This window comes from Vicugna pacos, chromosome 26 (genome assembly GCF_048564905.1).
Source record: "Vicugna pacos chromosome 26, VicPac4, whole genome shotgun sequence".
Classification (NCBI taxonomy): Eukaryota; Metazoa; Chordata; class Mammalia; order Artiodactyla; family Camelidae; genus Vicugna; species Vicugna pacos.
Window position 1 is genome coordinate 560,626 of NC_133012.1, and position 127,556 is coordinate 688,181.

A 127,556-nucleotide genomic window follows, 5' to 3' on the forward strand; every position below is an offset into this window, starting at 1 on the left:
ATGTCAGGAACCATTTTTAAGAAAAGTGTTATCACTTTTCCCATGTTTAAAGCCTGAGAAGTTAGAAATTCAGACTATATGATGAGTGAAATGATAAACAGCTTATACGTGGATTTCTTGGTGATGAATGAAAAGACATTCAAAGTGGTATCAATTAGAATAGAGTTTATAAGCAGTTCCTAATAGAAAGAGGAAACTTATGTAATAGAGGACACTGTATTCATGGTACTCAACCGACTCAATTTCCCCTTTAGCTAAACCTAACCCAAAGTTCTTCAAAGTTTTATATTCATTCACATGCAGATTTATTGATTTATTCAATAAATAGTTCACTAAAACTCTACTATGAATGTACTACTGACCAAGTAATTGCTTGCCTGCAAAAATCTCACATTTTAGTAGGGGTGATAATGGCACAGACAGTGAATCAAATAAATCAATAAAACATACAATTTCTTAGATTGTGAAAAGTGCTCTGGGGAAAATAAAGCCAAGAAGGAAGCTAAGATGTGCCCAGAGAGATCTTGAATTTCAAGTAAGTTGATGAGATGAAGCCTGGTGATGACTCTAAGGATGTGAGAGAAAGAGCCATGTCCCTATGTGGGAAGGATCATTCAGGAAGTAAAGAAACAAAAATGAATGAAAGCCTTCAAGTGGAAGCTGCCTAGAGTAAGAAAATAATGTTAAAGAAGTCAGGATGACAGGGATAAAGGGAGTGAGACGGAGCATGGATTGACGTGGGACCAGGCCTTTTGGATTTTACTCTGAGATGAGAAGTCACCGTGAGAAAGGCAGTAGGGGAAGGCAGCAGATTGGGCCAAGTGAACAATTATCAAACTGGTATGTCTGGCTATGCAGAGTGAGCTGTACATACTGAGCTGAACAGACAGACACATGACCCAGGTAGGACCAATTCAAAGCACATTTGCTCTAGGAGCACTGCCTTGCTTGTGGATGGCATGTGGCCCAAGTCGGGTCAGTAAGACTCTATTGAGGGACTTTTGAAGAAGCCTAAGCAGATGCTTCTGCTGTAGGGACAGAAGCTCATAGGATATTTGTTCAAAGCAACTGGGAGAACTTGTTGAAGAAGAATATCAACCAAGAATTTATCTCATGCCATTTGCAGCAACATGGATGGACCTAGAGTCTACCATACGAAGTGAAGTAAGTCAGAGAAAGAAAGACAAATACCATGTGATACAACTTATATCGGGAATCTAAAAAATGATGCCAATGAACTTATTTACAAAACAGAAACAGATTCACAGACACAGAAATCAAACTTACCATTGTAAGAGAGGAAAGTGGTGGGGAGGGATCAGTTTAGGAGTTTGGGGTTAGCAGATGCAAATTACTACATATGAAAGAGGTAAAGAAAAATGTCTGACCGTATAGCACAGTGAAATGTATTCAATATCATGTAATAAACCATAATAGGAAAGAATACGAAAAAGACAAATATATGTGACTGTATCACTTTGCTGTGCACCAGAAACTAACACAACATTGTAAATCAATTAGACTTCAATACAGAAGGTTTAAAAAATTTGTAGAACATCTGTACAGTGGAAAAACATGAAGCCATAAAGGGGGAAAAAAAGAGTTTATTGAGTAGAGGAATAAAAGCAGGAGAAAGAAAGATAAAAAAGACTTCAATTAAGCGTTAAGGATTTTTTGACATGCTGGTGAGCCAAAAATAAAATAAGTAAAATCTCACATGGAATCGTATTCTGTCCTCTGCTACCAGAGTGCGAACCCAATATGAACACTGATTGTAACAGTGGTGCCCTGGGACACTGGTAAGAGGACATGGCCTGAGGTGACAAGTTACGCAGGGCCTTACCCGTAGGTCAGTGGTGATAAGCTATGTGTTTCTGTTGTCCGTCTTCATGTCATTTCTTTTGGATTCTCTTTTTTCTCCTTTTTGACCAGGTATTCTTTCCATTTTGCTTGTGTTCCAGCTTTCTCTATTCTCGATGTCTGCAACATGATTTTCCCCAATCTATTAAGTTTATTTCTTCTCATCTTGACATGCATCAGTGTCCTTTCTCAACTTCTGCACAAGCACCAACCTCTACCACTCAGACACAGAAAGAACAACTGGCATTTAGCCGGACCATGTCAGAAGTTCTTCCACCTCTACATCCAGAAACAGTGCTGGGTAAACATGGAGGTGGGTGATGTGAAATGAAAGACATCTGGTTTGGAGGTGTCTATTTAAAAAATTTTTGTCACCTGTTACCACATAGATTTCATCTTTTGAGACCTTGATTGCAATGAAGTACACAGACAACAAGACTAACTGCTTTGTAGCACGGCCCAGCCTAAGGGGCATGATATTAAGTGCTTTCCCCTGGGTTTAATGGTAATAAGCTCAGCATCTCTCTTCACTCCCCTCATACCATTTTCTTTCAGATTCTTCTATTTTCTTTTTGACTTAGCTATCATATCTGTATTACCAAGTTTCCAACTTTCTGTCTGTTCTTGATATCATAATGTTGATAATGGCAAATTTCTCAACGTTCAGACAAGCTCTAAGACCACCACCCAGGCACATAGAGAACAAGCCCACACCTTCTCTGGTCCCAACCCAGAATCTGTGAGGAATAGAGGTGAAGTCATTTCAAAAAGATGGAATCAGAGGTGTTGGCCTGGCTCTTTGATGCTTTGTTAGAACATTATTCTTTCTATTAAGAAAATATTTTATGTCTCTTTTCAAATGTCTTATGTGTTTCCAATTGATTTTCTTTCTTTTTTGCTTTCTTTCTCTTCTTTCCTTTTCTTTTTTTTTTTTTTAAGGTAGGATGTTGAGTTAGAATTTGGTAACTTCAGGTCGATTCAAAAGAAGCCAGTTTCTGTTAGTGGCTTGGATGTAAACAACATCTTCTAAACAACTATGACTTGGGTATTCTGTTGTGATTCACAGTGAAATTTTGGAAAGACACAAAAAATAGTTGCCAGGAAAATACCTAACTGAAGACACAACTAGCCTCATATATTGATTTGTAGCATCACTGTGCAGGGATTTACTCTTGACTTTTAGCATCATGTTTAATACAAGGAAACACTCAATGGAGATAGAGAAAACAGACTTATGGCATCTACTGAGAACTCTTAGGAAGGCACTTAATACATTTAAAAGCAAATGGAATTAGGTTGATTTTCAGTTTCAATTCAGAAGTGTCAGAAATTTCTTCTTGGACCAAGCTCTAGAAATCACAGAAGAGATAGAAACACATAAACCATGAACTCCCTTGAAAATATAGTTTGGTGGAATATAATTTATAGTAAGTTTCTAAAAATCACAAAAGAGAAGGGGAAGGGATGATGAATGGAGTGGGCATCTGAGTGTAGAAAGTACAACCACAGGAGGTGGTGACAACACTCGTGGTCTCTGAGCCTGAGGGTGGTGGAATCCAGCACATCGGGGCTCAAGGAACCAATCAGAACTTCGGTTGACATGGGATCAGTTAGGAGGGGTGAACCATGTTCCATGTCCTTGATCGCTACTACAAGATTTACCAAACACAGCAAAGTCTTAAAGTCTTCTTTAGGCGCCAAGTATAACTGGAGACACTGGAACAGAAAAATAAGGCAATGTTCTTATCGTATGATCATCAGAAATGAAGAAGAACCATCCATATACAGAAGATCAGCCATCAAAGTATCTCTTATCATCAGTAATCTTCCCTCATCTCCACTGAAAAGACTGAGGAGTCCAAGCTCTACTCCAGTCACATTCGATGCAAGAAGTAAATAAAAGTTGGAGGCAAAACTATATACTGCATTAATATGATAAAAAAAAACCCAGAATGCAAATATATTATGAGAATGAGTTAAAAAAAATGGTCATAATGTGCAAAAGACGTGGAAAAAAGACAACCAGCTCAAGAAGAAACATAAACTGATTGTTGGAAAGAAATTCTTCACAGGTACTTGAAGAGACAGAACATTTAAAATGGACTCATAACACAAAAACAAAAAAATGAGGTGATAAGTTAACACAGTATTATGGAAAAAATGTTTAGAACTTGGGAAATGAATTAAAAACAAAAAGAAATAGTGTAAATAATTAATTGTAAACAAAAGGGGCACTCTAGCAAAAAGAGAAAGACAAACACCATCTAATGTCACTTACATGTGGAATTTAAAAAAAGATAAATGAACTTATTTATAAAACAGAAACAGACTCACAGACATAGAAAACAAATTTATGGTTACCAGTGGGGAAGAGGGTGGGAGGGGATAAACTGGGAGTTTCGGATTTGTACACACTGACTAATATAAATATAAAATAGATAAACAGGTTTATACTGTAAAGCACAGGGAAATATATACCTGTACCTTGTAGTAGCTTAGAGTGAAAAGCAATATGAAAACAAATATACACATATTCATGTATGACTGAAGTATTGTGCTGTGCACCAGAAATTGACACCACATCGTAAACTTGCTATAGTTCAATTAAAAAAATAAAAGCATCTTTCTGGCAACAACAACAAAAAAGGGGGGCACTATAGGTGCAGCATAACTTCAAATGACTTCTGTGGAAGAAAACTTGATACTCGATTATTAATGAAAAGATAAAGCCATTAAAGAGTTTGAGAGAAGCTAATAGACATAAAACCAGTCAAAGACAGTCCAATGTGAAGACAATTGTTGCTTCTGCGGGAAAAAAATCTCAAAAAGGATGATAGACTATATAAACGTTTATATATAAGAATAGAGAGAGAGAATGAATATATATATTAAATATATATGTGTGTGTTACCTCTCCATTGGCCAGTGTAGGTGTAAATCAAAATGAAAAATAAGGGAGAGCGAGGCCATGATAAATGACTGCACGGCAGAACTGGCTTCTTTTATTACAAAACAAAGGGTAGAAAATTTATGAGAATTATGGCTAAAATAATTTCAAAGCGTTTAAATAATGTGACTTATATGGAAGCCATTACCCTACTGGCATCCACCTCAGGCACAGAGACTAAAGGGCAGAGCATGCGCAGGATACCCTGACGGGGCACGTGGCGCTGGTGAGGATTCAGGACTGAGGCTGGTGTGGGGAGAATGCTGTGTGCAAGCACTCAGATCCTTCAGATCTCTTTGTACCTCAGACTGACCTGGCTTCTGTGTTCTTGTGCTTAAGGACTTGCACCATGGACTCTTTGGAAGACTCCTTGAGGGTTCCCGGAGTTGCTTTTCCTCCCTACGTGGAGAATTGAAAGTGCCAGGGACTTCAGTCCTGCCAGAGCACCTCTGCAGCAGCGACTCCCTGACGGGATGCGCTGAGAACCCAGCGGCTTGCCTTGAGCTGTAATCCACATCCAGGCCCATCTGGGCAGGGTTCTCCCAGGAACACTTCCTTCATAAGTCACTTGCATGTGGATCCTAACCTCAGTGTCTGAATCTGGGGACTTAAGTCCTACTGATGGTCATTTTGGGGAGCTGTGTGCAAAAAGTTCAGATGCACAGGATGAAGCAACTTCCAGAGGGCCTTGAGGGTCAGACAAAAGAGATTTGCACTTGTGTGTATCAAGCAGATGCTTATAGTTCTGTTGAGTGGTCAATATTCAGTAGTTTGCAGGCTGTTGTGATTCAACCCTGAGTGAGGGATGTGGGACTTCACTTACAACTTGCCTTTTTGATGTCCCCCTGGGGAGCAGGTTGATATGCAGAATTCATTGTCTGGCTCCCAGTCTAGGGTCCCTACATCTTTCATATACAGTGGTGACTTCCCACTTTATGTCATTTTATTGTTTTACTGCTCAACTGAAGAAACCCTTATTCTTTCCCCAAATAAATTTATAAGAAAAGGCCTAACATAGAAGACTTACAAGCAGACTGATCCAGAGGTAGTCCACCCATGAGATGCTGCTGTCAGACTTCAAGGGTCCAAGCAGCACAGTGATGGACTGAGACAAAATCTTCTTTACCTACTGCCCACATTTCTGGCATGAACATATTCACATGAATACAAGAATCTTTTTCTTTTTTTGGAGTATGTGTGTCAAGGAAGGTAATTAAGTCAGTTTGTTTGTTTATTTTAAGTGGAGGTAGTAGGGATTGAACCTAGGACCTTGTGCCTGCTAAGCACAGTCGACCACTAAGATCTACCCTCCCCCTAGAAGGATCTTAAGAGTGCTAGTACCTGGCTCCAATCTCTCTCTCTCTCTATATTTCATTTCCCATCCTTTTCCTTCTCTTTTGTTTTCTCTGTCCCAGTAAAGGCTATGGCATCGCACTGCATTTATACCACACCCCAGCCCCCACCCCAGGGCAAGTGGGCCCCTGCTTGATTGCTGGATGAGAAAGGAGATGCTGGGCTAGCCCTGCTCAATGGCCATTGGTCAGCGGGTCCTTAATGTACTTCCGTGATCCCTGCGTCTCCACCATGGATCTGAGTTCATGCCTGGAGTCAGGTAGGGACTGTGGGGACCACTGAGCAGGCCCAGGGAGCTGGACACAGCTGCTCAGCTGAAGATGGTAAAAGCCAAACAAAGGAAGTCTCTGGGACAGAAGAACTAGGGAGGGGACAGCAAACTTCCCATGGAAGGAAGGAATGGAGTCCTCCGTGCTGTGCTCGAGGAACTAAACTGAGGGTCCAGGAGAAGGGAGTGAAATGCTGGCAACACAATCAGGGCTACAAGCAACATAAGGGCACTTCTGCACAGGAGTGAAATTTTCTATATCTTCTGCCAGGAATTCTGGCAGGACTGGAGAGATTTTTACAAATTGATGTGAAATTCACATGACCTAAAAGAAACCATTTGTTTTTTTTCCCCTGATACATATAGATTTATAATCCAGAATATTTAAAAAAAATGCTGGTATAAGCTCAATGTTAGAGATGAGTAGGCACTTCAGAAAGACTTAAGAAGGAATTAAAATGATCCCAACCTGGGAGGGAGTGTACCTGGGAGGGAGGATATAGCTCAAGTGGTAGAGCACATGCTTAGCATGTGTGAGGTCCTGGGTTCAATCCCCATTACCTCCTCTAAAAATAAATTAAACCTGATTACCTCCTCCACCCCTACACCCTGACAAAATAAAATAATTAAATAACATGCTGAAGAAGAAATAAAATATTAAGGTAAAATGACTTCAACCTGCCCCCCAGAAAAAACCACAGTTAAACATATTCACACATTCTATATTTTGTAAGAGTTTTTCTTATGCATACAAGCATTTTATTTTTCAGAACCAGGATAATCCTAATTATAATCTGATTTTTTTTAAATCAACATTTACATGGTGAATCCCTTTCCACGTCATTTCTATCAGTGTTGGAAAACTGCACAGTACTTTTTAGGTGTCATACACACTGTGCTCAGCATCCAGCAGAACATTGATACTTGCAGGTTCTTCATTTGATTATTCAGTGAATGTCTGTAATCCAGCTTGCCATGCCTGTGACGCTTCCTGAGGGGCTGAACCTTATCTCTCCAGAAAGGGCAGCCGTTAGGCATCCACATTTTATAACTTTTGTTCCCAAATCTCTTCAGTCTTTGCCTGATGGGTGAGAGGTACTGAGAGGACCCAGCGAATCCACAGGCCAGCAGGGACCTCAGGTGTTGTCTCGTAAGCAGAGGATGAACTAGCTATGGAGATTCCATTTATTTTCTATCTTTCTATTTATTTTTTCACCCTCCTGAGGAGAAACAGAAATTCAGATTTGTACATGAAAACCTATTTTTAAAGTTGGCTCTGAAATTTTTAACCCTATAAAGAGCAAACAGAAGAGAGTCACTGGGTGGGATGCAGCGACACACACAGCTGAGTTAACGACTTCATGGTCAGTGAGAGGAGGTGGGGTCAGCTGGTTCGTGGAAGAGAAACTAACATGTGGCCCTGGGGCGGGCAAAGCTCAGTTTACCAAAGAAGAGCCAGCAGGCTTGTTGCTGTTATGTGGCCCGCACTAGAGCAGCGGAGCGAGGCTCGGAGTGCAGAGCCCACAGGGCTCCCCGCTCCTAGGGCTGTCTGCCCCCTCTGTCTCCTCTCTCCTGTGGAATTAGACACGTCCGTGCTCAGGGCCGGCGTCCAGGGTCTGCCTGACAGGGAAAGAGCTGATCCTTGTCATTATGGCTCCGGGAGACCCTCCCCAAGGGTCCTCCTATCACAGTCATGAAACTCCCCCCGAGAATTCCCTGACAGCTTCTCAGGCAGCACAACCCAGCCTCACAGGGTGTTTGGGGTCATTAGAGAATTTCTGATCAGCTAATGCAGGAGGAGCAAGAATGGTCATGAACTTGCTGCCTGCGGGACTAACGGTGCCCTGTGGGACACAGCTGGGGACAGAGAAGGTGGACATCACTGTTTCAATGATCCAAGAGGGAAATCCAGCCCCTGAAACACACATTCTACACATTAGCTCTCTTTTCTACACTTTAATCCTCACAACCACCTTTTTAGTAAGCTCTCTTCTTAGCTCTAGTTTGCTGAGGGGTAAACTGACTGTCAGAGCTGCTAAGTGACCTTCCCACATCCTCAGAGCTGGGACGCCGTGTGGCTGAGACTCCACCCCAAAGTGTCTGAATCAGGGTTTCCCCCCCCATCACCCTGTACCGGAATTACAGCAGAAGGATCCATGCTGTGTGTCAGCCAAACTTCCTGAACTGGCTCACGACCTGAAATTCAAGCCTAGTCTCCCGGACTCACACTTGCAATAGGGAAAAAAATCCATTTCAAAGCATAAACAAGTCACTCACCGAGCTGCACTGGGACCTCAACCAGGAATCAGGCTGACGGCCCTGCTGCCACTCACGGGCCCAACCTGGGAACAGCCCTCGTGGGCTCCGCGAACGGCTCCACCCCCAGAGTCTCGCTAGCATCCCCAGGGAGCTCTGGGAGCTGTAGTGGCGGGGACTTGGGCTGGCCCGTGCGCGTCTCGTTCAGAGGGACTCGACTGAAGGAGTGGAGAGTAATTCCCTGGGGACCCCTGGTCCCAGGCTGTCTTGGGCGGGACCTTGCATTCCACACAGCTCCTGCTCTCAGGGCACATCAAGTCAGATGTCCTGTGTGTGACAACAGAGGTGAGGGTTTTGAGGGGATCCAGGGAGACCAGGTGCATTGACCTAGAAGAGCAGAGGGACGTGGGTGTCTTAAGTCACTCCCCCAGGTTATGACCGCCTTTCTTTCTGAATTTCCACGAGGCCCCTCGGCTTCTGTTTCTCTTCCTTTCCTCCCCGACCTGCAGTCCCGTTCACCACTCGCGCCACCTAGAGGCGCTGTGTGATGTGTCCAAGTCATGTCCACGGATGCGTGTGACATATACGAACTGGTTTGCTTTCTGCTCATGCTTTTAATTTATTTTGATGATATTGCTCAGTCACTCTGGCTGTTTCTGATCCACTTCCCTCTACAGTTTATTTCCAAAACTGCCTACATGACACAAGTGTTGCCTTGTGCTCCCCCTTTGGCTCTAACAGTTCTAGTCCGTGCCCCCGGTGTCTCACTGTATGGACTTGACAGTCTCCACCTGAAGGCTGTCTTTTGGCCTGGGCTTGGGCAGGCCAGACGGGCCGGCAGCTAATGGCCCTGGAAGAGCCCTCAGCCTGGCAAGAGAGGAGAGGGAACATCCGTACCCAGTGTTCCGCTTGCTCAGGTGGGACTACTCTGGCGTCATGGGCAGCAGTGTCTCCCTGTGTTCTCCAGTGACAGGAAGCTTCCATTGTCCCCAGAGGGACCTGCCAATCACGCATCCTTCCCTGACTCTCCAAGAGCCCCTGCCGCACTCTCCCACTTCCATAGTGGTGCTTCCTTAAATCATCTCCCGAGTAAGCCACTGAAGGCAGTACCACCGCTAAAGGACCCAGGCTGCTTCCAGCTCCCGGTTACTACAAGCACCACCATGATGAGCACTTTCCTACCGGCGCCCTGCAGGCGGGCAGGAGAGCTTTGCTTGGATATGCATCAGGAGTGGACTGTGCTGGGGGACGGGGCACACGTATACTTAATTTCACAGAGCAGTGTTGTCCTCCTGTGTGGAAAATTACCTGCTGTCCTGACGTCCTGATTAGTACTTCTGGTTAGCATCCTTCAGATGTCTGCCAGTCTCATGTGTCTAAAGTGAAGGCTCAGTGTGGTTTTAATTTGCAGGTCTCTGACTCCTAGTGAGGCTGAGCAGTGCTTCATAGTCCCATAGAACCTCCGGGCTTGCTGTTAGTGAATTAAATGGCAAGGTGCTGAGGAAGCACGCCTCTGCCTTTGCAGCCAGGGCTCAGCAGGGAATGATGGACAGCAAAGAGATCTTGCTGATAAAAGTATTGCCGGGGAAGGATATGATCTCTGAATGCAGGTCTGGGGCTGGGTCGTTTTGTCAGAAAGCGGGAGAGGGTGTGTCCGATGTGGTAGGGCTGTTGTCCCCTGATGCTGGGAAACCTGACACCTGGAATTAAAATCCAGATGGCATGTTTAATTCTGACACTGCCTCTGTCATTCCAGCCGAAGTAACAGAGGCCCTTGAGGGTCTCCAGCAGGAACTGTTAGAGACGCCTGGGGTGGGGAGGCTTGTGGTTAAGGGGGCGTAAGACCAGAGTCCTGGATCCTGGTGATGGAGGGCAGGAAAACCTGAGGATGCAGGGCTGGGACGTCAGTGGGCTTGAGAATTTTTTGCAGCTTCCTCGCCACAGAAGGCACAGAGGTACAAGCTGGTCTAGGAGTAGTGATAGTGATAACATGAATGGAAACCCCTCTTTTTTCCAGTATGAGTTATAAAAGTTGTAACCATTCTGTTTTAAAATACATATATATGCTAAACAGATTAGAATTAATTTGTATATTGTAAATATTCTAAATTATGCTGAATTGTTTTATTTCAGATATTAAAGCATGCTACAAAGGTTTTTATTCATCACTAAAAAAAGAACAAACTTACATTTTTGCAGATAGGAAAATTGAATTAAATTTCCCCTTCTTGATGATGGAAGCCAATAACCTCTAATTTAAGATTTTTCGTTGGTGAATAAATCTATTTTAAAGGTTGCTTGTCAAGACTTCCAGTTTCTGCAGTAGGGTAAAACTTGGAAGTCACTTCTCCCATTCTCACTGTAAGTCAACACATTTGAAAATCAAACAGATCCGTTATGGTATTGAGGACATGAGGCAAAACACTGCCTTAAAAAAGTGGAGAGACAGACAAGTGCCTATATAGAATCAGAGACTATTATGTGGAAGTTCTGGATTCGAAGCCCTTGCTAAAGCCTGTATTATTAAGAATACTTCAAAAAACACTTAAAATTTTTGATGAATTCCTGGAAACTCATTGTAGAGTAGCTTGAAAGTTAAAAACTCTAGATGGGGCGTGGGGAGTGCTCAGTCTCATGGAGGCCGCCACACTTTTGTGAGTTTTACCACCAGGAACCCAACCCAAGTTCTCATTTTGAAGACCAGAGAATAATCTCCATGGGCTTCTGATAGAAGGAGGACAATGTCATTATTCTGAAATAAGCTCACAGCATTCTGTTCTCTCCCTTCCCACAAGGGAAATTATAACAATCTCGTTACAGTGAGGAGAGGAGAACCCCAATCCTCCCCACCATTGCTGCCTCGCCTAAGTGCAGACGATGTTGAGAAGCACTTTGAAAGCTATACTTTGGGGCAAAGTTCAGGCTTCCTTAACATTTGAGACTGATGATAAGAGTCTAGAGTACTTACCTCCTCAGCATTCCTTATCACCACGTCAATGATTCTACTGTGTATAACAGATATTTGTAGTTGAAACGTTAAAGGTTTCAGACTCTATTTAATGAGGGACTTCTAGGCAATCCTGAGACAAGAGATGAGAAACCTTGGACATCTACAGCTACAGAAGACAGTAAACACAGCATAATTCCTAGTGAAATAAATGTAAGTCTTCAAACACCTCAGTTCTTATTACATCATGTCTAGTTTCCAACATAAAATTGCAAGGCATGGTAACATGAAAAAATGCAGTATGAAGAAATAAAGCAAGCATCAGAGTCAGATTCCGATACGGCAGAGACGGGAGTTATCAGAGAAGGAATTTATAATAACTGTGATTGATATGCTAAGGCCTCTAATGGAAAAATAGACAACATGAAAGAATCATTGGGCACTGTAAACAGAGAGATTACAACTCTAAGGAAGAATCAAAGGATATGCTAGAGATGAAAAATGTGTAACAAAAATGAAAAGTGCCTTTGATGGGTTTACCAGTAGACTGAATATGGTCAATGAAAGTTTCAGTGTGCTTAAAGATATATCAGTAGATATTTCCCAAAAGGCAAAAAGAATAAACAAACAAAAAATAATATAGAATATTCCTTAGCTGTGGGATATTTGTAAAAAGTGTAACACATATGTAATGGGAATACCAGAAAGAGAAGACAGAAAGGAGCAGAAGAAATACTTGAAGTAATAATGGCTGAATATTTATTTTCCAAAATTAATGATGGATACTAAAACACAGATCCAGAAATCTCAGAGATATACCACACATAATAAATACCTAAAAACTGACACGTGGATTATCATATTAAAACTGCAGAAAACTGGAGACAAAGAGAAAATCTTGAAAGAAGCAAAATGAAAAAAAAAACGTGTTGCACACAGAAGAACAAGACTCATGTTGGATTTCTTTTCAGAAACCATGCAAGCAAGAAGCAGAGAAAAATATTTAAAGTGCTGAAAAAATAAACACACCTACCTTGAATTCTGTATCCAACAAAATTCTCCTTGAAAAGTAAAGGAGAAATAAAGGTCTTCCCAGAAAAACACCAAAATTATTTGTCACCAGTAGACCTGCCTTGCAAAAAATGTTAAAAGAAGTTATCCAGAGAAAAGAAAAATGGTATGTAAGTCAGAAACTTGGATGCACATAAAGGAAGAGCATTAGAGAAAAAATAAATGGAGGTAAACAAAATCCTGTTTCCTTATTCTGAATTTATCCAACACATAACAGTTGGTTCAAAATAATAACAGCAACAATATATTGTGTGATTATGGATTATGGCTAAGTGAAATGAATGGCAGAAACGTTCTGAGGGATGTGAGAGAGGATTTAGAATACTCTGTTTTTTTGATTGAAGTGTAGTTCATTTACAATATTGTGTTTGTTTCTGGTGTACAGCATGGTGATTCAGTTATACATACACATATATATTGTTTTTCATTATAGGTTATGACAACATATTGAATATAGTTCCCTGTGCTATTCAATAGGACATTGTTGTGTATCTATTTTATATACAGTAGTTTGTATCTGCTAATCCCAAGCTCCTAATTTGTCCCTTCAGCCCTCTTTCTCCTTTTGACATTTCACTAAGCATAATATACTCCAGGTCCAACCATGTTGCTGCAAATGGAACTATTTCATTCTTTATTTCTAGCTGAGTAATATAATGGAATATTTTATGTATCTATATATCACATCTTAAGCCAATTGTCTGTTAATGGGCATTTGAGTTGTTTTCATGTCTTGACTTTTGTAACTAGTGCTTCTATAAACATTGTGGTGCGTGTGCCTTTTCAAATTACTTTTCATTTTTCCCCAGTATATGCTCAGGAGGGGGATTCCTGGATCATATGGTAACTCTATTTTTAGTTTTCTGATGACCCTCCATAATGTTTTCCATAGAGACTGCACCAACTTACATTCCAACCGACAGTGTGCAAGGATTTCCTTATTTCACATCCCCTCCGGCATTTATCATCTGTAGCCTTTTTGATGATAACCGTTCTGACTGGTGTGAGGTGTTAGCTCCTTGTGCTTTTGTTTTGCTTTTCTCTGATAATTAACATGTTGAGCATCTTTTCATGTGCCTGCTGGCCATCTGTAGGTCTTCTGTGAAAATTTTTCTCTTTAAGTCTTCTTTTTGGTTGAGTTTTATTTTGATAAAGTTGTGTGAATTGTTGTCTAGATTTGGATATTAACCCCTTGTCAGTTCTCTGCTATACAGCATCTTAGTTGATTATTTTCTGTATAGTACTTTGTATCAGAAAATCCCTTAATGATTTATGTCAATTTCTGAAGTACACTGGAATGTTTCAGTCAGACATATACATGCATGTATTCCTGTTCATATTCATTGTCATTATAGGTGACTATAAGGTATTGAATAGAGTCCCCTGTGCTTCACAGGAGAAACCGGTACATTCTGATCTAACCTTTATGATTTCTCTTCTTCTGTTGACTTTGGGTTTAGTTTGTTTGTTCTTTTTCTAGTTCATTTAGGTGCAAAGTTGGATTATTTATTTCATGTTTTTCTTGCTTCCTGAGATGGCTATTGCTATAAACGTCCCTCCTAGAACTGCTTTCGCTGCATGCCATAGATTTTGGATTATTGTGTTTTATTTTGATTTGTGTCCTGGATTTTAACAAATTTCTTCTTTGATTTCTTCAGTGGTCCATTGGTTCTTTAGTAACTTATTGTTCAGCCTTCCAGTGTCTGTGTTTTTTATTGGGTTTTGGTAGTTGATTTCTAGTCTTATTGCTTTGTGTTGGAAAAGATACCTGCTATAATTTCAGTTTCCTTAAATTTACTGAGACTTGCTTTATGGCTCAGAATATCATCTATCCTGAACAATGTTCCATGTGCACTGGAGAAAATGTGTACCCTGCTGATTTGGGGTTGAATATTCTATTTCTGTCTCTATTAAGTCCATTTGGTTTAATGTGTCATTTAAAGTGACTAGTTTCTTTATTTTTCTGTTAGGATGCTCTGTCCATTGGTGGGGTGTTGAAATCCCCTCCTATTATTGTATTATTGCCAATTTCTCCATTTATGTCTGTTAATATTTGCTTTATGAAGTTATGTTTATACTAATGTGAACTATGGCTGTATCCTCTTCATGGATTGATCTGTTGGTGTAAATTTCTTCTTTGCCTCTTGCTAAAGTCTTTGTCTTAAAGTCTGTTTTGTCTGATGTGAGTATTGCTACCTCAGCTTTCTTTTGATTTCCACGTGCCTGGAATACTTTTTCCATCCCCTCACTTCCAGTGTGTGTGTCTCTTTAGCTATGAAGTGAATCTCTTTTAGGGGGCATATAGATGCCGATTGGTTTTTTATCCATTCACACACTCTGTGTCTTTTATTGGATCATTTAGTTCATTTCCCTTTAGAGTAATTATTGATAGGGATATCCTCGTTGCCATTTTGTTAATTATTGGGAGGTTGTTTTTGAAATTCTTTTTTACTTCTTTCTTATTTTGTCCTCTTCCCTTGTGATTTGATGACTACTTTTAGTGTTACATTGGGGTCACTTGGTCTTTTCTCTGTGTGTATGAGTTTTTGGTTCGTGGTTACTATGATTTTATGAAACACACACACAAGCACACACACACACAATATCTTAATTTCACATGTATTTTAACAATCCTGAATGTTCACTCACCTCCCCCTATGTTTACTGTTTCTGCCATTCTATTACACATCTATTTCATTTGTGTGTCCCTTAACCATAAGTATATGGTGGATACATATTTTTTCTACTTTGTGTTTTCACCTTCCTGCTAGCTTTGCACATTTACCTTTACAAGTGAGTTTTTCTTTTGTAATTTTTATGTTCTAGTTGTGGCTTTGTCTTTTTCACTTAGCCCTGTCCCTTCAGTCTTGCTTGCAAAGTTTGCTGGGAGATACTGAACTCTTTTACCTGTTGCTTGTGCATTAAATCTGAATTTACACTGTTGAGTAGAGGATTCTTGGTTGTGTTTGTCCCCTTTTAACTTACATATACTGTGTCACTCCCTTCTGTCCTGAATATTTTCTGCTCAAAATCAACTGATAGCCTTATGGCAGTTCCCATAGTCATAATCTATCTGCTGCTTTTCCCTTGTTGCTTTTAATATTCTGCCTTTATTTTTCCCCTTGTAATCACAATGTGTCTTGGTGTGGTCCTCTTTTGGTGGACCCTGTTTGAGACACTATGTGCTTCCTGGACCTGGATATCTGTTTCCCTTCCCATGTTAGGCATGTTTTCTACTATGATGTCTTCAAATATATTTTCTTTCTGTCCAATTTTCTCTCTCTTATCCTTATGTGAACTCTATATTATGAAAGGCAACATGCCTAATATTGTACCAGAGATCTCTTAAACTGACATCATTCCTTTTTATGTTATTTTCTGTTCAGCTTCAGTGATTTTACTACTGTTTTCCAGCTTGCTAATCTGTTCCTCAGTATGATTTAGTGTGCTGTTCATTCCTCCTAGTGTATTTTTCATTTCAGTTATTGTATTATTCATTTCTGTTTGTTTTTTATTTATGTTTTCTCTTGTTAAAAACTTTTATGTTCTCATACTATCCATCCATTCTTCATCCAAGTTCTTTGATTTTCTTATTGTTCAGTTTTGTTAGGTAGAATTGTTATAATTTGACTGCACATATATAATATATTACATGTAAATACATATGCAAAATATACTGAACATATAGTTTTAAAAATTAAATGTATATACTGTTCATTGTTTCTAAGAATGTTTGAACTTCAGCTTTTTAAACTTACATAGTTATCAAAGTAATAAAGCCAACCAGAAAAAAAGAGTTAATTTAAAAATATACATACACCCCAGTATTAACAGTATTAACAGCAACATTCTTTATAATTGCCAAGATATGGAAGCATGGTAACAGCACATCAATAGATAAATGGATAAAGATGATTATGGAATACAACTCACCCATAAGAAAAAAGGACATTTTTGTCATTTGCAGCCCTTCATTAATTGTTTTTTTCACTTCAAAAGCCAGAATTTTATAACTGGCATTAACATTTCCATTGCATCAAATACAACAAAATACCAAGAAATAAACTTAACCAAGGAGGTTGCCTATGCTCTGAAAACTGTAAATCATTGGTGAGGAAATTGAAGATGATACAGAGAAATGGAAAGATACCTTGTGCTGTTGGATTAGAAGAATCAACATTATCCAAATGGCTGTACTACACAAAGAAATATGCAGATCCAATGTAACCCCTGTAAAAATACTCACGACAATTTTCATAGAATTCGGACAAACAATTGCAATATTTATATAGGACTGTAAAAGACTCCAAACTGCCAAAGCAGTCTTTTGTAGGTCTTTTTTTCCCCTTTCTTCTTTTTGTTCTGTTTTCTTATGGTTGATGACTAAAGAAGTTCCTTTAACATTTGTTATAAAGCTGGTTTGGCGGTGCTGAATTCTTTAGCCCTTGTTTTTCTGGAACCTTTTGATTTCTCCATCAAATCTGAACAAGAGCTTTGCTGGATAGAGTATTCTTGGTTTTCAGTTTTTCCCTTTCATCACTTTATATGTATATACCATGCCCCTCTCTTCTGGCCTATAGAGTTTTTGCTGAAATATCAGCTGATAACCTTATATACGTTCCCTTGTATATTATTTGTTGTTTTCCTTTTGCTGATCTTAATATTTTCTCCTCATCCTTAGGTTTTGTCAGTTTCATGACTATGTTCCTTGGTGTGTTCCTTTTTGGGTTGATCCTGTGTGGAATTCTCTGCTCTTCCTCGACTTGGGCGACTGTTTCCTTTCCCAAGTTGGGGAAGTTTTGGGGGATTCTCTCTCCAAAATTTTTCTCAGGTCCTTTTTCTCTCTCTTCTCCTTCTGGGACCCTTATAACGTGAATTTTTCTGTACTCCATGTTGTCCCAGTGTTCTCTTAAACTATTCTCATTTCTTTTTATTCTTTTTTCTGTTCTGCAGCCGTGATTTCCACTAGTCTGTCTTCTAGCTCATTGATCCGTTCTTCTGCCTCATTTAGTCTATTCTTGGTTCCTTCTAGTGAGTTATTCATTTCAGTGATTTTATTCTTCAGCTCTGTTTGGGCATTCTTTACATTTTCCAAGTCTTTGCTAAAAACTGCGCTTGACTTCTCTGAACATCTTTGCCATCATTATTTTAAACTCTTTCTCAGATAAATTGCCCATTTCCTCATCACTTATTTCTTCTTCGGGGATTTTATCTTGTGCCTTGGGCTGGGAGGTAGTCCTCTGCCACCTCATAACGTCTGTCTTTCTAGTTGTATTTTTATGTAGGTTAGTTATGTTTTCTCGACCTTGAAGAGGTGGCCCTCTGTGGGAGACTGTCCTATGTGTCCCAGCAGCACATTTCTCTCTTGTTGCCCAAGGGCCAGGGCCCAGCTGGTCCCAGTGTAGAGTCTGGCCTGTGTTTGAGGATTCTTTCCACAGATTTTGAGAGTGTTTTTTTCTTTCTGGTACCTGCCCTCTGGTGGATGAGGCTGGACTAGAGGCTTATGCAGGTTTCCTGGCAGGAGGAGCTGGTGCCTGTCCACTGCTGGGTGAAGCTTGGCCCTGGACCTCTGGTGGGTAGGACTGTGTCCAGAGGCAAGGTTTGTGGCTCAGGAGGTCTGCTGATGGGTGGGGCTGTACATTGTTTGGCCTGAGGCTTCCCGGCCCTTAAGCCTACAGGCTGTTGGGTGAGGATCGGTCTTGGTGCTAATGATCCAATCAAGATGTCAGCCTCCAGGAAAGCTCATGTATTTGAACACTTCCAGAATGTCTGCCACCAGTTTTATGTCCCCTGGGTGAGCAGCAGACATCCCCTACATCCCCAGGAGAACTCTAAAAACTAGCAGGCAGGTGTGGCCCAAGTTTCTATGAAATCACTTTCTCTGCCTTTGGACCTGGTGCGTGCGAGATTGTGTGCACACTTCCAGAAAGAATGAAGTCTCTGTTTCCCCCAGTCCTGGGAGGCTCCTGGAGCCAGCCCCACTGGCCTTCAAGACCAGATGTCTTGGGTGTCTCCTCCTCCTCCCAATGCTGGAACCCCAAGCTGGGGAGCCTGCCATGCAGCACAGAGCTCTCACTCCTGTGGGAGCACCTCTGCGACTTAATTATTCTTCAGCTTGTGGGTCGCCCACCTGTGGGATATGAGGCCCAATTATATCATGATCACGCCCCTTCTACCATCCCACTGTGGTTCCTACTTTATGTTTCCAGTTGAAGAAGATCTTTTTTGCTAGGCTCTGGTCTTTTTTTTTTTTTTTTTGATGGGTGTCTAGCAGTCAGTCATGGTTTTGTTGTAGTTGCGAGGCGAGGTGAGCCCATGGTCCTACTACCAGAAATCTGATTATTTTTATGATCACTACCTTGAACTTTTTACCAGGTTGATAGCCTGTCTCCAGCTCACTTAGATCTACTTCTAAGGTTTTTATCTTGTTCTTTGATTTAAAACATGCTCCTCTGTTGCCCTATTTTGCCTAATTTGCTGTTTTTATTTTTACATATCTGATAGATTGGTTATGTTTCCTGACGTGAGATAAGAGGCCTTTTGCAGAAGACATCCTGTATGTCCCAGTAGCTCACTTCCTTCTAGTCACCAGAGATGTGTCCTCTAGAGTTACCCCCGTGTAAGATGTTTGGGCGCTTCTGCTGCGGCCAGCTGAGCACTGTGGACCATCTTACAGGCATGGCGATATGCCCAGTGTTGTTGGTTGGCAGGTCCTCCTCATGCAGATCCTGCCAGCGGCTGGGTGGGGGGGCGGGTCACAACGTGGCCGGCTGCAAAACCCAAGGGGGCCCTGGGTCACCAGTGGGCAGAGCCAGGTTCTTGCAGGGCCTGGATTCCCAGATCTAATGCTGACCTGCTGGTGAGTTAGTTGTGCCATTTCTTGATATGGATTGTTGTGGGTCTCAGGGTGTCCCAAGGCTAATACTGGCCACTGATTCATGGGGCTGGATGCTCAGGCAGATGGCTGAGGAGTCCAGGGCATCTTGGGAGTTGTGCTGGCCTGCTGGTTGGTGTGGCCAGGGGCCAGCTTATCTCAGGGCTAATGCCAGTTCACTGGTGGGCATATCTGGGTCCAGGCACCTCTGGCTGCAGGGGCCTCATGGAACTGAAGCTCATGACCCACTGGCTGAGGGTCCTAGGGTTTCCCAGGGCTGGTGTTGGCCTGCTGGTGCACAAGGATCGGGCCTGGGGTGTCCAGGTACTGGTGGTAATCTTCTGCTGTGTTGCTCAGGTCCTGACAAGGTAGGGTGTGGTGCCACAGTGATCCTTGAGCCTGTGTCTGTCTGCCACTCGGTGGGGCTGGGACTCAGGGGACCCAAGGTTACTGCCGGTTCACTGGTGGGTGGAGCTGTGTTCCATGGTCCTTGGCAACAAGGCCCTGGGAGCCCCAGGGTTGTGTGTAGCCCATTTGGTGGTGGGTCTGCTCCGAGTTCCTTTTAAATGACTTCTTCTTTCCTGAGACCCCAGCATGTTAGATTTTATGTGCATCGTTTGAGTGGAGTCTCTTGCACACATATCTCTGGCTTTCCTGAAAGGAAGCCCTGCTGGTCTTCAAAGCTAAATATTTTGAGGGCCCCTGGGCTTTGGAGACCAATGTGGAACTTAGACCCATTTCTCCTTGAGGAAGACCTCTGAGGTTGTAATTGTCCTCCCATTTGTAGGCTGCCCATGTGGGTGTCTGCCTTTTGCCTGTACTGCTTCTACCCATCTCATTGTGTTCCCTTCTTTATATATTTACTTGTGGAAGATATTTTCTGCTAGGTTCTGGTCTTTCTCATCAATAATTGTTCTGCAAATTGTTCTAATTTTGGTGTGCCTGTGAGAGGAGGTGAGCTCAGGGTCTTCCTAGTTCACTGTTTTGGCCCTTTTGCTCAACATTTACCTTCTTTAATATTATAGTCATCCAAAGAAATGTGAAATGATAGCTCATTCTAATTTTGATTTACATTTGCCTGATGATTAGTGATGTTTAGTATATTTTCATATTTCATATATCTGTTGCTCATTCACATATCTTCTTGAGAAATGCCTATCCAAGTTCTTTGTCCAATTTTTAATCAAGAGCTTTTTTTTGTTATTGATTTGTAGCAGCTCCTTATATATTTTGGATATTAATTGCTTTTTATTTACTTTACTTTTACAAATATTTTCTCACATCCCACAAGTGGTTTTTTCACTCTGTTAATTATTTCCTTTGCTACGCTGAAGCATTTTAATTTATTTTTAATCTCACTTGTATCTTTTTCTTTTTGTTGTCCATGATTTTGATGTCATATCCAAGAATCATTGCCAAAACCAATGTCATAAAGATTTCCCCCTGTGTTTTCTTCTTGGAGTTTGAACTTTTAAGATCTTTCATTTAAGACCTTAATTAATTTTGAGTTGACTTTTGTGTATGATGTAAGGTTAAAGTGGATATGTGGTTTTCTTAAAACCACTTATTGATGAGCTCAGCATTTTCCTGTTATGCAGTCTTTGTACCATGGTCAAAGAATAGTTGACCATACATGTGGGGGTTTACTTCTAAACTCTCTATTTCATTCCATTGATTTATTGTATCTCTGATTTATGGCAGTACCATAATGTTTTGAATTCCGTAACTTTGTTATATACTTTGAAATCAGGAAGTTTGATTCCTCCAGCTTTGCTCCTTTTTCTGATGTTTGCTTTGATTATTTGGAATTTTAGAATTTGTAAAATCTTCTCTTAAAATATTTCATTGAAATTTTGGGTTGAATGAAACTTGTAAATTACTTTGGGTATTACTGGCATGTCAATAATATTGTCTTTTAATCATTGAACAAGAGAGATCTTTTCATTTTTTTGTGTCTTCTTAAAGTTACCTCAATAATGTTTCATAATTTTGATTGTGTCTTTCCCCTCCTTAGGCATACTCCAACATATTTTAGCCTTTTTGATGCTATTGTGAGTGGAATTATTTCCTTTTTAGATTGTTTTTGTGTACATAAGTGCAAGTGATTTTTGCATGTTGATTTTGTATCTTGTAATTTTACTGAATTTTTAATTAGTTCTAACAAGTTTTTTGGTGAAATATTAAGGTTTTCTATACACAAAATCCTGTCATTGGCAAATAGTGGCAGTTTTATTTTTTCTTTTCTAATCTGGATACTTTTTTTATTTTTCTTGCCTGTTGTTCTAGCTTGGACTTCCAGCATTATATTGAATATCTAGTAGTGAGAGTAGTGCCTTGTTACTGATCTTAGAAGAGAACCTTTGAGCTTTTCACTAAGTATGATGTTAGCTGTTTGATTTTCACACATGTTCTTAAATAAGTTGAGGTCCTTTCTTTCTATTCCTGGTTTGCTGAGAGTTTTTATCATGAGAGCCATGGAACTCCGTCAAATGCTTTTCCACACCTATTTATGGGATCATGTGATGTTAATGCTTTATTCTTTAACGTGATGTATTACACTGATTGTGTTTCGGATGTTGAAACATCCTTATAGCCTAGGGATGAATACAAGTAAGTCACGATGTGCAATTCTTAGTTTGCTGTTGAGTTCAGTTTGCTAGCATTTTCTTGGGAAATTTTGCATCTATGTTTATCAAGGATATTGGTCTGTGGTTTTCTTTTCTCGTAGTGCTTTTAGCTTTGGTATCAGAATCATGCTGATCTCATACAATGAGTTTGGAAGTGTTCCATTTTCTTTTGGGGGGGAATAATTTGAGAAGAACTGGCATTAATTCTTCCTTAAATGTTTGATAGGATTCACCTGCAAAGCCTCGGTTGTGGTTCTGAGCTTTTCTGTTTTGAGAGGCTTGTGATTCCTGATTAAATCTCCTTACTCATCATCAGTCTGTTCAGATTTTCTATTTCTTTATAACTCAGTCTGGCAGATTGTGTGTTGCTAGGATTTACCTATTTCTTCAAGGTTATCCAGTTTGTTGGTTTATGTTTATGAATATTAGTCTCATAATAATTTTTACTTCTGTGACATCAGTTGTAATGCCTTCTCTTTCAATTTTGACTTTATTTATTTGAGTGTTCTCTCTTTTCTCTTAATTAAGCTAGCCAAAGAAGTCAATTTTGTCTACATTTTCAAAAACCAACACAATTTTCTTTCTTTTTGTAGTTTTCTTGATTTTAAAAATTGTTCTACTATAATTTATTTTGTTTATTTCTGGTCTAATCTTTATCATTTCCCTTTATTTTCTAAATTTGAGCTTCTTGTGCTTTTTTCTTCCTAGTTCCTTGAGGTGCTTTGTTCAATTTTTTTTCATGATCTTTCTTCTTTTTTTAATACATTATCCATAATGGACTTCCCCACTAATCCATATAAACTTCCCTATTAATAGTATTTTTGCTTCTCCCGTAAGTTTTGGTATATTGTGTTTTCATTTTTGTTTTCATTTTTGTTTGTCTCTCTAAATTTTCTAGTTACCTATTAATATATTTTCTTGGATCCTTTGGTTGTTCAAGAATATGTTGTTTAATTTTCACATATGTTTGAATTTTCCAGTTCATTTCTTCTATGGATTTCTAGTTGCATTTCATTGTGGTCAGGAAAATATTTGATATAGTTTCAGTCTTTTTAAGTTTGTTAAGATTGTTTCATGTCCTAACACATAGTGTGTCCAATGAATGATTCATGCACACTTCAGAAGAATGTGTATTCTTGCTGTTGTTGGTTGGAATGTTCTCTATATGTCTGTTATGTCCATTTGTTTACAGGGTACTTTAAACTGAAAGTTTTCTTATTGATTATCTGTCTGGAGTCTATTCTTTATTGATTAATTTATTGAAATCTCCTACAATAATTGTTTGCTATACAATTTTCCCTTCATTCTGTCAATATTTGCTTTCTATATTTATGTGCTCTTATGTTGGGTGCTTATGTGTTCAAAATTGCTTTATTTTCTTGGTGAATTGATCCTTTATCATTATATAGTGTCCTTGTCTCTTGTGACATTCTTGCCTTAAAGTCTATTTTGTCTGACATAAGTAACCTCTACTCTAGTTTGCTTACAATCGAATAGACTATCTTTTTCCATGCCTCCACTTTCAGTATCTGTGTGTCCTTCAATGTAAAATGAGTCTCTTGCAGACAGTATACTGTTGAGGAATGTTTTTCATTCATTTGGTCACTTTATATTGGTCCGTCAACAGTCTGAAGCAGAAGCCAGTCCCTTAGGCAGCCCCCAGAAATGTTGGAACATGGGATGCACTGTTTAACTCTTTCATTCCCAAGGGGGGAAGCTGGAATTAGGGCTTTTACACACTCACTTGCTAGGCCCAGGGGCGGATGGTGACTGTTTGAATGCTAATTTAAGCTGCTGTCTTTGTCCTCACTGGTTCTCGTGTATCTGGAAAATGCTGGATCCTGTTTGTGCTCCAAAATGGGCACGACAGAAGCTGGTTCCTTGGGCAGCCTTTGGAAAATTTAAAACACTGGACATGTGGTTTGCTCACATTTCTCCCCAGCAAGAAATTGGAATCTGGGCTTTCCTTCTGATCGCAGAGCATTGTGCTGAAGGTAAAGATTGTGGTTAGAGAGTGCCTCAAATTTTTCTCCCAGTTTCAGTGTGGTTGGTTTCATGATTCTGGAGGGTATAAGAGCCTCTTACCTAATTTCAGGGATTCTCACAAAGGGAATCTGTTCTTAACATTGTTGTTGAATTATTGTATCCATGGGAGGAGGAGGAGCCAGGGTTTCCTATTCCACATCTTGCTGACTCACTTATATTTTTTCAGCCAAGAGAGTAAAAAATTTCTTGGAAAGACAGGAAAAATAGCAAAAAGTTTGGTCTCTGTTACACCTATGTTCTGGAACACAATGGACTCAGAGAATTCATTGCTAAATGCAAGGTTAATCCACGACTCCAGGACATGAGAAAAAGATGTTACTAAAGAACTGTAGTAGAGTAATGTCAGCATCATTGTAGAATCTGATGTTCTTTTTGTCTCTCCCCTTGAATCTACAACCAGTAAAACATCCACAGCCCAGGAAAGGTGCCTCGGTCCAACACACTAGGATGCCAGAGAACGCTACGTATCTGTACATATAAAGATAGGGAAACAGGAACATACAGAAAAGGTGGACAAGGGAGAACAGTGGAGATGTTGTTGGTACTCCCAGCCCCCTTCCTATGGCAGCTGGGCACACAGACCCAGAGAACCTGGTAGCAGTACGAGAGGCAGCACACACAACTCTGGCCTCTTAGGTGCAGTGGTGCCCACGGCCACAGGTAACTGGGCAGAAGTGGCAATGGGGCCTGTGATCCCATCCTCCCATCTGTGAAGTGTCCATCACTCTAACTGTTCTCCATCCTAACCTGGAGTGATGGAACCCATGAACCTGAGAACACCAGAAAGGGTGGAGGCCTCCATGACCTCAGCTCCCCTCCACCCTAGCTCTTTCCCCATGGTGACACAGCCTGTGACTCAGAAGATCCCAGATGTGGAAGAAGCACCCACCATCCTGGTGACCTAGTTGGTGACACCAGTGACACCAGTAGCAGCAAGGCATCAATGACCCTGGAGGCACAAGAAGTGGTAACAAGGGCACCGGTGTACACATCTGATTTAGGAAATGGAGAGTGGAAAATGCCAACTGAAACAGCTCAGGTAAGAGAAACCAAATAATTGTGCTATGCTGCCACCTATTGGAGTAAGAAAGGTTTCTAATTTCCAATCTGTTGAACTGTTAGAATTAAAAAAAATTTTTTTAAGCTTTACTTTTTAAAGAAGAAATGTATTCACTACGTCAAAGACTCCAGCAAAGGAATAACTCACTCATCAAGCACCATGAAGAACCACAGTAACACTCTACCACAGAAAGACAATGACAAGTCACCAGAAATCAAAGATAGTTATGAAATGCTGCAATCTGATAAAAGAGTTCAAATTGGTGTCATAAAGAAACAAAAATGCACTACAAGAAAGCTCTAAATGCAGTTCAGTGAACTCAGGATAAAATTAATGAAGAGAAGGAATATTTAACCAAAGAGAAAAGAACTCTAATAAAAGAACCAAGTAGAAATTCTGGAGCAGAAGAACTCAGTAAGTGAGATTTAAAAAAATATATTAGGAAGCATTCAAAGGAGAGTAGACAATATGGAAGTGATAGTTGGTTCACTTGGAGCAGAAATTTAGAAAGAATTCAGGTAGAAAGGGAGATGAAAGTAAGTTTTTTTTTTAAATAAAGAAATTATAAGAAATATTTGACTCCATTAAGAAGGGCAACATAAGGATAATGGGTATCACAGAATGAGAAGAGAGGAAGAAGAGAGCTTAAAGAAATAATAGATGAGAACTTCCCAACCTGGGTAAAGAATTGGATATACAAGTCCACGAAACTAAAAGCACAGCTAATTATTTCAATGCACAAAGATCTTTCCCAAGACACATTATATCAAAACTGTACAAAGTCAATGATGAAGAAAGATTTTTAAAGTCATATGGGAAAAAACTACAGTAAACTACAAAGGAACTCACATTAGGCTATCAGCAGATTTCTCAGCAGAAACTACAGGCCAGGAGAGAGTCAAATGATATTCTCAAACTGTTGAAAGATAGAAACTGGCAGCCAAGAATACTCTTGTCTAGAAAAGTTATCATTCAGATATGAAGAAAAAACAAAGGGCTTCACAGAGAAACCAAAACTGAGAGAGTTAATTGACACTGGACCTGCTTTACAAGAAATGTTGAAAGGAGATCTTCCACTTGAAATGAAAAGGCAAAAGAACACAAAAATTTAAGTTAGGTGATAGACAGAATCAGAAAATTTCAACCTTATATCAAAATAGGTTGTTAAAAACTTATAGCATAAAGATTAAGAGAAAAAACATTATAAATAGCTGTAGCTACTTCAACTTGGCAACAAACTCAACATAAAAAGGGAAAATTTGAGACAATAAAAGTATAAAAGAGGAAGAAGAAAAGTGATGGAACCCATATAAGCAGATGAAGGTAAGATGTTATCAATAACACAAAGACAATTTTTCTATGAGATATTATATACAAATCTCATGGTAAACACAACACATAAATCTAGAGCAGAGACACAAAACATAAAAAAAGAGGAAACTGAAAAAAATCATTATAGAAAACTACCAAACCAGAAGACAGAAACACAAGAAAAAAGAAACAATGGCGATATAAGGCAACCAGAAACAAGAGTAAAAAGGCATTACTAAATCTTCATTTATTGACAGTCACCCAAATTAAAATGGATTGAGTTCACCAGTCAAAAGATAGAGTGACTTGGTGGATTAAAAAACCAGACCCAACTACTTGCTGCCTCCAGGAGACTCACTTCAGCTCTAAAGACAAACATAGGCTCAAAGTGAAGGAATGGAAGATGATGCGCCAAACACTTGCCACAGAAGGCACTTCCCAAGCAGGCATCTCGTGCAGAGGAATGCTCGGAGAATCGTCTCCCAGTGGAAGCACTCCAGGTGTGCCTAGCACACATGGCAGCTCAGAAACGGATCTTTGGGCTTCTACTCCAACAACTGGGAAGCAGACCCAGCCCCTGACAGGGCTGTGACAACCACAGAGCAAAGAGGAGACCCTGCTCAGCATCCAGTGCAGGCTGTGGTCACTAAAACACCAATCACACCTCCTAGCAAGCAGACAGCTGCCAGCACACAGGGAAGAAATCTGTGGCAACCATCCATGCTAAAAACAGCCCTCCTTGACAACAAAAATACTAGACATACACAGGGTACACAGGGACACTCCCACATAAAAACAGCCCTTCAAGACCACAGTAGATAACTGTTCCTGCTAAATACACAGAGTCAGAGAAATATAAGTAAAATGAAGAAGCTGAGGAGCCACTCCCAGTGAAAATCACAAGTGAAATCCCCAGAACGAACAAATAATGAAACAGATGTCTCCAGTCCACCAGAACTTGAGATCAAATAGGAGATGATAAAAGCACTGAAGGAATTAAGAAAGGCTATGTCCTTAGACAGATGAATGGATAAAAAGGACGTGAGATATATACATATATCTATATCTATAATTATCTGTATATAATGGAATACCACTTAGCTATAAAAAGAATCAAATAATGCCATTTGCAGCAACATAGATGGACCTAAGATTATCATATCAGAGAAAAACAAATATCATACATCACTCACATGTGAAACCTAAAAAAATGAGACAAATGAACTTATTTACAAAACAGAAACAGACTCACAGACATAGAAAACAAGTTTATGGTTCACAAAACAGAAAGTAGTGGGGAGGGATAAACTGGGAGTTGTGGTTAGTGGATATAAACTACTATATACAAAATAGATAAACAAGGTCCCACTGTATAATGCAGGGAACTATATTCAATAGCCTGTAATAGCCTATAATAAAAGAATATGTAAAAGAAAATATATATGTGTATATAGAACTGAATATATATGTATATTTATATATATAACTGAATCACTATGTTGTACCCCAGAAACTACTATGTCATTGTAAACCAACTATACTTAAATTTTCAAAATAACAATAAATACAGTAAAGTTGCAGGGTACCCAATACAAAAAATCTGTTACATTTCTATATGCTAACAATGAGCTAGCAGAAAGAGAAATTAAGAGAACAACTTCATTTACAATTGCAATAAATAGAAAAAATTTATAAGGAATACATTTTAAACTAAGAAGTGGAGGACCTATACACTGAAAACTATAAGACATCATTGAAAGAAATGGACAAAGACACAAATAAATGGAAAAATATTGTGTTCATAAATTGGAAGAATTAACATTGTGAAAATACCCGTATTACCTAAAGCAATCTACAGAGTCAATGCCCTTTCAAAATCCTAGGGACATTTTCACAGAAAAAGAAAAAAGAAAAAAAAACCCCAAGATTCTAAAATCCATATGGAATCACAAAAAACCCTGAATAGCCAAAGCCATCCTGAGATAAAGAACAAAGCTGGAGGTACCACACTCCCTGACTTCAAACAAAGGGGATCAACTATGTGGGGATGGACGGAACCTAAATTTTTTGGTGCTGAGCATGCTGTGGTATAGACAGAAGTAGAAATACAATGTTGTACACATGAAACTTATATAATGTTATACACCAGTGTTACCTTAAGGAAAATAAATTTAAAGAAAGGAATTGCAATTGTTCTTCTTCAGAAAAAAATCTTAAAAACTATTTTAATCTCACAGAGCATGTTTACATAGCACGTGAAAACACCTGAATTTGGTTTTAAAATGTTGCTTTGATAAAATAAATAAGCTACAAAAATATATCATACGGTACAGGGAATATAGCCAATATCTTATAATAATTATAAAATATAAAATAGTATAATCTTTAAAAATCATGAAGTATAATCATGGAATATAATCTTTAAAAGTCATGAATCACTATATTGTACACCTGAAACATACAATATTTTACATTAACCATACTTCAATAAAAAATAAAGTATATAAAATGTTGCTGTTGTCTTTTCTTAGAGTTTCCTCTTACAGTATATTGTCCAAGTTTTAATCACTTTACCTGATGCTAATTCAGATTTTCTATTTTAATTTCCAAATCCATTCTCAGAATTAAACAAAGGAGACCAAGTATAATTATTATTTAAGCATGGTCTACATCTTGGGAGAATATTTTATTTCTAGTGTGTACTCTGGTCACATGTTGGAGCAAGAACGTCCTTGTGCTTCGCTCCTACTATACCATGTGTGGTAAGCCTCATGTTTTATATATGCTTTCTCCCTGATCCTATTGAAACCCTGAAGGAAAACTGTAGAACAGTATTAACTCCAACTCACAATTAAACGAACTGTGGATCAGAGGTAATGCACTTGTCCAAGGTCTCACAGGCAATCAGTGGCAGAGACAGTTTATCAGGCATTTGTGTTCTGGAGGTTCCTCAGGAAACTGATGTGCAGTTGTTTGTTTCCTCTGAGCGCACTGGTTTGTTTCAGGGATGATTTGTAACAAAACTAGAATAACAAATGCTCTCTGAAGGTCCCTGGGCTTCACCTTAAAGTGAAGGTGATTCTGAACCAGTGTCTCTGAAGTAGTGTTTTCAAAAGATTTCCTAATTTAAGGTTATTTTTCTCTGTTCACTAGCCTAAAATACTGTATGTCTTTATTGGAGCACCTTTCAAAAAATGTGTCTGTAAAGATATGTTTATGCATATACTATATGAATGATATATTTGTATCCCAGGAGAAATTTAATCCTGGGGAAAACTTTTTAAAATTGTAGTATAGTTGATTTACAATATTGTGTTTATTTCAGGTGTACAGCATTGCAATTTAGTATTATTGCAGACTATATACCATTATAGGTTAATGCAAGATAATGGTTATGTTTCCATGTGCTATACAGTATATTCTTGTTACTTATCTATTTTATATATAGTAGTTTGTATCTGTTAATCCTCTGCCACCAATTTTCTCTCCCTCTTCTCCCCATCTCTTTGGCAACCACAAGTTTTTTTCTGTATCTGTGAGTCTGTTTCTGATTTGCATATATATTCACTTGCATTATTTCTTTAGATTCCACTTATAAGTGATATCATAATACTCTTTGTTTTTCTCCAACTTTTTAAACTAAGCATAACAATCTCTACGTCAATCTGTGTTCCTGCAAATGGCAACATTTCATTCTTTTTTGTGGCTGAGTAATATTCCATTGTAGACATACCACTTCTTAATTCAATGGCTAAGACATGGAAGCAATCCAATGGAAAGGTTTTAAAGATTAATCAGTGATAGACTTCCCTCCTCTTCATTCTTACAATGCAAAAAGATTTTATATTTTTCTAATTAAGGTTGTATGTAGATTTTGGAGTTAAAGAAGCCAGAGCAAACAGGTGGGCTAGTTTATAAATGAAAATGCTCTGAGATACATACTGGAAAATAGGGTAGACACATTTGGTCACAGACTGTAAGGATGATGGGGAGAGTAGCCAGGTAATGGCTGATTAAAGCAAACTCTACTAGCAACTTAAATATCAACCAGCAGCAGATTTTGAAGCCTCGTTCTAGACCCAGGAGTTAAAACCTCAAGTCAAATTCATAAAGGTATTTTGTAGGCACATATTTAAATTTATTAGATGATGACAAATTTTTCTCCAATGAGATTATATCAATTTGTACACACATACTAGAAATAGTTAAGACTTTCCTACTTCTTCCTATCATCTCCAACATTTGGTATTGTCAGACTGAACTGTTTTTGCCAATGTAAAAATTATGAAAGGGTTTTCCATTGAGCTTTTACTTTGTAGTTTCCATGTTTCCATGTTTATTCAAATTTCCATTTTTGTGAGTTGCTTTGCAATGATTTCTCATGTTAAAGTACATGAAGTCATGTACAAGGGCTTTTATCTACCCTGAGCTCTGGCCAAGACAGCCCAGATGGGGTGATGTTTTCCTAGTTCATCATTTTTCCTAAGGGTCCTTTGAAGGTTCTGTGTTTATTTGAAGAATGTCTGTTTCAAATTCCACCTTAACCATGCCCCATTTTCCTGCTCCCTGTGGAACATTTAAAAACAATGACTTTATTTCTAAACTGGCCCATTTCCTCAGAAAGATTAGTTTATACTTGATTTTTTAGATCACTCTCCTCCCCTACCGGCCCCGCACTGAGGAGTTGGCCTTAATTTATTTTTTTTAACACTTTATGGTGTTTTGTGTCAGAAGATTTTTTTACTGTATGTAGTTTTTGATATTGTCAGAAACAGAATTGCCTTTTCTTTAAGCTCTGGTGTGATACACTTTTTTTTTTTTTGAGGTCTAACATGAAAACTGCAGCTCACAGGGCTCTTCTTTCATTGGAGCCCTTCACTCTGAATCCCTGGCAGCAGACAAAAACAAAAGTAGGGTTACTGGGCCCAAACTCATTCTGCTCGCTGCACGACAGGCCACTAAATCTGGAGAGGAGGTGTTGGGGAAGGAACAACAACTTTATTCAGAAAGCTGGCAGATCGAGAGGATGGCAGACTAATGTCTTGAGAGCCATCCTATTCAAGTCAGAATTCAGGCTCCTTTTGCACTAAAAAGGGGAGGGGTGTGGTTGGTTGTTGCAAACTTCTTCATGTCAGAATTCTTTGGTCTTGGAATCCTTTGTTCTTGCAGCTGTCCACATGAGTCAGCTCATGGTGTCCCTGAAAACCTCCAACAAAACAAGTGTTATTTTTTCATTGTGCAACTTGTTATCTTTGTATAAGTACAAAAGTGTTACTATCCTTAAAGATCAGAGCCTTGAGAATAGGCTCTCTTGTAGATTTCAAGCTAAAGGTAACTTTTTTTTTTTTTAACAAAAGATGCAGAGCTGGCAAGACTCAGCCTAGAAAACAAGGCACAGGGTTAAAGCCAAAGGAACAGATCTCATATGGAGTCAGATTTGTTCTTTTCTATTACAGTAGGATTTATCATTTACTGCACAATTTTGATGAGAACCATGCTTTCCAATTTGGGCTGCTGCCATCTTTAATATTGTCCTTATGCAAGTGCAGTCTCTCATCTAGACTGTCAGACACCAGGGCTGGGACCACAACTCACACTTCTTCGGTTTCCCTCTTGGTGCTAGAGGTCATTTCTCAACACCTATTTTATCCCGGACAACACACAAGGATGGGATTTCAACATCAAGTCAGGCAATAAGCTTGACACTGAACGTCATCTAATATAAACCCCAGGATATATTTGTAAGTTAACAAATATGCAAGATATGCAATTCTCCAGATCTTAGTGCTCTCAGCTGTGAAATGAGAATAAGTAAATGCTATCACTGAGGAGTTCAATAAAATACACCACTTTGTTAACAAGGATTAAACCCGCTGTGACGGGCTGGAAAATAGATTACAAAGATAACTGGATTCTAATTCTTGAAATCTGTGAACGTTACCATATATGGAGAAAAGTCTTTACAGATGTGATTAAGTTAAGAATCCTGAAGTGGGGAGATTATTGTGGATTATCTGGGTGGGTCCTAAATGAAATCATATAATTCATTATAAGAGAGTGGAAGAGGGAGATTTGACAATACACAGGCAGAAGAGAAGGAGGCAGTGTGAACACAGAAGGAGAAATTGGAGTGATGTGGCCACAAGCCAAGGGATTCCAGCAGCCACCAGAAGCTGGAAGAGGCTAGGAATGGATTCTCCTCTAGAGTTTCTGGAGGGAGTATGGCTCTGATGAGACTTTGTTTTCAGCCTAGTGAGGCTGACTTCAGACTTCTAACACCAGGACTATAAAGAATAAAATGTGTGTTGTTTTGAGGCACCAAGTTTGTGATAATTTGTTACAATAGCTGTAGTAAACTTGTGCACCCATTAAATGCAATCTAAATTATAAAAAAAACTGAATTAATCTGCTTCAGCTACTTTAGCTTGGTACTGTGAGTTCTTATGCCACAAAATATGCCATTCTTCTCTCCTCTGAAGCATATAAGGTACCCAAAAGATTTGGTACAGTTTTAAGCTTTATAATTTCAGAAGTTTACATGCTACCAATTTAGAAGAAACATCATTTGAAAATTTTATTAACCCCATTTATTTTGCACTTATTTCATTTTGTTAATTTTTTAAGAATATTTTTTCTAATGAGATATAATTAACATAAAAATTGTGTAAATTTAAGGTGTACATGTGATTTGATATGCTTATATATTGTAAAATGACTACCACCATAGCATTAGCTAACACTTTTATCATGTCACAAAATTACCAATTCTTTTACGTAGTAAGAAGGTAAGATCTACTCTCTTGACAATCTTCAGGCATAGAACAGTATAATTCACTATAATCACCATACTGCGTATTAGATCCCCAGATCTCATTTATACTCTTAACTAGGGAATTTGTACCTTTTGACCAACATCTTTCCATTTCTCCTACCCTCAGTCCCTAGGAACCAACATTCTACCCTCTCTTGCTTGCTTGCTTGTTTGGCTTTTTAAAATTACACATATAAGTGATATCATACAGTAACTGTCATTCTCTGCCTGAGTTAACTCAAGAATATTATGTCCTTAAATTCCATTCATATTGTTGCAAATGGCAGTGTTTCCTTCTTTCTCATGACTGAATTATATATAGATAGATTAGATAAGATGATAGATAGATAGATAGATAGATAGATAGATAGATAAATAGATAGATCTTCTTCATCCATTTATCTAATGATGGACCTTTGCATTGTTTCCATGTCTTGGCTATTATAAATAATGCAGCAATAAACATGGGTGTGAATATAGCTCTTTAATATCCTGTATCATTTCCATTGAATATATACACAGAGATGGAATTGCTGGATCAGACGTTCATTCTATGTTTAATGTATTGATGAACACCTATACTGTTTTTTCATAGTGACTGAATCAATCTGCATTTTTGTTTTTGCATTTCCATCAGCAGTGTACACAGGTTCCCTTTACTCCACATCTTTCTAGCACTGTCCATCTCTTGTATTCTTATGATAGCCATTCTAACAGATTGACGGGATATCTCTTTATGATTTTGATTTTCATTTCCCTGATGGTATGAAATATTGAGTAACTTTTCATGGACTAGTTGGCCATTTGTATGTCTTCTCTAGAAAATGTCTCTTCAGTTCCAATGCCCATTTTTGATGTGATTGTTTTGGCTACTGAGTTGTATCTATTATATATTTAAGATGTTAACCCCTTATCATATATATGATTTTAAAATATTTTCTCCCATTTTGTATGTTGCTTTTCTATTTGCTGATTGGTTCTTTTGCTATGCAGAAGCTTTTTAGTCTGATATGGTCCCACTTGTTTATTTTTGATTTTATTGCTTCTGCTTTGGGTGTCATATTCAAAAGACATTGCCAAGATCTGTGTTAAGGAACTTCTTCTGTAAGTTTTCTTCTGGGAGTTTTATAGTCTTATATTCAATTTTTAAATCAATTTCAAGTTAATTTTTTTGAGTGGTGTGAAATAGGGGTCCACTTTCATTCTTCTGCATGTGAGCCATTACACACTTAACACCATTTAATAATCTATCTTTTCTCCGTTAAGTATTTTTGGCTTCTTTATTATATAATAGTAGATTGTATCTGTAAGGATTGATTTCTGGGATCTTAGTTCTGTTCCATTGTTCTATATGTCTATTTTAATGGAAATATCATGCCGTTTTGATTGCTAGATCTTCACAATATAGCTTGAATTACGAAGTGTGATGTCTCCATCTTTGCTCTTCCTCAAGATTGCTTTGGCTATTTAGAGTCTTTTGTGGGTTTTGGCAAATTTGGGGATGTTTTGGTCAATTTCTGTGGAAAATGTAATTGGAATTTTATAGAGGTTGCATTGAATCTGTGGATTACTTTGGTATTATGGACACTTGAACAATATTAATTCTTCCAATTCATGAACATGGAATATCTATTCATTTATTTTTGTCTTCTTCAATTTCTTTATTAATATTTTATCATTTTCAGTGTACAGATTTTTCACCTCCTTGGTTAAAGTTATTCATAAGTATTTTACTCTTTTTGATGCTATTATAAAAGGGGTTGTGTTCTTAAGTACTTTTCTAATAGTTCATAGTCAATATATGGAAATTCAGCTGATTTTTGTCTATTGATTCTGTTTCCTGCAACTTTCTTGATTTATAGTTCTAACAGTATTTTTTGTTGGAATCCTAGATTTTTCTATGTGTAATATGTCATCTTCAAAGAAAGACAATTTTACTTCTTCTTTTCCAAGTAGGCTGCCTTTCTTCTTCATTTTTTCTTGTCAAATTGCACTGACTAGGACTTTCTGTCTATGTTTAACTGGAGTGTTTGAAGTTGGCACCCATGTCTTGTTCCTGAGCTTAGAGGAAAACCTTTCTACTTTTATCACTGAGAATGATGTTAGCTGTAGTATTGTCATACTGGGCTTTTTATATTGAGGTTAAGTTCACTTATACACAACATATTGGAATTTTTATCATGAAATAATGTTGAATTTTTGTGAATTTTTTAAAATATTTAATGTTTTAAATGTTGAGATATCACGGTTTTATACTTCATGTTAATGTGATGTATCACATTTATTGATATGTATATGCTGACCCATCCTTGTATCCCAGGAATAAATTCCAGTTGCTCATGGTGTATCATTCTTCTAAGTGCTGATGAATTCAGTTTGCTAATATTTCATTAAGGATTTTTGCACCTACGTTCATCAGGGATATTGAGTTGTAATTTTTATTTTCTTGTAGTGTCCTTGTCTGGCTTTGTTATCAGGTTAATACTGACCTCATAAATTGAGTTTGGGAGTGTTCATCTTCTATTTTTTGGAAGAGTTTGTGAAGAATTGGTTTGGTGTTAATTCTTCTTCGAAAGATTGGTAAACTTCACCACTGAAGCCAATCTGATTGGACTGCTCTTTGTTAAGAGACTTTTCATTACTGATTCAATCTCTTTACTAATAATTAGTCTGTTCATATTTTCTATTTCTTCATAATTCACTGCTGGTAGTTTATATATTTCTAGGAATGTACCTATTTCTTTTAGATTGTCCAGTTTGTTGGCATATAATCATTTATAGTAGTTTCTTATGATACATAGTATTTCAGTGGTTTCAGTTTTAAAGTCTCCTTTTTATTTCTGATTCTATTTATTTGAGTCTTCTTTCTTTTTTACTAGTTTAGCTAAGGATATTTCAAACTCTTCTTATTTATTTATTCAAACATCCAACTCTTACATAAAAACCAAAACAATTTGATTAAAAAATGGACAGAAGAACTAAATAGACATTTTTCCAAGAGGAAATGCAGATGGCCAACAGGCACATGAGAAGATGCTCAATGTTGCTAAACATCAGGGAAATGCAAATCAAACCACAATATCACCTGACACCTGTCAGAATGGCTATTAGCAAAAACACACAAATAATAAATGTTGCCAAGAATGTGGAGAAATGGGACCACTGTTATATCGCTGATGGGACTATAAATTGGTTCAGCCACTGTGGAAAACTATGGAAATTTTTTTAAAAACTAAAAATAAAACTAACATATGACCCAGCAATTCCAATCCTGGGTATACATTTGAAAAAGAAAAAACCACTAATTTGAAAGATACATGCACCCGAATGTTAATAGCAGCATCATTTATGATTTCCAAGATATAGAAACAGCCTAAGTGTTAATCAACATATGAATGGATAAATAAGAGGTTAAACACACACACACACACACACAAACACACACACACACACACACACACAAATACTATACTCAGCCATAAAAAAAAAATTTTGCCACTTGCAGAAACATGGAGGACATTGTGTTAAGTGAAGTAAGTCAAACCAAGAAAGACAAATACTGTATGATGTCACATATGTGGAATCTAAAAAACACAACAAACTAGTGAATATACCAAAAAAGCAGCAGACTCACAGATCTAGAGAACAAACTTGTGGTTACCATTGAGGAAAGGGAAAGGGGGAGGGGCAATATAGGAATAGGGGTTTTAAGAGGTACAAACCATTGTAGAATATAAGCTACATGGATATATTATACTACGCAAGGAATATAGTTGATAGTTTATAAAATTCACATTGAAACTGTCAATAAATAAAATACGATTAAAAACAACTTAGCCTCATTTATCTTTTGTTATATTTCTAGTCTCCATTTTGTTTATTTCTTCTCTGAGCTTTGTTATTTTCCTCTTTCAACTAACTTTGGGATTCGATTGTTTTTCTTTTCAAGTTTCTTTAGGTGTAAATTTAGATTTTTTTGAGTTTTCCTTTTTTTAATATATGCATTTCCCACTATAAATTTTTCTCTCAAAAGTGCTTTTGTAGCATCCTATAGATTTTGGTATGTTGTATTTTCACTTTCATTTGTTTCAAGATTCTTTTAAATTCCATTTTGATTTTTTCTTTGACCCACTGATTGTTCAATGATGTGTTTTTTAACTTCCACATATTTGTAGATTTTTAAGAATTCCTGTTGTTTATTTCTAGTTTCATACCAGATGTTGTGTTTTTTAGATTCCACGTATGTGATATCATACAGTATTTGTCTTTCTCTGTCTGACTTGTTTCACTTAACATAATGCCCTCCAAGTCCACCCATGTTGCTGTGGTCAGAAAAGACACCTGGTGTGATTTTAATCTTCTTCTGTTTACCAAGGCTTTTTGTGTGTCTTACCCTATGATCTATCCTGGAAATTGTTCCATGTGCACCTGAGGAGACTGTGTACTCCACTGTTTGATGAAATGTTCTGTAGATGTCTTTTGGGTCCATTGATCTAATATGTAGCTCAAGCGTAATGTTTCCTTGTTGATTTTCTGTCTGGATGGTCTACCTATCGCTGAAAATGGAGTATTGATGTCCTCTACTGTTACTGGATTGTTGTCTATTTCTCCCTTCTGATCTGTTAGTATTTATTTAATGTATTTAGGTCTTCCTTTGTTGGGTGCATATATTATTTACAATTGTTATATCTTTTTGATGAATTGGCCCCTTTATCCTTATATAATAATCTTTTTTTGTCTCTTGTTACCATTTATGACTTAAAGTTTATTTTGTCTGATATTAAATATAGCTACCTCTACTTCCTCTTGGTTTGCACTTTCATGAAATTTTTTTTTCATACCTTAATTTTGATTCTATGTATGTCCTTAAATGTGGAGTGAATCTCTTGATTCTCTTGAATAAGCATATAGTGGGTCTTGTTTTTTTAATCCATTCAGCCACTCTCTGCTTTTTAATTGATGAATTCAATACACTTACATTATTGAGATGTAAGTATTTATGGTCTCTTCTTCTTCTTCTTCTTCTTTTTTTTTGTATTTTCATTGTTTCTTTCCCCCTCCATTTCTGCCTTCCAAATTGGTGACTTTCCATGGTGGTATGCTGTTTACTTTTGTTGATACATATTTTGTGGATCTAATCTAGGTTTTTGCTTTGTGGTTATCACAAAGCTTATATAAAACACATAAATAAAAAGTCCACTTTAAGCTTATAGTAGCTTAACTTTGACCATCCACAAAGGCTTTCCCCCTTAGGCCATTTTTATTTTTGATCTCCTTGCTATCTCTTTTTACATTTGTATTCATTGCCATATTATAGGAGCTATAATTATTTTTGATGCTCTTTTCTTGAACTTTATACTATAGTTCCATACTTTAGCATGCCATTATTTTAATTATTTTCCTGAATTAGAGTTTTAAAGTCTAACTGTATATTTACCTTTTGGGGTTGGTGTATAGTATCATATTTTTATGTTGCTCATTAACATCACTTTTTTTCAGTTTGCAGAATCTTTCCAGCATTTCTTGCAAGGTGCACATAGTAATGATGACCTCCTGAGTGTTTCTATGTCTAGGAAAGGTTCTATTTCTCTTCCATGTCTAAAGAGTAACTTTGCTGGGTAGAGTAATTATAGCTGGCATTCTTTTTTCTTTCAACACTTTGTCATTCCACTCTCTCCTGATCATTAGGGTTTCTGCCCAAAAATCCATTTGATAACCTAATGGTAGTTTATTTGTAGGTTACAATTATTTTCCCCTTGGCTGCTTTTAGAATTTTTTTGAAAAATACAATTTATTTTCTTTATTTGAAATATAACCTAAAAATCTGGGATTCTTTATATTTGGTTTTTGACAGTTTCATTTTAATTTGTCTTAGAGAAGGTCTTTTGGCTTTGAGATAGTAAGGTGATATTAAATTAATGAACTTGAATGCCAAATTCTCTCCTCAAGTTTGGGAAATTCTCAGCTATGATTTCTTAAATAAGCTTTCTGCTTCCTTCTCCCTCTATTTTCTTTCTGGACCAATACTGTAATATTTGTTCTTTTGATAATCTCCCATATGTCACCTAAGCTTTCTTCACTCTGTTTCATTCTTTTTCTTTCTTCTCCTTTCACTGAGTTATTTCAAAATTCCTAAAGTCTCTAAGTCATTCTATTACCTGTTTGCTCTGCTCTTCTATAGATGCTCTTTATTGTAGTTTTCATCTCATTCTTCAGCTCCAGAATTTCTATTTTTTAAAATTCTCTTTGTTAATGAATTTATTTTGTTCTTGTATTTTCTTTCCTAATATTGTTGAACTGCCTTTCTAAGTTTCCTTGTAGCTTGCTGGTTTCTTAAGAACAGCTATTTTGAATTCCTTGTTCACTAGATTGCAGTATTCCATCTCTTTGAGTTTAGCTGGAGAAGTATCAATATCTTTTGGCGATGGCAAATTTCCTTGATTCTTCACGTTCCTTGTATTTTTGCATTACTGTTTTCCCATCTGAAGTAGCAGAGACCTCCTTAGATCTTTCCTGGTTGTCTTCAGATGGGATAGTCTTCAGTGGTGTTGCTTTCTGAAGGGGTTTCCTAGTTTTTATATGAGTAGACCTGCTCCACTTTTCTTTGTCCCTCTTGTGGCAGGATTAAGTTTTATGCCTTCTTTTGTTCTTAAAATCACCAGGCTGGCAGCTGGAAACCCCTCTTTTGTCTTCCAGAAGGCGGCACGATAGCTACAGTTTGTGATTTCTCCCTTGCACAGAAACCCTGGTCCATTTTTCTGAGGGTGCTCTGATTACAAAACCTGCTTTCATCACAGTGGTAAGATCATGCATGAACATCTAGCTGCAGAGCAAGAGGAAGTATGGGTCTAACACCTGGGGCATTGGAGAGCCCTGTGGTCATGGTGGGATCATCCTTGAATGGAATATTCCCAGTTGCTTATGGACAGTCTTCTTGCTAAAGTGTTGAGACATCAGCATGAGTCCCATTCCTTTAATAGCTTTCAATACTTTTATCTACTTTATTCCCTTTTTATTTCCTCTTTCCGTTTGTGGAGGTCCTACGTCAGCACTCTTGTTACTACTGGAGAGAAATAAGTTTCTCCAAGCATGACCCACACCATCAGGGTGGCCAGGCACTCACTCACCGCTTTATCCGCCCTCTGTGGGAGACGTTGCTGCCACAAATTAGCCCTGAGCAGTGTCACCCAGAGTTGGGGCACTCTGTTGGAGTCTCTCCCTATCCACTGTGCCCAAACATGGATCATTTCTGCTGTGATGTTACGCTGGAATCTCACCTTAGGCAGGCTGGACTTCTGCAGATTCTCTCCAGCCTCTGAGTATCTTCTCAGGTCAGCACGCACCAGGCTCTTTCTTTGACTATGGTGAGCGGGGGTGGGGCAGGCTCACTGACTCCCTGACCTGCAGTGTTTTCCTTGTCTGTCTATTTTTGGGTACATGGTAAACAAAAGTCTCCTCAGTTGCCTTGGCATAGGATGCTGGGCCCCACAGCGCCCACTGAGGCACTTTCGCTCATGGATGGATGTCTAATTAGACATTTAAAAAAATAATGAGAAATGTCTTATGCCAACATGATGCTCATGTCACTATCTCACTACCTTATTTTAATGCAGTAATCTCTTTAATCATGTACAAAACAACAGACTGTATTTACACATTGCTGTTACAATACCAGCTTTTATAGTTGCCCTCATGTTTACCCTTACTGACATCTTTATTTCTTCATATGGCCTCAAGTTGCCGTCTAGTGTTATTTCATTTTGACATGTAGGACTTCCTTTTAATATTTCCTGCATATCCAGTAGTAACAAACTATCTCAGCTTTTGTATATCGTAGACTGTATTATTTTTTCCCTCACTTTTGAAGGACAGTTTTTCTGAATATAGTATTCCTGGTTGACAATTTTTTTTAAGCACTTTCAGTATATTTCCCAGTCTTCTGGCATTCAAATATTGCGGATCTGTGTTCTGACCAATGGTTGCTGATCACAGAGGTGCTAATATATCTCAGTTTGATCCTGGGCAAAGAAACAGTCTAAGACAATAAAAAACAGAACCTAAGATAGTTCTGGGACAACATTAAATGGACCAAAGGGGCAGAGAGGATATCTGAAGAAATAAACTGGACAGTTTAATCTAACAATGTGTAACTCTATAAATCAGATTCTCACTCTTCCCCAGGGTTTGGTAATTTGTGTGTGTGTGTCTGTTTTAATAATTGTTTTAGACTGTCTATTTGCCAAAGACCAGCCTGAGATGTAATATTAAAGTCTTCTGATTTTTTTTCTGAGTTTATGCTTCCCGCCAAGATAACGTGCTACAACATTCTAATTTCTCCCACGTATGCAGTTGCTTTTAAATAGACTAATCTTCAAACTCTCGCTCCTCAAATGGAAAAAAATAGGAAACTAAAGTAAGAAAGAACAAGGCATTGACCCTTTAAGAATAGTCTCCTGAAAGTTACTTCAGCCAGAGGGGAAGGGACTTGCAACAATATAGGAGGTGCGATAAAATGGCTACCACCTTTGTCTGCACCTGTGCGATAAAAAGTAGTGGGTAATTGGAACATCAATTCCCTAAGATTTGGAAGACAGGGTTATTTTGCCCACCCTGCCTCCCATGAGCTGTTTGCAAGCTGCTGCAGAACACATTCACAGCTCCCCGCCAGTAGGCTGGGTTGTCCACATCTCCCTTATTATTATTATTATTTTTGAGCATCTCTAAAACAGTTGTTTTAAAGTCTGTTGGTATATATGCAAATGGGTCTTTTTCAGGAGCACTCTGTTGATTAATTTTTTCCTTTGTATGGGACTTACTTTTCTGTTTCTTTGTATGCCTTGTGGGGTTTTGTTGTTGTTGTTGTTGTTGGTTGTAAACACTGAACATTTTCATCTAATATGTGTTAACTCTGGAAATTAGCGTCTCCCCTTTCCCACGGTTCACTGATTTTGTTATTTTAAAAAATTGTTTCAGACACTCCCTGTGCTGAGGACAAACTAGAGGTGCACACTTAGGTCTCCTCAGGTCTATTCTGAGCCTTTTCCTGGATGTGCAGGTTGCAGATCATGGAATACTGCATGGCATGCCACGGGGCATGGGCTTCATTCTTCGGGACTTGGAGTGCCACTGAAGAGTTATGAAAGAGAAAACTGGCATTATTAATTTTACATTTCAGTAAGATTGTTCTGGTACCATTGTGCTGAAAGGCTAGATATAGATCAGTTAAAAAGAAGGTGAAAAATCCTAGATAAGGGACACCTATCTATTAGGTTTAGGTGCAGAATCACAATTCAGATATATACAAACATGAAGCTTATTTTATTTTTGAAAATACACATTTTTGCTCAGTTACCAACTCCCTCAATTTATTTGGGAAATACGTATATTTGATTGTTCTTGTGAATGTTACTTCCATTGCTGTTGCAAACGTAGTCCAGTTGAATGAGTTAAATTAAACACATCTCTTTATTAAAACTTGTTTTTCTCTGATGACTGTATTTTGTCAAGACCAAGTGTTAATTTCTCAGCCACAGTTCACTGTTCTAATTCCCTCATTCTGGCTCTTCCCCATGGGAACAGCCTAGTGTAACCTGCTACCTGGTAGAGATAGTAGAAATGGGGTGGGGAGGAGAGAATCTACCTATATTTCTTTTGGAGTACTGGTGTGGTGGTCTGATTCTGTTTGATGCCAGCAGCCTCTGCTAATGAGGTTTGATTGACACGGTGTGTGTGTGGCTTTCTTAGATATTGCTGAGCAATTTACCTTGGCTCCTAAGCCCAGAGATGGCCATGTCTCCTTTCAGGCACACCTCCTCCCCAGCACTACTGGCCCAGCCTTCTCTGGTTTTTGTGGTAGCCTGGTTAGTCCTTGAGCTTGGGCCTCTGACTTCACCTCTGTGTTCTCTCACACGAACCCTGTGGAATCGCTGGCACGTTCTGCTCACTTCTGGGAGCCACAGGTAACAAGAGGAATACCTTCTCATTCCTCTTTCCACATTCTCTCTTATCCTGTATTCTTTCAGCTACTCTCATGTCTGCCTTCTCCAAAGGAGAGGGATCACCAGTCTCTTTGGTAAAATATGCCACCAATTTTGAGAGACTTATGTTCAGCACTTCCATTCTTTTAAAGGGGGCAGTAGAAAAGGAGAAAGATTCTGGTTCTTTCACCACCCCCACTTCACTGTTCTCTATTATTCATTTTGTGCCACATTAAGTTCTCCTCTTAAATCTCTCCTTGTTTGGAGATGTCAAGCCATCTGGTTCATCTAAACTTAAGATCACTTGGAAGTTACACATCAAGAACTGGGCATCCTTGAATTCAGCCTTTGTGATATGAGTCACTGTTTTCCTCAAGAGCATGCTCTGTTCACTGGGCAGGAGAGGGAGGTTGACAGAAGGACCAAGAAGTATCTCAGTTGAGACTTGGGAATGAAGAGGGGAATACATTTTTGAGCAACCCAGGCAGACATGGAATTGAGTAAATAACACGGGGAGAGATAAGAGATGAATCTTGGACATATTCTGACTTAAGCAATTATGCATGACAGGAAACGCAAAAGGAAAAACGGGCCTTTGTGGCTGGAGGAACCATGTGGGAGATGGGTTTTAATTATAAATATAACACATAAACATAATAAAGACATTGAGAGAGTGATTGAAAATGGCTATATTTTTGCTGTTTATACTTTTTGTTAGAGGAGACAATTACAATTTTAAAAAAGTTCATTTATATGTAAGCATGAACATACTTTTTTCTACATCAACACATGTATATTTATATACTTATTATCAACCACAAATTATTCCATTTCATAAAAGAACCATGATTTAAAAACAATTATCTATATAAAGCGTCCCAATCTTCGCATAATAGGGGTCCCAGAAGGGGAAGAAGGATCAAAGGGAATTGAAAAGGTTTTTGAAGAAATCATGACTGAAAACTTCCCAAACTTAAAGAAGGAATCAGATATACAAGTACAGGAAGCTCAGAGGGTCCCAAACAGGAAGAACCCAAATAGACCCACACCAAGACATATCATAATCAAGATGGCCAGAGTCAAGGATAAAGAAATGATTCTAAAGGCAGCAAGAGAAAAGCAAAGAGTGAACTACAAGGGAACCCCCATAAGGCTCTCAGCTGATTTCTCTACACAAACACTACAGGCCAGAAGGGAGTGGCAAGATATATTCAAAGCCCTGAAGGAAAAAAAGATGCAGCCTAGGATACTTTATCCAGCAAGGCTATCCTTTAGGATAGAAGGAGAAATAAAGAGTTTCACAGACAAAAAAAAGCTGCAGGAGTTTAGCAACACTAAACCCATGCTAAAAGAAATACTGAAAGGGCTATTCTAAATAGAAAAGCAGCAGGATGCTACAGAAATGAGAAACGTACAACTGGAAAGGTGATAACTCATGAATTACAAATAAAGAAAACACGAAATTATAAAAGAAGATATACAAATCACTGAGAGTGGGAGAGGGAGGCAGGGAAATATAGAATTTTTTTTCTTTCTTTTTTTAAAATTTTTTAACAGTAGGATGGGTTTGAGATCATGTTATTATCAGTTTATTAAAAACGGGTATAGGTTAATAGATTTACAAAAAAGGGTAACCACAAGTCAAAAATTTACAAGGGAGTCACAAAAATTAAATAAAATCCATGACAATACAAAGGAAAATTACCAAACCACAAAAGGAAGAAAGGAACAAAGAGGATATACCAATTCAACTGCAAAGATAAGTTCAAAATGGCAATAAACACACATCTATCATTAATTACTGTAAATGTTAATGGACTAAATGCTCCAGTCAAAAGACATAGAGTGGCAGACTGGATAATAAAGCAAGAACCTTCAATATGCTGCATACAAGAGACCCACTTTAGGGAGAAGGACACATATAGATTGAGAGTGAAAGGATGTAAAAGGATATTCCATGCAAATGGAAAAGCCAAAAAAGCAGGTGTTGCAGTACTGATTTCAGACAAAATAGACTTTAAAACAAAGGCCATAAAGAAAGATAAAGAAGGACATTTTATAATGATTAAAGGAGTGATACAAGATGAAGATATTACACTCGTTAATATATATGCACCCAATATAGGAGCACCTAAGTACATACAAGAATTACTAACAGAAATAAAGGGGGATATTGATGGGAATACAATCATAGTTGGAGATTTTAACACTGCATTAACATCACTAGACAGATCTTCCAGACAGAAAATAAACAAGGCAACAGAGAAATTAAATACTACAATAGAAAAACTAGATTTGGTGGATATTTTCAGAGCATTACACCCCCAAAAAATAGAATACACATTCTTTTCAAGTGCACATGGAACATTTTCCAGGATCGATCATGTACTTGGACACAAAAGAAACCTCAACAAATTTAAGAAGATAGATATTATCTCAAGCATCTTTACTGACCACAATGCCATGAAACTGGAAATCAACAACAGAGAAACAAAGGAGAAAAAAAGAAAAGCATGGAGATTAAACAATATGTTATTGAAAAAACAATGGATCAATGAGGAAATCAAAGCAGAAATTAAAAAATACCTTGAGACAAATGATAATGAAAGCACAACCACTCAAAACCTATGGGACACAGCAAAGGCAGTGCTAAGAGGGAAGTTTATAGCAATACAGGCCTTCCTCAAAAAAGAAGAACAATCTCAAATAAACAAGTTAACCCACCACCTGAATCAATTAGAAAAAGAAGTACAAAAAGCCCCAAAAAGCAGCAGAAGGAAGGAAATAATAAAGATCAGAGAGGAATTAAATACAATAGAGATTAACAAGACCATAGAAAAAATCAACCAAACCAAAAGCTGGTTTTTTGAAAAAGTAAATAAAATCGACAAACCTCTGGCCAAACTCACAAAGAAGAAAAAAGAGAGAGCACAAATTAGCAAAATAAGAAAGGAAAATGGAGAAATTACAACAAACAAAATAGAAATACAGAATGTCATACGAGAATATTATGAAAAACTATATGGAACCAAACTGGATAACCTAGAGGAGATGGACAAGTTTCTGGAAACATACTGTCCACCAAAACTGAATCAAGAAGAAACTGAACACTTGAACAATCCTATCACTAGAAAGGAAATAGACATAGCAATTAAAAACCTCCCTACAAATAAAAGTCCAGGACCGGACAGCTTCACCGGGGAATTCTACCAAACATACAAAGAAGAACTCATACCAGTCCTTCTCAAACTCTTCCAGATGATTGAAAAGTAGGGAATACTCCCAAACTCATTCTATGAAGCCACCATCACCCTGATACCAAAACCAGGCAAAGACACTACAAAAAAAGAGAATTATAGGCCAGTATCACTGATGAACATAGACGCCAAAATCCTCACCAAAATTTTAGCAAATAGAATCCAACAACACATAAAAAAGATTATACATCATGACCAAGTGGGGTTCATCCCAGGAACACAAGGCTGGTTCAACATACGCAAATCAATCAATGTAATGCATCACATCAACAAGAGAAAGGACAAAAACCACATGATCATCTCAATCGATGCAGAAAAAGCATTTGATAAAATTCAACACCCATTTATGATAAAAACTCTCGCCAAAGTGGGTATAGAGGGAACATATCTCAACATAATAAAAGCTATATATGACAAACCTATAGGCAGCATAGTTCTCAATGGTGAAAAACTCAAAAGCTTCCCACTAAAATCTGGAACAAGACAAGGATGCCCACTATCACCACTCTTATTCAATATAGTCCTGGAAGTCCTAGCCACAGCAATCAGGCAAGAGAAAGAAATAAAAGGGATCCAAATTGGAAAAGAAGAGGTAAAAGTGTCATTATATGCTGATGACATGTTACTATATATAGAAAACCCTAAAAGGTCCACACAAAAGCTACTAGAGCTCATCGAAGAATTCAGCAAGGTAGAAGGTTACAAGATTAACGTTCAAAAATCAGTTGCATTTCTTTACACTAATGATGAATCAACAGAAAAAGAAAGTAAAGAAACAATCCCCTTTAAAATAGCACCCAAAGTAATAAAATATCTGGGAATAAATCTAACCAAGGAGGCAAAAGAATTATACACAGAAAACTATAAACCATTGATGAAGGAAATTAAAGAAGACTTTAAAAAATGGAAAGATATTCCATGCTCTTGGATTGGAAGAATCAATATTGTTAAAATGGTCACACTGCCCAAGGCAATCTACAGATTTAATGCAATCCCTATCCAATTACCCAGGACATATTTCACAGAACTAGAACAAATCATAATAAAATTTATATGGAACCATCAAAGACCTAGAATTGCTAAAGCATTACTGAAGAGAAAGAAAGAGGCTGGAGGAATAACTCTCCCAGACTTCAGACAATACTGTAGAGCTACAGTCATCAAGAGAGCATGGTATTGGTACCAAAACAGACATATAGACCAATGGAACAGAATAGAGAGCCCAGAAATGAACCCACAAACTTTTGGTCAACTCATCTTCGACAAAGGAGGCAAGAATATGCAATGGAATAAAGACAGTCTCTTCAGCAAATGGTGTTGGGAAAACTGGACAGCAGCATGTAAAACAATGAAGCTAGAACACACCCTTACACCATATACAAAAATCAACTCAAAATGGATTAAAGACTTAAACATAAGACAAGATACAATAAACCTCCTAGAGGAAAACATAGGCAAAACATTATCTGACATACATTTCAAAAATTTTCTCCTAGAAGAAATAAAAGCAAGAATAAACAAATGGGACCTAATGAAACTTACAAGCTTCTGCACAGCAAAGGAAACCAGAAATAAAACAAGAAAACCTACGGAATGGGAGAAAATTTTTGCAAGTGAAACCGACAAAGGCTTGGTCTCCAAAATATATAAGCAGCTCATACGACTCAATAAGGAAAAAATAAACAACCCAATCCAAAAATGGGCAGAAGACCTAAACAAGCAATTCTCCATGGAAGACATACAAATGATCAAAAAGGACATGAAAAAATGTTCAATATCACTAATTATCAGAGAAATGCAAATCAAAACTACAATGAGGTATCACCTCACACCAGTCAGAATGGCCGTCATTCAAAAATCCAAAAATGACAAATGCTGGAGAGGCTGTGGAGAAAGGGGAACCCTCCTACACTGCTGGTGGGAATGCAGTTTGGTGCAGCCACTATGGAAGACAGTGTGGAGATTCCTCAAAAGACTAGGAATAGACTTACCATATGACCCAGGAATCCCACTCCTGGGCTTGTACCCAGAAGGAAATCTACTTCAGGATGATACCTGCACCCCAATGTTCATAGCAGCACTATTTACAATAGCCAAAACATGGAAACAACCTAAATGTCCATCAACAGGTGACTGGATAAAGAAGATGTGGTATATTTATACAATGGAATACTACTCAGCCATAAAAACCAACAACATAATGCCATTTGCAGCAACATGGATGATCCTAGAGAATGTCATTCTAAGTGAAGTAAGCCAGAAAGAGAAAGAAAAATACCATATGAGATCGCTCATATGTGGAATCTAAAAAACAAAAACAAAGCATAAATACAGGACAGAAATAGACTCATGGACAGAGAATACAGACTTGTGGTTACCGGGGTGGGGGGTAGAGGGTGGGAAGGGATAGACTGGGATTTCAAAATTGTAGAATAGATAAACAAGATTACACTGTATAGCACAGGGAAATATACACAAAATGTTATGATAAATCACAGAGAAAAAAATGTGACAATGAGTGTGTATATGTCCATGAATGACTGAAAAATTGTGCTGAACACTGGAATTTGACACAACACTGTAACATGATTATGAATCAATAAAAAGTGTAAAAAAAAAAAGAAAAGAAAAGAAAAACAATTATCTATTGCCAAACATGTAAGTAGTTTCCATATTTTATTACATATTATGCTGTGATCTTAAAGACATATGTACACTTATTAAAATTGTTTGCCAGTTTCCAATGTTGTATCAATTTCTGGTGTACAGCACAATTTTTCAGTCATACATGAATACATATATATACACATACATTCATTTTCATATATTTTTCACCATGAGCTACTACAAGATCTTGTATTTATTTCCCTGTGCTATACAGTATAACTTGTTTATCGATTCACTATATACCTGTCGGTATCTATAAACCTCAAACTCCCAGTCTAGTCCTTCTCACTCTCCTCCCCCGGCCACCGCAAGTTTGTATTCTAAAGACATATGTACTTTTGTATAATGAATTCTTATAAATGGAAACACTGAGGGGAAAATGTATATAAATTTTCACAGATATTTCCAGATTGCATACTAAATAGCTTACCGATATTATTTTCCAACCAAAATTGTATGAGGGCGCCTGTTTCCTATATTCCTGCTAGCACTGAGTGGAATATTGCCCTCTCTTTCATAATGTGTAAAAATCGATACTGTTCTCATTTGTTTATTTATATTTATGATTGGCATTGAAATTTTTCATGGGTTTAGTGGATATCTGTATTCTTTTTCACTTTGAACTACTTGTTTATGTAGTTTGGACATTGTTGATTTGTGAGTTATATGTTTTAAGGAAATTATTCTTCAACATGTCTAATGCTATCAGATATATATCAAAATATACTTTCAGTTTATCATTTATATTTTGAGTTTCTTTATGGAATTTATTGAGTCACTCTTTTCCCCATTGATTTGAAATGCGGTTTTTATCCTGTTGTAAATTCTTAGATGTATTTGGATATATTTCCTTTGTATTTCATTGCTGTTTTCATTCCTACACCATCATCAAATTATTTTTTACTTAGTTTTATAACAAGTTTCAATATATAGCAGGGCTACTTTTGAGTTCTGTTTTGGACAGGCTGAATTTCTGGATCTTGTAAGAACACCCAGGATAGACTGAGTGGTTTCAGTAAGCAGTTGGATAAATAAGTCTGGATTTTTGGAGAAAGAGCAAGAGTAAACTACAGCTTTGAGAGTCATCATCATTTTATACATAACAGATAAGACTGTGAGAGTGAATGAGTTTTCCTTGAGAGAAAGCATGAGGATGATGTAAACTTGGAGGATTCCTACCTGATGGGATGTGAGTTTCTCAAACATCTCTATGCCTGCTGATTTTTAAAATATCCTTGTTTTAAAAAGTAACTGTCTCCTAGTGAGAGAGATACTTGCTAAAATGTTTATCTGGAGAAGAAAATCAGAAAAGACTCACCAAGAGTAATTATTAAACAAAAGTTAGGGCCATTACATATTTAAAAGTTTAGAGGAATGACTCTATCTTAGCGTTTATCATGCTGAATTGTGTGTGTGTATGTATGTATGTGTGGGTTAAACCTTTCTTTTGCCTTACCCAGTCTGAATTTAGAGGTTAGAAACTATCTTGCTATTTTTTTAATCTTAGAACTTAAAAATGTGCTCAAAAAACATTTAGGATTGAATATACTAAGACCTAAAGAGTATGCCAACAAATTCATTCTACTGAGCCAGACACGTGGGAGATGTATTCAAAAGTATTTCTGGTGCTAGTAATAATCTTGGTCTCAATGTGGACATTGTCAGCAATTTTAATTTAAATTATTATTTTTACTTAGACTGCTAACCTGTGGATCACTTGGGAATTAACAGAGCTGCTATAACAAATTACTCTAAATCCAAGGGCAAACTTCTTGTACATGGGTACTGCTATTAAAACCTGGAGTAGATTGGATATTGCTGGTTTGGGGGAATTTCTTTATGGAAAATGCCATCTTTTTAATTTTTAAATTGAGAAGTGTTTTTTTCTACAGGGTAGAAGGGAATTCTGTTTACACGCACATTATCTCAAACACATCCCACATCCTGGCTTATACAAGCACTGCCTCGTGAACGGGGGGAGAAGGCAGATGTCCCCCAGGGAGACAGAGCGCTGGCACACTGTGAGGGTGGCATCAGTCAGGCTGCTTTTCCCTTCCAGGTGAGTTTCTGGCTGATGTTACCCTTTATTCATGCTCAGATTTTAGGAAATAGGATATGAAATTGATCTTCATATCAAGGACTACTTGTTCTTTTAAATTGAAGGATATACCTTTAGTTTTCTTCCACATTAAAAAGAAAAAATAGCACTTTGTTCTGGATCAAGCTGAAGAAGACCTCACCAGATCACTTTCAAAACCCATTTTTTAAAAGTACTTTTTCTCTTTACCAACAAGAAAGAAAATGCTGTCTCTTCTTCTGTTCTTTAGTCAATAATTTACTCTTTAATTATTCATGCTCTTAAACATTAATTATAAAGTATTTGACTAGGCAACCCACTACAAAAACCATAGTGTCTTGGAACAACTGATTTAAGGCAATCTAAGAATCATAAAAATTGCAAGAAACCCATGGGCCATTTAGATAACATATATCATTTTAAAGAAAAAGGATAATTTTATGTACTTATTTAAATCCAGTAAAAATAGGTATTTCTGACAGATTCACAGACATAGAGAACAAACTTACAGTTACCAGGGAGTAAAGGGGGTGGGAATGGATAAAATGGAAATTTGAAATTCGCTCCTTTTGGGGAGTGATGAAAATATTAGCTATCTTGATTGTGGTGGTGGTTTCACAGATATTTTTGCATTCTAGTTTGTATTCATTGGTTTTGTAACGTAAAGATCTTCCTTTTTATCAATTAACAGTTGAGATCCATGTGGATATTTAAAAATTAGGGCTCTCCAGAAATGAACCCACAAACTTTTGGTCAACTAATCTTCGACAAAGGAGGCAACAATATACAATAGAGTCAAGACAGTCTCTTCAGCAAATGATGTTGGGAAACCTGGACAGCAGCATGTAGATCAATGAAGCTAGAACACTTCCTTAAACCATACACAAAAATAAACTCAAAATGGATCAAAGACTTAAACACAAGACAAGATACAATAAACCTCCTAGAAGAAAATACAAGCAAAACATTATCTGACACATATCTCAAAAATGTTCTCCTAGAACAGTCTATCCAAGCAATAGAAATAAAAGCAGGAATAAACAAATGGGACCTAATGAAACTTACAAGCTTCTGCACAGCAAAGGAAACAAGAAGTAAAACAAGAAGAAAACCTATGGAATGGGAGAAAATTTTTGCAAATGAAACTGACAAAGGCTTGATCTTCAGAATATAAAAGCAGCTCATATGACTTAATAAGAAAAAAATAAAAACCTAATCCAAAAATGGGCATAAGACCTAAACAAGCAATTCTCCAAGGAAAAAATACAAATGATCAATAGGCACATGTAAAAATGTTCTATATCACTAATTATCAGAGAAATGCAAATCAGAACTACCATGAGGTACCACCTCACACCAGTGAGAATGGCCATCATACAAAAGTCCACAAATGACAAATGCTGGAGAGGCTGTGGAGAAAAGGGAACCCTCCTACACTGCTGGTGGGAATGCAGTTTGGTGCAGCCACTGTGGAAAACAGTATGGAGATTCCTTAAAAGACCAGGAATAGACTTACCATATGACCTAGGAATCCCGCTCCTAGACATATATCCAGAAGGAACCCTACTTCAAAATGACACCTGCCCCCCAGTGTTCATAGCAGCACTATTTTTACAATAGCCAACACATGGAAACAGCCTAAATGTCCATCGACAGATGACTGCATAAAGAAGTTGTGGTATATTTATATAATGGAATACTACTCAGCCATAAAGAATGATAAAATAATGCCATTTGCAGCATCATGGATGGCCCTGGAGAATGTCATTCTAAGTGAAGTAAGCCAGAAAGAGAAAGAAAAATGCCATATGATATCACTCATATGTGGAATCTAAAATAAAAAAGGCAAATTAACTTACATATAAAACAGAAACAGACTCACAGATATAGAACACAGACTTGTGGTTGCCAGTGGGGAGGCGGGTGGGATGGGATAAACTGGGAGTTTGAGATTTGCATATACTGACTGATATATACAAAATAGGTAAATAAATTTATACTATATAGCACAGGGAAATATATTCAATATCTTGTAATAGCTTACAATGAAAGAATATGATATATGTATGTTCATGTATGACTGAAGCATTGTGCTGTCCACCAGAAACTGACACAACATTGTAAACTGACTATAACTCAATTTAAAAAAAAGTCTGCATACAAATGGACCTGTCCAGTTAAAACCCATGTTGTTTAAGGTCAACTGTACTTTAGTTTTGTGATCCATTCAGTCCCTGTTGCCACAACTTGACCCTACCATTGTAGAGCAAAAGTAGTCAGAGCCAGAGGTCCTACAAAAACATGTGGCAGCTCATATTTGCCCAGGAGCTGTCATTTGCCAACGTGTGCTCTATAATTACAAGGAGAAATTTATTTCATTTGCTTCTCAGTTCTTTGATCAGTAAATTTTTCTAAAATTTTATTATGTGAATTTGTAGGTTAACATTCCAGATCCTTTTTATTTTCTGAGGCTATTTCTACTTCTTCTCAGAAAGATACCTTATTTTCAGAAACTCAGAATATGTGGCTTTTTTTTTCTTTACACTCGTAGAGTGAATTATTTTTCAAAAGCATCTGTGGGGCTTAATTACTAGAGTTATGTCTTCAAAAAAAAGAACCAACTAGATTTGGGTCTTCAGCAGTGAATACAAGAAAAGGCCAAATATACTTCTTGACTCATACCAGGCACTTAAGCAGAATTCCAATTAATATCTACACTATGATCTCTCTGGAACACCAGATTTTTGAGAACTGAAATATACTATACTTTACTAATTCAGACAAATAAAAAGGAGGTCATTCAAAATTTATAGTACAATAATAGCAAGTTCATCTGAAAATACAGATGATTAAATTATCATCAGGAAATCTACTTTAATAAAAGATAGGCATGGTTTAATGTAAATGGGTAAATGCAGATATGTCCCTGGGAAAGAATGCCTTCTAAATCCCGAGGATAGACTTCCTAGGCCAGTTGAGATGCTCCATTTCTGTGCCCAACTTGGCTCTAAGTTGAAGTCAGTCCTCCAAGACCTGAGAAAGACATCCTAGAAAACAAGTGGTGATTTTGATGGGACAGAAGATCACCCATTTTGGAGCATCCTAGTCTGGGGGAGGGGGGTGGAATGCTTTCAATGTCCAACTCCAGGGGCTCAAGTGGTAGAGCATCTGCTTAGCAGGCACAGGGTCCCGGGAACCATCCCCAGTACCACCTCTAAAAATAAGTACGTAGGGAAATAAATAAATAAACCTATTTGCCCCCCACCCCCATAAAAATAAATAATAACAAAAAACAAAGTCCAACTCGAGGAGGGTGTGAGTGTACTTCACAGCGCCGAACTGGTGACCGTGACCGCTCTCCAGGGGATGATGTGCCATGTGAGCAGCATCTGAAAAGACAAACCCAAGCGGTCTCTCCTTGATTTGGAACGAGGGAGTTCCCAGGTCTGCCTGCCAGAGAGGATCCTCTGCGGCAGTGTGAAAGACCCCAAAGGCGTTTCGTCTCCTTCTCGAGGTGGACACACAAGGCAGAGGCCAGCAAGTGTCCCACGGTGTCATTGCCAAGGAAAGGCAGGGAGAGTTTTATCACGGAAAAGCTTTTCCTGTCATCCGCCACCGCCCATCACAGAACTGACACTAGGGAAAACGCGGCTTATTCTTGGGACAGCGGGCGGGCTGGGGGGTGGCTGGCAAGACCTAGAAGAGCCCCTGAGGTTCTGTGTGATCCCCCAAGGATGGGTGGGACTCATTTGGGCAGAAGGGTGGGGTAGGGGGCGATGCCAGTCTGTCTGTCTGCTTTCACCAGGGGTGGGAGAGGAGAGACGATGGTCCCTTGGCAAGCCTTCTGATTTCTTGCCTGAGAAACACACCGCCTCCCTCTCCCCTCCGTCCCCATCCCAAAGAGACAACTTAAGAGAGAAACACCCAGTTTACGAAGAACGCATGCAGTGTACCCGCCGCACAGGAGAAGGCCGAGCCAGAAGCCCTGCGCAGTGACGGGCTCAGGACTCCAGCTTTGAGAGGAAGTGTGCCCCCTCCCCTTTCAGGTCCAGAAGATGAGGGAGAGGGAGAGGGAGAGTGTCCTTCTCAGGCACTCGCTGTTTCTGAAGTGCCCTGAAGCCCAAATCCCCCACGTGCCACAGTGCCACCAACACCCACCACACCCAACCACTGCTGGGCTCTGGACCGACTGGGCTGAGGCGGGGTGGGGGGCGAGGGGAGGAGGGGGCTGAGGTGGGGGATGGGGAGTGCTCCATCCTGATTGTATACAAAGCTCAAACACAGCTGTGGCCCAGAGGGGACGGTAGACCTGTGTCAACCCTCCGTCCTCTAAAAACCCTTCCTACTGAGGCAGACAGGAAGGCAGACATCACCCAACCCCCACTGCCCGCCTCCTCAATGCCCCCAAAACCACCACCACAACTAGCTGTCCCTGGGGAAGGGGGGATCGGTGGCACGTGAACATCAGTCTAATATTCATTCCAACTTCATGACTTCTCATGGAAAACGATGATGCCATGTGACGGTGGGAATGGGGGAAGCGGGGAGAGAGAGAGAAAAGACTCACTGTCTTTAATAAAAAAGAGTGCAGTGAGATAAAGACTGGATGTAGGTGAGTGCAATAGGTGAGGGAGTTGTAGACAACGTGGCGACACATCTGCAGCCTCCCACACGGTGGCAGTGTGGTCCTGTGCACGCTCAGCCGTCTCCTAGCCACCTCCAAGTTGACTTCCAGGATCATCCTTTTGGGTTTCATGGCTGCACTGTTGTCTGTCTCAGGCAATACTCTCTCTTGATTTTCCATGGGGAAAGTGGGGTAGGGGGGCCAGGTGGCCACACCATGACATGCCACATCACATGTGACCCGGAAAACGGATACACACCCATCCATCACCCATGGGCTCCAAAACAGGATTGGTCACTGGTCATGATGCACACTTTGTCAGTCCTTTATGGAGCGATGGCAGACAGGACAGGCAGCGACCAACTTTTTCCTTCATAAAATGACAGTTCATCCCTTGTGGAAACAAATTGATGATGGGACAATGTGGTGGTGGTGGGGGGGCCTTTCAGGAAGACAGTCATTGAAACTCATGTGCATGGGAACCGTGCCGAGGGAGATCTCCATCACCTAACCTCACCCTGATCTAAATTTTCTTGCAGACAGCTAAGGGTCAAGGTCAAAATTTCTTCAGGGCGGGGGTGGTGTCTTCTGGGCCTCGATGGTTTTTCAGCTGGGGCGATCGCCCTCAGGCTCTACACCACATTTTGGGGTGGTCCATAGAGTTCCCCGACAGTCCTGCCTCTTGAACATCTCAGAGGAAGTTTTGCGGTCTAGAAGCCAAATGGGTAGGTGGTTCCACCTCATGAAACCGGTCTTTAGTTCCAGGAAAACAAAGTCTGTTGTCAGTGCCAACAAGAAACCCAGGGTCAGGGTCCTGAGCGCTGCCAGTCAGGAAGATGTCTAGGCGAAGCAGCTCGGGTGGTCTGAAAATGCATGCGGGTTCAGGTCCACTTTCCCAGCCGCTTCCACAGCCACAGGCAGGAGGAGGGTCTCCAGAGGGGACAGAGCGGTGATCTCCCTGGAGCGGGTGTCCAGCTGCTCAGCTCCAGAGGGAGGCTTTGGTTCTCGAGGATGCCAAGTCCAAAGTGAACCAAGGGCAACGGGAGTTGGAAGAGCGGTGGCCAAGTATCGGAGAAAACTCGAAGCTCGCAGGACTGGCCCAGCATCTCAGTGGGAGGGGCAGGGGGGAAAGCACGCAAGGATGATGACACAGAACCACATTCCCATCCCTATCACGGTGAGGAAGTTTCCACTGAGAAATGCTCCCTCTCCCCCATCTCTCCAAGGACCTGCATTTCTAGCAAAGATTGACCCCATTCAGACTCGTCGGGTGGCCAGATTAGCGTACTCTCACAAAATGTGGCCTGAGGATGGACCGAAGTCCACCAAGAATAGTCATCACCCCTAGAGGCCCTTGGACACCCGCTCTGCTGGGATGTTCCCTAAGGATGGCAGATGAAGACGGTCTGCCCATACCTTCCAGGAGCGTTCCTCAGAATGAGATCGTGACCATTCCAAAGCCCGAATCTGTCACAACAAATGTTCACGAGGAAGCCACACTGAACCATCTGGGACACCACCTTTTCTCCTACCAGGTTTTTAGCATCTTTGTCTTTTGAAGAGGGTGATGTTCTGGCGGAGTTCTGCAGGTGCTCTGGTTGACTGAGTGGGTCCGTGGATGTGAGTTTCCGTATATTTGTGAGAGAGGGTGAGTTACCAGTGTCCTTCTGCTCTACCATCTTGGCCTCCCTCCCCACAAGGGTAAATCTTGAAACACTTACCCTGACTTCTCAGCATGTTTCCTAGAGCCAGTTTCAAGTTATAGGATGTTTGCCCTTTAAAAGCAAGTGTAAGTAAGTGCCACCCCTTAGATATATAGGTAGGGCTCTCTCTCAAACCCAGAAACTCTGTGTTCCAAACAGGGTAGGTGAAGGTCTCCTTACACACACATTCGGACCCCAGAACGGAACGTGTGGAGAAGCGTTCATTCAGCTGGGCTAAAGTGCAAGGAGATCGACGTATTTCAATGGAGGGGAAAAGATAACCTTTTCAACACTTGGTGTTGGATAAGTTGGACATCCAGAAAAAGTGAATTTTGACCATTGCTTCGTACCATATAAAGAAACTAATATTGCAAATTAAACATGGACCTAAAATTTAGGGATAAAACCATGGAAGTTCTTGAAGAAAACACAGGGGAGGTATCTTTAGACCTTAACTTACGTTAACATACAGTTCTTAGAACATAAAAAGGATGAACCCTGGAGGAAAAAGATAATAAACTAGTCTTTATAAAAATTAGGTAAAGATATTGTAGGGGAAGTAAAAAGTAAGCCAGGCACTGGCAGGAAACAATTGGAGAACTAGATGTACTAAAGAACTAGTGTCCAGAATGTGTAAAGAATTCTTACAACTTATTACTGAGAAAATAAACAGCCCAAAATAAAAATGGGCATAGGATTTGAACAGACACTTCATCCAAAAAGATATCCAAATGACAAATAAATAAAATTGTTCCCAATGTCACTGGACATTAAAGAAATGCAAATTTATGAATACACACCCAATTAAATACTTAAAATTACAAACACTTAGAGCCCTGAGCATTGGCAAGGATGCGGAGTGTTCTTGTGAAGAGAAATGAAAACATGTCTACATATATGCTTTTAACTTACCTACACACTAATGGTCACAGCAAAATTCTTCATAATAAGTCCAAACTGGGTGTGACCCAAATGTCCATCAAATGGTAAACGAATAAGCAAGTCATAGCATATCATACAATGGAAAATTATTAAACACTTAAAAGGAACAAACTCCTGATATATGCAACAGTATGTGTGAATTACAAATGGATTATACTAAATAGAGGAAGCCAGACTGAAAATAATCCCCCCAAACAAATAAAAAACCCTCCAAATAGCAATATGGAGGATGGCTGTATTCATAAAAAGCATGAACCATGGAAGAAAATGATAGTAAACCAGTCCTTATAAGATTAGATCAAGACATTGTAGAAGTAAGAAGCCATGCACTAGGAGGACATGTGAATACGGACTCTAGAAATGGCAGCTGCATTTGTGAATCTGCAGAAATGGCAAAACTATATGATTGAATGAAAAAGAGTAGTTTCTTGACACTGTTTTGGGGTGGGGGGTAGACTGCAAAGGAGCCCAAGGGGTCGTCATACAACTGCAATCAGTGACCCAAATTCATCACTTGAAGTAAGTGACTTGAACAGAATTCATGTCTCACAAAAAGCTGACAAAAACCCTGAATTCATTACCTTTCCTTTTTGAACTTGCATCTCCACCTGTAATCCCTCTGACAGTGAATGACACCATCACCTACTCTATCATAAAGCAAAAGCTGGCAGTCCTCCTTAAGCTTTCTCTTTCTTACTCCCTAAATAGATGAGCTCAGCAGGCCATACCAGAAAGAGAGTTCACTACCTTAGCCTGCCCCCTCAGTGCTAAGTGCTGGTGAATGATCATGACTGGACCCAAACTGTCCTCTCTTGCCCACATTTCTGCAGCAGCCTTGTAAGTAACCTTCTACCCTGACGCTGCACAGATTTCTCCATATGTGAGTCTGGCCATGCTGCTTTCTATGGTCCACTCATGGGGGGAAAGATGGGGACTTTTTTGTAAGTTAAAGGTTGTTTATATGACTCTTCAGAATCCACTCTACTGCTTCCTGAAACCTGAAACCTAGGTATAATTTGGGGGAAATTCCTATATACTTTTGGCAAATTCCTTTGCTTAGTTCCTAATTTCCTTGTACTTTGTAGATATATTTCCTTGTGTATAGGCATGAAGTTACAGATGTTTCTGATTTTATTACAGAATTGTTTGTTCTTTTTCCTTTTTTTTCTTTTGGTAAGAGTCATGGATGAAGCTGCATAGGTGTGCCCACACTTTACCATCTTTCCTGCAAGTACAATATAAGATACTAACCAACACCTGCAATCGCTCTACAGTGACGGTTCTATATTATTTTGTAAAATATTGGCTTTTGAAATAGCTGACTACAGAGTCCTACCAAAATAGAAATCCACAAAAGACATTATCAGATGAAATAAAGCAATTCGCTCACCTCACAGCCAGGGGTAACGCTGTGGCCCCAGACATGAGGGGCACGTGCAGAACATTTCTCTCTGATGGTGCTGGGAGGGAAGCACACCGACCAGCCTCAGGGTCTCAGGGTCACGGTTATCACTTCGACAGGAACGGTCACAAGCTTCACGGGTGAAACAATAAAACAAAGTTTGACATAAAGTGTTGAGTTTTATGTTTGTGGGGTTTTTTATTTTCCATACTATGGTTAAAGATCCTTGAAACTAAAAACTCATTCATTTTTTAGATCATATTACAGTGTATTTCAGAAGGGTCATTCAATAAAGATATATTGAATTTCATTTAATAATTTTAAAAGGTAAAACATTTTTAGCTTTTCAACTAAGGATGAAAAGAACTGATGTATCAGATTCCCTACTGCATTGCCTTATATCTAGGGACCATCAAGGTTAAAATATTGTTTCTATATTTATTTTAAGTTCATAATTAACTTTTCTGTGCTGTATGGATTAATATTTCCTTCCTGTTGATGACTCAAATTTGCAATAAAAACCAATAAGCTTAATAAGCTTCCTAAATTCAGTATAACATATATTTAGTTATAAATGACACGCATCCAGATATTCCAGTTTTGCAAATATTTTTAAATAGTTGAATCACAGAACTATATATATATATATATATATACATATATATATACATATATATATATATAAAGTTTTTTTATTGAAGTATGGTCAATTTACAATTTTGAGTCAATTTCTGGTGTACAGCATCATGTTTCAGTCATCCATATACATACATAAGCTCCTTTTCATTTTCTTTAGTTACTATAAGATATGATTATAGTTCCCTGTGCTATCAGTAGAAAACTGTTTATCTATTGTGTGTATAATAGTATCTGTAAACCTCAAACTTCCATTTTATCCCTTCCCACCCGTTCCCCCTCCGGTAGCCGAAGTTTGTTTTCTATGTCTGTGGGTCTGTTTCTGCTTTGTAAGTAAGTTCATTTACGTCTTTTAAAAAGATACTTTTGAATTTCATTTACCATCTGCCTTATTTCTTTTGAATTGATTTTTTGTTTTTTTATCTATGATACTATACGTGAAGAGTGCAAATATCCTTATTCATTGCACTTCCTCAAAGAATGCAAAAATAAAATTTGAAGAAAGGGAAACACGATTTCAGGAGACCTTCAAAGCCATCCAAGACAAGGAACACGTGCCACTTACCAGCTGTAGTATATTTTAGCAGCATTTCAAATTAAAGAAGTGAAAGAAAGAGAAAAATAACGTCAAATATTCAGATTCAAATAGAAGACTAATGCTACAGGACAATTTTTGATTAGCTATATGATGATTAAATCTTTAACAAAAATACATCTTGATTATTTGGTTAAGTTCACCTTTTTAAGGGAACACAATTATCATGGCTCACAGAATTCCATCCCAGCTGTGAAAAATGTTTAACACAAAATTTGACATAAACACCAAATAAATGTTTGCCACTGTTTTCATTACTGAAATTGTTGTTGCTAATTTTAAGCCAAAGTGGTTATTTCATATATACTATTTATTAAGAAGAAAAATCATTCACATTAGGTTTAAATTTATGCTCTAAAAGATGGCTTGGAACAGACTGAGGCATTACTTGCACATAGAAATTCTCTAAGTATTCTTCAGTGGAGCCGTAACACTGAGCAGGAGGAGGACTTGAGTAACTGGCTAGTTTTCCTGCCAAAATGGGGTGTTTAGTGCAATGGATGATGCTCACAAGGAAATGTGATGATAATGACAATGATAAACCACCCAGCCACCCCAGTGCAGGACAGGCTCACACACGAAATATAGCTTCAAATAGCCATGTCTGGACCAGGAGCGCCCCAGGGTTCTTCAGGTCCCCAGGAGCTTCCACCCTTGGTGGGAGATTCTTCCCCTGAGATGGTGTAACAATCTCCAGGGACTCTCAACTGACCACTGAATACCTGGGCCGGGCCTCACACAGTGGCCAAGCACTGCACAGACAGAGCAGAGCTGCTGGGTGGGCCCTGCCCAACCCAACATGACTCACCCCCACCCGACCTCAGCTTCAGCCCACTTATCCCAGCCCGGACCATCCCCAGGTCAGGCCCAAGTCCTGGCTGTCCAATCTGGAACTCACAGAGCCCTGCCCACCCCACCCCGTTCCCCTGAGGACCATTTCCCACCTTCCCACTCCCTGGCCCTCCCCCGAGCCCTGGTGGGCCCAGCCGGCTCCAAGTTTACAGGGGTTTGCAGTGCTCTGACTCATTTCTTTTGGCACCAGAACCCTTTGGCCTTGGGAATGCCAGGGGAGAGGATGCTGTCGACTCTTCCCTTAGAAACAAGTTCTTGGGTTTGAGCCTGGAAGGCAGGAGGCCAGGCTTGGGGTGCGAGGACCACACAGCTGCCAAACTGAGTCTAAAGGGGGGGTATCTGTTTCCCCTCAGCATGCTGGGGTGGGAACTGGGGCTTCAGTGACCGGTGACCCTGTAACCTCCAGGCATGAGGAGTAATTCCTGCCATTTAATGAAGAGGAAAAAGATTCAGAAATTGTCTTCAAGGGTCATGATGGGGGCTCTAAAGGGGCCCCATAGTTCAAGGTCCTTGAGGCCCTAAGTCTGAACTTTTGAATCTACCTCAATTTTGAAGCTCACATTGTGTGCACTGCCTGGTCACTCTGGCCCAAACTGTGTGACCCCAGTTTCCATCTTTAAAGAAACTTGTTTTATTCATTTAGAAAGACACATGGCAGAGGGGGAGTACAGCTCAGTGTTAGAGTGCGTGCTCAGCATGCACAAGGCCCTGGGTTCAGTCCCTAGTAGTTCTGTTAAAAAACAAAACCAAACAAAACCACACTGCTTTAAGTAATGTACTAGATCCCCCCGATGGGGCGTGATGTCAGTGTTACATGGCTCTGCTGATGGAGACAAAGCTGGCTCGGTCACATCTAATATCCCCTCGGCTGGCTTTTATGGCCACTTTTTAGTGCAGACCTCTTCACGTTCAGTCAAAACCTGTGGACTATTCTTTTGCAATCACCAGTGTAATCAACTGAGATAATGGGGAATGGCTAAAACTAGCAAATGAAAGGTTATTAACTGGATATTCAAAAGGCCTGGAAGTTCTAGCCCATAGATATGAATTACAAAGAAGAAAAAGTTCCTTTATAATAGAGACTTGAAGGACAGAGACCACTGTAACCAAAGACTAAAGTTAGCATCACTAATAATGGGACAAATGGACTGCTGGCCCATCAATTTCATGAAAACAAAGCAGCAGACTATCTCACAGAGAGACTATGTTATTTATCAAAGTTGTACATAATTCAAACCCTGGATCCAAGACAGAGGAAGAGTATTTTTGGGGGTGGCAGGAGGGTATAGCTTAGTGGCAGAGCACATGCTTAGCATGCACAAAGTCCTGGGCTCAAGCCCCAGTATCTCTATTTAAATAAATAAACAAATAAATAAATCCAAACACCTCATCCCCCAAAATAAAATTAAAAATTAAAGAAAGAACATTTCAGGACAGTGGGGAAAATTTTAACATGGACTACACTGTAAATCAGCATATATATATATATGTATATATATATACACATACACACACACACAATATATAATTTCTATAATGTGGATTTTTACGTAAGAAAATTTCCTTGTTTTGACAAGAAACATGCTGAACTATGTAGTGTTGATGTCTATAATTTACTTACAAACAGCTCACAACTCCCTCAAATGAAACTCTATTTTCTCTATATATACAGTCAATGTGATACAGGTAAACAGTTGATTCTCAGTAAAAGACATCCAGAATTCTTTGTACTTTTCTATAGTTCTGAGTGTTAATGGAAAGGAGAGGAAGAACCAGTGGATCAGATAGCTGGTAAAAAAGTAACTTTTTGGAGGGAAAACAAGTGCTACCTACCCCCTAGTGAGGACTCTCCTTATTGGGCTTTCTAGGTCATCCCACCCCACGCCCCACACACTCACATCATTTCTTTGGCTGGAAGTTCAATGTGGTAGTTAAAGAAGTAGACAGAGCGGCACAGGAACTGTGTCCAATTTAAGAGTATTAGAGAGAAGCCTGCATAACTACAGAAACTTATTTCAAACTCGTAAAACTGTACAAACTTATAGAATAAACAAGCAGGACTTAAATTGCTGGCCCAGGAAGTACAACCATCCAAAACTTTGACTTGTAAAGATACATGCACCCAAGTGCACATAGCAGAACTGTTTACAACAGCCAAGAAATGGAAGCAAATTAAATGTCCATTGACAGATGACTGGATAAAGAAGTTGTGGTGTTTAAACAATGGAATACTACTCAGCCATAAAAAAGAATGAAATAATGCCATTTGCAGCAACATGGAAGGACCTCGAGATTATCATAATAAGTGAAGTAAGTCAGAGAAAGATAACTATCATATATTACTTACATGTATAATCTAAAAAAATTATACAGATGAACTTATTTACAAAACAGAAACAAACTCACAGACAGAAAACAAACTTAAGTGATACCAAAGGGGAAAGGGGGGAGGGATAAATTTGGAATTTGGGATTAACAGATACACACTACTACATACAAAATAGATGAAAAATAAGGACCTGGAACTAGATTCAATATCTTATAATAACCAATAATGGAAAAGAATCTGAAAAAGAATATATGTAATGTGTAACTGAATCATTTTGTTGTACCCCTGAAACACTGTATAAGTCAATTATACTTGAATAAAACATAAATAAATTTTTAACAGGCAGAAGAAAAAGCGGTGTGAGTGAAACACCACACACCTGGAAGAATCACTAGGCTTGTGGAAACCAATCTCGAAAGAGTTCACCATCCAGGCACACCTGTATCCTCAGCCTTCAGGAAACGCTGTGCTTCCAAAGGTGTGCGATGCCTCAAGTCTCATCCTGCCCTGCTTCCTCTCCATCTCAGCTGCTTCCCGCCCTTCAGAGGTGCACAACCCCCTTTTGCTTCTATCTCATCCTCTATCAGTTCTCTCCAAATTGATAAACACGTTTGATGCGACTCCTATCAAAGTGCTGTCAAGATTTCTTTGTAGATATCGAGTATTTTAAAATTTCCATTAAAAAAAGGCACTACAATAGCTAAAACAATGTTTAAAACAAATTATCTGCCTGCCTAAGTGTAGCTATTATCATATAGCTATAGTCAGCAGGATGATGCGGTGTTGGCAGATACAGTGTAAAATGCAGAGCTGTAAAGCCTTCAGGGAAAAAAACCCAGGATACTATCTTTGGGAACAAGGGCTAATGCATCCTGAGAAGTGTCACCAAAAGGTTGATACAGAAAAGAAAATTGGACCTCATCTAAAGTAAAACCTTAAAAAAAATTGTTTCTTGATGGGAAAGTTACTTAGATTTATTTACTTATATATTACTGTTTAACGGAGGTGCTGGGGATTGAACTCAGATTGTCTCCCTGCATGCTTAGTACGCAAGGAGACAATCTGAGAGTCCCCAACTGACTAAAGACAGAGTTCCCATAGGACCCAGCAGTTCCCCCCTTAGGGATGCACCCAAGAGCAATGAAACATACGTCCACACAAAAACTTGCACGTGAGTGTTCACAGCATCTTTATGTATAACAGCCAAAGTTGGAACAACACATTTCTTTCAACAGGTGAATGGACAAATAAGCTTTGATACATTCATACTATAAACTATCACCTGTAAGTAAAAATAAACTATTGATAGAAGTAACATCTGAATGAACCTCCAGAGAATTATGTATCTGCCTTGCACCAAGGGCTGCATGCAAGTCAAACATCATTTCCAGCTTTGGCCAGCAGAGGGGAGCAAAGGGTAGCGGAGCCAGTGCTAAGGAGGGGTAGGCAGTGTCTCTTGACAGTCTTTCTGGAGGTAAAAATCAGCTGGCACGTAGCAGAAAGTCCAGAATGCCACAATCAGGAGAGAAATTACTCACACAGACAGTGACCCAGAATGAACATTAGGCTGAGGAGGCAGTGGAAAGGTTTAGCCACAGTTCACAGTGAGTACCTGTTGTAGAGATGGGAGCAACTAGACCTCAGACCGCTCCTCCCAGCCTGTCTGCAGCCTGTAGACTCACTCGTTAAAGTCACAGGCACCTGCTGTCCACGCTCGGAGCTGCTCACACTTCCTGTCACGCAACCAGCAGAGGCTAAGGGTCCACAACCAGCCATGTTGAGGAGGAAACAGTGGGGTCTGGGCGCCAAATGCAAACACAGTCAGTCAGTGAGAGCACTCAGACACGTGCCAACTAAACACCGACCGAGCCAACCTACACATGATGTGGCTTCGTATTTTTCTTCTGTCCTTCAGAAGGGAAACACTGCTTACTTGTGGAAACACTGTATGACTTTGAAATTAGACAAACATGACTCTATGAATTGTTAGCTATGTGGCTCTCAGCTACTTAAATTTACTGAGCCTCAGTCTCTCCATCAGGACAACTAGAAATAAGGATTCTTACTCACAAATCGGCTGCAAAAAAACGACATGAGGTATTGAACCTGTCTGGCAAAGAGCTTAGCAACTGGTAGCTACTCTGTCAACACCACTCCCTGTTCTGTCTCCCTCTTTGATCAGGGAAGATCACACATGATGACTCTTGCTAATTCCGAATATAAAGTCTCACTGTCTCGTAAAAGCATAACTAACATGAATTGAGAGGTCACGGTGTTGGGTACCGTATTAAGTTTTCACAAGTATTATTTAATTCTCATAACAACCCTACAAGAAAGGTACTTTTATCATGATCTCTATTTTACAAATAAGGATATTGAGGCTCTACAAGTGGACCTGGCTTTCCTAGTCTTGTCAGGTAGGTAGTAAATAATGAAGAGGGATTGAGAACTAGGTAACTGGGTTCTAGAATGTATACACGTGACACTACACACTCCGTTTTCGAGTACAGATATTTAACCAAATATTAAGAAATTGAAGGGAAAAAATAGAACTAAGAAAATTGATTTTGCAACATGCTCAAATGCTGGTACTAGTGACACAGGATCACCTCTTCTACTGGGTATTCAGGGTGAAAGTTCAGTGTTTAATGAAATACAGGAAAACAGACCCAGTCACTGACATTCCACTCCCAGCGCTTCCATAAAAGGAAAAGGACAACGGTACTTTGGAAGAAAGTAAACTGTGAGATTTAAAACTATTACATCACTAAGGAAAGCTCCTTTGGTCTTTCTAGGAAAATGTTTTCTCCCCTTTGCTTCACACTGAAGGGGAACATGGCATAAGAACCCCACTTCGTTCTCAGTGGATGCCTAAAACACAATCACAATGCTGGTTACATACACTAGTCATGCCGAAGGCTTTTTATAAATACTGGTTTTTGGGATCTGCTGACTCAGAACCTCTGGGGGAGGACTGCCTGAAAAGCTCCCCAAAGCAATTCTGATACATCAGTCTTGATGACCAGGGACTGGATTCCAGAAGGGGACATGGTTCCTTGGCCTCTAACCTCCCTTTCCAAAGGGGAGAGGAAGAGAGTGGACAGGTTCTCGGAATTGGGGAAGGTGCAGAAACATGTCTGCCTACATTTCTTGCCTCAGACAGACACACACTTGGGTCTGCACACACCTGGGCCTGCACACTCCAGGGCCAGTACACTCGAGTGCCTGCTCCACCCCGTGTCTGCACACTCCTGAGACTGCACAGTCCTGGGTCTGCAAATTCCTTGGCCTGCACACTCCTAGGCCTGTTCCGTCTTGTGTCTGCACACCTCTGGGACTGCACACTCCAGGGCCTGCACACACCTGGGCCGGCACGAACCTGGGCCGCTACAATCCTGGGCCTGCCCTGGCCTTGGCCTGCACGGTCCTCTGTCTGCACACTCCTGGGCCTGCACGCTCCTGGGCCTTTCCTCTCCTGGGCATGCCCCCAATTTTACTGGCCCTCTCCTGGACCTGCACACCCTTGGGCCTGCACCCTCCTCTGTCTGCACACTCCTGGGCCTGTACACTCCTGGGATTGCATACTCCTGTCTCTGCACACTCTGGTGTCTACACACCCCTAGGCCTGCACACTCCTGTGCCTGTACACTTCTGGGCCTGCCCTGGCCTGGGCCTGCACCCGACTGGGCTGGCACACTCCTCTGTCTGTACACTCTTGGGCCTGCACACTCCTGGACCTGTACACTCCTGGACCTTCCCTGGCCTGGGCCTTCCCTGGCATGGGACTGCACACTCCTAGGCCTGTTCCCACCTGTGCTGGCACACTCCTGGGGCAGCATACTCCTGTGTCTGCACAATTCTGGGCCTGCATGAACCTGGGCCTGTACACTCATGCGCCTGCCCTGACCTGGGCCTGCACAATAATGGGCCTGCACACTCCTGGGAATACACCCTCCTATGCCTGCACATTCCTCTGTCGGCACACACCTGGGCCTGCACATTCCTGGGCCTGCTCATCCCAGAGCCTGCACACACCTGGGCCTCTACACTCCTGGGCCAGTACACTCGAGTGCCTGCTCCACCCCATGTCTGCACACTTCTTAGAATGCACAGTCCTACGTCTGCACACTCCTTTGCCTACACACTCCTAGACCTATTCCATCTTCTGTATGCACACATCTGGGACTGCACACTCCAGGGCGTGCACACACCTGGGCCGGCACGAACCTGGGCCTGTACACTCCTGGGACTGCACACTCCAGGGCCTGCACACTCCTGGGCCTGCACAGCCCTGGGCCTGAACACTGCTCGGCTGCACACTCCTGTCTCTGCACACTCTGGTGCCTGCACACTCCTGGGCCTGCCCTGGCCTGGGCCTGCACCCTACTGGGACTACACACTCCTCTGTCTGCACACTCCTGGGCCTGCACACTCCTGGACATGTACACTCCTGGACCTTCCCTGGCCTGGGCCTTCCCTGGCCTAGGCTTGCACACTCCTAGGCCTGTTCCCAACTGTGCTGGCACACTCCTGGGACAGCACACTGCTGTGCCTGCACACTGTTGGACCTGCACACTCCTGGGCCTGCACTAACCTGGGCCTGCCCTGCCCATGGCCTGCACCCTACTGGGCCTGAAAACCCTTCGGTCTGCACACTCCTGGGCCTGCACACTGCTGGGCCTGCACGAAACTGGGCCTGCACACACCTATGCCTGTAAAATCCTGGGCCTACACATTTCTGTTCCTGTTTCCTATTGTAACAACACACTCCTGGGCATGCACACTCCAGGGCATCCTCTCTCCTGGTCCGGCAAGAACCTGGGCCTGTACACTCCTGGGCCTGCCCTGGCCTGGGCCTGCACCCTCCTCTGTCCTGCACACCCCTGGTCCTGAGCACTACTGGCCCTGCACATTCCTGGGCCTGCACGCTCCTGGGCCTTTCCTAGCCTGGGCCTGCCCCCAATTCCGCCGGCCCTCTCCTGGACCTGCACTCGGCAATTTCTGCACACTCCTGGGCCCGCACACTTCTGGCCCAGTTCCGTCTTGTGTCTGCACACTTCTGGGCCTGCACACTCCAGGGCCTGCACACACCTGGGCCTCCACACATCTGGGCCTCTACACTCCTGGGCCAGTACACTCGAGTGCTTGCTTCACCCCGTGTCTGCACACACCTGAGACTGCACAGTCCTGGGTCTGCACACTCCTTGGCCTGCACACTCCTAGGCCTGTTCCGTCTTGTGTCTGCACACTTCTGGGACTGCACACTCCAGGGCCTACACACACCTGGGCCGGCACGAACATTGGCCGGTACACTCCTGGGCCTGCCTTGGCTTGGCCTGCACCCTCCTCTGTCTGCACACTCTTGGGCCTGCACAGCCCTGGGCCTTTCCTCTCCTGGGCCTGCCCAGAATTTTACTGGCCCTCTCCTGGACCTGCAAACCCTTGGGCCTGCACCCTCCTCTGTCTGCACACTCCTGGGCCTGCACAGCCCTGGGCCTGTACACTACTGGGCTTGCATACTCCTGTCTCTGCACACTCTGAAGTCTAAACACACCTGGGCCTGCACACTCCTGTGCCTGTACACTCCTGGGCCTGCCCTGGCCTGGGCCTGCACCCTACTGGGCCTGAACACTCCTCTCTCTGCACACTGCTGGGCCGGCCCTCTCCTGGACCTGCACACTCTTGGGACTGCACACTCCTAAGCCTGCACACTCCTGGGCCTGTTCCGGCTTGTGTCCCTACACCTCTGGGCCTGCACACTCCAGGGCCGCGCACACCTGGGCCTCCACACATCTGGGCCTCTACACTCCTGGGCCAGTACACTCGAGTGCCTGCTCCACCCCGTGTCTGCACACTCCTGAGACTGCACAGTACTGGGTCTGCACACTCCATGGCCTGAACACTACTAGGCCTGTTCCTTCTTGTGTCTGCACACCTCTGGGACTGCACACTCCAGGGCCTGCACACACCTGGTTCAGCAAGATCCTCGGCCGGTACACCCCTGGGCCTGCCCTGGCCAGGGCCTGCACCCTACTGGGCATGCACACTCCTCTGTCTGCACACTTCTGGACCTTCCCTGGCCTTGGCCTTCCCTGGCCTGGGCCTGCACACTCCTAGGCCTGTTCCCACCTGTGCTGGCACAATCCTGGGACAGCACAATCCTCTCCCTGCATACTCCTGGGCCTGTACGAACCTGGGCCTGTACAACCCTGGGCCTGCTAAGGCCCGGGCCTGCACACTAATGGGCCTGCACACTCCTGGGAATACACCCTCCTGTGCCTGCACACTCCTCTGTCGGTACACTCCTGGGTCTGCTCATCCCAGAGCCTGCACACGCCAGGGCCTCTACACACCTGGGCCTGTACATTCGAGTGCCTGCTCCACCCCGTGTCTGCACACTCCTTAGAATGCACAGTCCTGGGTCTGCACACACCTTGGCCGCACACTCCTAGACCTATTCCGCCTTATGTATGCACACCTCTGGGACTGCACACTCCAGGGCGTGCACACACCTGGGCCGGCATGAACCTGGGCCTGTACACTCCTGGGACTGCACACTCCAGGGCTTGCACACTCCTGGGCCTGCACAGCCCTGGACCTGTACACTGCTCGGCTGCACGCTCCTGTCCCTGCACACACTGGTGTCTGCACACTCCAGGGCCTGCATACTCCTGGGACTGCACAGCCCTAGGCCTGTACACTCCTGGTCCTGCCCTGGCCTGGGCCTGCACCCTACAGTGCCTGCACACTCCTCTGTCTGCACACTCCAGGGCCTGCCCACACCTGGGCCGGCACGAACCTGGGCATGTACACTCCTGGGACTGCACCCTCCAGGGTCAGCACACTCCTAGGCCTGCAGAGCCCTAGGCGTGTACACACCTGGGGCTGCACACTCCTGTCTCTGCACACTCTGGTGTCTGCACACTCCTGGACCTGCACACTCTTGGACATGCACACTCCTGGGCCTGCTCTTCCCAGAGCATGCACACACCTGGGCCTCTACACTCCTGGGCCAGTACACTCGAGTGCCTGTTCCACCCCATGTCTGCACACTCCTGGGACTGCACAGTCCTGGGTATGCACACTCGTGGGACTGCACACCCCAGGGCCTGCACACACATGGGCCGGCACGAACCTAGGCCTGTATACTCCTGGGACTGCACACTCCAGGGCCTGCACACTCCTGGGCCTGCACACTTCTGGGCCTGCCCTGGCCTGTGCCTGCACTTTACTGGGCCTGCACACTCCTGGGCCTGCACTCTCCCGGACCTGTACACACCTGGACCTTCCCTGGCCTGGGCCTTCCCTGGCCTGGGCCTTCCCTGGTCTGGGCCTGCATCTCCTTGGCCTGTTCCCACCTGTGCTGGCACACACCTGGGACAGCACAATCCTGTGCCTGCATGAACCTGGGCCTGCACACACCTATGCTTGTACACTCCTGGGCACACACAATCCTGCTCCTGCTTCCAATTGTAACTACACACTCCTGGGCATGCACACTCCACGGCCTGCCCTCTCCTGGTCTAGCAAGAACCTGGGCCTGTACACACCCGGGCCTGCCCTGGCCTGGGCCTGCACCTTCCTCTCTCTGCACACTCCTGCACCTGCACAGCCCTAGCCAGTACACTCCTGGGCCTGTACACTCCTGGGCCTGTACACTCCTCTCTCTGCCCACTGCTGGGCCGGCCCTCTCCTGGACATGCACACAATTGGGCCTGCACACTCCTGGGAATACACACTCCTGGGCCTGTTCCGTCTTGTGTCTGCACACTTCTGGGCCTGCACATTCCAGGGCCTGCACACACCTGGGCCTCCACACATCTGGGCCTCTACACTCCTGGGCCAGTACACACGAGTGCCTGCTCCACCCCGTGTCTGCACACCCCTGAGACTGCACAGTCCTGGGTCTGCACAGCCCTGGGCCTGCACGCTCCTGGGCCTTTCCTCTCCTGGGCCTGCCCCAATTTTACTGGCCCTCTCCTGCACCTGCACAACCTTGGGCCTGCACCCTCCTCTGTCTGCAACACCTGGGCCTGCACAGTACTGGGCCTGTACACTTCTGGGCCTGCCCTGGCCTGCGCCTTACCTGGCCTGGGCCTACACACTCCTACGCCTGTTCCCACCTGTGCTGGCACACTCCTGGGACAGCACACTCCTGTGCCGGCACACTGCAAGGCCTGCACGAACGTGGGCCTGCACACACCTATGCCTGTACACTCCTGGGCCTACACAATCCTGCTCCTGCTTCCTATTGTAACTACACACTCCTGGGCATGCACACTCCAGGGCCTGCCCTATCCCGGGCCTCCCCTGGTTGGGCCTGCACCTTCCACTGTCTGAACACTCATGCCCCTGCACAGCCCTGGCCTGTACACTCCTGAGCCTGACCTGGCCTGGGCCAGCACACTACTGGGCCTGTACACTCCTCTGTCTGCAGACTGCTGGGCCGGCCCTCTCCTGGACATGCACACACTTGGGCCTGCACAATCCTGGGCCTGCACACTCCTGGGCCTGTTCTGTCCTGTGACTGCACACCTCTGGGCCTGCACACTCCAGGGCCTGCACACACCTGGGCCTCCACACATCTGGGCCTCTACACACCTGGGCAAGTACACTCGAGTGCCTGCTCCACCCCGTGTCTGCACACCCCTGAGACTGCACAGTCCTGGGTCTGCCCACTCCTTGGCCTGCACACTCCTAGGCCTGTTCCATCTTGTGTCTGCACACCTATGGGACTGCACACTCTAGGGCCTGCACACACCTGGGCCGGCACGAACCTGGGCCGGTACACTCTTGGGCATGCCCTGGCCTTGGCCTGCACCCTCCTCTGTCTGCACACTCCTGGGCCTGCACACTCCTGGGCCTTTCTTCCCCTGGGCGTGCCCCCAATTTTACTGGCCCTCTGCTGGACCTGCACACAATTGGGCCTGCACTCTCCAATGTCTGCACACTCCTGGGCCTGCACAGCCCTGGGCCTGTACACTTCTGGGCTTGCATACTCCTGTCTCTGCACACTCTGGTGTCTACACACTCCTAGGCTTGCACACTCCTGTGCCTGTACACTCCTGGGCCTGCCCTGGCCTGAGCCTGCACCGTACTGGGCCTGCACACTCCTGGGCCTGCACACTCCCGGACCTGTACACTCCTGGACCTTCCCTGGCCTGGGCATTCCCTGGCCTGGGCCTGCACACTCCTAGCCCTGTTCCCACCTGTGCTGGCACACACCTGGGACAGCATACTCCTGTGCCTGCACACTCCTGGGCCTGCACGAACCTGGGCCTGTACACTCCTGGGCTTGCCCTGGCTTGGGTCTGCACACTAATGGGCCTGCACACTCCTGGTAATACACCCTCCTGTGCCTGCACACTCCTCTGTCGGCACACTCCTAGGCCTGTTCATCCCAGAGCCTGCACACACCTGGGCCTCTACATTCCTGGGCTAGTACACACGTCTGCCTGCTCACCCCCGTATCTGCACACTCCTGGAAATGCACAGTCCTGGGTCTGCACACTCCTTGGCCTGCACACTCCAAGGCCTGTTCCGTCCTGTGACTGCGCACCTCTGGAACTGCACATTCCTGGGCCTGCACACACCTGGGCCGGCACGAACCTTGGACTTTACACGCCTGGGGCTGACACTCTAGGGCCTGCACACTCCGGGGACTGCACAGCCCTAGGCCTACACACTCCTGGTCCAGCCCTGGCCTGGGCCTGCAACCTACAGTGCCTGCACACTCCTCTGTCTGCACACACCTGGGCCGGCACGAACCTGGGCATGTACACTCCTGAGAATGCACACTCCAGGGTCAGCACACTCCTAGGACTGCAGAGCCCAAGGCCTGTACACTCCTGGGGCTGCACACTCCTGTCTCTGCACACTCTGGTGTCTGCACACTCCTGGACCTGCACACTCTTGGACCTGCACACTCCTGGGCCTGCTCTTCCCAGAGCCTGCACACAACTGGGCCTCTACACTCCTGGGCCAGTCCACTCGAGTGCCTGTTCCACCCCATGTCTGCACACTCCTGGGACTGCACAGTCCTGGGTATGCACACTCGTGGGCCTCGTCCGTCTTGTGTCTGCAAACTTCTGAAATTGCACACTCCAGGGCCTGCACACACCTGGGCCGGCACGAACCTAGGACTGTACACTCCTGGACATGCACACAATTGGGCCTGCTCACTCCTGGGCCTGCCCTGGCCTGGGCCTGCACCCTACTGGGCCTGTACACTCCTCTGTCTGTACACTGCTGGGCCGGCCCTCTCCTGGACATGCACACAATTGGGCCTGCTCACACCTGGGCCTCCCCTGGCCTGGGCCTGCACCCTACAGTGCCTGCACACTCCTCTGTCTGCACACTCCAGGGCCTGCACACACCTTGGCCGGCACGAACCTGGGCATGTATACTCCTGGGACTGCACACTCCAGGGTCAGCACACTCCTAGGCCTGCAGAGCCCTAGACCTGTACACTCCTGGGGCTGCACACCCCTATCTCTGCACACTCTGGTGTCTGCACACTCCTGGACCTGCACACACTTGGGCCTGCACACTCCTGGGCCTGCTCATCCCAGAGCCTGCACACACCTGGGCCTCTACACTCCTGGGCCAGTTCACTCGAGTGCCTGCTCCACCCCGTGTCTACACACTCCATACAATGCACAATCCTGGGTCTGCATACTCCTTGGCCTGCACACTCCTAGAACTATTCCGTCTTGTGTATGCACACCTCTGGGACTGCACACTCCAGGGCGTGCACACACCTGGGCCGGCACGAACCTGGCCTGTACACTCCTGGGACTGCACACTCCAGGGCCTGCACACTCCTGGGCCTGCACAGCGCTGGGCCTGTACATTCCTGGGCTTGCATACTCCTGTCTCTGCACACTCTGGTGTCTGCACACTCCTGGTCCTGCAGACTCCTGTGCCTGTACACTCCTGGGCCTGCCCTGGCCTGGTCCTGCACCCTACTTGACCTGCACACTCCTCTGTCTGCACACTCCTGGACCTGTACACTCCTGGACCTTCCCTGGCATGGGCCTTCCCTGGCCTGGGCCTGCACACTCCTAGGCCTGTTCCCACCTGTGCTGGCACACCCCTGGGACTGCACACTCCTGTGCCTGCACACTCCTGCGCCTGCACGAACATGGGCCTATTCACTCCTGGACCTTCCCTGACCTGGGCCTTCCCTGGCCTGGGCCTGCACACTCCTAGGCTTGTTCCCCCCCGTATCTGCCCACTCCTTGGCCTGCACAGTCCTGGGCCTGTACACTCCTGGGCCTGCCCTGGCCTGGGCCTGCACCTTCCTCTGTCTGCACACTCCTGTGCCTGCACAGCCCTGGCCTGTACACTCCTGGGCCTGTACACTCCTGGGCCTGCCCTGGCCTGGGCCTGCACCCTACTGGGCCTGTATACTCCTCTGTCTGCACACTGCTGGGCCGGCACTCTCCTGGACATGCACACTCTTGGGCCTGCACACTCCTGGGCCTGCACACTCCTGGGCCTGTTCCGTCTTGTGTCTGCACACCTCTGGGCCTGCACACTCCAGGGACTGCACACACCTGGGCCTCCACACTCCTGGGCCTCTACACTCCTGGGACAGCACACTCGAATGCCTGCTCCACCCCATGTCTGCACACTCCTGAGACTGCACAGTCCTGGGTCTGCACACTCCTTGGCCTGCACACTTCTAGGCCTTTTCCGTCTTGTGTCTGCACACCTCTGGGACTGCACACTCCAGGCCTGCACACACCTGGGCCGGCAAGGACCTGGGCCTGTACACTCCTGGGCCTTCCCTGGCCTGGGCCGACACACTACTGGGCCCGCACACTCCAGGAACTGCACTCTCATTGGCCTACACGCTCCAGGATCTGCACAATCTTGGGCCTGAACACACCTGGGCCTGGTATACTGCTGGATCTGCACACTCCTGTGCCTGCACATGCTGGGTCTGCACACTCCTGTGTCTGCACACTCCAGTGTCTGCACACTCCTGGGCCTGCACACTCCTGGGCCTGTACACTCCTAGGCTTGTTTCCGTCTGTCCAGCACACCCCTGGGGCTGCACACGGCTGCACACTCCTGGGGCGGCACACTCTGGGTCTGCCCACTTCTCTCCCTGCACACACCTGGGCCTGCCCTTTCCTGGGCCCGCACAATCCCTCGTCTGCACACTCCTGGCCCTGCACACTACCAGGTCTGCACAATCCTTGGCCTGTTCACACCTGTGTCGGCACACTCCTGGGCCTGTACACTTCTGGGCCTGCCCTGGCCTGAGCCTGTACCCTCCTTGTCCTGCACATTCCTCTGTCTGCACACTACTGTGCCTGCACATTCCTGAGCCTGCACTCCAGCGACTGCACATACATGGTCCTGTACACTTCTGGGCCTGCACACTTCTGGCCCTGCACACTCCTGGGCCTTCCTTCTCCTGGGCCCACACTATCCCTTGTCTGCACACTCCTGGGCCTTTACAGCCCTGGGCCTGCACGAACCTGGGCCTGTAAATTCCTGGGACTGCACACTCCAGGGCCTGCACACACCTGGGCCTGCACGCTCCTGTGCCTGTACACCCCTGGGCCTGCCCTGGCCTGGGCCTGCACCCTACTGGGCCTGCACACTCCTCTGTCTGCACACTGCTGGGCCGGCCCTCTCCTTAACCTGCACACTCTTAGGCCTGCACACTCCTAGGCCTACAAACTCCTGGGCCTGTTCCGTCTTGTGTCTCTACACCTCTGGGCCTGCACACTCCAGGGCTGCGCTCACCTTGGCCTCCACACATCTGGGCCTCTACATTCCTGGGCCAGTACACTCGAGTGCCTGCTCCTCCCCGTGTCTGCACACCCCTGAGACTGCATAGTACTGGGTCTGCACACTCCTTGGCCTGCACACTCCTAGGGTTGTTCCTTCTTGTTTCTGCACACCTCTGGGACTGCACACTCCAGAGCCTGCACACAACTGGGTCAGCACGAACCTGGGCCGGTACACCCCTGGGCCTGCCCTGGCCAGGGCCTGCACCCTACTGGGCCTGCACACTCATCTGTCTGCACACTCCTGATCCTTCCCTAGCCTTGGCCTTCCCTGGCCTGGGCCTCCACACTCCTAGGCCTGTTCCCACCTGTGCTGGCATACTCCTGGGACAGCACACTCCTGTGCCTGCACACTCCTGGGCCTGCACACTCTTGGGGCTGCGCATCCCAGAGCCTGCACACACCTGGGCCTCTGCATTCCTGGGCCAGTACACTCGTCTGCCTGCTCCCCCCCGTATCTGCACACTCACGGGACTGCACAGTCCTGGGTCAGCACACTCCTTGGCCTGCACCCTCCAAGGCCTGTTCCGTCTTGTGTCTGCACACCTCTGTGACTGCACACTCCAGGGCCTGCACACACCTGAGCCGGGACGAACCTGGGCCTTTACACGCCTGGGGCTGCACACTCCAGGGTCTACACACTCCTGGGACTGCACAGCCCTAGGCCTGTACACTCCTGGTCCTGCCCTGGCCTGGGCCTGCACCCTAAAGTGCCTGCACACTCCTCTGTCTGCACACTCCAGGGCCTGCATACTCCTGGGCCTCTACACTCCTGGGTCAGTACACTCGTGTCCTGCTCCCCCCCGTGTCTGCACACTCCTGGGACTGCACAGTCCTGGGTCTGCACACTCCTTGGCCAGCACACTCCTGGGCCTGTTCCGTCTTGTGTCTGCACAGCTCTGGGACTGCACACTCCAGGGCCTGCACACAACTGTGCCGGCAAGAACCTGGGCCTGTACACTCCTGGGTCTGCCCTGGCCTGGGCCTGCACCCTACTGGGCCTGCACACTCCTCTGTCTGCACACTCCTGGGCCTGCACATTCCAGGGCCTGCTGACTCCTTTGTCTGCACACTCTTGGGCCTGCCCTCTCCTGGGCCTGCACACTCTTGCGACTGCACACACCCAGGCCTGCACACTGCTGGACCTGCGCACACCTGGGCCTGCACGAACCTGGGCCTGCACACACCTATGCCTGAACACTCCTGGGCCTACACAATCCTGCTCCTGCTACCTATTATAACTACACACTCCTGGGAATGCACACTCCAGGGCCTGCCCTCTCCTGGTGCGGCAAGAACCTGGGCCTGTACACTCCTGGGCCTACCCTGGCCTGGGCCTGCACCTACCTCTGTCTGCACACTCCTGCGCCTGCACAGCCCTGGTCTGTACACTCCTGGGCCTGTACACTCCTGGGCCTGCCCTGGCCTGGGCCTGCACCCTACTGGGCCTATACATTCCTCTGTCTGCACACTGCTGGGCCGGCCCTCACCTGGACATGCACACCCTTGGGCCTGCACACTCCTGGGCCTGCACACTCCTGGGCCTGTTCTGTCTTGTGTCTGTACACCTCTGGGCCTGCACACTCCAAGGCCGGCAAGGACCTGGGCCTGTACACTCCTGGGCCTTCCCTGGCCTGGGCCGACACACTACTGGGCCCGCACACTCCAGGAACTGCACTCTCATTGGCCTACACACTCTAGGATCTGCACAATCTTGGGCCTGAACACACCTGGGCCTGGTATACTGCTGGATCTGCACACTCCTCTGCCTGCACACTGCTGGGCCTGCACACTCCTGTCTCTGCACACTCCAGTTTCTGCACACTCCTGGGCCTGCACACTCCTGGGCCTGTACACTTCTGGGCCTGCCCTGGCCTGGGCCTGTACCCTCCTTGTCCTGCACATTCCTCTGTCTGGACACTACTGGGCCTGCACATTCCTGAGCCTGCAAACTCCAGAGACTGCACACACATGGGCCTGTACACGCCTGGGCCTGCACACTTCTGGCTCTACACACTCCTGGGCCTGCACCCTTCTGGCCCTGCACACTCCTGGGCCTTCCTTCTCCTGGGCCCACACTATCCCTTGTCTGCACACTCCTGGACCTGCACACTCCTGGGCTTACCACTCCTGGGCCTGACCCCAATTGAGCTGACCCTGTCCTTGACCTGAACACTCTTGGGCTTGCACACTACTGGGCCTGCGCCCACATGTGCCCGCACACACCTGGGCCTGCACACTCCTCGGTATGCTCCCTCCAGTGCCTTCACACACCTGGGCATGCACACACCTGGGCCTGCACACTCCAGGGCCTGGACACTCCGGGCCTGCCCTCTCCTAGGCCTGCACAGTCCTGGGACAGCACACACCTGGGCCTGCACACTCCTGGACCTGCACACTCCCGGACCTGTACACTCCTGGACCTTCCCTGGCCTGGGCATTCCCTGGCCTGGGCCTGCACACTCCTAGCCCTGTTCCCACCTGTGCTGGCACACACCTGGGACAGCATACTCCTGTGCCTGCACACTCCTGGGCCTGCACGAACCTGGGCCTGTACACTCCTGGGCTTGCCCTGGCTTGGGTCTGCACACTAATGGGCCTGCACACTCCTGGTAATACACCCTCCTGTGCCTGCACACTCCTCTGTCGGCACACTCCTAGGCCTGTTCATCCCAGAGCCTGCACACACCTGGGCCTCTACATTCCTGGGCTAGTACACACGTCTGCCTGCTCACCCCCGTATCTGCACACTCCTGGAAATGCACAGTCCTGGGTCTGCACACTCCTTGGCCTGCACACTCCAAGGCCTGTTCCGTCCTGTGACTGCGCACCTCTGGAACTGCACATTCCTGGGCCTGCACACACCTGGGCCGGCACGAACCTTGGACTTTACACGCCTGGGGCTGACACTCTAGGGCCTGCACACTCCGGGGACTGCACAGCCCTAGGCCTACACACTCCTGGTCCAGCCCTGGCCTGGGCCTGCAACCTACAGTGCCTGCACACTCCTCTGTCTGCACACACCTGGGCCGGCACGAACCTGGGCATGTACACTCCTGAGAATGCACACTCCAGGGTCAGCACACTCCTAGGCCTGCAGAGCCCAAGGCCTGTACACTCCTGGGGCTGCACACTCCTGTCTCTGCACACTCTGGTGTCTGCACACTCCTGGACCTGCACACTCTTGGACCTGCACACTCCTGGGCCTGCTCTTCCCAGAGCCTGCACACAACTGGGCCTCTACACTCCTGGGCCAGTCCACTCGAGTGCCTGTTCCACCCCATGTCTGCACACTCCTGGGACTGCACAGTCCTGGGTATGCACACTCGTGGGCCTCGTCCGTCTTGTGTCTGCAAACTTCTGAAATTGCACACTCCAGGGCCTGCACACACCTGGGCCGGCACGAACCTAGGACTGTACACTCCTGGACATGCACACAATTGGGCCTGCTCACTCCTGGGCCTGCCCTGGCCTGGGCCTGCACCCTACTGGGCCTGTACACTCCTCTGTCTGTACACTGCTGGGCCGGCCCTCTCCTGGACATGCACACAATTGGGCCTGCTCACACTTGGGCCTGCCCTGGCCTGGGCCTGCACCCTACAGTGCCTGCACACTCCTCTGTCTGCACAATCCAGGGCCTGCACACACCTTGGCCGGCACGAACCTGGGCATGTATACTCCTGGGACTGCACACTCCAGGGTCAGCACACTCCTAGGCCTGCAGAGCCCTAGACCTGTACACTCCTGGGGCTGCACACCCCTATCTCTGCACACTCTGCTGTCTGCACACTTCTGGACCTGCACACACTTGGGCCTGCACACTCCTGGGCCTGCTCATCCCAGAGCCTGCACACACCTGGGCCTCTACACTCCTGGGCCAGTACACTCGAGTGCCTGCTCCACCCCGTGTCTCCACACTCCATACAATGCACAATCCTGGGTCTGCATACTCCTTGGCCTGCACACTCCTAGAACTATTCCGTCTTGTGTATGCACACCTCTGGGACTGCACACTCCAGGGCGTGCACACACCTGGGCCGGCACGAACCTGGCCTGTACACTCCTGGGACTGCACACTCCAGGGCCTGCACACTCCTAGGCCTGCACAGCGCTGGGCCTGTACATTCCAGGGCTTGCATACTCCTGTCTCTGCACACTCTGGTGTCTGCACACTCCTGGTCCTGCAGACTCCTGTGCCTGTACACTCCTGGGCCTGCCCTGGCCTGGTCCTGCACCCTACTTGACCTGCACACTCCTCTGTCTGCACACTCCTGGACCTGTACACTCCTGGACCTTCCCTGGCATGGGCCTTCCCTGGCCTGGGCCTGCACACTCCTATGCCTGTTCCCACCTGTGCTGGCACACCCCTGGGACTGCACACTCCTGTGCCTGCACACTCCTGGGCCTGCACGAACATGGGCCTTCTTTCTCCTGGGCCCACACTATCCCTTGTCTGCACACTCCTGGACCTGCACACTCCTGGGCTTACCACTCCTGGGCCTGACCCCAATTGAGCTGACCCTGTCCTTGACCTGAACACTCTTGGGCTTGCACACTACTGGGCCTGCGCCCACATGTGCCCGCACACACCTGGGCCTGCACACTCCTCGGTATGCTCCCTCCAGTGCCTTCACACACCTGGGCATGCACACACCTGGGCCTGCACAATCCAGGGCCTGGACACTCCGGGCCTGCCCTCTCCTAGGCCTGCACAGTCCTGGGACAGCACACACCTGGGCCTACACACTCCTGGACCTGCGCACTCCTAGGCCTGAGTGAACCTGGACACGTACACTCCTGGGCCTGCCCTATCCTAGGCCTGAACACACCTGGATCTTCAGACTTCTGGCCTGCTCCCTCCTGCGCCGTTACACTTCTGGGACTGCACACTCCTGGGCCTGCACACTCCTGGACCTGTACACTCCTGGCCTACCCTAGCCTGTGCCTGCTCCCTCATGTATCTGCACACTCTCAGGCCTGCCTTATCCTAGGTCTGCACACTCCTGGGCCTGCTCCCTCCTGTGCCATCACACTTCTGGGACTGCACACTTGTGTGCCTGCAAACTCCTGGTCCTGAACACCCCTGGGCCTGAACACTACTGGCCCCGCACACTCTTGGGCCTGCACACTTCTGGCCCTGCGCACTCCTGGGCCTGCCTTCTCCTGGGCCCGCACTATCCCTAGTCTGCACACTCCTGGGCCTGCACTCTTCTGGGCCTTCCCTCTCCTGGGCCTGCCCCCAATTTGGCCGGCCCTCTCCTGGACCTGTACATTCTTGGGCCTTCACACTACTGGGCCTGCTCCCACTTGTGCCTACACACACCTGGGCCTGCACACTCCTGGGCCTTTCTTCCCCTGGGCGTGCCCCCAATTTTACTGGCCCTCTGCTGGACCTGCACACAATTGGGCCTGCACTCTCCAATGTCTGCACACTCCTGGGCCTGCACAGCCCTGGGCCTGTACACTTCTGGGCTTGCATACTCCTGTCTCTGCACACTCTGGTGTCTACACACTCCTAGGCTTGCACACTCCTGTGCCTGTACACTCCTGGGCCTGCCCTGGCCTGAGCCTGCACCGTACTGGGCCTGCACACTCCTGGGCCTGCACACTCCCGGACCTGTACACTCCTGGACCTTCCCTGGCCTGGGCATTCCCTGGCCTGGGCCTGCACACTCCTAGCCCTGTTCCCACCTGTGCTGGCACACACCTGGGACAGCATACTCCTGTGCCTGCACACTCCTGGGCCTGCACGAACCTGGGCCTGTACACTCCTGGGCTTGCCCTGGCTTGGGTCTGCACACTAATGGGCCTGCACACTCCTGGTAATACACCCTCCTGTGCCTGCACACTCCTCTGTCGGCACACTCCTAGGCCTGTTCATCCCAGAGCCTGCACACACCTGGGCCTCTACATTCCTGGGCCAGTACACACGTCTGCCTGCTCACCCCCATATCTGCACACTCCTGGAAATGCACAGTCCTGGGTCTGCACACTCCTTGGCCTGCACACTCCAAGGCCTGTTCCGTCTTGTGACTGCGCACCTCTGGAACTGCACACTCCTGGGCCTGCACACACCTGGGCCGGCACGAACCTTGGCCTTTACACGCCTGGGGCTGACACTCTAGGGCCTGCACACTCCGGGGACTGCACAGCCCTAGGCCTGCACACTCCTGGTCCTGCCCTGGCCTGGGCCTGCACCCTACAGTGCCTGCACACTCCTCTGTCTGCACACACCTAGGCCGGCACGAATCTGGGCCTGTACACTCCTGGGCCTGCCCTGGCCTGGGCCTGCACCCTCCTCTGTCCTGCACACTCCTGGACCTGAGCACTACTGGCCCTGCACACTCTTGGGCCTGCACGCTCCTGGGCCTGTTCCGTCTTGTGTATGCACACCTCTAGGACTGCACACTCCAGGGCGTGCACACACCTGGGCTGGCACGAATCTGGGCCTGTAAACTTCTGGGACTGCACAATCCAGAGCCTGCACACTCCTGGGCCTGCACAGCCCTGGGCCTGTACACTGCTCGACTGCACATTCCTGTCTCTGCACACTCTGGTGTCTGCACACACTTGGGCCTGCACACTCCTGGGCCTGCACACTCCTGGGGCTGCACATCCCAGAGCCTGCACAAACCTAGGCCGGCACGAATCTGGGCCTGTACACTCCTGGGCCTGCCCTGGCCTGGGCATGCACCCTCCTCTGTCCTGCACACTCCTGGACCTGAGCACTACTGGCCCTGCACACTCTTGGGCCTGCACGCTCCTGGGCCTGCACGCTCCTGGGCCTTTCCTAGCCTGGGCCTGCCCCCAATTCCGCCGGCCCTCTCCTGGACCTGCACACTGCAGTGTCTGCACACTCCTGGGCCCGCACACTCCTGGGCCTGCACACTCCTGGACCTGTCCTGTCCCTGGCACCAGCCTCCTTCACCCCAGCGGTGCCACTCACACGGCTGCGGCGTCTAGCCAGGATCCCCCAACCGAAACCCCTCCCGAGGGACCCCCTCGCCGGCCCCCAGGGAAGCAGCGGGGCTCTCTTACCTGCGAGGCGGAGACGTAGTCCAGCTGCAGCCTGACGTCCAGCTGCCTGGCGTGCAGGGCCAGCGTGCATGAGGACAGCAGGATGGCCGTGATCGGCTGGAAGCTGCCCCCGGAGCCACTACCGCCCCTTGGGGAAGAGGAGGAGGAAAATCCACGTCAGTGCCAAGAACACAGGACCCGCCCACAGAGGGCCCCTCAGGTGTGACAACCCCAGAGGCGCCCGCAGCCGACCTGGGCTCAGAGCCACTTCTCTCGCGGAAGCTCAAGGACCTATGCTGAGCCTCCCTCTCCCTCCCTAAAGAGGGAAAACCCAGGGGTTTTCTAACTTTGCAGTCACTGTCCATGTATCAGCCATGTCTAGTTTACCTCCCCAGCACGGCAGACCCCCTCCCTGCCTTCCCCACCCCCTGCAGGCGGCTCTCGGGGGCTGGGGGGGCGCCCTTCCTCCCTGAGGCCAGCCCTGCTGGGGCAGCAGGTGTAATAGAAAAGACCAGATCTCACTGCATATTAGATCTGTTCTTTTTCCTTGAACCCTCTGCTGTTTTCCAGGCTGTCTTACCAGCTCTGCACCGTTTGGAAAACAATGTTGCCTTCAGCCTGAAATTGACAGGAGAGCCTGTTCTCAAGGCTCTCATCCTTCAGGATACAACCTCTTTGCTCTCCTATACACACAACAAGCTGCAGAACAGAAAGTAACATTTGTTTTGTTAGAGGTTTTACAGGGGCCCCATGAGCTGACCCACAACTGCAAAGACAAAGAATTCCTGCACCAAGGACTTTGCACCAACCACCCACAACCCCTCTCCTTTTGAGTGTAAAAGGAGCCTGAAGTCTCACTCGGAGAAGGTGGCTCTCCAGGACATTAGCCTGCCATCTTCTCGGTCAGCTGGCTTTCCAAATAAACTCACTATTCTTTACCCTGACACCCCGACTCCCGATTTCTTGGCCTGTCGTGCGACTTGCGGAATGAGTGTGGCCTCGGAAACACAGGGAAGGAAAGCCAAGTCAGGACTCTCGCCCTCTGCCTCTGCTCAGAATACCACCAAGGGGTTGCTGGGACAGTGGACGGAAAACTGAGGCTGCAACACGACCATGAGCACTGGGCCTGGGTGGGAGAGATGGCGGGTGCTGTCCGAAGCGCACCCGGCCTCCTTCCGAGTCACATCACACCCACGTCCCCAGACCCAGGGAGGCCTGGAGCCCCACACAGCAGAGCGCATCCAAACCTGCAGATGCCCACTGACCGGTCCACTGTGCACCCTCTGGCGCCCTCCTCCCCGCTCCTCCTTCTGCCCCGCTGGCTCAGCCCTGGTCCCACCACATCCTCACCCAGGGCCAGCACTGCTGCAGGAACACCCTCGGCAGGCCGCCCAGCCTCACGCCCTCAGGTCCGCACACCTGGTTGGTGCAGCTCTGCCCCTTTCCAGCCCTCACCACCGACTCTCCAACCACCTGCTCTCCTGCTCTCCCGCACTCCGCCCCCAGTCCTACAGAGCGCCTCCCCTGGTCACGGCATCCTGCCCTCCAGGGCCGCCAGGGCCTGCACACTCCTGGGCCTGCACAGCGCTGGGCCTGTACATTCCTGGGCTTTCATACTCCTGTCTCTGCACACTCTGGTGTCTGCACACTCCTGGTCCTGCAGACTCCTGTGCCTGTACACTCCTGGGCCTGCCCTGGCCTGGTCCTGCACCCTACTTGGACTGCACAGACTTCTGTCTGCACACACCTGGACCTGTACACTCCTGGACCTTCCCTGGCCTGGGACTTCCCTGGCCTGGGCCTGCACACTCCTAGACCTGTTCCCACCTGTGCTGGCACACCCCTGGGACTGCACACTTCTGTGCCTGCACACTCCTGGGCCTGCACGAACATGGGCCTATTCACTCCTGGACCTTCCCTGACCTGGGCCTTCCCTGGCCTGGGCCTGCACACTCCTAGGCCTGTTCCCCCCCGTATCTGCACACTCCTTGGCCTGCACAGTCCTGGGCCTGTACACTCCTGGGCCTGCCCTGGCCTGGGCCTGCACCTTCCTCTGTCTGCACACTCCTGTGCCTGCACAGCCCTGGCCTGTACACTCCTGGGCCTGTACACTCCTGGGCCTGCCATGGCCTGGGCCTGCACCCTACTGGACCTGTACACTCCTCTGTCTGCACACTGCTGGGCCGGCACTCTCCTGGACATGCACACTCTTGGGCCTGCACACTCCTGGGCCTGCACACTCCTGGGCCTGTTCCGTCTTGTGTCTGCACACCTCTGGGCCTGCACACTCCAGGGCCTGCACACACCTGGGCCTCCACACACCTGGGCCTCTACATTCCTGGGCCAGCACACTCGAGTGCCTGCTCCACCCCGTGTCTGCACACTCCTGAGACTGCACAGTCCTGGGTCTGCACACTCCTTGGCCTGCACACTCCTAGGCCTTATCCGTCTTGTGTCTGCACACCTCTGGGACTGCACACTCCAGGCCTGCACACACCTGGGCCGGCAAGGACCTGGGCCTGTACACTCCTGGGCCTTCCCTGGCCTGGGCCGACACACTACTGGGCCCGCACACTCCAGGAACTGCACTCTCATTGGCCTACACACTCCAGGATCTGCACAATTTTGGGCCTGAACACACCTGGGCCTGGTATACTGCTGGATCTGCACACTCCTGTGCCTGCACACTGCTGGGTCTGCACACTCCTGTCTCTGCACACTCCAGTGTCTGCACACTCCTGGGCCTGCACACTCCTGGGCCTGTACACTCCTAGGCTTGTTTCCGTCTGTCCGGCACACCCCTGGGGCTGCACACGGCTGCACACTCCTGGGGCGGCACACTCTGGGTCTGCCCACTTCTCTCCCTGCACACTCCTGGGCCTGCCCTTTCCTGGGTCCGCACAATCCCTCGTCTGCACACTCCTGGCCCTGCACACTACCAGGTCTGCACAATCCTTGGCCTGTTCACACCTGTGTCGGCACACACCTGGGCCTGTACACTTCTGGGCCTGCCCTGGCCTGAGCCTGTACCCTCCTTGTCCTGCACATTCCTCTGTCTGCACACTACTGGGCCTGCACATTCCTGAGCCTGCAAACTCCAGCGACTGCACACACATGGTCCTGTACACTCCTGGGCCTGCACACTTCTGGCCCTGCACACTCCTGGGCCTTCCTTCTCCTGGGCCCACACTATCCCTTGTCTGCACACTCCTGGGCCTGCACACTCCTGAGCTTACCACTCCTGGGCCTGACCCCAATTGAGCTGACCCTGTCCTTGACCTGCACACTCTTGGGCTTGCACAATACTGGGCCTGCGCCCACATGTGCCCGCACACACCTGGGCCTGCACACTCCTCGGTATGCTCCCTCCTGTGCCTTTACACTCCTGGGCATGCACACTCCTGGGCCTGCACACTCCAGGGCCTGCCCTCTCCTAGGCCTGCACAGTCCTGGGACAGCACACACCTGGGCCTCACACTCCTGGACCTGCGCACTCCTAGGCCTGAATGAACCTGCACATGTACACTCCTGGGCCTGCCCTATCCTAGGCCTGAACACTCCTGGATCTTCAGACTTCTGGCCTGCTCAATCCTGCGCCATTACACTTCTGGGACTGCACACTCCTGGGCCTGCACAGCCCTGGGCCTGTACACTCCTGGGCTTGCATACTCCTGTCTCTGCACACTCTGGTGTCCGCACACACCTGGGCCTGCACACTCCCATGCCTGTACACTCCTGGGCCTGCCCTAACATGGGCCTGCACCCTACTGGGCCTACACACTCCTAGGCCTGTTCCCACGTATGCCGGCACACTCCTGGGACTGCACACTCCTGGGCCTGCACAAACCTGGGCCTGCACACACCTATGCCTGTACACTCCTCGGCCTGCACCCTCCTCGGCCTGCACACTCCTGGTCCTCCTCTCTCCTGTGTCTGCACACCCTAGGTCCTGCCCCCTCCTGGGCCTGCACACCAGCCCTCTGTGGGGCCCTTCCTTTGCTGAGTCTGTGCATGAGCTCCCTGTGATGCCAGCCCGCAGAGGTGACAGGTGCAGTAGGTGTTTGTGGTTCTAGAGACATGATGGCTTTCCTAGGAAGCCGGGTCCAGAATGATCCCCACTGCGCCGATGGGGGATTGGGGAGACCCTGAGAAGCAGGTGGCTTGTCCAGGGTGACAGCACTGCTGGCGGGGGAGCCGGGTCTGAACCCAGCTGTGTCGTCAGAGCTGTGACCCTGGCTGCATCCAGGTCTCCCCAGGGCTATAGGAGGGGCCGAGTTGGTGTCACTGGGTGGACATGGCATGGGGTGGGAAGTGAACCATCAGCAGCCCAGAGAGGCCCTTGGGGAACTTTGTGTAAGGAGGAAACTTGGGGAAGGGGATCCCAGGAAGTGACCTCACTTCCCTGGCAACAGAGCCCAACAGAACTTGGAACCCAGGTCACCAGGCACCCGCTCTGTAGAGAAGGACACTTCTCAACTGACTTGGCTGGTGAACTCAGCTCAGCTCAGACATGTTTTGTTGCATCCCAAGATCCCGAGGTCGCGGCCCCCGGAAAGCCCGCAGCAACGGCCTTTGCCAACAGTGCCGACAGTGGGTCGGGTCTCACCCCAGGCGCCTCTGGCCTTTTGGCCAGAGGGACCGAAAGGTAACACAGGGAGGCCCAGGGCAGGCCCGCCCAGGCCGGGCCACCACTCAGACCCTACCCGGGTGGCCCCACGGCCCCTTCCTGACTGGTGGCGGTGGGGCAGTCATGTTGGGGGGGGGTCCTGCCTCAAGCAACAGCAGGCTGAGGAAGGGTCAGAGGCCTGGGGGGCCGACCATGTCCCCAACCTGGGTCCAAGTGGGCTGGCTGGGATGTGGAGAACCGGGGCAGGGCCCTGCTGCCCGAGGTGGCGCCCATGCCCTAGGGTGTGTCTCTTGCCTCCCGGGTGACTGAGATGACCAAGGTCCCAGTCTGATCTGGCAGCAGAGGGTCGAGTCGGGCAGAAACAGGAGTGGTCCTGGCCGGGCAGGGCTCTGAGACCTCCGGGCCGGGCCGGGCCGGCTGCCGGTCACTGTCATTGCAGAGCCAGACACCGCAGGATCCGGGGAACCAGGACACTCATGCCACCTCCCCAAGTGAGGGGCTGGTGTGCCACACTGTGGAAGGCCAGCACAGGCTCCGGAAGAGTCTGGGTATGAAGGGCTCCCCACCACCACGGCCTCCTGCCCAGACATCGCCCAGGTCTCTCCCCAGGATCTTGCCCAGGGCTGAGGGGCAGCTCAGCACCCCCGGCTCTGACCTGGACCACCATGCCCACCTCCCGGGGATTCAGGTAGAGGACCAGGAGCCCCCCGAAGCAGAGCCCAAAGGTGAGAAGGGCGGGGCCGGTGCGGGTGTGTAGGTGAGGGAGGGCGGAGGGCTGGGCCACACAAGGAGGCATCCCCAAAGTCTGCTGTTGGGACCAGAGCAAAGACTGGCCTCAGACCACCTGTCTGGAAGAATTCAGGCACAGAACAAGTGCCTGTGGGCACTTGCTCAGTGGGAGCTGTCTGCAAAGCTCTGGGAAGATTTCTGTCCTTGAAAAGGCACGTGGAAAGGGAGGCATGTGGGTACCTTTTTCCAGGCTGTGCCTGAGCACAACCACTAGACTTAAAGCTCTCTCCACGTCCAACAGTTACAGGTCCAGAGCAGGCAGGGGCAGGGGAAGACGCCAGAGAACAAAAACAGGACCACCAGGGTCCAGCAGGAGACCGCGAACTCCCTCCAGCTGCTCCTGCTGAACATGAAGATCCTGCTGCTCCAGCTGCATATGAAGAGCCTGCCATTCCTGCTGATCTAGCCGCTCCTGAAGAGCCTGCCGCTCCTGCTGATCTAGCCGCTCCTGAAGAGCCTGCCGCTCCTGAAGAGCCTGCCGCTCCTGAACAGCCTGCCGCTCCTGCTGATCTAGCCGCTCCTGAAGAGCCTGCAGCTCCTGAAGAGCCTGCTGCTCCTGCTGATCTTGCTGCTCCTGAATAGCCTGCAGTTCCTGCACCTGCAGCTGGGCCGCTGGGCAGTGGAGAACCATTTCAGGCATCATCACCCCCTAGGGCTGAGCCCCCTCTGCCCCCTCCTACACCTTCTCCAAAATCCCACCATGAATCCCCTCCCCTACCCGAAGTTGACTTCCCTACCCCTGAATTTGCTTTTGTTTGTTTTTCTTTAGTTTAGTTTTTTGTTTTACATCATTTATGGCATCCTATATTTTTCCATTTCCCACTTCCTTTAATAAAATACAGATTTTTTCCCTTTTAAATTGTGCATTTCAGGAACATTAAGTGCATTCCCATGCTGTCCGACCATCACTACCATGTAGTTTTATGCTATTTATGCTATTTATGCCCGTGAATACATCCCACCACGGCCTCAAACCCCTCATCTGAGGACGGACTGATGCCTGAAATGGTGGGAGATGACAGGTGTGGGCACGTTGCTGGGATCAGAGTTGATCCCAGGGAACCCACTTTATTGATGGGCAGCAGGTTCAGTGTCCAGGTGCTCTGTTCCGGGGAGGGCGGCTAGAGACGTGCAGAGTCCCCTCCCAGCGGTCCCCGTGCCTGTGTTGGGCACTGACCATCAAGGGGGGCCTGGTGAATGAACCGGACGCTAGAAAGGGACACCCCTAACTCCCCCAATTTGGAAGCCGGGGCTCCTTCTCCCTGCTGAGTGATGTGGTAACTGAGAATTTCACACCCCCCACGCCCTAGCAGAAACTTCTCCTCTCACAGAGCCCACCCTCCCATGGGTCCCACTTTCCCCTGAACCCAGAGGCAGAGCCCCTCTGCCAGACAAGGGATGGGTAGGAGGGCTGGCTGCAACCTTACGGGAGTGGGCGTGCACCGTGCTTGACCCCTGAGCTCCCAGCTGTGCAGCAGAGGCCCAGGGAGGACTTGCCAGGGAGGGCCACAGGGCAGGGGCAGGGCTGAGTTCTGCATGAATCCCGACTATGCGGGGGCCGAGGGACCTGGTTTTGAGCCACGCCCTGGGTCTGGGCACGATGCCTTGGGTGATCCCACAAGGGAGACCTCTCTGCTCTCATTGTTCAGATGGGAAGACATGAGCCTGCCCACCTGAAGCGACGCCCTGCTTCCCCAATTGGGAAGCAGGAGGCTGAGTTGGACTGGGCCCCACAATCTTCAAGGAAGATTGCTCCCCCCAAGGTTGGCTCTCTGGGTATAAACCTGGGCAAGGGAGTCCCGACTACCCCCTGCACCTGCTCTGTGCTGGTAACCTCAGTACACAGAAGCCTTGAGTCTCAGTCCACCCAGGAACCAAACGTTCACCCACCTACAGCAGAGACACCTGAGGCTCAAAGAGGAAGGTCTGCCCTGGAGATGGTGTGGAGGCCCAAGTCTCAGAAGACAGGTGAAACCAGGGTCTCAAGGATACTGCACAAACAGGACTTCACTCTGAACTGGGAATGTTGTGGAAAGACCCTGGGGGCCAGGGTGGAGGAGATGGGAAGCAGACCAGAGCCCGGGGGAAGGCAGGGAGCCCCAGGAATGCCTCCATGCCCTCGGCACAGGGCAGGGGAGCAGCTCTGAAGATATGACAGCCGAGGCTGCCCAGGGGGCCTTCATCACTACCACTTTGCTCGGATGACCTCAACAGCCCCATGACCACACCCATTTGGCAGATGCAGACAGAGACACCAAGTTATCCACCAGGCTGACAAGGAGAGGAGCTGGGATCAAATCCAGGATCAGATTCCAAGTGCTCCGCTCGCTGGCCCCAGACTAAGCCTGCCTGCCAAAACCGACCACAGGGGCCCCCGCCTGGCACTCTATACCTCAGTGGGCTCCCCTGCTGAGCCATCCCATCCCATCCCATCACACTGAGACAAAAGCACAGAGGCCTGGGGTCCAGGAGACAGGACTGCTAGCAGGGCCAGGGTGGGCACGTTCTGCCCATCCCCCTTTGCTGCCCCAGCCCAGGTGTCAAGTGGAAGCCTGACTCACGTGGAAACTGGCAGTGGGTGGGAGAGACAGGATGCCCCTTAGTTTCCCTGGCAACTGCTGCAGAACTGAGTCTTTCAGGATAAATTCAAGTAAGGCCTCAGCTGCTGAAACACCCATTATTTCAAGGCTGGTTACCTTGGTGACCCAGGTGGTGAGGACGTGGTGGGAGGAGGGGGTGGAGAGGCCAGGCAGGGGGCCACCGGCTCAGAGGACAGACTGACCCTCAGACCTAGACATGACCCTGGTCACACACTGAGCCTTGAATTTCATCACACACTGACCTCGGATCCTGACACAGGGTGCCTGGCCCTTATCACAGACGAGCCCTGTTCCTGGTCCCAGACCGCCACCTGAGCTTGGCCGCGCAACCACCACGGAGAGACACTCAGCAAGTGGTGACTGCTACTTCTGTTGTCATCGTTGGGCCTTTAACGTGCGTCCCACTCACAGCTGACACCTAACGAATGTTATTCAGACTAACGTAACCGCAATGGGGGACTGTTCGCAAGGAGTCCTGGGGCCCACAGTGCTCGGCAGAGGCTCGCAGGACCCCCTTTGCTGGGTGGCCACAGGGCTCCTGGGCTGGGTGGGCAGTGAGAGGGCAGCAGAGGAGTGGGCAAGGCTGGGGGGTGGGCTGCCCCTCCAGGCCCAGAAGGAAGCAGCCATTCTCCCCCGGCTCAATGCCCCCTCTGTCTGGAAGCCTCACTTTCATCTCATTACCTGAAAAACTGAGCAAATTAACGGCAGCCAGGCAGCCTTGGCCACCCAGGAGACAGGGCACATGGTCAGGGGGCTCCCAGCCTCCTTCGTGCCGGCACGTGTGCCGGCACACTCCTGGGACTGCACACTCCTGGGCCTGCACACACCTACGCCTGTACACACCTTGGCCTACACAATCCTGCTCCTGCTTCCTATTGTACCTACACACTTCACGGCATGCACACTCCTGGACCTGCACACTCCTGGACCTTCCCTGTCCTGGGCCTGCACACACCTAGGCCTGATCCCACCTGTGCCGGCACACTCCTGGGACTGCACACTCCTGGGCCTGCACACACCTACGCCTGTACACACCTTCACCTACACAATCCTGCTCCTGCTTCCTATTGTACCTACACACTTCACGGCATGCACACTCCTGGGCCTGTACGAACCTGGGCCTGTACACTCCTGGGCCTGCCCTGGCCTGGGCCTGCACACTCCTGGGAATACACCCTCCTGTGCCTGCACACTCCTCTGTCGGCACACTCCTGGGCCTGCACACTCCTGGGCCTGCTCATCCCAGAGCCTGCACACACCTGGGCCTCTACACTCCTGGGCCAGTACACTCGAGTGCCTGCTCCACCCCGTGTCTCCACACTCCATAGAATGCACAGTCCTGGGTCTGCACACACCTTGGCCTACACACTCCTAGACCTATTCCAGCTTGTGTATGCACACCTCTGGGACTGCACACTCCAGGGCGTGCACACACCTGGGTCGGCACGAACCTGGCCTGTACATTCCTGGGACTGCACACTCCAGGGCCAGCACACTCCTGGGCCTGCACAGCCCTAGGCCTGTACATTCCTGGGCTTGAATACTCCTGTCTCTGCACACTCTGGTGTCTGCACACACCTGGGCCTGCACACTCCTGTGCCTGTACACTCCTGGGCCTGCCCTGGCCTCGTCCTGCACCCTACTTGGCCTGCACACTCCTCTGTCTGCACACTCCTGGACCTGTACACTCCTGGACCTTCCCTGGCCTGGGCCTTCCCTGGCCTGGGCCTGCACACTCCTAGGCCTGTTCCCACCTGTGCTGGCACACCCCTGGGACTGCACACTCCTGTGCCTGCACACTCCTGGGCCTGCACGAACCTGGGCCTCTTCATTCCTGGGCCTGCCCTGGCCAGGGCCTGCACACACCTGGGAATGCACCCTCCTGTGCCTGCACACTCCTCTGTCGGCACATTCCTGGGCCTGCACACTCCTGGGCCTGCTCATCCCAGAGCCTGTACACACCTGGTCCTCTATACTCCTGAGCCAGTACACTTGAGTGCCTGCACCACCCCGTGTCTGCACACTCCTGAGAATGCACAGTCCTGGGTCTGCACACTCCTTGGCCTGCACACTCCTAGGCCTGTTCCGTCTTGTGTCTGCACACCTTTGGGAATGCACACTCCAGGACCTGCACAGCCCTGGGTCTGTACACTCCTGGGGCTGCACACTTCTGTCTCTGCACTCTCAGGTGTCTGCACACACTTGGGCCTGTACACTCCTGTGCCTGTACACTCCTGGGGCTGCAAACTCCTGTCTCTGCACTCTCTGGTGTCTGCACACTCCTGGGCCGGCACACTCCTGTGCCTGTACACTCCTGTGCCTGCCCTGGCCTGGGCCTGCACACTCCAGGGTCTGCTGACTCCTGTGTCTGCACACTCCTGGGCCTGCACACTACTGGGTCTGCGCATCCCAGAGCCTGCATACACCTGGCCCTCTATATTCCTGGGCCAGTACAATTGTCTGCCTGCTCCCCCCAGTGTCTGCACACTCCTGGGGCTGCACAGTCCTGGGTCTGCACGTTCCTTGGCCTGCACACTCCTGGGCCTGTACCGTCTTGTGTCTGGCACACTTCTGGGCCTGCACACTCCAGGGCCTGCACACACCTGGGCCGGCACGAATCTGGGCCTGTACACCCCTGGGCCTGTCCTGGCATTGGCCTGCACCCTCCTCTGTCCTGCACACTCCTGGACCTGCCCAATCTTGAGCCTGCACAATCCTGGGCCTGCACACTCCTGGACCTGCCCAATCTTGAGCCTGCACAATCCTGGGCCTGCACACTCCTGGACCTGCACAATCTTGAGCCTGCACAATCCTGGGCCTGCACACTCCTGGGCCTGCCCGCTGTTGGCCCTGCACTCTCTTTGGCCTGCACACTCCTGGCCTGTTCCCTCCGTGCCTGCACACTCGTCGGCCTGCTCCCACCTATCCATGCACACTCCTGGGCCTGCTCACCCCAGAGCCTGCACACACCTGGGCCTCTACACTCCTGGGCCAGTACACTCGAGTGCCTGTTCCACCCCGTGTCTGTACACTCCTGACACTGCACAGTCCTGGGTCTGCACACTCTTGGGCCTGCACACTCCTGGGCCTGTTCTGTCTTGTGTCTGCACACTTCTGGGACTGCACACTCCAGGGCCTGCACACACCTGGGCCAGCACGAATCTGGGCCTGTACACTACTGGGCCTGCCCTGGCCTGGGCCTGCACCCTCCTCTGTCCTGCACACCCCTGGTCCTGAGCACTACTGGCCCTGCACACTCTTGGGCCTGCACATTCCTGGGCCTGCACGCTCCTGGGCCTTTCCTAGCCTGGGCCTGCCCCCAATTCCGCCGGCCCTCTCCTGGACCTGCACTCGGCAATTTCTGCACACTCCTGGGCCCGCACACTTCTGGCCCAGTTCCGTCTTGTGTCTGCACACTTCTGGGCCTGCACACTCCAGGGCCTGCACACACCTGGGCCTCCACACATCTGGGCCTCTACACTCCTGGGCCAGTACACTCGAGTGCTTGCTTCACCCCGTGTCTGCACACACCTGAGACTGCACAGTCCTGGGTCTGCACACTCCTTGGCCTGCACACTCCTAGGCCTGTTCCGTCTTGTGTCTGCACACTTCTGGGACTGCACACTCCAGGGCCTACACACACCTGGGCCGGCACGAACATTGGCCGGTACACTCCTGGGCCTGCCTTGGCTTGGCCTGCACCCTCCTCTGTCTGCACACTCTTGGGCCTGCACAGCCCTGGGCCTTTCCTCTCCTGGGCCTGCCCAGAATTTTACTGGCCCTCTCCTGGACCTGCAAACCCTTGGGCCTGCACCCTCCTCTGTCTGCACACTCCTGGGCCTGCACAGCCCTGGGCCTGTACACTACTGGGCTTGCATACTCCTGTCTCTGCACACTCTGAAGTCTAAACACACCTGGGCCTGCACACTCCTGTGCCTGTACACTCCTGGGCCTGCCCTGGCCTGGGCCTGCACCCTACTGGGCCTGAACACTCCTCTCTCTGCACACTGCTGGGCCGGCCCTCTCCTGGACCTGCACACTCTTGGGACTGCACACTCCTAAGCCTGCACACTCCTGGGCCTGTTCCGGCTTGTGTCTCTACACCTCTGGGCCTGCACACTCCAGGGCCGCGCACACCTGGGCCTCCACACATCTGGGCCTCTACACTCCTGGGCCAGTACACTCGAGTGCCTGCTCCACCCCGTGTCTGCACACTCCTGAGACTGCACAGTACTGGGTCTGCACACTCCATGGCCTGAACACTTCTAGACCTGTTCCTTCTTGTGTCTGCACACCTCTGGGACTGCACACTCCAGGGCCTGCACACACCTGGTTCAGCAAGATCCTCGGCCGGTACACCCCTGGGCCTGCCCTGGCCAGGGCCTGCACCCTACTGGGCATGCACACTCCTCTGTCTGCACACTTCTGGACCTTCCCTTGCCTTGGCCTTCCCTGGCCTGGGCCTGCACACTCCTAGGCCTGTTCCCACCTGTGCTGGCACAATCCTGGGACAGCACAATCCTCTCCCTGCATACTCCTGGGCCTGTACGAACCTGGGCCTGTACAGCCCTGGGCCTGCTAAGGCCCGGGCCTGCACACTAATGGGCCTGCACACTCCTGGGAATACACCCTCCTGTGCCTGCACACTCCTCTGTCGGTACACTCCTGGGTCTGCTCATCCCAGAGCCTGCACACGCCAGGGCCTCTACACACCTGGGCCTGTACATTCGAGTGCCTGCTCCACCCCGTGTCTGCACACTCCTTAGAATGCACAGTCCTGGGTCTGCACACACCTTGGCCGCACACTCCTAGACCTATTCCGCTTTATGTATGCACACCTCTGGGACTGCACACTCCAGGGCGTGCACACAACTGGGCCGGCATCAACCTGGGCCTGTACACTCCTGGGACTGCACACTCCAGGGCTTGCACACTCCTGGGCCTGCACAGCCCTGGACCTGTACACTGCTCGGCTGCACGCTCCTGTCCCTGCACACACTGGTGTCAGCACACTCCAGGGCCTGCATACTCCTGGGACTGCACAGCCCTAGGCCTGTACACTCCTGGTCCTGCCCTGGCCTGGGCCTGCACCCTACAGTGCCTGCACACTCCTCTGTCTGCACACTCCAGGGCCTGCCCACACCTGGGCCGGCACGAACCTGGGCATGTACACTCCTGGGACTGCACCCTCCAGGGTCAGCACACTCCTAGGCCTGCAGAGCCCTAGGCGTGTACACACCTGGGGCTGCACACCCCTGTCTCTGCACACTCTGGTGTCTGCACACTCCTGGACCTGCACACTCTTGGACATGCACACTCCTGGGCCTGCTCTTCCCAGAGCATGCACACACCTGGGCCTCTACACTCCTGGGCCAGTACACTCGAGTGCCTGTTCCACCCTATGTCTGCACACTCCTGGGACTGCACAGTCCTGGGTATGCACACTCGTGGGACTGCACACCCCAGGGCCTGCACACACATGGGCCGGCACGAACCTTGGCCTTTACACGCCTGGGGCTGACACTCTAGGGCCTGCACACTCCGGGGACTGCACAGCCCTAGGCCTGCACACTCCTGGTCCTGCCCTGGCCTGGGCCTGCACCCTACAGTGCCTGCACACTCCTCTGTCTGCACACACCTGGGCCGGCACGAACCTGGGCATGTACACTCCTGAGAATGCACACTCCAGGGTCAGCACACTCCTAGGCCTGCAGAGCCCAAGGCCTGTACACTCCTGGGGCTGCACACTCCTGTCTCTGCACACTCTGGTGTCTGCACACTCCTGGACCTGCACACTCTTGGACCTGCACACTCCTGGGCCTGCTCTTCCCAGAGCCTGCACACAACTGGGCCTCTACACTCCTGGGCCAGTCCACTCGAGTGCCTGTTCCACCCCATGTCTGCACACTCCTGGGACTGCACAGTCCTGGGTATGCACACTCGTGGGCCTGGTCCGTCTTGTGTCTGCAAACTTCTGAAATTGCACACTCCAGGGCCTGCACACACCTGGGCCGGCACGAATCTAGGACTGTACACTCCTGGACATGCACACAATTGGGCCTGCTCACTCCTGGGCCTGCCCTGGCCTGGGCCCGCACAATCCCTCGTCTGCACACTCCTGGCCCTGCACACTACCAGGTCTGCACAATCCTTGGCCTGTTCACACCTGTGTCGGCACACTCCTGGGCCTGTACACTTCTGGGCCTGCCCTGGCCTGAGCCTGTACCCTCCTTGTCCTGCACATTCCTCTGTCTGCACACTACTGTGCCTGCACATTCCTGAGCCTGCAAACTCCAGCGACTGCACATACATGGTCCTGTACACTTCTGGGCCTGCACACTTCTGGCCCTGCACACTCCTGGGCCTTCCTTCTCCTGGGCCCACACTATCCCTTGTCTGCACACTCCTGGGCCTGCACAGCCCTGGGCCTGTTCCTTCTTGTTTCTGCACACCTCTGGGACTGCACACTCCAGAGCCTGCACACAACTGGGTCAGCACGAACCTGGGCCGGTACACCCCTGGGCCTGCCCTGGCCAGGGCCTGCACCCTACTGGGCCTGCACACTCATCTGTCTGCACACTCCTGATCCTTCCCTGGCCTTGGCCTTCCCTGCCCTGGGCCTCCACACTCCTAGGCCTGTTCCCACCTGTGCTGGCATACTCCTGGGACAGCACACTCCTGTGCCTGCACACTCCTGGGCCTGCACACTCTTGGGGCTACGCATCCCAGAGCCTGCACACACCTGGGCCTCTGCATTCCTGGGCCAGTACACTCGTCTGCCTGCTCCCCCCCGTATCTGCACACTCACGGGACTGCACAGTCCTGGGTCAGCACACTCCTTGGCCTGCACCCTCCAAGGCCTGTTCCGTCTTGTGTCTGCACACCTCTGTGACTGCACACTCCAGGGCCTGCACACACCTGAGCCGGGACGAACCTGGGCCTTTACACGCCTGGGGCTGCACACTCCAGGGTCTACACACTCCTGGGACTGCACAGCCCTAGGCCTGTACACTCCTGGTCCTGCCCTGGCCTGGGCCTGCTCCCTAAAGTGCCTGCACACTCCTCTGTCTGCACACTCCAGGGCCTGCATACTCCTGGGCCTCTACACTCCTGGGTCAGTACACTCGTGTCCTGCTCCCCCCCGTGTCTGCACACTCCTGGGACTGCACAGTCCTGGGTCTGCACACTCCTTGGCCAGCACACTCCTGGGCCTGTTCCGTCTTGTGTCTGCACAGCTCTGGGACTGCACACTCCAGGGCCTGCACACAACTGTGCCGGCAAGAACCTGGGCCTGTACACTCCTGGGTCTGCCCTGGCCTGGGCCTGCACCCTACTGGGCCTGCACACTCCTCTGTCTGCACACTCCTGGGCCTGCACATTCCAGGGCCTGCTGACTCCTTTGTCTGCACACTCTTGGGCCTGCCCTCTCCTGGGCCTGCACACTCTTGCGACTGCACACACCCAGGCCTGCACACTGCTGGACCTGCGCACACCTGGGCCTGCACGAACCTGGGCCTGCACACACCTATGCCTGAACACTCCTGGGCCTACACAATCCTGCTCCTGCTACCTATTATAACTACACACTCCTGGGAATGCACACTCCAGGGCCTGCCCTCTCCTGGTGCGGCAAGAACCTGGGCCTGTACACTCCTGGGCCTGCCCTGGCCTGGGCCTGCACCTTCCTCTGTCTGCACACTCCTGCGCCTGCACAGCCCTGGTCTGTACACTCCTGGGCCTGTACACTCCTGGGCCTGCCCTGGCCTGGGCCTGCACCCTACTGGGCCTATACATTCCTCTGTCTGCACACTGCTGGGCCGGCCCTCACCTGGACATGCACACTCTTGGGCCTGCACACTCCTGGGCCTGCACACTCCTGGGCCTGTTCCGTCTTGTGTCTGCACACCTCTGGGCCTGCACACTCCAGGGCCGGCAAGGACCTGGGCCTGTACACTCCTGGGCCTTCCCTGGCCTGGGCCGACACACTACTGGGCCCGCACACTCCAGGAACTGCACTCTCATTGGCCTACACACTCTAGGATCTGCACAATGTTGGGCCTGAACACACCTGGGCCTGGTATACTGCTGGATCTGCACACTCCTCTGCCTGCACACTGCTGGGCCTGCACACTCCTGTCTCTGCACACTCCAGTTTCTGCACACTCCTGGGCCTGCACACTCCTGGGCCTGTACACTTCTGGGCCTGCCCTGGCCTGGGCCTGTACCCTCCTTGTCCTGCACATTCCTCTGTCTGGACACTACTGGGCCTGCACATTCCTGAGCCTGCAAACTCCAGAGACTGCACACACATGGGCCTGTACACTCCTGGGCCTGCACACTTCTGGCCCTACACACTCCTGGGCCTGCACACTTCTGGCCCTGCACACTCCTGGGCCTTCCTTCTCCTGGGCCCACACTATCCCTTGTCTGCACACTCCTGGACCTGCACACTCCTGGGCTTACCACTCCTGGGCCTGACCCCAATTGAGCTGACCCTGTCCTTGACCTGAACACTCTTGGGCTTGCACACTACTGGGCCTGCGCCCACATGTGCCCGCACACACCTGGGCCTGCACACTCCTCGGTATGCTCCCTCCAGTGCCTTCACACACCTGGGCATGCACACACCTGGGCCTGCACACTCCAGGGCCTGGACACTCCGGGCCTGCCCTCTCCTAGGCCTGCACAGTCCTGGGACAGCACACACCTGGGCCTACACACTCCTGGACCTGCGCACTCCTAGGCCTGAGTGAACCTGGACATGTACACTCCTGGGCCTGCCCTATCCTAGGCCTGAACACACCTGGATCTTCAGACTTCTGGCCTGCTCCCTCCTGCGCCGTTACACTTCTGGGACTGCACACTCCTGGGCCTGCACACTCCTGGACCTGTACACTCCTGGCCTGCCCTAGCCTGTGCCTGCTCCCTCATGTATCTGCACACTCTCAGGCCTGCCTTATCCTAGGTCTGCACACTCCTGGGCCTGCTCCCTCCTGTGCCATCACACTTCTGGGACTGCACACTTGTGTGCCTGCAAACTCCTGGTCCTGAACACTCCTGGGCCTGAACACTACTGGCCCCGCACACTCTTGGGCCTGCACACTTCTGGCCCTGCGCACTCCTGGGCCTGCCTTCTCCTGGGCCCGCACTATCCCTAGTCTGCACACTCCTGGGCCTGCACTCTTCTGGGCCTTCCCTCTCCTGGGCCTGCCCCCAATTTGGCCGGCCCTCTCCTGGACCTGTACATTCTTGGGCCTTCACACTACTGGGCCTGCTCCCACTTGTGCCTACACACACCTGGGCCTGCACACTCCTGGGCCTTTCTTCCCCTGGGCGTGCCCCCAATTTTACTGGCCCTCTGCTGGACCTGCACACAATTGGGCCTGCACTCTCCAATGTCTGCACACTCCTGGGCCTGCACAGCCCTGGGCCTGTACACTTCTGGGCTTGCATACTCCTGTCTCTGCACACTCTGGTGTCTACACACTCCTAGGCTTGCACACTCATGTGCCTGTACACTCCTGGGCCTGCCCTGGCCTGAGCCTGCACCGTACTGGGCCTGCACACTCCTGGGCCTGCACACTCCCGGACCTGTACACTCCTGGACCTTCCCTGGCCTGGGCATTCCCTGGCCTGGGCCTGCACACTCCTAGCCCTGTTCCCACCTGTGCTGGCACACACCTGGGACAGCATACTCCTGTGCCTGCACACTCCTGGGCCTGCACGAACCTGGGCCTGTACACTCCTGGGCTTGCCCTGGCTTGGGTCTGCACACTAATGGGCCTGCACACTCCTGGTAATACACCCTCCTGTGCCTGCACACTCCTCTGTCGGCACACTCCTAGGCCTGTTCATCCCAGAGCCTGCACACACCTGGGCCTCTACATTCCTGGGCCAGTACACACGTCTGCCTGCTCACCCCCGTATCTGCACACTCCTGGAAATGCACAGTCCTGGGTCTGCACACTCCTTGGCCTGCACACTCCAAGGCCTGTTCCGTCTTGTGACTGCGCACCTCTGGAACTGCACACTCCTGGGCCTGCACACACCTGGGCCGGCACGAACCTTGGCCTTTACACGCCTGGGGCTGACACTCTAGGGCCTGCACACTCCGGGGACTGCACAGCCCTAGGCCTGCACACTCCTGGTCCTGCCCTGGCCTGGGCCTGCACCCTACAGTGCCTGCACACTCCTCTGTCTGCACACACCTAGGCCGGCACGAATCTGGGCCTGTACACTCCTGGGCCTGCCCTGGCCTGGGCCTGCACCCTCCTCTGTCCTGCACACTCCTGGACCTGAGCACTACTGGCCCTGCACACTCTTGGGCCTGCACGCTCCTGGGCCTGTTCCGTCTTGTGTATGCACACCTCTAGGACTGCACACTCCAGGGCGTGCACACACCTGGGCTGGCACGAATCTGGGCCTGTAAACTTCTGGGACTGCACAATCCAGAGCCTGCACACTCCTGGGCCTGCACAGCCCTGGGCCTGTACACTGCTCGACTGCACATTCCTGTCTCTGCACACTCTGGTGTCTGCACACACTTGGGCCTGCACACTCCTGGGCCTGCACACTCCTGGGGCTGCACATCCCAGAGCCTGCACAAACCTAGGCCGGCACGAATCTGGGCCTGTACACTCCTGGGCCTGCCCTGGCCTGGGCATGCACCCTCCTCTGTCCTGCACACTCCTGGACCTGAGCACTACTGGCCCTGCACACTCTTGGGCCTGCACGCTCCTGGGCCTGCACGCTCCTGGGCCTTTCCTAGCCTGGGCCTGCCCCCAATTCCGCCGGCCCTCTCCTGGACCTGCACACTGCAGTGTCTGCACACTCCTGGGCCCGCACACTCCTGGGCCTGCACACTCCTGGACCTGTCCTGTCCCTGGCACCAGCCTCCTTCACCCCAGCGGTGCCACTCACACGGCTGCGGCGTCTAGCCAGGATCCCCCAACCGAAACCCCTCCCGAGGGACCCCCTCGCCGGCCCCCAGGGAAGCAGCGGGGCTCTCTTACCTGCGAGGCGGAGACGTAGTCCAGCTGCAGCCTGACGTCCAGCTGCCTGGCGTGCAGGGCCAGCGTGCATGAGGACAGCAGGATGGCCGTGATCGGCTGGAAGCTGCCCCCGGAGCCACTACCGCCCCTTGGGGAAGAGGAGGAGGAAAATCCACGTCAGTGCCAAGAACACAGGACCCGCCCACAGAGGGCCCCTCAGGTGTGACAACCCCAGAGGCGCCCGCAGCCGACCTGGGCTCAGAGCCACTTCTCTCGCGGAAGCTCAAGGACCTATGCTGAGCCTCCCTCTCCCTCCCTAAAGAGGGAAAACCCAGGGGTTTTCTAACTTTGCAGTCACTGTCCATGTATCAGCCATGTCTAGTTTACCTCCCCAGCACGGCAGACCCCCTCCCTGCCTTCCCCACCCCCTGCAGGCGGCTCTCGGGGGCTGGGGGGCGCCCTTCCTCCCTGAGGCCAGCCCTGCTGGGGCAGCAGGTGTAATAGAAAAGACCAGATCTCACTGCATATTAGATCTGTTCTTTTTCCTTGAACCCTCTGCTGTTTTCCAGGCTGTCTTACCAGCTCTGCACCGTTTGGAAAACAATGTTGCCTTCAGCCTGAAATTGACAGGAGAGCCTGTTCTCAAGGCTCTCATCCTTCAGGATACAACCTCTTTGCTCTCCTATACACACAACAAGCTGCAGAACAGAAAGTAACATTTGTTTTGTTAGAGGTTTTACAGGGGCCCCATGAGCTGACCCACAACTGCAAAGACAAAGAATTCCTGCACCAAGGACTTTGCACCAACCACCCACAACCCCTCTCCTTTTGAGTGTAAAAGGAGCCTGAAGTCTCACTCGGAGAAGGTGGCTCTCCAGGACATTAGCCTGCCATCTTCTCGGTCAGCTGGCTTTCCAAATAAACTCACTATTCTTTACCCTGACACCCCGACTCCCGATTTCTTGGCCTGTCGTGCGACTTGCGGAATGAGTGTGGCCTCGGAAACACAGGGAAGGAAAGCCAAGTCAGGACTCTCGCCCTCTGCCTCTGCTCAGAATACCACCAAGGGGTTGCTGGGACAGTGGACGGAAAACTGAGGCTGCAACACGACCATGAGCACTGGGCCTGGGTGGGAGAGATGGCGGGTGCTGTCCGAAGCGCACCCGGCCTCCTTCCGAGTCACATCACACCCACGTCCCCAGACCCAGGGAGGCCTGGAGCCCCACACAGCAGAGCGCATCCAAACCTGCAGATGCCCACTGACCGGTCCACTGTGCACCCTCTGGCGCCCTCCTCCCCGCTCCTCCTTCTGCCCCGCTGGCTCAGCCCTGGTCCCACCACATCCTCACCCAGGGCCAGCACTGCTGCAGGAACACCCTCGGCAGGCCGCCCAGCCTCACGCCCTCAGGTCCGCACACCTGGTTGGTGCAGCTCTGCCCCTTTCCAGCCCTCACCACCGACTCTCCAACCACCTGCTCTCCTGCTCTCCCGCACTCCGCCCCCAGTCCTACAGAGCGCCTCCCCTGGTCACGGCATCCTGCCCTCCAGGGCCGCCAGGGCCTGCACACTCCTGGGCCTGCACAGCGCTGGGCCTGTACATTCCTGGGCTTTCATACTCCTGTCTCTGCACACTCTGGTGTCTGCACACTCCTGGTCCTGCAGACTCCTGTGCCTGTACACTCCTGGGCCTGCCCTGGCCTGGTCCTGCACCCTACTTGGACTGCACAGACTTCTGTCTGCACACACCTGGACCTGTACACTCCTGGACCTTCCCTGGCCTGGGACTTCCCTGGCCTGGGCCTGCACACTCCTAGACCTGTTCCCACCTGTGCTGGCACACCCCTGGGACTGCACACTTCTGTGCCTGCACACTCCTGGGCCTGCACGAACATGGGCCTATTCACTCCTGGACCTTCCCTGACCTGGGCCTTCCCTGGCCTGGGCCTGCACACTCCTAGGCCTGTTCCCCCCCGTATCTGCACACTCCTTGGCCTGCACAGTCCTGGGCCTGTACACTCCTGGGCCTGCCCTGGCCTGGGCCTGCACCTTCCTCTGTCTGCACACTCCTGTGCCTGCACAGCCCTGGCCTGTACACTCCTGGGCCTGTACACTCCTGGGCCTGCCATGGCCTGGGCCTGCACCCTACTGGACCTGTACACTCCTCTGTCTGCACACTGCTGGGCCGGCACTCTCCTGGACATGCACACTCTTGGGCCTGCACACTCCTGGGCCTGCACACTCCTGGGCCTGTTCCGTCTTGTGTCTGCACACCTCTGGGCCTGCACACTCCAGGGCCTGCACACACCTGGGCCTCCACACACCTGGGCCTCTACATTCCTGGGCCAGCACACTCGAGTGCCTGCTCCACCCCGTGTCTGCACACTCCTGAGACTGCACAGTCCTGGGTCTGCACACTCCTTGGCCTGCACACTCCTAGGCCTTATCCGTCTTGTGTCTGCACACCTCTGGGACTGCACACTCCAGGCCTGCACACACCTGGGCCGGCAAGGACCTGGGCCTGTACACTCCTGGGCCTTCCCTGGCCTGGGCCGACACACTACTGGGCCCGCACACTCCAGGAACTGCACTCTCATTGGCCTACACACTCCAGGATCTGCACAATTTTGGGCCTGAACACACCTGGGCCTGGTATACTGCTGGATCTGCACACTCCTGTGCCTGCACACTGCTGGGTCTGCACACTCCTGTCTCTGCACACTCCAGTGTCTGCACACTCCTGGGCCTGCACACTCCTGGGCCTGTACACTCCTAGGCTTGTTTCCGTCTGTCCGGCACACCCCTGGGGCTGCACACGGCTGCACACTCCTGGGGCGGCACACTCTGGGTCTGCCCACTTCTCTCCCTGCACACTCCTGGGCCTGCCCTTTCCTGGGTCCGCACAATCCCTCGTCTGCACACTCCTGGCCCTGCACACTACCAGGTCTGCACAATCCTTGGCCTGTTCACACCTGTGTCGGCACACACCTGGGCCTGTACACTTCTGGGCCTGCCCTGGCCTGAGCCTGTACCCTCCTTGTCCTGCACATTCCTCTGTCTGCACACTACTGGGCCTGCACATTCCTGAGCCTGCAAACTCCAGCGACTGCACACACATGGTCCTGTACACTCCTGGGCCTGCACACTTCTGGCCCTGCACACTCCTGGGCCTTCCTTCTCCTGGGCCCACACTATCCCTTGTCTGCACACTCCTGGGCCTGCACACTCCTGAGCTTACCACTCCTGGGCCTGACCCCAATTGAGCTGACCCTGTCCTTGACCTGCACACTCTTGGGCTTGCACAATACTGGGCCTGCGCCCACATGTGCCCGCACACACCTGGGCCTGCACACTCCTCGGTATGCTCCCTCCTGTGCCTTTACACTCCTGGGCATGCACACTCCTGGGCCTGCACACTCCAGGGCCTGCCCTCTCCTAGGCCTGCACAGTCCTGGGACAGCACACACCTGGGCCTCACACTCCTGGACCTGCGCACTCCTAGGCCTGAATGAACCTGCACATGTACACTCCTGGGCCTGCCCTATCCTAGGCCTGAACACTCCTGGATCTTCAGACTTCTGGCCTGCTCAATCCTGCGCCATTACACTTCTGGGACTGCACACTCCTGGGCCTGCACAGCCCTGGGCCTGTACACTCCTGGGCTTGCATACTCCTGTCTCTGCACACTCTGGTGTCCGCACACACCTGGGCCTGCACACTCCCATGCCTGTACACTCCTGGGCCTGCCCTAACATGGGCCTGCACCCTACTGGGCCTACACACTCCTAGGCCTGTTCCCACGTATGCCGGCACACTCCTGGGACTGCACACTCCTGGGCCTGCACAAACCTGGGCCTGCACACACCTATGCCTGTACACTCCTCGGCCTGCACCCTCCTCGGCCTGCACACTCCTGGTCCTCCTCTCTCCTGTGTCTGCACACCCTAGGTCCTGCCCCCTCCTGGGCCTGCACACCAGCCCTCTGTGGGGCCCTTCCTTTGCTGAGTCTGTGCATGAGCTCCCTGTGATGCCAGCCCGCAGAGGTGACAGGTGCAGTAGGTGTTTGTGGTTCTAGAGACATGATGGCTTTCCTAGGAAGCCGGGTCCAGAATGATCCCCACTGCGCCGATGGGGGATTGGGGAGACCCTGAGAAGCAGGTGGCTTGTCCAGGGTGACAGCACTGCTGGCGGGGGAGCCGGGTCTGAACCCAGCTGTGTCGTCAGAGCTGTGACCCTGGCTGCATCCAGGTCTCCCCAGGGCTATAGGAGGGGCCGAGTTGGTGTCACTGGGTGGACATGGCATGGGGTGGGAAGTGAACCATCAGCAGCCCAGAGAGGCCCTTGGGGAACTTTGTGTAAGGAGGAAACTTGGGGAAGGGGATCCCAGGAAGTGACCTCACTTCCCTGGCAACAGAGCCCAACAGAACTTGGAACCCAGGTCACCAGGCACCCGCTCTGTAGAGAAGGACACTTCTCAACTGACTTGGCTGGTGAACTCAGCTCAGCTCAGACATGTTTTGTTGCATCCCAAGATCCCGAGGTCGCGGCCCCCGGAAAGCCCGCAGCAACGGCCTTTGCCAACAGTGCCGACAGTGGGTCGGGTCTCACCCCAGGCGCCTCTGGCCTTTTGGCCAGAGGGACCGAAAGGTAACACAGGGAGGCCCAGGGCAGGCCCGCCCAGGCCGGGCCACCACTCAGACCCTACCCGGGTGGCCCCACGGCCCCTTCCTGACTGGTGGCGGTGGGGCAGTCATGTTGGGGGGGGGTCCTGCCTCAAGCAACAGCAGGCTGAGGAAGGGTCAGAGGCCTGGGGGGCCGACCATGTCCCCAACCTGGGTCCAAGTGGGCTGGCTGGGATGTGGAGAACCGGGGCAGGGCCCTGCTGCCCGAGGTGGCGCCCATGCCCTAGGGTGTGTCTCTTGCCTCCCGGGTGACTGAGATGACCAAGGTCCCAGTCTGATCTGGCAGCAGAGGGTCGAGTCGGGCAGAAACAGGAGTGGTCCTGGCCGGGCAGGGCTCTGAGACCTCCGGGCCGGGCCGGGCCGGCTGCCGGTCACTGTCATTGCAGAGCCAGACACCGCAGGATCCGGGGAACCAGGACACTCATGCCACCTCCCCAAGTGAGGGGCTGGTGTGCCACACTGTGGAAGGCCAGCACAGGCTCCGGAAGAGTCTGGGTATGAAGGGCTCCCCACCACCACGGCCTCCTGCCCAGACATCGCCCAGGTCTCTCCCCAGGATCTTGCCCAGGGCTGAGGGGCAGCTCAGCACCCCCGGCTCTGACCTGGACCACCATGCCCACCTCCCGGGGATTCAGGTAGAGGACCAGGAGCCCCCCGAAGCAGAGCCCAAAGGTGAGAAGGGCGGGGCCGGTGCGGGTGTGTAGGTGAGGGAGGGCGGAGGGCTGGGCCACACAAGGAGGCATCCCCAAAGTCTGCTGTTGGGACCAGAGCAAAGACTGGCCTCAGACCACCTGTCTGGAAGAATTCAGGCACAGAACAAGTGCCTGTGGGCACTTGCTCAGTGGGAGCTGTCTGCAAAGCTCTGGGAAGATTTCTGTCCTTGAAAAGGCACGTGGAAAGGGAGGCATGTGGGTACCTTTTTCCAGGCTGTGCCTGAGCACAACCACTAGACTTAAAGCTCTCTCCACGTCCAACAGTTACAGGTCCAGAGCAGGCAGGGGCAGGGGAAGACGCCAGAGAACAAAAACAGGACCACCAGGGTCCAGCAGGAGACCGCGAACTCCCTCCAGCTGCTCCTGCTGAACATGAAGATCCTGCTGCTCCAGCTGCATATGAAGAGCCTGCCATTCCTGCTGATCTAGCCGCTCCTGAAGAGCCTGCCGCTCCTGCTGATCTAGCCGCTCCTGAAGAGCCTGCCGCTCCTGAAGAGCCTGCCGCTCCTGAACAGCCTGCCGCTCCTGCTGATCTAGCCGCTCCTGAAGAGCCTGCAGCTCCTGAAGAGCCTGCTGCTCCTGCTGATCTTGCTGCTCCTGAATAGCCTGCAGTTCCTGCACCTGCAGCTGGGCCGCTGGGCAGTGGAGAACCATTTCAGGCATCATCACCCCCTAGGGCTGAGCCCCCTCTGCCCCCTCCTACACCTTCTCCAAAATCCCACCATGAATCCCCTCCCCTACCCGAAGTTGACTTCCCTACCCCTGAATTTGCTTTTGTTTGTTTTTCTTTAGTTTAGTTTTTTGTTTTACATCATTTATGGCATCCTATATTTTTCCATTTCCCACTTCCTTTAATAAAATACAGATTTTTTCCCTTTTAAATTGTGCATTTCAGGAACATTAAGTGCATTCCCATGCTGTCCGACCATCACTACCATGTAGTTTTATGCTATTTATGCTATTTATGCCCGTGAATACATCCCACCACGGCCTCAAACCCCTCATCTGAGGACGGACTGATGCCTGAAATGGTGGGAGATGACAGGTGTGGGCACGTTGCTGGGATCAGAGTTGATCCCAGGGAACCCACTTTATTGATGGGCAGCAGGTTCAGTGTCCAGGTGCTCTGTTCCGGGGAGGGCGGCTAGAGACGTGCAGAGTCCCCTCCCAGCGGTCCCCGTGCCTGTGTTGGGCACTGACCATCAAGGGGGGCCTGGTGAATGAACCGGACGCTAGAAAGGGACACCCCTAACTCCCCCAATTTGGAAGCCGGGGCTCCTTCTCCCTGCTGAGTGATGTGGTAACTGAGAATTTCACACCCCCCACGCCCTAGCAGAAACTTCTCCTCTCACAGAGCCCACCCTCCCATGGGTCCCACTTTCCCCTGAACCCAGAGGCAGAGCCCCTCTGCCAGACAAGGGATGGGTAGGAGGGCTGGCTGCAACCTTACGGGAGTGGGCGTGCACCGTGCTTGACCCCTGAGCTCCCAGCTGTGCAGCAGAGGCCCAGGGAGGACTTGCCAGGGAGGGCCACAGGGCAGGGGCAGGGCTGAGTTCTGCATGAATCCCGACTATGCGGGGGCCGAGGGACCTGGTTTTGAGCCACGCCCTGGGTCTGGGCACGATGCCTTGGGTGATCCCACAAGGGAGACCTCTCTGCTCTCATTGTTCAGATGGGAAGACATGAGCCTGCCCACCTGAAGCGACGCCCTGCTTCCCCAATTGGGAAGCAGGAGGCTGAGTTGGACTGGGCCCCACAATCTTCAAGGAAGATTGCTCCCCCCAAGGTTGGCTCTCTGGGTATAAACCTGGGCAAGGGAGTCCCGACTACCCCCTGCACCTGCTCTGTGCTGGTAACCTCAGTACACAGAAGCCTTGAGTCTCAGTCCACCCAGGAACCAAACGTTCACCCACCTACAGCAGAGACACCTGAGGCTCAAAGAGGAAGGTCTGCCCTGGAGATGGTGTGGAGGCCCAAGTCTCAGAAGACAGGTGAAACCAGGGTCTCAAGGATACTGCACAAACAGGACTTCACTCTGAACTGGGAATGTTGTGGAAAGACCCTGGGGGCCAGGGTGGAGGAGATGGGAAGCAGACCAGAGCCCGGGGGAAGGCAGGGAGCCCCAGGAATGCCTCCATGCCCTCGGCACAGGGCAGGGGAGCAGCTCTGAAGATATGACAGCCGAGGCTGCCCAGGGGGCCTTCATCACTACCACTTTGCTCGGATGACCTCAACAGCCCCATGACCACACCCATTTGGCAGATGCAGACAGAGACACCAAGTTATCCACCAGGCTGACAAGGAGAGGAGCTGGGATCAAATCCAGGATCAGATTCCAAGTGCTCCGCTCGCTGGCCCCAGACTAAGCCTGCCTGCCAAAACCGACCACAGGGGCCCCCGCCTGGCACTCTATACCTCAGTGGGCTCCCCTGCTGAGCCATCCCATCCCATCCCATCACACTGAGACAAAAGCACAGAGGCCTGGGGTCCAGGAGACAGGACTGCTAGCAGGGCCAGGGTGGGCACGTTCTGCCCATCCCCCTTTGCTGCCCCAGCCCAGGTGTCAAGTGGAAGCCTGACTCACGTGGAAACTGGCAGTGGGTGGGAGAGACAGGATGCCCCTTAGTTTCCCTGGCAACTGCTGCAGAACTGAGTCTTTCAGGATAAATTCAAGTAAGGCCTCAGCTGCTGAAACACCCATTATTTCAAGGCTGGTTACCTTGGTGACCCAGGTGGTGAGGACGTGGTGGGAGGAGGGGGTGGAGAGGCCAGGCAGGGGGCCACCGGCTCAGAGGACAGACTGACCCTCAGACCTAGACATGACCCTGGTCACACACTGAGCCTTGAATTTCATCACACACTGACCTCGGATCCTGACACAGGGTGCCTGGCCCTTATCACAGACGAGCCCTGTTCCTGGTCCCAGACCGCCACCTGAGCTTGGCCGCGCAACCACCACGGAGAGACACTCAGCAAGTGGTGACTGCTACTTCTGTTGTCATCGTTGGGCCTTTAACGTGCGTCCCACTCACAGCTGACACCTAACGAATGTTATTCAGACTAACGTAACCGCAATGGGGGACTGTTCGCAAGGAGTCCTGGGGCCCACAGTGCTCGGCAGAGGCTCGCAGGACCCCCTTTGCTGGGTGGCCACAGGGCTCCTGGGCTGGGTGGGCAGTGAGAGGGCAGCAGAGGAGTGGGCAAGGCTGGGGGGTGGGCTGCCCCTCCAGGCCCAGAAGGAAGCAGCCATTCTCCCCCGGCTCAATGCCCCCTCTGTCTGGAAGCCTCACTTTCATCTCATTACCTGAAAAACTGAGCAAATTAACGGCAGCCAGGCAGCCTTGGCCACCCAGGAGACAGGGCACATGGTCAGGGGGCTCCCAGCCTCCTTCGTGCCGGCACGTGTGCCGGCACACTCCTGGGACTGCACACTGCTGGGCCTGCACACACCTACGCCTGTACACACCTTGGCCTACACAATCCTGCTCCTGCTTCCTATTGTACCTACACACTTCACGGCATGCACACTCCTGGACCTGCACACTCCTGGACCTTCCCTGTCCTGGGCCTGCACACACCTAGGCCTGATCCCACCTGTGCCGGCACACTCCTGGGACTGCACACTCCTGGGCCTGCACACACCTACGCCTGTACACACCTTCACCTACACAATCCTGCTCCTGCTTCCTATTGTACCTACACACTTCACGGCATGCACACTCCTGGGCCTGTACGAACCTGGGCCTGTACACTCCTGGGCCTGCCCTGGCCTGGGCCTGCACACTCCTGGGAATACACCCTCCTGTGCCTGCACACTCCTCTGTCGGCACACTCCTGGGCCTGCACACTCCTGGGCCTGCTCATCCCAGAGCCTGCACACACCTGGGCCTCTACACTCCTGGGCCAGTACACTCGAGTGCCTGCTCCACCCCGTGTCTCCACACTCCATAGAATGCACAGTCCTGGGTCTGCACACACCTTGGCCTACACACTCCTAGACCTATTCCGGCTTGTGTATGCACACCTCTGGGACTGCACACTCCAGGGCGTGCACACACCTGGGTCGGCACGAACCTGGCCTGTACATTCCTGGGACTGCACACTCCAGGGCCAGCACACTCCTGGGCCTGCACAGCCCTAGGCCTGTACATTCCTGGGCTTGAATACTCCTGTCTCTGCACACTCTGGTGTCTGCACACACCTGGGCCTGCACACTCCTGTGCCTGTACACTCCTGGGCCTGCCCTGGCCTCGTCCTGCACCCTACTTGGCCTGCACACTCCTCTGTCTGCACACTCCTGGACCTGTACACTCCTGGACCTTCCCTGGCCTGGGCCTTCCCTGGCCTGGGCCTGCACACTCCTAGGCCTGTTCCCACCTGTGCTGGCACACCCCTGGGACTGCACACTCCTGTGCCTGCACACTCCTGGGCCTGCACGAACCTGGGCCTCTTCATTCCTGGGCCTGCCCTGGCCAGGGCCTGCACACACCTGGGAATGCACCCTCCTGTGCCTGCACACTCCTCTGTCGGCACATTCCTGGGCCTGCACACTCCTGGGCCTGCTCATCCCAGAGCCTGTACACACCTGGTCCTCTATACTCCTGAGCCAGTACACTTGAGTGCCTGCACCACCCCGTGTCTGCACACTCCTGAGAATGCACAGTCCTGGGTCTGCACACTCCTTGGCCTGCACACTCCTAGGCCTGTTCCGTCTTGTGTCTGCACACCTTTGGGAATGCACACTCCAGGACCTGCACAGCCCTGGGTCTGTACACTCCTGGGGCTGCACACTTCTGTCTCTGCACTCTCAGGTGTCTGCACACACTTGGGCCTGTACACTCCTGTGCCTGTACACTCCTGGGGCTGCAAACTCCTGTCTCTGCACTCTCTGGTGTCTGCACACTCCTGGGCCGGCACACTCCTGTGCCTGTACACTCCTGTGCCTGCCCTGGCCTGGGCCTGCACACTCCAGGGTCTGCTGACTCCTGTGTCTGCACACTCCTGGGCCTGCACACTACTGGGTCTGCGCATCCCAGAGCCTGCATACACCTGGCCCTCTATATTCCTGGGCCAGTACAATTGTCTGCCTGCTCCCCCCAGTGTCTGCACACTCCTGGGGCTGCACAGTCCTGGGTCTGCACGTTCCTTGGCCTGCACACTCCTGGGCCTGTACCGTCTTGTGTCTGGCACACTTCTGGGCCTGCACACTCCAGGGCCTGCACACACCTGGGCCGGCACGAATCTGGGCCTGTACACCCCTGGGCCTGTCCTGGCATTGGCCTGCACCCTCCTCTGTCCTGCACACTCCTGGACCTGCCCAATCTTGAGCCTGCACAATCCTGGGCCTGCACACTCCTGGACCTGCCCAATCTTGAGCCTGCACAATCCTGGGCCTGCACACTCCTGGACCTGCACAATCTTGAGCCTGCACAATCCTGGGCCTGCACACTCCTGGGCCTGCCCGCTGTTGGCCCTGCACTCTCTTTGGCCTGCACACTCCTGGCCTGTTCCCTCCGTGCCTGCACACTCGTCGGCCTGCTCCCACCTATCCATGCACACTCCTGGGCCTGCTCACCCCAGAGCCTGCACACACCTGGGCCTCTACACTCCTGGGCCAGTACACTCGAGTGCCTGTTCCACCCCGTGTCTGTACACTCCTGACACTGCACAGTCCTGGGTCTGCACACTCTTGGGCCTGCACACTCCTGGGCCTGTTCTGTCTTGTGTCTGCACACTTCTGGGACTGCACACTCCAGGGCCTGCACACACCTGGGCCAGCACGAATCTGGGCCTGTACACTACTGGGCCTGCCCTGGCCTGGGCCTGCACCCTCCTCTGTCCTGCACACCCCTGGTCCTGAGCACTACTGGCCCTGCACACTCTTGGGCCTGCACATTCCTGGGCCTGCACGCTCCTGGGCCTTTCCTAGCCTGGGCCTGCCCCCAATTCCGCCGGCCCTCTCCTGGACCTGCACTCGGCAATTTCTGCACACTCCTGGGCCCGCACACTTCTGGCCCAGTTCCGTCTTGTGTCTGCACACTTCTGGGCCTGCACACTCCAGGGCCTGCACACACCTGGGCCTCCACACATCTGGGCCTCTACACTCCTGGGCCAGTACACTCGAGTGCTTGCTTCACCCCGTGTCTGCACACACCTGAGACTGCACAGTCCTGGGTCTGCACACTCCTTGGCCTGCACACTCCTAGGCCTGTTCCGTCTTGTGTCTGCACACTTCTGGGACTGCACACTCCAGGGCCTACACACACCTGGGCCGGCACGAACATTGGCCGGTACACTCCTGGGCCTGCCTTGGCTTGGCCTGCACCCTCCTCTGTCTGCACACTCTTGGGCCTGCACAGCCCTGGGCCTTTCCTCTCCTGGGCCTGCCCAGAATTTTACTGGCCCTCTCCTGGACCTGCAAACCCTTGGGCCTGCACCCTCCTCTGTCTGCACACTCCTGGGCCTGCACAGCCCTGGGCCTGTACACTACTGGGCTTGCATACTCCTGTCTCTGCACACTCTGAAGTCTAAACACACCTGGGCCTGCACACTCCTGTGCCTGTACACTCCTGGGCCTGCCCTGGCCTGGGCCTGCACCCTACTGGGCCTGAACACTCCTCTCTCTGCACACTGCTGGGCCGGCCCTCTCCTGGACCTGCACACTCTTGGGACTGCACACTCCTAAGCCTGCACACTCCTGGGCCTGTTCCGGCTTGTGTCTCTACACCTCTGGGCCTGCACACTCCAGGGCCGCGCACACCTGGGCCTCCACACATCTGGGCCTCTACACTCCTGGGCCAGTACACTCGAGTGCCTGCTCCACCCCGTGTCTGCACACTCCTGAGACTGCACAGTACTGGGTCTGCACACTCCATGGCCTGAACACTTCTAGACCTGTTCCTTCTTGTGTCTGCACACCTCTGGGACTGCACACTCCAGGGCCTGCACACACCTGGTTCAGCAAGATCCTCGGCCGGTACACCCCTGGGCCTGCCCTGGCCAGGGCCTGCACCCTACTGGGCATGCACACTCCTCTGTCTGCACACTTCTGGACCTTCCCTTGCCTTGGCCTTCCCTGGCCTGGGCCTGCACACTCCTAGGCCTGTTCCCACCTGTGCTGGCACAATCCTGGGACAGCACAATCCTCTCCCTGCATACTCCTGGGCCTGTACGAACCTGGGCCTGTACAGCCCTGGGCCTGCTAAGGCCCGGGCCTGCACACTAATGGGCCTGCACACTCCTGGGAATACACCCTCCTGTGCCTGCACACTCCTCTGTCGGTACACTCCTGGGTCTGCTCATCCCAGAGCCTGCACACGCCAGGGCCTCTACACACCTGGGCCTGTACATTCGAGTGCCTGCTCCACCCCGTGTCTGCACACTCCTTAGAATGCACAGTCCTGGGTCTGCACACACCTTGGCCGCACACTCCTAGACCTATTCCGCTTTATGTATGCACACCTCTGGGACTGCACACTCCAGGGCGTGCACACAACTGGGCCGGCATCAACCTGGGCCTGTACACTCCTGGGACTGCACACTCCAGGGCTTGCACACTCCTGGGCCTGCACAGCCCTGGACCTGTACACTGCTCGGCTGCACGCTCCTGTCCCTGCACACACTGGTGTCAGCACACTCCAGGGCCTGCATACTCCTGGGACTGCACAGCCCTAGGCCTGTACACTCCTGGTCCTGCCCTGGCCTGGGCCTGCACCCTACAGTGCCTGCACACTCCTCTGTCTGCACACTCCAGGGCCTGCCCACACCTGGGCCGGCACGAACCTGGGCATGTACACTCCTGGGACTGCACCCTCCAGGGTCAGCACACTCCTAGGCCTGCAGAGCCCTAGGCGTGTACACACCTGGGGCTGCACACCCCTGTCTCTGCACACTCTGGTGTCTGCACACTCCTGGACCTGCACACTCTTGGACATGCACACTCCTGGGCCTGCTCTTCCCAGAGCATGCACACACCTGGGCCTCTACACTCCTGGGCCAGTACACTCGAGTGCCTGTTCCACCCTATGTCTGCACACTCCTGGGACTGCACAGTCCTGGGTATGCACACTCGTGGGACTGCACACCCCAGGGCCTGCACACACATGGGCCGGCACGAACCTTGGCCTTTACACGCCTGGGGCTGACACTCTAGGGCCTGCACACTCCGGGGACTGCACAGCCCTAGGCCTGCACACTCCTGGTCCTGCCCTGGCCTGGGCCTGCACCCTACAGTGCCTGCACACTCCTCTGTCTGCACACACCTGGGCCGGCACGAACCTGGGCATGTACACTCCTGAGAATGCACACTCCAGGGTCAGCACACTCCTAGGCCTGCAGAGCCCAAGGCCTGTACACTCCTGGGGCTGCACACTCCTGTCTCTGCACACTCTGGTGTCTGCACACTCCTGGACCTGCACACTCTTGGACCTGCACACTCCTGGGCCTGCTCTTCCCAGAGCCTGCACACAACTGGGCCTCTACACTCCTGGGCCAGTCCACTCGAGTGCCTGTTCCACCCCATGTCTGCACACTCCTGGGACTGCACAGTCCTGGGTATGCACACTCGTGGGCCTGGTCCGTCTTGTGTCTGCAAACTTCTGAAATTGCACACTCCAGGGCCTGCACACACCTGGGCCGGCACGAATCTAGGACTGTACACTCCTGGACATGCACACAATTGGGCCTGCTCACTCCTGGGCCTGCCCTGGCCTGGGCCCGCACAATCCCTCGTCTGCACACTCCTGGCCCTGCACACTACCAGGTCTGCACAATCCTTGGCCTGTTCACACCTGTGTCGGCACACTCCTGGGCCTGTACACTTCTGGGCCTGCCCTGGCCTGAGCCTGTACCCTCCTTGTCCTGCACATTCCTCTGTCTGCACACTACTGTGCCTGCACATTCCTGAGCCTGCAAACTCCAGCGACTGCACATACATGGTCCTGTACACTTCTGGGCCTGCACACTTCTGGCCCTGCACACTCCTGGGCCTTCCTTCTCCTGGGCCCACACTATCCCTTGTCTGCACACTCCTGGGCCTGCACAGCCCTGGGCCTGTTCCTTCTTGTTTCTGCACACCTCTGGGACTGCACACTCCAGAGCCTGCACACAACTGGGTCAGCACGAACCTGGGCCGGTACACCCCTGGGCCTGCCCTGGCCAGGGCCTGCACCCTACTGGGCCTGCACACTCATCTGTCTGCACACTCCTGATCCTTCCCTGGCCTTGGCCTTCCCTGCCCTGGGCCTCCACACTCCTAGGCCTGTTCCCACCTGTGCTGGCATACTCCTGGGACAGCACACTCCTGTGCCTGCACACTCCTGGGCCTGCACACTCTTGGGGCTACGCATCCCAGAGCCTGCACACACCTGGGCCTCTGCATTCCTGGGCCAGTACACTCGTCTGCCTGCTCCCCCCCGTATCTGCACACTCACGGGACTGCACAGTCCTGGGTCAGCACACTCCTTGGCCTGCACCCTCCAAGGCCTGTTCCGTCTTGTGTCTGCACACCTCTGTGACTGCACACTCCAGGGCCTGCACACACCTGAGCCGGGACGAACCTGGGCCTTTACACGCCTGGGGCTGCACACTCCAGGGTCTACACACTCCTGGGACTGCACAGCCCTAGGCCTGTACACTCCTGGTCCTGCCCTGGCCTGGGCCTGCTCCCTAAAGTGCCTGCACACTCCTCTGTCTGCACACTCCAGGGCCTGCATACTCCTGGGCCTCTACACTCCTGGGTCAGTACACTCGTGTCCTGCTCCCCCCCGTGTCTGCACACTCCTGGGACTGCACAGTCCTGGGTCTGCACACTCCTTGGCCAGCACACTCCTGGGCCTGTTCCGTCTTGTGTCTGCACAGCTCTGGGACTGCACACTCCAGGGCCTGCACACAACTGTGCCGGCAAGAACCTGGGCCTGTACACTCCTGGGTCTGCCCTGGCCTGGGCCTGCACCCTACTGGGCCTGCACACTCCTCTGTCTGCACACTCCTGGGCCTGCACATTCCAGGGCCTGCTGACTCCTTTGTCTGCACACTCTTGGGCCTGCCCTCTCCTGGGCCTGCACACTCTTGCGACTGCACACACCCAGGCCTGCACACTGCTGGACCTGCGCACACCTGGGCCTGCACGAACCTGGGCCTGCACACACCTATGCCTGAACACTCCTGGGCCTACACAATCCTGCTCCTGCTACCTATTATAACTACACACTCCTGGGAATGCACACTCCAGGGCCTGCCCTCTCCTGGTGCGGCAAGAACCTGGGCCTGTACACTCCTGGGCCTGCCCTGGCCTGGGCCTGCACCTTCCTCTGTCTGCACACTCCTGCGCCTGCACAGCCCTGGTCTGTACACTCCTGGGCCTGTACACTCCTGGGCCTGCCCTGGCCTGGGCCTGCACCCTACTGGGCCTATACATTCCTCTGTCTGCACACTGCTGGGCCGGCCCTCACCTGGACATGCACACTCTTGGGCCTGCACACTCCTGGGCCTGCACACTCCTGGGCCTGTTCCGTCTTGTGTCTGCACACCTCTGGGCCTGCACACTCCAGGGCCGGCAAGGACCTGGGCCTGTACACTCCTGGGCCTTCCCTGGCCTGGGCCGACACACTACTGGGCCCGCACACTCCAGGAACTGCACTCTCATTGGCCTACACACTCTAGGATCTGCACAATGTTGGGCCTGAACACACCTGGGCCTGGTATACTGCTGGATCTGCACACTCCTCTGCCTGCACACTGCTGGGCCTGCACACTCCTGTCTCTGCACACTCCAGTTTCTGCACACTCCTGGGCCTGCACACTCCTGGGCCTGTACACTTCTGGGCCTGCCCTGGCCTGGGCCTGTACCCTCCTTGTCCTGCACATTCCTCTGTCTGGACACTACTGGGCCTGCACATTCCTGAGCCTGCAAACTCCAGAGACTGCACACACATGGGCCTGTACACTCCTGGGCCTGCACACTTCTGGCCCTACACACTCCTGGGCCTGCACACTTCTGGCCCTGCACACTCCTGGGCCTTCCTTCTCCTGGGCCCACACTATCCCTTGTCTGCACACTCCTGGACCTGCACACTCCTGGGCTTACCACTCCTGGGCCTGACCCCAATTGAGCTGACCCTGTCCTTGACCTGAACACTCTTGGGCTTGCACACTACTGGGCCTGCGCCCACATGTGCCCGCACACACCTGGGCCTGCACACTCCTCGGTATGCTCCCTCCAGTGCCTTCACACACCTGGGCATGCACACACCTGGGCCTGCACACTCCAGGGCCTGGACACTCCGGGCCTGCCCTCTCCTAGGCCTGCACAGTCCTGGGACAGCACACACCTGGGCCTACACACTCCTGGACCTGCGCACTCCTAGGCCTGAGTGAACCTGGACATGTACACTCCTGGGCCTGCCCTATCCTAGGCCTGAACACACCTGGATCTTCAGACTTCTGGCCTGCTCCCTCCTGCGCCGTTACACTTCTGGGACTGCACACTCCTGGGCCTGCACACTCCTGGACCTGTACACTCCTGGCCTGCCCTAGCCTGTGCCTGCTCCCTCATGTATCTGCACACTCTCAGGCCTGCCTTATCCTAGGTCTGCACACTCCTGGGCCTGCTCCCTCCTGTGCCATCACACTTCTGGGACTGCACACTTGTGTGCCTGCAAACTCCTGGTCCTGAACACTCCTGGGCCTGAACACTACTGGCCCCGCACACTCTTGGGCCTGCACACTTCTGGCCCTGCGCACTCCTGGGCCTGCCTTCTCCTGGGCCCGCACTATCCCTAGTCTGCACACTCCTGGGCCTGCACTCTTCTGGGCCTTCCCTCTCCTGGGCCTGCCCCCAATTTGGCCGGCCCTCTCCTGGACCTGTACATTCTTGGGCCTTCACACTACTGGGCCTGCTCCCACTTGTGCCTACACACACCTGGGCCTGCACACTCCTGGGCCTTTCTTCCCCTGGGCGTGCCCCCAATTTTACTGGCCCTCTGCTGGACCTGCACACAATTGGGCCTGCACTCTCCAATGTCTGCACACTCCTGGGCCTGCACAGCCCTGGGCCTGTACACTTCTGGGCTTGCATACTCCTGTCTCTGCACACTCTGGTGTCTACACACTCCTAGGCTTGCACACTCATGTGCCTGTACACTCCTGGGCCTGCCCTGGCCTGAGCCTGCACCGTACTGGGCCTGCACACTCCTGGGCCTGCACACTCCCGGACCTGTACACTCCTGGACCTTCCCTGGCCTGGGCATTCCCTGGCCTGGGCCTGCACACTCCTAGCCCTGTTCCCACCTGTGCTGGCACACACCTGGGACAGCATACTCCTGTGCCTGCACACTCCTGGGCCTGCACGAACCTGGGCCTGTACACTCCTGGGCTTGCCCTGGCTTGGGTCTGCACACTAATGGGCCTGCACACTCCTGGTAATACACCCTCCTGTGCCTGCACACTCCTCTGTCGGCACACTCCTAGGCCTGTTCATCCCAGAGCCTGCACACACCTGGGCCTCTACATTCCTGGGCCAGTACACACGTCTGCCTGCTCACCCCCGTATCTGCACACTCCTGGAAATGCACAGTCCTGGGTCTGCACACTCCTTGGCCTGCACACTCCAAGGCCTGTTCCGTCTTGTGACTGCGCACCTCTGGAACTGCACACTCCTGGGCCTGCACACACCTGGGCCGGCATGAACCTTGGCCTTTACACGCCTGGGGCTGACACTCTAGGGCCTGCACACTCCGGGGACTGCACAGCCCTAGGCCTGCACACTCCTGGTCCTGCCCTGGCCTGGGCCTGCACCCTACAGTGCCTGCACACTCCTCTGTCTGCACACACCTAGGCCGGCACGAATCTGGGCCTGTACACTCCTGGGCCTGCCCTGGCCTGGGCCTGCACCCTCCTCTGTCCTGCACACTCCTGGACCTGAGCACTACTGGCCCTGCACACTCTTGGGCCTGCACGCTCCTGGGCCTGTTCCGTCTTGTGTATGCACACCTCTAGGACTGCACATTCCAGGGAGTGCACACACCTGGGCTGGCACGAATCTGGGCCTGTAAACTTCTGGGACTGCACAATCCAGAGCCTGCACACTCCTGGGCCTGCACAGCCCTGGGCCTGTACACTGCTCGACTGCACATTCCTGTCTCTGTACACTCTGGTGTCTGCACACACTTGGGCCTGCACACTCCTGGGCCTGCACACTCCTGGGGCTGCACATCCCAGAGCCTGCACAAACCTAGGCCGGCACGAATCTGGGCCTGTACACTCCTGGGCCTGCCCTGGCCTGGGCATGCACCCTCCTCTGTCCTGCACACTCCTGGACCTGAGCACTACTGGCCCTGCACACTCTTGGGCCTGCACGCTCCTGGGCCTGTTCCGTCTTGAGTATGCAGACCTCGAGGACTGCACACTCCAGGGCGTGCACACACCTGGGCTGGCACGAATCTGGGCCTGTAAACTTCTGGGACTGCACAATCCAGAGCCTGCACACTCCTGGGCCTGCACAGCCCTGGGCCTGTACACTGCTCGACTGCACATTCCTGTCTCTGCACACTCTGGTGTCTGCACACACTTGGGCCTGCACACACCTGGGCCGGCACGAACCTGGCCTGTACACTCCTGGGTCTGCACACTCCTTGGCCTGCACACTCCTTGGCCTGCACACTCCAAGGCCTGTTCCGTCCTGTGACTGCGCACCTCTGGAACTGCACACTCCTGGGCCTGCACACACCTGGGCCGGCACGAACCTTGGCCTTTACACGCCTGGGGCTGACACTCTAGGGCCTGCACACTCCGGGGACTGCACAGCCCTAGGCCTGCACACTCCTGGTCCTGCCCTGGCCTGGGCCTGCACCCTACAGTGCCTGCACACTCCTCTGTCTGCACACACCTGGGCCGGCACGAACCTGGGCATGTACACTCCTGAGAATGCACACTCCAGGGTCAGCACACTCCTAGGCCTGCAGAGCCCAAGGCCTGTACACTCCTGGGGCTGCACACTCCTGTCTCTGCACACTCTGGTGTCTGCACACTCCTGGACCTGCACACTCTTGGACCTGCACACTCCTGGGTCTGCTCTTCCCAGAGCCTGCACACAACTGGGCCTCTACACTCCTGGGCCAGTCCACTCGAGTGCCTGTTCCACCCCATGTCTGCACACTCCTGGGACTGCACAGTCCTGGGTATGCACACTCGTGGGCCTGGTCCGTCTTGTGTCTGCAAACTTCTGAAATTGCACACTCCAGGGCCTGCACACACCTGGGCCGGCACGAACCTAGGACTGTACACTCCTGGACATGCACACAATTGGGCCTGCTCACTCCTGGGCCTGCCCTGGCCTGGGCCTGCACCCTACTGGGCCTGTACACTCCTCTGTCTGTACACTGCTGGGCCGGCCCTCTCCTGGACATGCACACAATTGGGCCGGCTCACACCTGGGCCTGCCCTGGCCTGGGCCTGCACCCTACAGTTCCTGCACACTCCTCTGTCTGCACACTCCAGGGCCTGCACACACCTTGGCCGGCACGAACCTGGGCATGTATACTCATGGGACTGCACACTCCAGGGTCAGCACACTCCTAGGCCTGCAGAGCCCTAGACCTGTACACTCCTGGGGCTGCACACCCCTATCTCTGCACACTCTGCTGTCTGCACACTCCTGGACCTGCACACACTTGGGCCTGCACACTCCTGGGCCTGCTCATCCCAGAGCCTGCACACACCTGGGCCTCTACACTCCTGGGCCAGTACACTCGAGTGCCTGCTCCACCCCGTGTCTCCACACTCCATACAATGCACAATCCTGGGTCTGCATACTCCTTGGCCTGCACACTCCTAGAACTATTCCGTCTTGTGTATGCACACCTCTGGGACTGCACACTCCAGGGCGTGCACACACCTGGGCCGGCACGAACCTGGCCTGTACACTCCTGGGACTGCACACTCCAGGGCCTGCACACTCCTGGGCCTGCACAGCGCTGGGCCTGTACATTCCTGGGCTTGCATACTCCTGTCTCTGCACACTCTGGTGTCTGCACACTCCTGGTCCTGCAGACTCCTGTGCCTGTACACTCCTGGGCCTGCCCTGGCCGGGTCCTGCACCCAACTTGACCTGCACACTCCTCTGTCTGCACACTCCTGGACCTGTACACTCCTGGACCTTCCCTGGCATGGGCCTTCCCTGGCCTGGGCCTGCACATTCTAGGCCTGTTCCCACCTGTGCTGGCACACCCCTGTGCCTGCACACTCCTGTGCCTGCACACTCCTGGGCCTGCACAAACATGGGCCTATTCACTCCTGGACCTTCCCTGACCTGGGCCTTCCCTGGCCTGGGCCTGCACACTCCTAGGCTTGTTCACCCCCGTATCTGCCCACTCCTTGGCCTGCACAGTCCTGGGCCTGTACACTGCTGGCCTGCCCTGGCCTGGGCCTGCACCTTCCTCTGTCTGCACACTCCTGTGCCTGCACAGCCCTGGCCTGTACACTCCTGGGCCTGTACACTCCTGGGCCTGCCCTGGCCTGGGCCTGCACCCTACTGGGCCTGTACACTCCTCTGTCTGCACACTGCTGGGCCGGCCCTTTCCTGGACATGCACACTCTTGGGCCTGCACACTCCTGGGCCTGCACACTCCTGGGCCTGTTCCGTCTTGTGTCTGCACACTTCTGGGCCTGCACAATCCAGGGCCTGCACACACCTGGGCTTCCACACTCCTGGGCCTCTACACTCCTGGGACAGCACACTCGAATGCGTGCTCCACCCCGTGTCTGCACACTCCTGAGACTGCACAGTCCTGGGTCTGCACACTCCTTGGCCTGCACACTCCTAGGCCTTTTCCGTCTTGTGTCTGCACACCTCTGGGACTGCACACTCCAGGCCTGCACACACCTGGGCCGGCAAGGACCTGGGCCTGTACACTCCTGGGCCTTCCCTGGCCTGAGCCGACACACTACTGGGCCCGCACACTCCAGGAACTGCACTCTCATTGGCCTACACGCTCCAGGATCTGCACAATCTTGGGCCTGAACACACCTGGGCCTGGTATACTGCTGGATCTGCACACTCCTGTGCCTGCACATGTTGGGTCTGCACACTCCTGTGTCTGCACACTCCAGTGTCCGCACACTCCTGGGCCTGCACACTCCTGGGCCTGTACACTCCTAGGCTTGTTTCCGTCGGTCCGGCACACCCCTGGGGCTGCACACGGCTGCACACTCCTGGGGCGGCACACTCTGGGTCTGCCCACTTCTCTCCCTGCACACACCTGGGCCTGCCCTTTCCTGGGCCCGCACAATCCCTCGTCTGCACACTCCTGGCCCTGCACACTACCAGGTCTGCACAATCCTTGGCCTGTTCACACCTGTGTCGGCACACTCCTGGGCCTGTACACTTCTGGGCCTGCCCTGGCCTGAGTCTGTACCCTCCTTGTCCTGCACATTCCTCTGTCTGCACACTACTGGGCCTGCACATTCCTGAGCCTGCAAACTCCAGCGACTGCACATACATGGTCCTGTACACTTCTGGGCCTGCACACTTCTGGCCCTGCACACTCCTGGGCCTTCCTTCTCCTGGGCCCACACTATCCCTTGTCTGCACACTCCTGGGCCTGCACAGCCCTGGGGCTGCACGAACCTGGGCCTGTAAAGTCCTGGGACTGCACACTCCAGGGCCTGCACACACCTGGGCCTGCACGCTCCTGTGCCTGTACACACCTGGGCCTGCCCTGGCCTGGGCCTGCACCCTACTGGGCCTGCACACTCCTCTGTCTGCACACTGCTGGGCCGGCCCTCTCCTTAACCTGCACACTCTTAGGCCTGCACACTCCTAGGCCTGCACACTCCTGGGCCTGTTCCGTCTTGTGTCTCTACACCTCTGGGCCTGCACACTCCAGGGCTGCGCTCACCTTGGCCTCCACACATCTGGGCCTCTACATTCCTGGGCCAGTACACTCGAGTGCCTGCTCCTCCCCGTGTCTGCACACCCCTGAGACTGCATAGTACTGGGTCTGCACACTCCTTGGCCTGCACACTCCTAGGCCTGTACACACCTTGGCCTACACAATCCTGCTCCTGCTTCCTATTGTACCTACACACTTCACGGCATGCACACTCCTGGGCCTGCACACTCCTGGACCTGTACACTCCTGGACCTTCCCTGTCCTGGGCCTGCACACACCTAGGCCTGATCCCACCTGTGCCGGCACACTCCTGGGACTGCACACTCCTGGGCCTGCACACACCTACGCCTGTACACACCTTCACCTACACAATCCTGCTCCTGCTTCCTATTGTACCTACACACTTCACGGCATGCACACTCCTGGGCCTGTACGAACCTGGGCCTGTACACTCCTGGGCCTGCCCTGGCCTGGGCCTGCACACTCCTGGGAATACACCCTCCTGTGCCTGCACACTCCTCTGTCGGCACACTCCTGGGCCTGCACACTCCTGGGCCTGCTCATCCCAGAGCCTGCACACACCTGGGCCTCTACACTCCTGGGCCAGTACACTCGAGTGCCTGCTCCACCCCGTGTCTCCACACTCCATAGAATGCACAGTCCTGGGTCTGCACACACCTTGGCCTACACACTCCTAGACCTATTCCGGCTTGTGTATGCACACCTCTGGGACTGCACACTCCAGGGCGTGCACACACCTGGGTCGGCACGAACCTGGCCTGTACATTCCTGGGACTGCACACTCCAGGGCCAGCACACTCCTGGGCCTGCACAGCCCTAGGCCTGTACATTCCTGGGCTTGAATACTCCTGTCTCTGCACACTCTGGTGTCTGCACACACCTGGGCCTGCACACTCCTGTGCCTGTACACTCCTGGGCCTGCCCTGGCCTCGTCCTGCACCCTACTTGGCCTGCACACTCCTCTGTCTGCACACTCCTGGACCTGTACACTCCTGGACCTTCCCTGGCCTGGGCCTTCCCTGGCCTGGGCCTGCACACTCCTAGGCCTGTTCCCACCTGTGCTGGCACACCCCTGGGACTGCACACTCCTGTGCCTGCACACTCCTGGGCCTGCACGAACCTGGGCCTCTTCATTCCTGGGCCTGCCCTGGCCAGGGCCTGCACACACCTGGGAATGCACCCTCCTGTGCCTGCACACTCCTCTGTCGGCACATTCCTGGGCCTGCACACTCCTGGGCCTGCTCATCCCAGAGCCTGTACACACCTGGTCCTCTATACTCCTGAGCCAGTACACTTGAGTGCCTGCACCACCCCGTGTCTGCACACTCCTGAGAATGCACAGTCCTGGGTCTGCACACTCCTTGGCCTGCACACTCCTAGGCCTGTTCCGTCTTGTGTCTGCACACCTTTGGGAATGCACACTCCAGGACCTGCACAGCCCTGGGTCTGTACACTCCTGGGGCTGCACACTCCTGTCTCTGCACTCTCAGGTGTCTGCACACACTTGGGCCTGTACACTCCTGTGCCTGTACACTCCTGGGGCTGCAAACTCCTGTCTCTGCACTCTCTGGTGTCTGCACACTCCTGGGCCGGCACACTCCTGTGCCTGTACACTCCTGTGCCTGCCCTGGCCTGGGCCTGCACACTCCAGGGTCTGCTGACTCCTGTGTCTGCACACTCCTGGGCCTGCACACTACTGGGTCTGCGCATCCCAGAGCCTGCATACACCTGGCCCTCTATATTCCTGGGCCAGTACAATTGTCTGCCTGCTCCCCCCAGTGTCTGCACACTCCTGGGGCTGCACAGTCCTGGGTCTGCACGTTCCTTGGCCTGCACACTCCTGGGCCTGTACCGTCTTGTGTCTGGCACACTTCTGGGCCTGCACACTCCAGGGCCTGCACACTCCAGGGCCTGCACACACCTGGGCCTCCA

At 49.6% G+C, this 127,556-nt stretch overlaps 1 protein-coding gene across 1 annotated transcript; it reads right to left on the bottom strand.

Moving 5' to 3' along the window:
• Positions 1 to 53,782: 53,782 nt before the first annotated feature.
• Positions 53,783 to 105,010, bottom strand: LOC140689411 (uncharacterized). Its single transcript, XM_072950133.1, has 7 exons — positions 104,180 to 105,010; positions 103,344 to 103,470; positions 84,896 to 85,014; positions 84,337 to 84,463; positions 66,105 to 66,290; positions 60,069 to 60,212; positions 53,783 to 54,798 (listed from the first exon to the last, which is right to left on the bottom strand). The coding sequence occupies exons 1-5, from the start codon at positions 104,203 to 104,205 to the stop codon at positions 66,171 to 66,173; spliced, it is 519 nt and encodes a 172-aa protein (XP_072806234.1). The 5' UTR covers positions 104,206 to 105,010; the 3' UTR covers positions 53,783 to 54,798; positions 60,069 to 60,212; positions 66,105 to 66,170.
• Positions 105,011 to 127,556: the final 22,546 nt, after the last annotated feature.

Coding starts and splice junctions, on each gene's coding strand:
- LOC140689411 (XM_072950133.1), bottom strand. CDS start 104,205: ATGTCCTGGAGAGCCACCTTCTCCGA. Junction 103,471..104,179: donor TGGAGAGCCACCTTCTCCGA/GTGAGACTTCAG, acceptor CTCTTCCCCAAG/GGGCGGTAGTGGCTCCGGGG. Junction 84,464..84,895: donor TTCCAAACGGTGCAGAGCTG/GTAAGACAGCCT, acceptor CTCTTCCCCAAG/GGGCGGTAGTGGCTCCGGGG.